General features: G+C 41.8%; 1 protein-coding gene and 1 long non-coding RNA gene across 4 annotated transcripts; one reads left to right on the top strand and one right to left on the bottom strand.

Annotated features, from left to right (window-relative positions):
• The first annotated feature begins 25,490 nt into the window (after positions 1-25,490).
• Positions 25,491-30,172, top strand: LOC141410973 (uncharacterized). Its single transcript, XR_012435803.1, has 2 exons — positions 25,491-25,870; positions 27,820-30,172. It is a non-coding gene; the product is annotated as an uncharacterized lncRNA (long non-coding RNA).
• Positions 30,173-30,826: 654 nt separating this feature from the next.
• Spmap2l (sperm microtubule associated protein 2 like) lies at positions 30,827-118,541 on the bottom strand. Of its 3 annotated transcripts, XM_020181781.2 has the most exons (10): positions 118,276-118,541; positions 117,912-118,179; positions 102,370-102,403; positions 95,690-95,755; positions 91,499-91,627; positions 76,944-77,081; positions 69,317-69,431; positions 62,216-62,347; positions 34,516-34,691; positions 30,827-32,720 (listed from the first exon to the last, which is right to left on the bottom strand). In XM_020181781.2, the coding sequence occupies exons 1-10, from the start codon at positions 118,489-118,491 to the stop codon at positions 32,600-32,602; spliced, it is 1,395 nt and encodes a 464-aa protein (XP_020037370.2). In that variant the 5' UTR covers positions 118,492-118,541; the 3' UTR covers positions 30,827-32,599. The 3 variants fall into 3 exon arrangements, 2 of the variants coding, with proteins under 2 accessions (XP_020037370.2, XP_073898287.1); XM_074042186.1 differs by having other exon boundaries at positions 117,912-118,541; XR_012435802.1 differs by lacking the exons at positions 62,216-62,347; positions 69,317-69,431; positions 76,944-77,081; ... (3 more) ...; positions 117,912-118,179; positions 118,276-118,541 and adding an exon at positions 36,889-37,083 and having other exon boundaries at positions 32,587-34,691.
• Between the last annotated feature and the right edge of the window lie 10,732 nt (positions 118,542-129,273).

Raw genomic sequence — 129,273 nt, forward strand, 5'->3', positions numbered from 1 at the left:
TAGATGACGGCGTGTGCAGCCCTCTCCACACTGGCTTCCACGCCTGTTCCCGCCTCTCTCACTCCTGTCATCAAGGCTGTGTGCGTCTACCAGGCCCGTCCCTCTTCTGTGCACACACTCCAACCCCTCTCCTTTGCAGTTAGGTATGTGGTGCCACTTGGCGTGCAGTGCAGCGTGGGTAAGGTGACAGATGTGGCTGCTTCATGTCTGACCAAGCCCTCTCCAAGCTCTCTCTTCTCAATCTGCTGGTTCAATGGCTAGGACTCTGTGGGCACAGAAGAATGTGGACAGAGCCTGGCATCCTGGGTGACTGCATGAGGCAGGACACCTGTCCTCTCACCAGTGCACAAAGAGGACATTTACCCTGTGCCAAGAACTGGGTGTTTTGTGTATTTTTGTTATGGCAATTATACAATGCTGACTACTGAGGTTCCCCACTAAAATTGAAACTTTCAGAAAGTAGGAACCTCCTCTACGCTCGCCATGCTATTCCTTGCCAAAAATTTCTTTTCTTCCTTCCTTCCTTCCTTCCTTCCTTCTTTCCTTCCTTTCTTCCTCTTTTCTCTCTCTCTGTCTCTCTCTCTTCCTCCCCCCCTCTCTCCCTCTCTCTCTCTCCCTCCCTCTCTCTCTCTCCCTCCCTCTCTCTCTCCCTCTCGTCTTTCTCTCCCTCCCTTTCTCTCTCTCTCTGTCTCTTCTCTGTCTCTCTCTCTCTCTCTTCCTCCCTCTCTTTCTCTCTCTCTCTCTCTCTGTCTCTCTCTCTCTTCCTCCCTCTGTTTCTCTCTCTCTCTCTCTCTCTGTTGAACTCAGGGCCACACACTTGCTAGACAGGTGCTATACCACTTGAGCCACAGCCCCGGCACTTTTCATGCTGGCTATTTTTGAGATAGGTTCTCACTTTATGCCCAGGCCAGCCTGCACTACGACCCTCCTCTCTGTGCTTCCCCACACAGCTGGGGTGACAGGCACATGCCACCATGCCAAGCCATTGGCTGAGATGGGAGAGTCTCACACACTTTTTGCCTAGGCTGACCTTGTATTCTAATCCTCCCAATCTCCACCTCCAAGTAGCTGGGATTACAGCCTTGAGCCACGTGCCCAGCCTTCAATTTTTCTTTCTTTACCTAGTTCTTTCTTTATTACCAATTGGCTCCAGCTTCTGGGGATGAATGGAAAAAAAAAAAAACACTACGACTTCGGTTGGTGGATTTGGTTAAGATGACTGTGCATTTGGACACCATCCGAAGACAGGCTTGCCAAACCAAGTGGACACAGCAGCCAAGCAACTTAGTGAGCTTCAAGCAAAGCAGGGTGTGGACGCCAAAGGCCAAGCTGACAGACGGTGAGTGAAGCAGGTGTTAGGTCAGATGATAAACCTGGAGAGCACAGCATGAGGAAAGGCACATGCATGTTCCTCATGCCTCTATCTTAATTTTCTGCTCAGAACTTCACAAACTATAAAATCTAGGTTTTAGGTGCCAGTATGTGTGGACAGAATCTGATTTTCATTTCAAAGTGGAACAAATGCATCTCTGCTCACAGTTGTATCAATAGCAACCTAAGGCAAAATGAGAGAAAAAAAAACAGAAAGCATAAAATACACCCCTTCTGAACTACAAACATTCCAAGTCACCCACAAAAATGAAAGATGGGGCCTGGCACAGTGGGTCAAGTCTGTAATCCTAGCTACTTGGGAGATGGAGATTAGGAATATTGAGGTTTGAGGCCAGCCTAAGGTCATGTGACCCCATCTCAATCAATGGCTGAATGTGTGCCTGTCATCCCAGCTACACAGGGAAGCAAAAATAGGAGTACTTTGGTCCAGACATACAGTGAGACCCTACCTCAAAATAACCAATGCAAAAAGAGCTGGTGGATTGGGTCAAGTGGTAGAGCACTCACCTAGCAGTGTAAGGACTTGAGGTCAACTCCCAGTACCACCAAAAAAAAAAAAAAAGTGAAATCTGGTGACTTCACATCTACTTTTCTTCTGGTTAATAATTATCACTACTAGATGACATGATCCTGTATCTTAAAGACCCAAAAACTCTACCCAAAAGTCCTAGACACCATAAACAGCTTCAGCAATGTGGCAGAATACAAAGTCAACTTACAAAAATCATTAGCTTTTCTATACACCAACAATGAACAAACTGACAAGGAATATATGGAAACAATTCCATTCACAATAGCCTCAAAAAAAAAAAAATCAAATACCTAGGGGTAAACTTAACAAAGGATGTGAATGACCTCTACAAGGAGAACTACAAACCTCTGAAGAAAGAGATCAAGGAAGACTACAGAAGGTGGAAAGATCTCCCGTGTTCATGGATTGGTAGAATCAACATAGTAAAAATGGCTACACTACCAAAAGTACTCTATATGTTCAATGCAATTCCCAACAAAATCCCAATGACATTCATCACAGAGACTGAAAAATCTACCCTAAAGTTCATTTGAAAACACAAGAGATCGCAAATAGCCAAGGCAATACTCAGCAAAAAGAGCAATGCTGGGGGTATCACAATACCCAACTTCAAACTATATTACAAAGCAATAGCAATAAAAACAGCATGGTACTGGCACAAAAACAGACATGAAGACCAGTGGAACAGAATAGATGACCCGGATATGAATCCACACAGCTATGCCCACATTATTGTTGACAAAGGTGCCAAAAACGTATGATGAGGAAAGACAGCTTCTTCAACAAATGTTGCTGGGAAAAGTGGTTATCTGCCCACAGAAAACTGAAACTACATCCATGTTTATCATCCTGTACTAGTATCAACTCAAAGTGGATTAAGGACCTTAATATCAGACCCGAAACTCAGAAGTTAGTACAGAAAAGAGCAGAGAATACTCTGGAAGCAATAGGTATAGGCAAGGACTTTCTCAATAGAACCCCAGCAGCTCAGCAACTAAGAGAAAGGATGGACAAATGAGACTACATGAAATTAAAAATCTTCTGCACAGCAAAAGAAATGGTCTCTAAACTGAAGAGACCACCCACAGAGTCAGAGAAAATATTTACCAGCTACACATCAGACAAAGGACTGATAACCAGAATATACAGGGAGCTCAAAAAACTGAACTCTTCCAAAACTAATGAACCAATAAAGAAATGGGCAAGTGAACTAAACAGAACTTTCTCAAAAGAAGAAATTCAAATGGCCAAAAAACACATGAAAAAATGCTCACCATCTCTGGCCATAAAGGAAATGCAAATTAAAACCACACTAAGATCCCATCTCACCCCTGTTAGAATAGCTATCATCAAAAACACCACCAACAACAAATGTTAGAGAGGAAGAGGGGAAAAAATAACCCTTGTACACTGCTGGTGGGAATGCAAGCTGGTGAAACCACTCTGGAAAATGATATGGAGGCTTCTTTAAAAACTAAACATAGACCTGCCACATGATCCAGCAATACCAGTCTTGGGGATATACCCAAAGGAATGTGACACAGGTTACTCCAGAGGCACCTGCACACCCATGTTTATTGCGGCACTATTCACAATAGCCAAGTTATGGAAACAGCCAAGATGCCCCATCACTGATGAATGGATTAAGAAAATGTGGTATTTATACACAATGGAATTTTTTTTAGTGTATAGGAATTTTATTTTATGATAAAGTGGGTATTTATGGAAATTAATGTTTGAAATACTTTTTTTTAAGTATTTGTCTCCCAATGATAATGAAGAAGATACATCTTATATAATTGAAAGTGATGAAGATTTAGAAATGGAGATGCTTAAAGTCTGTTTAACATCACAGAAAAGTCACTTCAAGTTCTTTCCAAAGAACAATTAATTTCCAATTCATATTTTTCATATGGTCTATGAGTAATGTTTAAGAAACTGTATACTGATTTTTAAATACACATTCTTTCCTTTTTTTCATTTATTCATATGTGCATACAATGTTTGGGTCATTTCTCCGCTCTACCCCCCTGCCCCCTCCCTCTATTCCCCCCTTCTTCTCTCCCTACTCCCTCGCTTCCAGGCAGAAACTGTTCTGCCCTTATTTCTAATTTTGTTGAAGAGAAAGTATAAACAATAGTAAGAAGAACAAAGCATTTTTGCTAGTTGAGATAAGGATAGCTGTACAGGGAGATTCCTAGCATTGCTTCCGTGTACATATGTGTTACATTCTAAGTTGATTCTTCTTGAACTGACCTTTCCTCTAGTTCCTGATCCCTGTCTCCTATTGGCCTCTGTCGCTTTAAAGTTTCTGCATTAGTTCCTTTGCATTGAGGACATCAAATACTATCATGTTTTTGGGGTTTCTTACCTATCCTCATACCTCCCTTGTGTGCTCTCACCTTATCATTACACAATGGAATTTTATTCAGCCATGAAGAAGAATGAAATCTTGTCATTTGCAAGTAAATGGATGGAACTGGAGAACATCATCTTAAGCGAAGTTAGCCAGACTCAGAAAACGAAAAATCGTATGTTCTCCCTCATATGCGCCCTGTGATCCAAAACAAATGCAGTAATATTATTGGACATGGGTCATACGCTAAGGGGAGAGCACATATGGGAGGAATGGGGCTAGGTAGGAAACGCAAAACTTGAAAGTGTTTGATGTCCCCACTGCTAATACAGGAACCTTAAAACAGAGGCCACTATGGGAAGGTGACCGGGAAGTAGTGAAGAGGTCTGGTAGAGATGAATCATTTTGGGTTGTAATACATATGTGCATGGAAGCAATGCTAGGAATCTCTCTGTATAGCTATCCTTACCTCAACTAGCAAAAGAGCTTTGTCCTTCTTATTATTGCTTATGTCTACTCTTCAACAAAATTGGAGAAAAGGGCAGAAGAGGTTCTGCCTGGAAGAACCTCTTCCAGGGAAGTGGGGGAAGGAGGGGGGCGGAGGGCAGCGGGGAGAAATGGCCCAAACAATGTATGCTTCTGTGAATAAATGAATAAAGGAAAAAATAATCATCACTACTACTTGTAGAACATTTTCATCACCCTCACTATGGACTGAATATTTTTGTCCTTCCAATATTCATATGTTGAAATTCTAACCCCAATGTGATGGCCTGGAGGTAGTGCCTTTGGGAGGTGATCAGGTCATGAGGGTGGAGCCCTCCTGAATGGGATTAGTGCCCTTATATGAAGAGACCTGAGAGCTCTCTGCCCTGCACATGTGAAAGTACAATGAGGTGGGTCCTCCCCCCAACACAAGATCTGCTAGCCCCTTGCTCTTGGGTTTCCCAGCCCAAATAAAAGTTTGTTTGTTTGTTTGTGCCACCCAGTCTATTGTGACATGTTACATACCTACACTAAGAAACTTAAGATGACTGGCAGTCAGTCTCCTGTCTCCATTTTCTCTTCCCCTTAGCCCCTGGCAACTACCCATCTTTTTTCTGGCTATGAATTGATCTGTTCCAAACATGTCACTAAATGGAAAAGAAACAGCATATGATCTTGTTTAAGACTTTTTCTATTTGTAATTGTTTAAGGTCCATCCATGTTGTACCATGGATCAATACTCTTTTTATTTTTTGTATATCTCAATAATATTTCCTTGTGTGTATTTGTTACTTTTTTTTTTTTTGGTAGTACTGGGATTTGAACTTAGGCTTCCCATTTGCTAGGCAGGTGCTCTATCACAAAATATACTTGTTTTTGAGACAGGATCTCACTAACATTGCCCATACTGGCCTCAAACTCATGATCTTCCTGTCTCTGCTTCCTGAGTGACTTGGATTACAGGCATCCACAATGCTGACAAATACTCACTTTTCTGTCTGTAGTTGTGGTAGACAGCATCTAACGTAAGTCCAATGGCCTATATCCCTTGGCAGTCAGCTGACCCTTCACACAATGTTCACCGAGCCATGATGGCATAAGTTGTTTTATTTACTAAAGGAATTTCCAACAACAAAATATATCAATACACCTAATTTTAATCAGCAGCACTTGAATCTCTGAAGCTCGTATTCAGAAATTGTGAACTGGTTTCTATTTTTTTGCCTCTTTCCCCATATCTGTTTGCATTACCTTCAAACTGCTGTGAGGTTACAGAGCACAAGTAATATTTGTCTACGCAAAACAAGAATAGGAAAATGATCTAGTTACCCAAATAATATACAATGTACATAAAGTGACTATATGCCCCACTCCTAGACCCGTTCAGATTTTAAATCTTCTTTCTCCTGGTCTGAATGTGTCTTTTTTGTCTGTTTTGGGGGATGGTTCAGAAAAGAGGGTTGCCACATATACAACACAAAATCAAACAGAAACCATCTGGAATTTGAAGGTTTAGAGATCAAGTCCATTTTCAACTAGGTGTTTTAGACTAGCCTCCTGTATTAATTCCACCAGATCAGCCCAAACCAAAAGGGGGTCACTCATGCTAAGTGACACAGGCAAATCCTCCAACAGACCAGTTTTTCTTGAAAACAGGACCCGTAGAACAACCAACCAGAAAGAGCCTGAAATCCCATCCGCTTCAATCCTTAGAAGAAAAGTCAGGGGTTTCTTGCCCTTTGTATTGCTCTACTTCCTTATTCTCATCTTACAAAAACCAACCATTCTGCCATGCCCAACACAAGACAGAATGAGGGGTTTCTTGATTCTTGAACAGCAAATAAAAGCCAATGAGCTCCTTAAACTAAATGTGTGTAATTTTGTCGTTTGACGTAGGTACTCACATTTGCAACAACACTTGGGAGATGTAAGGTTGATGAGTGAAAGCCCAGCTGATAGTTTGAGACTCTACAAAAAAAGTTACAGACTATCTCCAAAGCCAAGAAAGTTCCAAAGCAATGGCAGCATGCCCCGTGCGTGGGTTTAGCCAAGTCTAAACCAGGGTAGTTATCAGGGAACTTGCCTTACACTGTCTGGGAGGAAAGCCACAGCAGGGTCAGGCCTAACACATTTTCCAGACAAAAGGTTGTTTGCTCCAAGTTGCTGAGCAGCTGGCAGCAGGGAATAAAGAACCTGTGCTATTCCCATTCTGGCCAACACGGTCATTCCTTTCATCTGCTCTCATGAGGAATCCACTGTGCTGTCCAGCCCTGATATGGAATACTTATTCCATAAAAGCACACAAGTATCCAGCATGACAGTAAGAAGGGACTTTCCCTCTGCTCTTTCCTTTCTTCACTATGCACTCCTTCATGTCTGGGGGAGGGGACAGCCATAAGAAAAGCAAAACAAAGCATTAGGGACATTTGATCATTCAATAAAATTAGTTTACCTTTTTTCAGAACCTGAGACTTATTTGGGAATATTAAGAAGTTTGGTAAGGTAGAACCCAAGTCCACAGATGTAGACTAAATGCAGTTTCTTTTCAGTTCAGGGAACATTGACAGAGTGGCAGTGAGGTGACAGACCCAGGGCTGGGCACTGGGGTACAGGGATGAATGAGGCTCTGCCCCTTTCTCTCATTGACTAGGTTCACCCAGCATCCAGCCTCAGTATTTACACTGAGCTCCCGAGGACTACGTTTCCTGCCTTCAACCGTACAATCACTCCCCAAGTTTGTGCACACCTTTACGGTTGGACTCAGTTCAAGAACCAAACAGAAGCTCAGATGGTTTGGAAAGTGGCAGTCTTATCCCCTCCACCTGCTCTGTTTTCCTTTCCCAGCAGACAACAGAAGGCTGGTCCCCCAAATAGCTTATTTAGGCCCAGATGTGAGGTTAAGATATACTGTTTTTTCTTTGGATAGGAAATGCTAAAAAGTTAAGGAGGAAAGCATTAATGGTAGCCAGGCATGGGGGCACATGCCTGTAATTCCAGCACTCAGGAGGCTGGGGCTGGAGGATCATGAGTTGGAGGACAGCCTGGGCTACATAGCCAGACCTTGTCTAAAAAGAAAAGAAGAGAAAAGAGAAGGAAGGGAAGGAAAGAAAGAAAAAAAAGAGAAAGAAAAAAGTAAGAAAGGAAAGTAGATAAAAGGGAAAGAAAGAAGAAAAAAGAAAGGGAAAAGAAAAGCATTATTGGCCTTGCAAAGTCTTAGAGCTACAGGGGTGGAGAACACCAGCATCCTGGAAGGGGAGCAAAGGGCAGATGTCCTCCATCTCCATCAGAGTGGTGCTTCCCATTGGTGGGTCACCAGTCTGGCCCTGGGACTCCATCTCATGGGTGAGCCAAAACACTAGGGAGTTACATACCAGGATGAATACATGGCCTTGGGCTCCCTGCCCAGTTGAGTGCAGAATGAATATGGTTCTCCTGGGACAACTCACAAAAAAAGAATGTGATGGGCTCACACAAACCCCTTTCCACAGAAGCAGGGCTGATCCTGGGCAAAAGATAAATGTTTGCATGGGTTTCTGAGCTTCTTTCATGTGTCTTTTCTCATTCCAGTTGCCCATGGGAGACTATGGCATTTTCCTTCCCCATCCCCACCTTCTTCTGTCAAAACTTACCTGCCCTACATCACATTCCTTCAGGGTGTGCGCTCTGCTCAGTAACTATGGAGGTCATCTAAGGACATCAGCAAGTGACACACTCACATTTGGTGCCTCTGCTAGAGGAGTGCCTGCCAAGAATTCTGGATGAGCTCCGTGGAATTTGGGGTAGGAGACACACGATGTTGAAGTGCTTACCCACTTGTCCTTCCTCTAATGATTTGAGCTGAAATCTTTCCATTTGATGAAAAACAATTTTAAAATTCCATCCCAGTCTGGTGAACTTGTGCTCAGAGGTATCCAATGTCCTCAAAGGTGATCAAAAATGTAATAGCTGGCAATGACTGTGAAGAGAAGTGTGAGGACTTAGAGGCAGGGACATGGCCATGATGACCCACAGATGGGTCCCCAGGCTTCCTCAAAGCTGGCCTAGGTTTCAGAGAGAACATCTGACACCCTTGGATACCACTCCACTAAGAAACAACCCTGTACTCTGGCAGCTTAAAATATGCCAGGGGAGAGAAGACCGACAAACAAATACAGCCACTTCTTGGTGCCCATGGAGGGTGGGGGTTGGTTCTAGGACCCACCACAAACCATGGATTCAAGTCCCTTATATAAAATGGTGTAGCATTTGCATACAACCTATGTATTTCTTCCCATAAACTTTGAATCATCTTAAGATTACTTATAATACCTAACACAAAGTAAAAGTTTTATACCACATTGTTTGAGGAATAATGACCCAAACGAGGCTGTGCATGTTCCATACACACCCAGGTATCACAGGCTTACCTCCATTTCCCATATGTGGTCAGTTGAATCTGTGAATGTAGAACCCAAGAACAAAGAGGGCCAACTGTAAAATAGATTGCCAACTATTATTTTGGGGTTTTTTTCTTCCAGAAATATTTTAATAAAAATTGGCTATTTCCAAGAAACACCCACTGCATGCCCATCAATATAAGAGCACCATAACAAAATATTTCACCATATGGCTATGATTTAAAGGGGAAAAAATTGTAGATACTCCAGCACAACAGCAAAGCCCGGTGTGAAAATCACATTCCTTCTACGGGCAATGATTAGAATCTGTTAGATACCAAAGTAAAACTTTGTACAAATGCTGAACTATTTAGTTCAAAAGACCTCTACAGAAGCATCTTGTGGCAGGAAGGCAGGGAGGGGGAGGAGAGATTAATGAGTGCTACAGCAAAACAAAGAAAAACCAGAGTTGGGGAATGTTACCTGGAGACCAGGGAAAGGTCACCTCACCCCAAAGTTTAAAGTGGCCAAAGAAATAACATATGACTATGTATGGTACAAGCTGTACCCTGCCCCCATTTCTGTAACCTGCCCTAAATGGTATAAGGAAGGCCACCTTTGTTCTCGGGGCTCAGCCTTTGGACTCAAGCCCACTGAGTTGCTGCGGGCTTGCTTAATAAACTTGCTTCTCGAAAGCTTTGGTGCCCCATCTCTCTGTCTGAGCCTTCCTATAACATTTCTGGGGCACTCATCTGGGATTCAGAGCAGTGTTTTTACCTCCCTGTCACTGGCTCAGAGTCCCCAGCCTGCCAAGAGGGCTGCCACTGCCAGGCACCACTGGACCTGTTGATCCAGGGAAAGGGAACCTCTCTCCTGGTGAACAGAGGGGGTGAGTTTTGGTCACAAAAGGAAACTGGAAAGGCTTGAGAACCAACTTGGGAACCCCACTCATCAGACTGGTAAGAATCCTGGTTCAAATTCAGGCCTGCCTCAGGAGGCAGAAGGGGAGTCTGATCAACTTCCAACAGAGACACCCTAGTAACCACATTTTGGGGTGAAACTGTGTCTCTCAGGTTCAGGGAACAAGATGGAAGTACTGTGCTGTGTGTGAAAGTGCAAGCCTGAGACATGGCCCAGCTGTGAAGCAAAAGCAGAGTCCCAATCTGTGGGTCCATGGCAAACTCATATGGTCTAGGGTGAGCCCTAACAGGGCCTCCAGTCTGGGGGTTATAAGGACTCACTACAGCCAAGAGATTGCCAAATCCCTATGAGGGGAATGGCTGGAGATGGACAAAGTGAGTGGTGTTATTTGTTTTCCCCAAGGTGCTGGATAGGAGGACCCCTTACCTTCTCTCCACAACCCTCATCCCTTCTGTCACTGTCTCTGTCTTGATGTCTGGTAATAGGAGAAATGTGAGGAGGACAGAGTAAAAACACCCCCTTGGGGTGCATGCTCATAAGGAATTTTATGGAGATTACAGAGTCAAGCTGACTCTGACAAGCTTAGGAACCTCTGTGAAATAGACTAGTGTGCTGTTGGTGTAGGATGGCCCTCAGAGGGGTCATTAGATAAGGTCATATGAATAGAGTTTTGAAGTGGTTATAGGGGAGCCTGGACACCCAGATGGGTCCTTATATTGATTGCTTGCAGGATGCAGTCCTCAGTTGGCCCACGTGGCTAAAGCCCCACCTAGAGGAGACATATAGGGTCATGGTTGCCAGGGTGGCAGCAGCTTCCAAGTAAGGAAAAAATGTAAAAATCTGGAAAAACCCATATTAGGAGGGGACCCCACCCTCTTATATGCCACTGTACCCACCTTTGCCACCACCACCCACCTCTTCACCTCCACCCTTGGAAGGGGAAGCAGCATTTAATGGGGAAGCCCCAGCAGCAGATATGCCTCCAAGGTCAAGCCCAGGAGTCCTTGAAACTGCAACCACCCCACCTTCCTCAGGCCCCATGAACCTCAGGCTCACTCTGAGGCCACCAGTCCTCACTCTGCAGCTCCCTGTGAGACTAGCCCTTAAGTTCAACCAGGAACATTTGAACAATCCCACTATGGGCCTAGTCTCTCCCCCAGGACCCACCACCCTGCAGATGTCCCTGAGGGAGGTCCAGGACCAAATACATTATGACCAGCATGGTCAGATACAAGGAGGAAGGTGGACATTCATCTATCAGTCCATCACCACCACAGACCTCCTTAATTGGAAACACCATACCCCCTCCTTCACAGAGCAGCCTCAGGCTCTGATTTATCTAAATGCAGTCCATCATTGAAACACACAAGCCCACCTGGACAGACTGTCAACAGCTTCTTTTGACTGAAAGATCATGCCCCTGCAGACACTCTAAATGCCCAAGTCTACACTCAGGGCCAGTTCCCTGAGGAGGATCCCCACTGGGACCCTAATGGTGACCGAGATGCAGCCTTTGTCAGCCAGGCCTGGGGGACATAAGGCAAAGACTGCAAAAGCTTGAGGGGTTTGCAGGTATGAGCACCAGCCAGCTTCTGGAGGTGGCCACAAAAGGCTTTGTCAGTCAATCAGGAGGCCAAATGGGAGGCTGATAAAAAGATGAAAAGAAAGGTGGACCTCCTTGCTGCAGCTCTGGCCAAACAGTTGGGTGGACCCTGGCATACAGGCCATGGCAGAGGAAGAGGCAATCCCCATGGACTACAGTCAGCACCCCGAGAATGGTCTCACCCTAGAGAGGAACTAAGTCAAGACCAGTGTGCCTACTGTTGTCAGGAAGGACACTGGAAAAATGAATTTCCCCAATGGCCCAGGGAACCCCAGAAGGTACCTCAGACCAGAGACACAGGCTGAGTTGTTAAAGGAAAGTATCAGCCTGCTCAGGGAAGAAGTGGTCCCTGGAGAAAGACATCATCGGGCTGGCCACTTTTGAGGATTATAAAGAGGACTAGGACATACTGGGCTCTATTCTACTGGGCCTCCAGGGGCCTATGATCCATATGAAAATAGGGGCCATCTCATTGACCTAATGGTGGATACTGCATACCTCTAGTGATGGTAGAATTAAAGCTAGAGCCATCCTTGTTATCCAGAAGCAATATCACATTCCTCACAAGGCCCAAATTGGGATCCAAAAGCATCTTGGCAGACTACCTCCATGCAGTCAACTCAGCAACTGCCACTTTACACCCTGTGGTCCCAAACCCATACTGCTTTTGGGCCTTATCCCATCTGAGGTAAAGTTCTTTTATCTGCCTGGACCTTAAGGACACATTTTTGTGCATCCACCTGGCCCCACAGAGCCAACCCATCTTTGCCTTCCAATGGGAAAGTCCTGGTACTGGAGAAAAGGGACACACTCCTCCAGTACACAGATGATCTTCTGTTGACTGGACCAACTCAGGAGGATTGTGTGAAAGGAACTCATCTTCTCTCCCTTTTGTGGAAGGCAGGATATAAGGTTTCCCAAAAGAAAGCCCAGATTTGCCAGGATACTATCAAATACCTTGGGTTTCACCTGTCACAAGGACAACATAAACTGGGCCCTGAGAGGAAAAAGGCTGTCTGTTCCATTCTGGCCCCAAAGACCCATCAACAGATTAGAGAATTTCTAGAGACTACAGGTTTCTTCTGGATCTGGATTCCCAATTACTCTCTGTTTACAAACCCCTTTATAAAGCCACAAAGTGAGGAGAACAGAAACCCATGATATGGGGAGAGGAGCAAAAAAATAAATAAATAAAGGGCCTTTAAAAAAATTAAGAGGGCACTCACAAATGCCCCTGCTCTGGGTCTGCCAGATGTGATGAAGCCCTTCTCCTATATGTGCATGAGAGACTGGGTACAGCTGTGGGAGTCTTGACCCAGCTGCCAGGTTCTTGGCACCACCTGGTGGCCTATTTATCAAAGCAACTTGATGCAGTTTCCCAAGGCTGGCTGCCCTGCCTTCCCACCCTTGCAGCCACTGCTGTCTTGGTGGCTGAAGCAGACAAACTTACTTTGGGACAAGAACTCACAGTCCAAGTTCGTGCACTGCTAGTCATGCACTGTGGAAGACACCAGAAGAGGGAGACAACAGCTGTTCAGGGAAACTGAGAAGCTGATAGGGAAGTCAAAAGAGCAGCATTCACAGCAGGACAAACTTCAACTTCATTAACAGCTGCCTTGTTCCTGTGACCTTTACCTGAATGGGACCCACGATACACACCACAAGAACAGGCTTGGTTTAAGACTGAGGGGGAAAATTTTCTACCAGGCAGATGGTGGAAGTTTGCCGATGGCCGTATTGAAATACCAGAATTTGTCAAGCAGTTCCATGAAGGAACTCACTCAGGGCAAACAGCTCTCAAGCCCACCTTGGCCCAGCATTTTATGTCCCCAAGCTCTCCAGCATATGTGAGAGGTACAGTCCATGTGCCAAAAATGATCCCCGACAAGGGCCAAGAGTACCACCCTAGGTGCAAGGTGTTGGAGGAACTCTTTTTGAAAACCTGATTGTGGATTTTACTGAGATGCCATGGGCCAGAGGATGTAAATATTTGCTGGTATTTTTCTACACCTTCTCAGGATGGGTAAAAGCCTTCCCTACTTGGACTGAGAAAGTCCAGGACGCGGCCAGGTGACTGTTAAAAGATATCATCCCTGGGTTCAGAATACCTGTGTCTATTGGATCGGACAATGAGCTGGCCTTCGTGGCTGAGGTGGTACAGTCAGTAGCTAAGGGCTAAGGAATAATTTGGAGACTGCACACGGCCTACCATCCCCAGAGTTCAGGGAAAATAAAAGGTATAAACAGGATTCTAAAATTGCAATTGGGAAAATTATGCCAGGAGACCCACCTACAATGGGATCAGTTACTGCCCATAGCCTTGCTTAGGGTTAGGTCTAGCCTCACCAAGCAGACAGGTCTCTCTCCTTTTGAAATTCTTTTTGGGCACCCACACCCTTTAGTCAGGGCCTATGGGGGACCTTAAGGAAATAGGTGACCTCACCCCCAGACAGCAGATACAGGTCCTTGGGTTGACTCTCTAAAAAGTCAGTAACTGGGCAAGAGAGAGACTCTCTGTTAGCCTGACAACTCCCATGCACCCTTATAAACCAGGGGGTGCTGTTTGGGTAAAGGAATGGAATGTCCAACCACTAAAGCCCCACTGGAGGGGCCCTTTTGTTGTCGTTTTATCCACTACCACCACAGTTAAGAAAGTAGAGATTGGTCCCTGAACCCAACCATAACCAAGTGAAGCCAGCTTCCCTTGAGTCAGGGTGCATCCCTGACCCAGCCTCACCATGCAAGATCATCCTCCGGAATGCCTGTGCCCTTCCCCAGCAGGACCCTGCTTCCCAAGAGACAACGGGAGACCATGGATGACAAGATGTCAGCCCTGCTCTGGTCACTCCAGGAGCTGACTGGTCTAATCATTGCAGAAGCTTGAGGAATCACCCATCTCACCTTTGAGGATGAGTACCTTCTGTGTTTTCTTCTTGTTCATCTTAGTCAGCTCTCTACCTGGGGAGCTCTCTACCCCAGGCCTTGGACTTGTTACCAAAACTCTGGTTTTCCATACTTATTATTCTTTTGCAGACCTGAAAGGGATGGAGTCCCAATGACCAGGGGACTGGTTCTCAACCCTAGGTGGGTTCAAAACCTTAATAGGAGCAAGGTTCCTTGTCTTAGGAGCATGTGTGCTATTACCCTGCCTAATCCCCCTGGAACTGCAGTCTTTCAGGACCGTTATGGAAGCCACTATAAAAAGAAAAACAGCTGCTCATGTAACACACTATAAACATATAACCCCCTAGATCAAGATGATGCTCTGACCCAAAAGTATTTCTGAATAACAAAGGGGAAATGCAGCAGCAAAGCAGGGGAGGGGGAGGAGAGATTAATGCGTGCTACAGTGAAACAAAGAAAAAATAGAGTTGGGGAATGTTATCTGGAGACCAGGGAAGGGTCAACTCGCCCCAGAAGTTAAAGTGGCCAATGAAATAACATGTGACTATGTATGGGACAAGCTGTTACCCCCCATTTTTGTAACCTGCTCTAAGTGGTATATAAAAAAGGTCCCCTTTGTTCTCAGGGCTCAGCCCTTGGACTTGAATCCACTACAGGCTTGCTTTAAAAACTTGCTTCCCGAAAGCTTTTGTGCTCCGTCTCTCTGTCTGAGCCCTCCTGCAACAATCTGTCTTCAAAGGCATTCCAGTTTGAGACTCAATTTTAGAATAAGTCATAATAAATGTTAACGGAAGACATGTAAGATGATGAAAGGGCAAACTAATATTTTGAAATAAGGATGTCTTCCTTTTCTCTCTATAGGAGTCCTTTCCCTCCCTTCTGTCCCAGCAGACTCTGGCCTCATTGCCTTGGGGGAGGAATGTCGCAAGGGAGAAGACAGATACAGCTTAGAAGTGGTTTTGCTCCTTGTTCCAAAACTTAAACCCTTAAGGCATCCTAGGGTTGAAGCTTGGTGGAGATTAAAGGAGAAGAATTTGTGTCATCTCCAGACTGCAAAGAGTTGTCCACAGGTGGGGAGAAAAAGAGGGAAATGGGAAGTCGTGAAGTCTAGGAACAGAAAGAAGTGTGCCTGGGTTGGCAATTCAGTCACTATAAAGAGAAGAAAACTCCGGAGAGAAAATGGCTGTGTCTAGGCAGATAGGATCAAGTACAGCCTGGCAAAGACTCCTACATCCCAGGCAGGACAGGAATGCCTCATAAAGCTGGAGGACCCTAAGGGCACACACAGAGAAGGAGGGACAGCATGTCTTAGCAATAACCAGTGTGGACTGGGGCCAGAGGATCTTCCCATCTGCTCCCAACTTCTACCACTTGGGTGGCTCCTGGAGCCCCAGAAAAGTGTGAGGCTGTTTTTCTGCCAGCTGGGTGGGAAAAAAATTTAGGGTCAGAAAGCAAAGGTGAGTTTTAGAGAATAAGGTTATGTTTTTCATAGGCCTGAGTTTGTGCCTGTATTTCAAGACAGAGATGTTGGCAAGAGGCCTGAGAGTAAAGGATGCAGTGGTCCCAGGCTGCAGAAGGTTGGGGTCTGAGTGTGGAGGGCCTGTGTTACGCCTTCTAGATTGGCCAACGTTACATTTGGGGAGGGACAAAGTGAAGTGGTTGATGATCAACAACATACACACACTTGCCAATCTTGCCATAATTTTAAAGAATGAGTCATCTTAGAGTTGTCATACTTTCAAGTACTTTGTTAAGCACCTTCATACATGCTTATGGGTGTGATGGATCCTATGATGGCATTGCTAAGCTGCAGTGTTTACTTAATAAACACCCCGAGAGGACTTGGAACTTTTCCTATGAAGAGTGAATTTTGTTCCTCTTAATATGTGGATTTAATGCTTATGATAGTCACCACTTGGTTCTTAGTCTTTATGCCTTGCAAGTTTCAATGCACCTTCATGCAAAATAAAGAACTGAAAATATGTTTTAGCCTGACCGGTGTTGAATGCATCAAGAATTCCCAAAAGATGTATCATTCAGCCAGTCAACTTGTCCACCACTTTATCTATTTTTTTTTTAATGAGTAAATTTCTTTTTAGCTGTTTTAGGTTTATAGAAAAATAAGGCAAAAAAAAAAAAAAGAGTTCTTATATACCTCTTTATACCCCCTTCCAGTTTCTGATTTAACGTCTTGCATAAGTAGGGTACAGCTGTTAAACAACTGATGAGCCAAAATTGATGGGTTATTATTAACTGAAGTCCTTAGTTTACATCAAGATTCATGTTCTATGAATTTGGACAGATGCACTTGTCCACCATGTGACATCATACACAGAATTTGTACTGCCCTAAAAATCCTCTGGGCCACACCTACACATCGCTCCTTCCCTCCCTTGCTCCTCCAATCCTAGAACTCATGCCAACTTTCTTTCTTTTTTTTAATATAAAATATTTTATATATACCAAAAGCATTTTTCAAAGGCATTAAGGAAAAAAAGAGAAAAAGCACTTCAAAAAGAGGTAGAGAGAGATAAAAACATATAAAGTATACTACCAATCCTCAAAATTAAATCATTTATGCCAATTTTTTTATTAATCGAATGAACAACTCCAGAGAAAATGAGAACCCAATAAATACAAGCACCACTTAGTTTAAATTAAGCCCCCCTCATTATCCGTAGGCTTATGTATGTATTTCCATAGCCGTGGGAGCTGTGAGTATTATTTTGCACTTTGATCAGCATCATTTCAGGATCTGTTTCCATGTACTACAGAGTCCATGTTGCTAATCTTGCTACAATGTGTAAGGGTGAATTTTATATAGATGCCATGGTGTTTCAGGATGAATTGCCCTAGGGTTGTAAGATGTTGGTTCAAGTATCAGTTCTTCAACATAAACAGTTGACATTGGATACAATTTGACTCTTGTGAAGGAAATGAAGTTTAGCTTTTGTCCACCCCTTCACAGAGAGTCCTGTTTGGTTAAGGATTAAACTTCTAGAGAGCTCTTATTATTGGAGATTCATTTTCCCGCAGGAATAAGTGAGTGAGAGATATATCCCTGTAGTGTTAAAAATCTGTAACCATCAGACACATTTTTACTTCAGAGATGCTTTTAATGTTTGAAACTCTTTTTAAATCTTCCCCATAGGACTGTCTCCTAAATTAATAGCCCAGTATTCATTTGGTTTACTCATGGCATCTTAACACATCAACTTCTACTCTGGACTTTTTGATCTATAGTTGCATTTTTCAGCCCTAATTTTAGCAACACCATAACTTGAATAATATTTTTATAGGATTTCTTTATTCTTTCAAATTGAGTTAATAGTCAACATTAGAATAACAATGGAATGGACACTGAAATCACTCACAAAATTTCAAATGTCTTCAAATAATTGCAGTTCTCCTGACAGTGAGGATTACAGTTTTCTAGCTAAAGGGAACTTCTTAGATGCAAGGCAGTGATAACAGTTTACAAATCACTTCCTTATACAGCAAGACAATATTTTATATCACTCTACTTTAAGTGCACAAAATCCAACTTGCTTAGAATGTTTCCTCAGTAGATTGTATTCCACAGTGGAGTCCTCTGCATTGCACACACCGTAACAACCCTCATTTATTTTGTCCCCTTTAAGCTACAACTTAACTTTATATTTTAACAATAAAAATAAAATTTCTTTTGGAATATAAACTTGAAGTTTTCATTTTTTCAACATGGAACGGTCACAACAACTAACTTAAAGAGTTGTCCTCAGGCTACTCTGGGACCAGCCTGCCTCTTGGGTCCTGCTTTTCCTCGTCTTGTGAATTTCCTTTGCGTAGACCGTTGGCCAGTCTGTGGGCCTGGTTTGCCATTTTCCAGGCAGGACTTACATCCTCCACGCTGAAGGGAGGCCCCACCAGAAGCCTTGGAACAGCCAGTTTCAGCCAGCTTCTTACACTCTTTTAGGTACATGAAGATGTCTCAGCATTGCTGCTGGCCTTAGCTGTGACCCTGCAGTCCCTAGGAATGCTGGGAACGATTTTCCTGAAGTCAGACTAGGTTACAGCAGCCACTCGTGCCTATCACTGCTATGGTATCAGTTATTTTGTTTTTACTATTGAGTCAGATGTAGGAGTTCCTTCTGTATTTTGGAGATCGTTCCCTTATTAACTATATGGTTTGCAAATACAGTCTGCCCCATTATCCCTGAGCGCCACCTTCACACACTGATTGTAAATATTTGGGAGAAAAAATTGTGACTATACTGATCCTGTGGAGACTTTCTTGTCACCATTCCCCAAACAATGCAGTATAACAATTGTTTACCAAGCATTAATATTGTCTTTGGTATTTAAGTTATCTAGAGATTATTTAAAGTGCATGGAAGGGTGTGTGTGTGATGTGTAACTGCCACACCATTTAATGTAAGGCACTTGAGCACCGTGAATATCCATGGTGGGGGGGTCCTGGACCCATCCCTAATTGACACCAAGGGACAGATATTCTTGGGTTGCTTCTCAGTTTGCTGGCTGTTTCCTTTGCTGTGCAGAAAGAAGCTTTTCAATTTAATGTAGTCCTCGTTGCTTACTTTAGTTTACGCTGCCTATGCTTTTGATGTTGTGTAGCAAAGAAATGGAGACAACCTAAATGGCCATCAACAGGTGACTGGATAGGGAAAATGCATTGTATACATACAATGAAACAACCTTCCATGTGTAACAATGTAGATAAACACCGAGGATGTCATGGTAAGTGAAATAAAGCAGACACAGAGTGACAGAAACTGCACGATCCACTTAAGTGAGGTGTCGGACATAGTCAAACTCATAGATTAGAAAAATGGAATGATGGCTTCCGGGGGCTGGAGGAAGGGAAAATGAGGAGTTATGGTCCTAATGAGCATAGTTTCAGTCAATCAAGATGAAAAGTTCTAGACAGCCGCCACATAACACTACCTGTAATCAGCAAACTTGTATTTGGAAATACTTAAGAATTTGTTAGGGGGTAGATCTCTTGCTCAGTGGCCTTACTACAATAAAACAGAAATTTTTTAAGTATGTCAATTAGCATATGAACTGAGCAAAAGAAAATACATCCAGCTTGTATCAAACATCTGAATTGGCCAATCAAAGTTGATAAAACAAGATATTAAAATAGGAAGACCTCCCTTACTGTGGAATATTTGACAGAGTATGAAAATACAGAGACCTTGTGTGTGGCTGGAGCTATGGCTTAAGTGGTAGAGCGCCTGCCTAGCAAGTGCAAGGCCCTGAGTTCAAATGCCAGCAATGTCAAGTAAATTAATTAGCTAATTAATTTAACTAAATTAAATATCCACATGGAGACCTAGTATACTTCTTGTGTGAAGTCCTCCCAAAGATCTGTAACCTCACTCCTTGTTGCTTCTCTGATCCCTGTCCACTATTCTCCCCTTGCTCCCGAGGGAAGGGGAAAGAGAGCTCAGGGGTGTCATTAACATCAAAGAATCATATTTAAAATCCAGAAGAGATCATGCTTCTTATTAGTGACTGTGAACTGCTGAGTCCACACTGGTTCTCACATCACTCAGGGAGCTTTGTTAAGGCCTGAATTATGTTTCTGCAAAACTCGTATATTGAAGCCCTAACTCCCAGAATCTCACAATGTGATCGTATTTGGAGGTGGAGCCTTTAAAAAGGTAATCCAGTTAAAATGAGGTCAGTAGGGTGCACCCTAATCCAATCAGACTGGTAGCCCTGTAAGATGAGGACACCGGCGCATGTACAGGGGGAGGACCATGAGAGGGCAGAGATGGCCAAAGATAGACTTAGGAGAAAGCCACCATAGAGACACCTTGATCTCAGGCTTCCAGCCTCCAGAAGTGAGGGATAATAAATGCCTCTGTCTCTGGAACTTCGCCAGCCCAGCCAACCAATGAGCATCTCCTGGGAGTGCCTTACGAATACTCATTCCAAAGCTCCAGCTCAGACCCCTGGAACTGAGTTTAGCAAGTCCTCCTGGCGATGATTGCACAGCTAAAGTCGGAGCACTGCTGCTCCACAGGAGGGGCCTGGGCAGCTTTTGGAACCAAGCACGCCTGGGCCTCGCCTTGAAATTCTGATTCAGATGGCCAAGGCTGCATGATTAGGGGTTGCAAAGGTGGTCCCAACTTCAGTGTTTTTATAAAGGTCCTCTGTTGATTCTAACGGGAAGGCAAGGTTGAGATGCCCTGGTGGAGAGCCTGCTGGCCTGGTCACAGGTACTTAGAGAAACTGAGGCAGATTACCACCTCCCTAGCCTAAGGAGCTTCTTCTGCAGTAGGTTTCTTGAAGAGCAAGCTGGGTCTCTTCTTAGAGATAATACAGGGCTCTTCCTCCGCCTGTGGATCACAACTCCCTCTGTGGCAGGGGAAACACTGGGGACAGAGGAGCATTTTACTAAGTAGAGTAGCTTGGCCCACCAGGCAGAGTCACAGGCTGTGGGTCTGGCGCTGCTGTCCTTCTGTCTTATATAGGACTCAATGTGCAAGACCTCTCCAGGATAGCTTAAGAGTGTAGAGTGCTATTTTTCAGAAGGGCTTAGTAGGGCTTGGAGTTTTATTGGGGGGCAGGTACTGGGGATTGAACCCAGGACTTCCCCCATGTGCTGTACCACCTGAGCTACACCCCTGGCTCCCCACCCTTTTTTTGAGGCAGGATCTCATCATATAACACAGGCTGACCTCAAACTCATGGTCCTCCTACCTCAAGCTCCCTATTGCTGGGATTACGGGCATGAACCACCATGCCTAGCTGTATTTTTGGTTCAGGGTCTTGCAATCTTTTTCCCCATGTTGGCCTTGAACTCTTGATCCTCCTCCCTCTGCCTGTTGAGTAGCTGAGATAACAGACATGAGTCACTGTGCCTGGTGTATAAGGCTTGTATTCTAAGCTTCCAGGCTCTCCATTTAGGGTTTTAAAAACAAAGCCATGCTAAGGTATAAATGTTTTTAAGATTTAATGAGGTATCTTTTCGGCATGTATTTGCATTTTAAAAGACATAAAGCCATAGCTGTTGAGAAAATAATTCGAGAGGTGGAATTTCAAGCATGAGCAAACTGGCAAGAGAGATGGGGTTTGGACAGGAAAGCAATAATCCTAATGGTGACATCGCTGAGTGTTTACCATGTACCAGGCTGTGTTCAGAGTGTTTCACCCATTGTCTCACCATCTTCACCACAGTGCTGGAGGGAAGTTCAGAGAACTTGACCCTGAGCTGTCTACACCCATGCAGTTCACTGTCTGCATGAGCATGCCTGCACAATTGCACTGCTTTAGTAATATGGCTTTAGGAAGCTTACCCAGCAAGATGAAGGTGCAAATAACCTTTGTTGTTACAGTCCTGAAAGTACTGCACTAGCCTCGTCAGCTCTCTAAGACTCCCTCACCTTACAGTGTCTATCAGTCCTCTGCCCAATCTTTTGTTTTGTTTTGTTTTTACACACAGAGCTCAACCAGTGTGGTAGTAAATGACTGTAAGTCCACGTACTTGGGAGGTGGAAATCAAGAAGCTTGAGGCTGGAGGCCAGCCCAGGCAAAAAGTTAGTGAGACTCCATCTCAACCAACAAGTTGAGCATGGTGGCAAGCTCCTGCAATCTCAGCTACTGAGGAGGCATAAGTAACAGGATCAGGTTCTAGTCTGGTCCTGGCCAAAAAAAACCCTAAAAAAGCCAATCCCATCTCCCCCCGAAAAAAACCCCGAAACCAAATAAACAAAACCCATAACTTGTAAATGGTAAGACCAGGGTTTGATTCTTGCTATACTGATTCTAGAAGGTACAGTTCCAGTCACACATCTACACTGCCTCCCTGTGACATTTGAAGTCATGTGATACAGTCACAGGTTCCTTCCCTATCAATGGCCAGCCACATAATGATAATGCCAGAGAAGCGTGAACTTGAAAAAGTCCCTGACCTAGGCCATGTTTTGAGTTTGCTGAAACCAGGAGGGTGGAGCTCTTGAGCTCTCCAAACCACCAGGCCACCAGGGGTCATTGCACAGGAAGAGCTGGGTCGCCTGGGCTCTGTGTTGCTTCCCTTTGATGTCCATCTGCCTGAGCCACAGCCACTCTGGGCCCTTTCCAAGGAGCTGTCTCTCACCACCATGTCCTGGTCCAGGGGTGACTCACTCCCCACTTTACATTGAAGGCTAGTTGCTTCTTTCTGGTATCCACTCCTCACAGCCACCTTTCTGCATGCCTGGCCTGACGCCTGCCCTGTCTTGCAATCCCACCCAGGGTGCCCAGCATCCTGAAGCTGTAGCAGGCCACGCCTTGGCAGTTGGGAGCAGGAGGGCAGGCAGGTGCACGCTGCTGATGGGTGTGGATGCACCTTCACTGGGCAATACCTCCCAGATGGAAAAGGAGACTCAACAAAAAACTATGAAAGAACGTGCATCTTCAGGCTCCCTCTTCCATGGCCTGTGCTATGTCTGCTGCCAAGGGTGGCCAGGAGCCAGGTCTCCTGAGACAGACCCTTAGGACACAAAGGCTCTAGGAGGAGCAAGGAGATCGCTAAGGTGGATGGCTTGGGCAATGCACACCTCTGCCTCAGTTCATGAAGGTTCTTACTGGCCAGCCAGGGGTCATTTCCCCTTCAGGTCTGCTATGGGTTGTTCGCATAAGTTGATGGGAGGCTTAAAACACCAAAATGAAGAACTGTTTACTTGCTCTTTTAGCAGATCAAAATCAAGGACATGCTCACGAGGCTAGGGACACAAGCTAGCTGCTGGCAGAACCATTCTGCTTTCCTCCCTCTGGCCCAAAGCGAAACTGCAGGCTGCTCTTCCACCAGTTTATTAACCACAGTGCCCCCCCCCTCCGCCCACCAATCTATGGTTTCACTTCCCAAAGTTTCTGTTGTCTGCAGTCAACTGTGGTCTAAAAATAGTAAATGGAAAATTCCTGAAATAAATAGTTCATAAGTTTCAAATTGTATGCTGTTCTGAGTAACAAGATGAACTCTCACACCCTCCCACTCCTCCTACCTGGGACATGAATCCTTTTGTTCAGTGTATCTACGCGGTATATGCTACACACCCATTAGTCAGTCACTTACCCATCTCACTTATCAGGTTGACTGTCCCTGTTGCAATATCAAAGCATTTGTGTTAAAGTAACCCTTTACTTGATAATGTCCCTATAGTGCAAAAGTAGCAATGCTGGTGGTTCAGATATGCCAGAAAGAAGACATAAAGCGCTTCCTTTAAGCAAGAAGGTAAGCTTAATAAGAAAAAGGCTGCACACAGGATCACCTGAAGTCAGAAGGTTGATAGCAGCCTAATGTCACGTCACCTTTCCCTCATCTCGCATCATCACAGGAAAAGTACAGTAAGATATATTGAGAGAGAAAGAGAGAGAGGCAATTTGCATCATTTTATTATGTCCTATGGTATTGCTAGGTATTGCTTTAATTTCTTACTGTGCCTAAGTTATGTTAAACATTACATTAAGTAAACACGTATAGGAAAAACATAATATATAAAGGGTTCACCGTTCTCCTGTTTCTCATGTCTACTAGGGGAGTTGGAACATATCACCCAAGGAGAAGGGAAAATTACTGTATTTTGTTTTCATTTTTATTAGCATATATTCATTGTATGGGGGAATTCATTGTGACAATTCCGAATAGCCTTACATCATACATTGGTTAGATCATCCCCACCATCACCCCAACAAACCCCTCCCTGCCCCACTTAAAGCAGTTGCAAGAGGCTTCATGGCTCTATTTTGTATACATAAATGAAACCCTTCAACCTTATTCACTCACCTTCATCCCCTCCATTCACCCCCCATAAATACTACCCCCCCACACACAGTATATCTAATTTACAGTCTTGTCTTTCATTATTAATTCCAGAATGGATTTTTTAAATTAATTTATTTATTTTTGGCATCCCTGGGGTTTGAACTCAGGGCCTCATGCTTGCTAGGCAGGCACTCTTGCGGCTTGAGCCACTTGGCCATCCTTCATTATTAATTCCTACGTCAGTGTTCAAAGGAGTTTCTTGATCTATCCCCACTATGAATATACTTTACTTTGGGCAGTTCAACCCCTTTTGTTACTCTCCCTTACAGAATTACTGTATTGCTGAATAACAAAACTGCAGGAGACCAGAATATGTGCCCAATCCCCAAGATTGCTAAAGCCCACAAGAAGCAGGAGATGAAGGAAAGCTCCCTGCTCTCCTTCTGTTTGCCTAAAAGTGGATAACAAAGGTTATCCACTAACTTTATACCCTCCCAGGCCTGGAGGTGGCACCAGAGGACCCTATATTAATAAGCGTTGTTCTCTACACTATTTATTGCCTTCCCACAAGTTCACGCCTACAGAATCCAAGTCCTTTCCCTTTGTCTCCCCGTCTCTAAAACTTGATTCTTGATGGAAGAGTCTATATATAAAGACTGGAATGCAAAACCGCACTCTGGGACTTGCTCATTATCTGGGGATCTCCCATGCATACATGAAATGTGAGGTCAAGGACCCTCTGTTTACTTTCATCTTGTTCATCTGCCTTTTGGTCAGCGTACTTTCCAGCCATAAGAAGCAGAAGATGATGAACTGAAGCATGCCGCGCCCCGACAGGCTGCACACGCTGAACTGAAGAAGCGACCTCCGGGTCTCACTTCCCTAAGCATAGGGAAGGGCTTTCTCTGCAGTTCCCTCATCTTACTATGGGAAATTCTTTCAGCAGGAATGTAATCGCTTAACCCTCTTCCCTGGAATCTCATCAGACAGGAAGTGCATAGCCCACACAAACTTTGTCCTAGGCTAGTCATCTCCTCTAAAAAATGATTTGCTCTTCCTCTAAGATTACACACATCTCCCACTTCCCTCCCTCTGTGAAGAGGTCATGTAAGCTTCTAAACCTCACTGGGTTATTGGATACTCATTTATTGTAATATCCCCATGCATATAATAAACTTATGTGCCAGGATAGTGGTACACACCTATAATCCCAGCACTCAGGAATCTGCGCCAGGACTGTGAGTTTAAGAACTATCTAGTGAGTTCTAGGTCAGCCTGGACTACATAGTAAGATCCTGTCTCAAACAAACCAAACCAAAACTTGTGCACCTCCTCTATTAACCTATTGTCACTTTCCTTCTGCAGACTCAAACCACCAAACCTTCAGAAGACAGAAAGAAAGCTTCCCCTCTGCACAAGTAAGAATCTGAGAATTGAAGAGAAAATTACTTTTATTTCCCTTATAAAATCAACCTCAAACCTTAAAACCACAACCATTTTTTTTCCTGGCTTGAATCTGAGGGTCAGCTGGAGGCCAGGCTCACAGGTGAGGTTGGAGGGCTGGGCCTCTTTCCTTGTGGTCTTTCAAGAGATCTGGGTTTCTTCCAACCAGGGAAGCAGCAGGTGCTGCCGGACTTCCTAAGGCCAGGCCTTGGAAGCACACAATGTCACTTCTGCCATGTTCTTTTGGTCTAATTTAGGGGAGGGAAAATAATTTTCTCTACCCTTCTTAGGTAGGATGGACTTCTGTAATAAAAAACAGATTAATCAGAGAAAAACAAAAGAAGTTATTAATACACCTCCCATACACACAGGAAATTCCCACAGGAATCAGTAAATCGCAGAAAGGTGGTAGATGCCATTATCCCGTGAAACAAAGAAAGGTGTGAGTGAATGCCTGGGAGAAGCATTGCACACCCCAGTAAGGCTTGCTGTGCAGATTTAGTCAGTGAGTTTGTTACTGGAGTTCTAGGCCAGAGGCCCAACTTTCTGGGTTCCACCTGTCAGGTCCGGCCACTCGCCCCAACGTGCCAACTAAAGAGACAAGTAATGGTGAAGGGCAGAGATTTATTACATCACACAGGCGTGCTGCAGGAAGAGGCAAAGCAAGCATTTCAGTCATCTTTGGGGTACAGCTGTGAACTTTAGGTTTAACAGAGGAAGAACTGGGGGCAGGCTAGGAGAGGTATGCGGAATTGCTAAACAGTCCTGGTCACAGGTGCAGAGGTTGCCCATTATCTCAGGATTGGTCAGTCAGGGTCTTGTTATAATAAGAAAGTCACTGAGGCCTCGCAGGGGGTAGCTTTGACTCCTGCCACAGGATGTTTGTCCATCAGTCAATCCTGCCCTTCCTGGATTCCAAAGTGGCTACAAGATGACTACAGGAAAGAATGACTCAAAGCTAAGGACATAGATACAAAATGGAAGAAGAGATGCCAAGCTCTCCTCCTGCTTTTAGTTTCCTTTTGGACATTTGCGGGCCCAAGTGAGGATCCATGCTTACCTGTCGTAAGTTCTCCATTGCTGTGATTTAGTCATTCTTTCTTTCCTGCTACTGAGAGGGGGACACTCTTGCAGATGGAGACTTCCTGTGCAGATGTCAATTTCTCTTTCATAAAGGCTTTTTCAGAACATTCACTACTAGTTCCTCAAAATAATCCTTATGCCAGAGAGGCATATTTTGGGGTGGCCAAATCCAGGTCATCACAGATTCCAGGAGTGGGAGGCAGGCTCCATCTTTTGATAGGAGGATTGTGTTTTTATTGCTACTATGGCTGGTATCACCAGCAGTAAACTATTATACAGAAATGATAAAAGGCTTCTTAGTAATTTAATTATGACTTTCAAACCCCACTTACTATGGACGGGACACGGTGCTAAGTACTTCACAATCATCCTCAAGAACCCAGTGAAGTAGGTATTGGGATGGATGTGTATTTCCCACGGCTCCTGCTCTATGTAGAGAGGCAGAATCCCCTAGAGCAGAACTCCTCGCCTCTCACCCCTGCCCATTCCCTTTCCTCTTTCCCATGGGATCTAGTAGTGAATGCAGGAGCCTCCAAGTCCTGCTTTCTGTCTGCTTTGGGGCAGGTCTTCCCTTTGGAGTAGACCTGCCCACGTGGGGGTTCGATTCAAGTTAGGAGGAAGGGCACATTAGCTATCCCCTTGGCCTACCCAAATAGCCTTATTAATTGTAAATGACTTCTTTTGAACTCTACCTGGGTCTCTCAATTGTTTCTGAACACAGGCAGAGAAAGGAGTTTATCATTTACTAGGATCTTTCAGATCTCACTACTAAAAACTAGTGGCCCATTTCAAAGTAAAGTTAAATATTTTTGTAGGTTGGATGGCTAATACTATAATAGGTATTTAAACTGCTTTTGCTAAGTCAGACTCCTTACTTGGACCACCAAATTAACTAAAAACAAGAGAAAAGCTTAGCATCTCCGTCTCCATGTTGTATCTGTTTTTGCTCAGAGTCTTTCTCTCTTGCAGCCACCTTGGAATCCAGGAAGGACAGGGCTGATTGATACCATCTTTACAAGGAGAGCTGGCACTGCCCACCCCCAAGGAAAGGATCAGCAGAGCTTCACAGAACAGACCGCCCCTCAAATGAGGACCAGTACTTATAATGACAAAGCTGCAGCCTAGAGCAGGAGTAATCATCTCATGGGAACCAGACAGCTCCCCTCAAGTGATGACAGTGATAACACCTTTTCTGGAACCCACAGAGCCAGAACTGAGATAATGATCAACCAGGCCACACTTGGATGTTTAACTGTGCATAACTCTCTTCCCCTGCTCCAGTTCTTCCTCTACTTAAACCTAAGTCTCACATCTGCACCCCAAAGATGCACGGAAGTGCATACTTTGTCTCTTCCTGAGGTGTGCTCATGCCACATAATACATCTTTGTCTTTTAGCATCACTCATCTCTTTATTTGGTGTGTTGGGCAAATAGCCTACCTGATATGTGGAAACCCTGGAGTTGGGTCTGGGGTCTCAAACTCTGCTTTCAATACATGATGAAGCCATATTCTAGAACCATCCTCCTAGGCCCAAAGCAGGACTGCCTTCACCTTTATGCCCTGACTGCAGGGCGTTTACACCTCTTGCCTTCCTGCAACCAAAACCAGCTCACCAACAGTTCTTCCACATCTCTGTCCCCACTCTTCCCCACACACACACCACTTACTGAAACCTGTTGGAGCACTTGTGTGAAGCCCTTGCCACCCTGAGGTTGCTGCAGAGGCTGTGGACAGAGGTCCATTGTCACGTATGGCCTGGCCATTGTCCATTTGTCCGTATTCTGATTCTTACTGTCTGTCTCAGTCCATTCAGGCTGCTATAACAGAATCTGCAGGCTGGTTAATTTATAAATGATAGAAATTTATTTGTCACAATTCTGGAGGTGGGGGCTAGAGGAGTGGCTCAAGTGGTACAGCACTTGCCTAGCAAGTGTGAAGCCCTGAGTTCAAACCCCAATTACTGCAATAAATAAATAAAAAATAATAAATAAATCTAGAGGCTGGGAAGGACAAGATCAAGGCACTGGTACAGACTTGGTGTCTGGGAGGGACTTGCTCTGCTTCCAAGATGGCACCATCTTGCTGGGTTCTCACATGACAAAAGGAGAAAAGGGATATACTCACTCCCATAAACCTTTCAGAGAGGCACTAATGTCATTCATGAAGGCAGTCCTCTTGACCTAAACACTCCTAATAGGCCCCACCTCTTAACTGCATTAAGTTTCAACACGAGTTTTGGAAGGACACAAACATTCATACCATAGCACTCTCAAGCTAGAAATTCAGGAGTGATCTTGAATGCTGCCCTGTCTCCTACCCATAGCCAATCCATCACCAAATCCTGTAAGTCTATCTCCTTGGATCTATTGCTTCTTTCCAACTCCACCAGGGTGCCACAAACCATTTTCATTTGACCTACCTACCTTTACTCTCTCCCTAATTTATTTGTCAGAGTAGTCTTTTCAAAAGGCAACCCTGATATGTCACCCTAGACTTGTTACTTTCAGAGGTCTCCATTGGCTTTAAGACTAAAATTTCCAGCTTGACCTCCAGAGTCCTGCATGCTCTGGCTCCCTTCCCCCATCCCCCTCTGGCCCTGAATAGTGCCCTTTCCCTTTCTGTTTGTGCCATACTGGGCACCTTTCAGTCACTGATGCGTCCCCTCCAACTGTTACAAAGGATTTATTAGAAGGCTATGGGCGGCCTCTGAGGACAAAGGACCAGTGTGGGAGTCAAGAGAAGCTCTTGGGACACAGGAAGTAAAAGCGAAATAAAGTCTCATCAGGCCTCCTGCAGGGAACAATCAGCTCCAACTACCCACACCCTCCATCACTCGATGTAAAATCTGAAGTCCCAGAGAACAAACACTTCAATTGATTCAGTTGCTAGTGTCACATGTCCACCTTGAATAAAACTTCCCATAAAGCTTTAAAAATGAGGAAAAAGTAACTCCCCAAGAAGGAAATCAGAGATTCTTACTGAGAAGACCAGGAATGGATACAGGGTGGCCCCAAACTCACAAATCTCCACTAAATAGGAGTTCCCACTCTCTGGAATGCCTTTCTGTCCCTACTTCAGTTAGCCCTTCTCAGTTTTCAGGTGCCAGTCCAACTGTCCCTCCCATTGAAAAAGTCTTCCCTCACCTTCCTAAGTGATTGAAAGTCTCTACTGTGATATTTCTTAACACTATTTTATAGGACTTGCTACTGTCACAATTACAATTATTTGTGAATGTTTAAATTGAACCTATCTCTTTCTGCTATACAGACCAAGTCCTTTTCCTGCTTGTATTTTAAATTAAATAAAACCTATATAAAAGTTTCTTTCCTTTAAAAAAAAACTTAGACCTATCTCTCCGAACAGGCTGAACAGTCTGTGAGAGCAGAGGTCACATCTGTTTGGCTCACTGTGATATATCTCCAGTGCCTGGTACAGTGCCCAGCAAAGCAAAGACTTAACAGCCACTCATCTAATGGAAGAATCAAGCCATATTCTCCGCATCACTATCAATTGTGCCTCCCCCTCCTCTTAGAAAGCAAACATAGCTAATTTTTTTGATAGTACTGGGATCTGAACTCAAGACTTTGTGCTTGCTAAGCAGATGTGAGGCCACTTGAGCCACGCCCCCAGCCCTTTCTGCTTTATTTTTTAGATATGGTCTCCAGTTTTTGTCTGGGGCTGGCCTTGGACTCCCCTAAACACCAGGCCAGGCCTTAAACAATTTATTCAAATTCATTAAAAAAAATTTTTTAGCAGTCCTGGAGTTTGAACTCAGAGCTTCAAACTTGCTGTTACTAAGTCCCATGTCCCCATCCCCAAATTCATGATTTATTTATGCATTTTCTCATTTAATCTTTTTTTTATTGTTTTATTATTCCTATGTGCATACAACGCTTGGGTCATTTCTCCCCCATGCCCCCACCCCCTCCCTTACCACCCACTCCACCCCCTCCCTCTCCCAATCTCATTTAATCTTTACAACAATGTGGTAGGAACCTACTTTATACATAAAGAAATGAGGCACAGGGAGTTGGCGACTTTGTTTAAGATTACACACCTGGTAAATGACCCATGGGAAATACAAACTCAAGCCTATCTGATTCCAAAACTCTGTGTAATACTGCCTCTCTATAGCTCAAAGGCCTTAAAGATAGAACTCACTCATCTGTAAAATACACTTTTGCACCTAAGTTCATTGCCATGCAAATGTACGCATGCCCAGCTAAGTTAGCTTAATTTCTGGGGTATGGAGAGAGTAAGGTCAAGAAAATAAAAACACTGAGCAGAAACAATTTAACAGAGTAATTTTCATGTTTGCTATTAAAAGCAAAGTTCCTCCCTCCCCTCCTTTCACCAGATTTTTGTCTGGAGTTCTCACTTTTTACATAGCTGTAAGCTAAGAACTGGAGCAAGACAAAGACTATATCAAAAGCAAGAGCAACGTTTATTAGAATAGAATTACAGAGAGGTGAGAATACGCATCAGAGGAAATGGTGGGCTACATCAAGGAAGAGATCTGACCCCAGCATCTAAGGCTCCACCTTCTATTGGAGGAAGGGGAACTGTATGAGTCTCCTCCCTCTCCTCCTCCTCTTTGGGCATGTCCTTTCCCATGATTGACACCTCCCCTGTTACATAACAAAATCATTTTGCACTTGAGAATGCCCATCACCACCTAAGAAAAAACCCACAGAAGGTGGTTGGGGAGGGGGGATTGGAGGGGAAGAAAATCTACAATTACAACTAGATTAAAATGACATGGTAATGACCTGAAGGTAACTTTTGGTCACTCCAACCTGTTTGAGCTGGAGCCTGGGCAATGGCAGCCCCTGCCTTCTTTTCTGAAGTAATTTTTGTGTAGCTGATTGTTTTAGCTCTAGAGATCAACGGGTTGTTGATCAATGGGTATGCACCTAGCATTTCCTTGACACATTACTATGTAAGTCTTTTCCTTCCTTCCTCCCTCCTTCCTTGCTTCTTCCTTTCCTCCCTCCCTTTTTTCTTTTTTTCTTTCTAAAAAGTTTTTTTTTGAGATGGGATATCACTAGTTTGTTGCCAAGCTGGACTCAGTGATCCTCCTGCCTCAGCCTCCCCGAGTAACTGGGACTATAGGTGGTACACCATCTTGCCTAGCAAAGTCTTGTCTTTTCTGTCATTCATGGTAAGCAACTCCAGCCACAAGGGCAGGAATTGAGACTCATGGAGATGTGATCATTTAAGGTGACTTGCTCCCTTGATGTCAGCTACAGATTATGAAAGCATTTCCATTTATCTCAAAAGGCTTCACCATTTCAGTGTTTTTCTAGATAACAAGGGAAGGTTGGCACAGAAACACAAAGAATGAACTCCATTGCCAGGACTTCCTTGAGAAGGTAGGGCTTGAGCAGGACCAGCTACTGAAGACACAGAACTCACCAGAAAAGGAAAAGCAAAGCCTGCAGATGTAAGCACCAGTGTCTCCAGGTCTGCCCAGCCGCAGCAATGAGGCAGCCCAGATGCTCGTGAGGAGGTAGGCAGGATGCTAAGAAGGCTCTCGGTTGCTCTCTGGCTGCACCATGGGGCCACCAAGCCTGCTAAAGATGCCATCCCAGGGAGCAGCAGCAATTGCTACTTGAGGCTCACGGTGATGTTCCCTGGAAGTCTCATTTTTAGGGGGCGGGGATAGTTCCAGGGACAGTGCCAGGGACGGAACTGAGTCATTCAATATACGTTTCACATATGTAACTAGTGTCTGGTTGATGTGATTTTCTATATTTTACGTGTAATAGGTTTTGCCAACTCCTGGACCCTCGAAGAACAATGTGCTTTCAAAGTAGCTGGCTTCACTTTAAAGGCGTCAGGATCATAATATACTATATTCACAGCAGCCCTGAAACAGGAGCGAAAGAAATCAACCTGAAGTAAGATGAGCAGAAGGGAGAACTAATGTTTCCCAAGCACCCACCCTGTGTTAAATACTAGGATATTGTTCTGTTTCCACTTTCATGACTGCCACTCTACAGACAAGGACACGAAGGCTCAGAAAAGTTACATGAATGACCTATGAGGCTGGGCATTGTGGCTTATGGTAATTCCAGGTACTCAGGAGGCTGAGGCAGGTAGGTTGCAAGTTCAAGGACAGCCTAGACTAGGGATGTAGCTCAGTAGTATTATATCTGCCTACCATGGACAAGGCCAGGGGTTTGTTTCCTAACACTGAAAAAAAAAAAAGAACAATCTATGATCAAATTCAGATTTACATATCTGTCAGATGACATAGCCTTTGCTTTTTATTTTTTTGCTTGCAGTACTGGGGTCCACCCCAGTGCTTGGTGCCTGCTAGGCAAGTACTCAACTACTGAAGTACAGAACCCTGAAAAAAAGTCTAATTTTTGGAGTTTATCACCTTCAGGATCTTACCAGTAAATAACTTTGCCACTGGAGGAAAAAAAAAAACAAAACTTGAGAATAGAGTTGATTATATTCCCCCCTTTTTCACTGCACAGAGAGCATGGTTTTCAGTCCACTGGATGCTGAACTTAATTCTTTTAAAGGATAAACACACTGTAATAGTCTTAAAACATTTTATCACATAAGATCTAACACACTTCCTTTTCCCTGAGCTCAAGACTCCCAACAGCCTTTTCTGCCTGTACTAAGGTTTTCCTGATGATGCTTAAAAGGTGTGGGGCGCCAAGTATAATCACTTGAAGGCAAGTTAAGACGTTCTCCAAGGGCTGGGTGTGGTGGCTCGTGACTGTAATCCCTGCTACTCTGGAGGAAGAGATTAAGAGGGTCTCTGTTCAAGGCAAGCCCAGGCAAAATGTTAGCAAGATCTGCGCCCCCCACCCCCCATCCCAACCAGTAAGCTGGGGCGTGGTGGTATATGTCTGGTCCCAGGCAAAAACTCTAGACTTTATCTGAAAAATAACTAAAGCAAAAATGGGCGGGGAGCATGGCTCAAGTGATAGAATGCCTGCCTAATAACCATGACTCTCTTAGTTCAAACCTCAGAACCATCAAAAGAGAAAAAAAGAAAAAGAGGCCCTCAAAAAGCACACAGAAATGACAAGCAATTTCTTCCTTGCTAATTGTATTATTTCTTAGAAATGCATCATACATGGACATGAAGAAAAAGCACTGAAAAAATACAAAAGTCTGTTTAGTGAAAACTCAGTCTTCCTCCCATTCCAACTGCCTAGGCCTCTAAGGCACCATTATCACTAACTTCTTATTTGCTCTTCTGAGACACAGTAGCCATATACAAGCCAGGATGTGGCACATGTGTACTTTCTTCTTACACAAATTACAACACGTCAGGTGCTCTGTTCTACAACCCTTTCAATTAACGATGTCTCTCAGATAAATAATTTCATATCCATACTTAACCCTTTTGGAGAGGATCCACCCCATAGCCCAGGTTGACCTGGAACTCAAGATCCTCCTGCTTCAGCCTCCTGAGTGTTGGGATTATAGGAGGGGAGACGCACACTAACCCTGTAAAGGTAGCCTCTTGCCTATGGTACGAACGCCATGTATTTGCCATAACAAATGCAACAAGCAATGAGATGTTATTATTTTTTTGCATTCCTACAGCTCTTTTTACTGGCCTTACTAGGTGGAACTTCTCCCTGTCCCCAGAGCCCCAGCCCTTCCCATCCCACTTCAGCCTTCAATCGGCATACCTGGTACTTGGATTAGCCAGTTCCTGGATTCTGGGAGATACCCTCGAATGGATGGCAGCATAAGACACTGGCCACTGGGCGTCACGGGCAGGCAGACAATCCGGATGGACAGCTTTGGACTTGGCCAGAACTATCGTTCGGGGGCTTGGTGTAGCAAACATGGCAGCAGCGGCCACCTGTAGCAGACACAAAGATGTACAAAAATCTATCCCAAATGTCACCGTGCCTCCCTGTCTCTGCAACTCTAACCATTTGAGCCTGTACCATTTCTCTCCCTGAGTGGCTGCAGCACACCCCTGCCTAGTCTCCCTGCCCTGCACAAGCCAGACTTCCCATGACAGCAGGGGTAAAGTTTGTGAGGTGTCACAGACACAGACTGATTCTAAGTGAGTTACCTACATCACTCCCACTCAGTCATCGCAACTTCACCATATAAGTGTAAACACAACTCTAAAACACAGTCGCAGCACCATCCACCCAGGCTGTAAGCCCTTCCTGTTGCTATGGTAACACACAGGGTAGGTTCCTTCCTCTACCTACAGCGCCCTGTAGGATCTGCCTGCTGTCCGACTCCTCTGACCCATGTTCTTCCCGCCCCACCTGAATCACTGTGATCTGAACTGCACAAAGGCCCCTTGGGTCCAGCTCCTTCAGCCTCAGGACCTCTGCACTTGAAACCTTGCTTAATCAAGGCTCAGCAGCTTCTTCCTCCATCAACTTCCTAGACTCAAACATCAAGTCCACAAGGAGATTTCCTGAACAGCCAAAGAGATTAGTCTATTTAACAAAACTTTTCTATAATACTCATTTAATCTTTTTTTTTCTATGTAGCCCAGGCTAGCCTCAAACTCATGATTCTTCCTGCCTCCGCCTACTCAGTGCTGACATTACAGGCAGGAACAGCCACACCTGGCTCATTTACGTGTCCTCATAGCGCTCGTCCACATTTGGATTAGTTCATCTATCTATATATATTATCTGCTTCTCTCCATTAGAATATGAGATGCTTGAGGGAAAATACTTGTTTGCCAAAAGCCACTGTAGGCTCTGGCACCTAACTGATGCTAAATAAATAACTATATGTTGCTGATGGTCCCTTTTTTGGTCTTATTTTGAAAGCCACATCTGCCATGCCATATTCCCTTTCTTTTTGTTGTTTTACCTGTAAATTGACACATGGCTACTGTTAAGAGCTCATTAAAAAAAAAAAAACCCTAGGATACACATTTACTGCCACTCTGCAGCTCACAAGGATTCTGTACTGCACTGGGACACATTTGTTTTGGGTTTTAAGAGTATGATTTTCTACATGGTATCCCTTTTCTCTAAAGGCTTTTTTTTTTTTAACTTCAAACAATCCTAGCAATCAAAGGAAGATTCGTGTAATTCCCATTTTATATACCAGAAACTGGAGAATGAAGTCATTTTCCCAAGCCTCAAGGTGCTCTCCCAAGGAGTTTTGGTTTCTAAAACAGTCTTCTTTCCTAATAGAATTCCATATCAAATCCTCCTGTTCCTAGGCAGGGTGAAACTGGTCCTATCTCCTCTGGCAACACCATAATTAGATGTTTATTGGAAACCCAAGCAGGATAGGGCACAAAGTTGGCACCGTAATTAATGGAGGGAATGTCAAGAAGGAAGGGGAAGGGGAGTCATGGGACAGCCCAGGTCCAGCACCATGCCCAGCGCCAAGCCTTGACTGTTCTTGCTCCTCACAGCAGCCCTCTCAGTGGGAACTGCTGTCTCCACCATTCCTTTGCATGGAAACAGGGACTCCCATTGTCACCTTGCTCCATCCAGGTTCAAGCTCTTTCCACACCAAGGATTTGACAGGTGCTCTTCCCTTTGCTGGAATATTCTTCTCCTAGACCCTCACTTAGCTGACACAGTTATTCAAATGTTCCTTTCTTATTGAATCATCCACTGACTCCCACTGCAAACTAGATCATCCTCTCAGATTCCACCACATTTCCTGTTTTATTTTCTTCATTAGCATTGGTCACCATTTGACATTGTCTGTCTGCTTATTTACTGTTTGACTCCACTCAGCCTGCGCTCCATTTTGTTCACTGGGAGCAGTGGCTGCCACCCAGCCACTTGTTGAATTGAGGCAGGGTAGAAGTAGGAAGTTTGGGGTTCATGTAGGTTACCTGGGGATGGCCCAGACCACCAGAACCTGGCTGGGAACCACCCATGCCCCTCCCCACTGGTTCATTATTGGATGGGTTTCTCCTGGGTCTGCCCTCCCCTTGGGGTAGTGTAGGTTTTAAAAACACCTGAAAAAGAAAAAGCACACACTCTCTGCTGGCGGGCCCCACCATGCTCCCTTTGCATTTCCTTTCCTAACTTCTAATAAACCCCATTTATACCCACGCATTCTGCTTGGATTCTTCCACGAGGGAACACAAGGACCAAGGTCTTCTGAAAGCACCGTTTTTGCCCTCAACGTTTGGCGACGCCAGCCAGGAGACTCAGGGTGAGGTCCACTTTAGAGGCTCGCTTTCATTCTTTTCACATTTTTCCTTCTGCACTGCCAAGGGAATGGGCTGAGCTCCGTCCTCAGGGAAAGTAGCTGGGAAATGCTGGGTCAGGCTGCATAGGAGTGGCAGTGTATCTGATGTGCGCTCCGCCCCCGCCCCCCCAGCTTGGGCTCACAGAGAATGGGCGGGCCAGGCCGCCTTAAACTGCAACATGCTTTCCCTTCTTCCTCCCTAAGCCTTACCCCCTTCCTCTGGGGATAATAGCTGCTCTGTGGGAGATCATACTCTAAGGGCTCCAGCCACCACGTGACCCGGTACAACCAGGAATGCCTGATTGTACAATCAGAAAGGCTCGGTTTCTTGCCCCCTCCCCTTCTCTTGTTTTCCTTCTCTCTCCCGACCAGCGGTTTTAGCAAATGGGAAGCATTTACTCCTCACCGCGGGCAGGGGAGGGGCACGAACCAATGCACTTCTCAGCTGGCCTGTGCTCGGCCTCACCTTGCCAGCGGCGCGTTAGACTGCACAGGGATCGTGACCGGGAACGTGCCCAGGGAGGTGGCCTGTGCGCTGCGGCAGCTCCTGTGCACACAGGAGAATCCAGCTGCAAGAGGGGCACAAAGCACCACGCTCCACTTCCACCAGTGGGAAGGCCAGGGAGGCTTGAGGCACTGGGGGCCAGACAGGGGCAAGGCTGGCAGCCCACCGGACCACGCATGCTCTCCCCAGACCCATGGCAATAAAAGCCGCCTGAGGAAGCTGCACGCCCCCAAACCTGGTTCCTGCTGTAATTGATGAAAACTTTAATGGGTTTGGGTCTTTTGTTTTGCTAATGTAGGTTACTGCTGGCTTTCAGGTGATGACTAACTTTAAAACTTCCTGCAATAGCCTCTGGGCTCTGGCTGTCTGATGTTAAAAGGTGATCGATAGAGTTTAAAAAAAAAAAAGTTACTTTTAAGAAGGGACAAAATCTCAATGTTCAAAAGGTAACAAAGTGTAACTGACTGTATTTTAAAAGGTTATCTAAATTTCCTAAAATCAAAATTTAGTAAACTAACTTAAAGGTAGCATCTAATTCTATCTTAAAGATATTCTGTTCTTCAAACTGAAAAAGAATATGAAAACAATTCCATTTACAATAGCCTCAAAAAAAATGAAATACCTAGGTGTAAACCTAACAAAAGATGTGAAAGACCTCTACAAGGAAAACTATACACTTCTGAAGAAAGAGATTGAGGAAGACTATAGAAAGTGGAGAGATCTCCCATGCTCATGGATTGGTAGTGTTAGGGTACCTTTGAGGTTTGCAGCCCACTCAGCCTGAAACCGGCCATGACTAACATGACCCAAGTCGCCACTTACTGGTGGGAGGTGGGACAGTTTCTGGGAACAGGGACTGTTTCTGGTTAATCTTGCTAAACGGTATGTGAGTCAATGAGTTAAGACACCTGGTGTTTATCAAGTTCCTGATAAATAATCTTCAAGTAATCTTGCCCCACCACCAGGATGTGGATGATATCAGAAATATGTGACCCCAGGGGCCATAAAAATTGCTGTGTGACCATACCTAATGTTTAAAAAATTATAAAAGCAGCCTGAACTTTGCATTCAGGGTCCTCATTGAAACCCGCTGCATTGGGCAGATACCCGGACCCCAGCTGGCTGGAAATATAAACCTTGCTTTGTGGCTTACATTATCGTGAGTGTCTTTTGTTCCTCTGAGGGGTGGTCGACCTCGGACCCCAACATCTGGAGGTCCCACCAAGATATCGGCCCCTCCCTGAGAGGAACAAACGGCCTCCAATATCGAGGTTTAGTTGAGAAAGACCGCGGAAGGAGGATTGGCCACCTCCGTTTGGAGGGACTTAGAGTCCCCATCTGAATTTGGTTGAGAATTCTCATTGAGTGGAAGGAAGGGGTTACAGCCCTGCAGGCTCCACTATTGGAAGTCGTGGGAGACATCCCTGACGGTCAGGAACCGCGCCGACGTCCTCAGTGGACGCCATTTGGGTGGTCTTTGGGTAAGGATCCTGAGTCTGGTGTGAATGGAATTACACCTGTGAGAGTAGTCTGGTTGGCTGGCCGGTACTTGTGTATGTTGGAGAGTCCTGTGCGAATTTGTCTGCTGGAATTGTCTCTCTTGTTCTTTGTTGTCTCCTCTGTCCCTCTCTCCTGATCATCATGGGACAGGCTCAGGTAACTCCTAGACCCTTCTTCTGAGTCATTTTTCAGAAATCTGCACTAAGGGACACAATTATGGCGTGGAAATTAAGAAAAGTAAGTTTAATACCCTTTGTTCAGCGGAATGGCCAACCTTTAATGTAGGCTGGCCTCCTCAAGGTACCTTCTCCTTGGACACAATTAAGAAAGGTCCAAGACGTCATTAATAGACCCGGTCTTCACAGCCACCCTGATCAATATCCCTATATCCTTATGTGGCAGACTTTGGTAGAGGACCCTCCTTCCTGGCTGCAGCCATTTATCCATGAGTCACCTGCAGACTGGCCTACGATACTGGCCGTGTCGGGGAACACCCCCATTCCCATTACTTCCCCTAAAAAGCCTATTCTACAGGAAGAACCGATTCTCCATCTGTCCTTGATAGACTTAGATTTTGAAGTAAATCCCCTGCCATATGCCACTGCCGCGCAGCTCAAGTCAGAGGCAGCTGGCCCCCCTGAGCCTCCCCACTCGTCAGCCTCCCCATCTGCACCCCCAGTCTCTGGACCAGCGAGGGGACTCAGGCCCCATAGGCAATGAGAGGAAACCCCAGAGGAGGAGCCCTCCTCCATTTCCACCAGGGCCCCCATCCTCCCGGTGCGGGCCCTGGGTGGTGCTGGTCCCGATGGGGGACACACCTATTGGTATTGGCCTTTTTCAAGTAGTGACCTGTACAACTGGAAAGCCCAGAATCCTCCTTTTTCTGAGGACCCTAGAGGCCTGACTGATCTGTTTGAGTCATACTCACAGTCCCACATGGGATGACTGTCAGCAGCTCCTTAAGACTCTATTCACCACCGAGAAATGGGAGCGGATTCTCACTGAAGCCAGAAAGAATGTCCCTGGCGACAATGGACGACCAACCACCCTGCCGAACCTGATTGATGATTGTTTTCCTTTGAACAGACCCTACTGGGACTATGGGGACACAGAAGGTAGGGAGCGTCTCCAGGTCTACCGCCAGACTCTTATGACAGGCCTCCGGGCAGCAGCTCGCCGTCCTACCAATTTGGCTAAGGTAAAGCAATAATGCAGGGGAAAAATGAAAGCCCGGCCGCATTCCTTGAGCGTCTTTACGATGCATACAGACAGTATACCCCCCTAGACCCACTAGCAGAGGTGAATCAGTCAGCCATGATAATGTCCTTCATAAATCAGGCTGCCCCAGATATCAGGAAGAAACTATATAAGCAGGAAGGACTTGGGGAAATGACTATAATATTACGGCCCTGCTGTTCCGCTTGGAACACTCCACTCCTCCCCATTAAGAAACCAGGGGAGAATTCAGGATGGCGGCTAGAGGTAGGAAGCAGAAAGCGACCCTCCTATAGTGAAATCTTGGAGAGACGCTGGAGACACACTTTGCAGGCATAATCACTGAGAAAAGGCATAACTTTGACCCCTCCACATCTCCAGCCGGTGCAGAGAATCTCCACTTCACGTTAAACTGAGAACCGAGGAGGGCCCCCGGGGCCACCAGTAGCCAGCGCCCATACGGCTTGGGAAGACGTGGACCAGGTGAGCTTCGCGGTACCGCGGTACCCCCACAGACAAGCCTGGGCCAGAGCAGCATAGCCCCCTGGACAGACTGACCTCCACCCGGGCAAAAAGAGAAACTGAGTAATAAGCAATAAGAACAGTTAAGACATGCTGGAAAGAGGGTGGGGCGCCCTGAGCGCTGAAGATTGGGGGAAGGGAATCCTTCCCGGGACTGTAAATAAACAAGCCGGGGGGCCGGAGAGGCTCTGGCGGGAGCGGGGCGCGCGCCCAGCAACCAGGAGCAGGGAAGCTTGTGAGAGTGGAGGAGGGAGGAAAACTCCACAGGAGAGGAGGAAAGACGAACTTCCCACGTAAACTGTAAATAAACATGGCGGCCAGCAGGAGCAGCAGCACCACCCAGTAAGCAGGAGCAGGAAAGCTTCTGAAAGTGGCAGTGGGAGGAAAACTTCAGAGGAGAGGCGGGAAGACCCACCTCCCACAAGAACTGTAAATAAACATGCAGGCCTGACAATGCGGGGGCAGTGTCACCTTTCCCAGTGCTTGGAAAGGGGAAAGCCTGTAGCAGAGGCTCCCGCACAGGAGAACTCTGAGCAAACAAAGCCTGTGCAACCAGGTGAGTGCTAGCTCACCCCAGAGATCTGCATAAATAACACCACTAGCTACAGGCTGAGAGCAGCAGGCAGGCAAGCCACAGTTGCAGATACCACTCTCAGAACTGTCTCCAGACGCTTTTTTTTCTTTTTCTCCCTACCTTTGATGAGAGAACAACCGAATTACACCTGCAAGCAGAAAAACTTACTGAAACTGTATTGCATTTGAACTTGGGACACTTGGTGGGGCTTTGTGTGTGTGTGTGTGTGTGTGTGTGTGTGTGTGTGTGTGTGTGTAGTTTTGTTCTACTTTATGCATCCCCTTCGATGAGACAACTACAGAACAACATCTGAGGCACCAACTCCAGGACTGGAGATTGAGACGGACACCCAAATTATTAAGACTGAAACTGCACTGCATATAAACTTGGAAGTTTTTTGGGTTTTTTTTTTTTTAATTTTCTATTTTCCATTTTATTTTAATTCATTTTTTATATAGATATTTCTTTCATTTACTTATTTTTTATTTTTTTTATCTTTGATTTTCAATCCTCTCTCTGTCTGTCTAATGTCTGTTCAGCTTACTGTCGATTAGTACACTAACATTCCCTGTTTATACCTTTGAAACTCTCTTGTCTGATACCTTGTTCTGCTTTCTCCCTCTAGTCTGTATATTTCTTTTCCCCTTTTCTTTAACTTCTTGCTTTCCATCTCAGCTCACCCTTCCATTCTAAATATTACCATTGTTATTATTACAAGCTAGAAAATACTTAATTGGACACAGTACAGGGACAGTAACAACACCAAGGACAATGACGGGAAGACAGAAAAAACAGGGAAACCAGTTTCCCCACAGCAAAAAATTAGTACAGGAACCAGAGGGGAATGAAGAGAACAGAAACTCAGATCCAGACTCCAACAAAATGAAGATAAACTATGCCAAAGGACCCAATGAAGCCCACAAGAATAATTTAAAAGAAGACATACTACAAGTACTCAATGAGAATTTTATAGAGATGATACTGGATAGGGTCAACCAAAATGTACAGGAGACACTCAAGAAATTCCAAGACAATAAAAATAGAGAATTTGAAAAAGCAAAAGAAGAAATAAAGGAAACCATAGAAGCACTGTATAAACACCAAAGTGAAACAGAGAACACAATGAATAAACGGATAAATGAACTCAGGACAAAAACAGACAACATTAAAGAAGAAAACTGCCAGGATATGGAAAACCTCAGAAAAAAGAACGAAACAGAACTGCAAAAGAAAACGGAAGGCCAATCCAGCAGAATAGAACAAACAGAAGACAGAATCTCAGAACTTGAAGATGAAATGGTAATTAAAGGAAAAACTGAAGAACTATTAATTAAACAACTCAAGACCTGTGAAAAGAAAATGAAAGAACTCACCGACTCCATCAAAAGACCAAACTTGAGAATCATGGGCATCAAAGAAGGAGAAGAGGTGCAAGCAAAGGGAATGCGTAATATATTCAACAAAATAATAACGGAAAATTTCCCAAATCTAGAGAAAGATATTCCCATACAGATGCAAGAGGCCTCCAGGACACCAAACAGACCAGATCAAAATAGAACTACTCCATGACATATCATCATTAAAACAACAAGTTCAGAAACTAAGGAAAGAATATTGAAGGCTGTAAGAGAGAAAAAACAAGTAACATACAAAGGTAAACCCATCAAAATCACAGCAGACTTCTCAACAGAAACATTAAAAGCAAGAAGAGCGTGGGGTGAGATCTTCCGGGCACTGAATGAAAATAACTTCAACCCCAGGATACTCTACCCAGCAAAGCTATCATTCAAAATAGATGGAGCAATAAAAGTCTTCCATGATAAGCAGAAACTAAAACAATATGTGACCACAAAGCCACCATTACAAAAGATTCTGCAAGGGATCCTGCACACAGAAAGTGACATCCAACTTAACCATGAAAAGGCAGGCAGCACCAAACCACAGGATAAGAAAAAGCAAGACAGTAGAGAGTAACATCAAGTTAGGTACACACAATCAAACCTTCAAACAACTAAGACAACTAAATGGCAGGAATCACCACATACCTATCAGTACTAACGCTTAATGTTAATGGACTTAATTCACCCATCAAAAGACACCGTTTGACAAAATGGATTAAAAAAGAAGATCCAACAATTTCTTGCTTACAGGAGACTCATCTCACTGACAGAAATAAGCATAGGCTTAGGATGAAAGGCTGGAAGAAGATTTACCAAGCCAATGGCCCCCGAAAACAGGCAGGAGTAGCAATACTTATCTCTGACAAAGTAGACTTCAAACCTACATTGATCAAACGAGATAAAGAAGGACATTCCATACTAATAAAAGGGGAAATAGACCAAAAGGAAATAATAATCATCAATCTGTATGCACCCAATGTCAATGCACCCAATTTCATCAAACATACCCTGAAAGACCTAAAAGCATATATAAACGCCAACACAGTGGTTGTGGGAGACTTTAACACCCCATTATCATCAATAGATAGGTCATCCAAACAAAAAATCAATAAAGAAATCCAAGATCTAAAATATGCAATAGATCAAATGGACCTAGTAGATGTCTACAGAACATTTCATCCACCCTCTACACAATATACATTCTTCTCAGCAGCCCATGGAACCTTCTCCAAAATAGATCATATCCTAGGGCACAAAGCAAGTCTCAGCAAATATAATAGAAATAATACCATGCATACTATCTGACCACAATGCAGTAAAAGTAGAACTCAACAACAAAAGTAAAGACAAAAAACATGCAAACAGCTGGAAACTAAATAACTCATTACTTAATGAAGAATGGGTCATTGATGAAATAAAAGAGGAAACTAAAAAGTTCCTGGAAGTCAATGAAAATGAAAACACAACCTACCGGAACCTATGGGACACAGCTAAGGCAGTCTTGAGAGGAAAGTTTATAGCCATGAGTGCATATATTAAAAAGACTGAAAGATTCCAAATCAATGACCTAATGATACATCTCAAACTCCTAGAAAAACAAGAACAAGCAAATCCCAAAACAAATAGAAGGAGAGAAATAATAAAAATAAGAGCTGAAATCAATGAAATAGAAACCAAAAAAACCATACAAAGAATTAATGAAACAAAAAGTTGGTTCTTTGAAAAAATAAACAAGATCAATAGACCTCTGGCAAACCTGACTAAAATGAGGAGAGAAAAAACCCAAATTAGTAGAATCAGGAATGCAAAAGGGGAGATAACAACAAACACCATGGAAGTCCAGGAAATCATCAGAGACTACTTTGAGAACCTATATTCAAATAAATTTGAAAATCTAAAAGAAATGGACAGATTTCTAGATACATATGATCATCCAAAACTGAACCAAGAGGAAATTAATCACCTGAATAGACCTATAACACAAAATGAAATTGAAGCAGCAATCAAGAGTCTCCCCAAAAAGAAAAGTCCAGGACCTGATGGATTCTCTGCTGAATTCTATCAGACCTTTAAAGAAGAACTGATACCAACCCTCCTTAAACTGTTCCATGAAATAGAAAGGGAAGGAAAACTGCCAAACACATTTTATGAAGCCAGTATTACACTTATCCCAAAACCAGGCAAAGACACCTCCAAAAAGGAGAACTATAGGCCAGTCTCCTTAATGAACATTGATGCAAAAATCCTCAAAAAAATAATGGCAAATCGAATTCAGCAACACATCAAAAAGATTATTCACCACGACCAGGTAGGCTTCATCCCAGGGATGCAGGGGTGGTTCAACATACAAAAATCAATAAACGTAATAAACCACATTAACAGAAGCAAAGACAAAAACCACTTGATCATCTCAATAGATGCAGAAAAAGCCTTTGATAAGATCCAACATCATTTCATGATAAAAGCTCTAAGAAAACTAGGAATAGAAGGAAAGTTCCTCAACATTATAAAAGCTATATATGACAAACCTACAGCCAGCATTATACTTAATGGGGAAAAACTGAAAACATTCCCTCTAAAATCAGGAACCAGACAAGGATGCCCACTATCTCCACTCCTATTCAACATAGTACTAGAATTCCTAGCCAGAGCAATTAGGCAAGAAGAAGGAATAAAAGGAATACAAATAGGTAAAGAAACTGTCAAAATATCCCTATTTGCAGATGACATGATCCTATACCTTAAAGACCCAAAAAACTCTACTCAGAAGCTTCTAGACATCATCAATAGCTATAGCAAGGTAGCAGGATATAAAATCAACATAGAAAAATCATTAGCATTTCTATACACTAACAATGAGCAAACGGAAAAAGAATGTATGAAAACAATTCCATTTACAATAGCCTCAAACAAAATCAAATACCTAGGTGTAAACCTAACAAAAGATGTGAAAGACCTCTACAAGGAAAACTATACACTTCTGAAGAAAGAGATTGAGGAAGACTATAGAAAGTGGAGAGATCTCCCATGCTCATGGATTGGTAGAATCAACATAGTAAAAATGTCGATACTCCAAAAAAGTAATCTACATGTTTAATGCAATTCCCATCAAAATTCCAATGACATTCATTAAAGAGATTGAAAAATCTACTGTTAAATTTATATGGAAACACAAGAGGCCACGAATAGCCAAGGCAATACTCAGTCAAAAGAACAATGCAGGAGGTATCACAATACCTGACTTCAAACTATATTACAAAGCAACAACAATAAAAACAGCATGGTACTGGCACAAAAACAGACATGAAGACCAGTGGAACAGAATAGAGGACCCATATATGAAGCCACACAACTATAAGCAACTTATCTTTGACAAAGGAGCTAAAAATATATGATGGAGAAATAGCAGCCTCTTCAACAAAAACTGCTGGGAAAACTGGTTAGCAGTCTGCAAAAAACTGAAACTAGATCCATGTATATCACCCTATACCAAGATTAACTCAAAATGGATCAAGGATCTTAATATCAGACCACAAACTCTTAAGTTGATACAAGAAAGAGTAGGAACTACTCTGGAGTTAGTAGGTATAGGTAAGAACTTTCTCAATGAAACCCCAGCAGCACAGCAACTAAGAGATAGCATGGATAAATGGGACCTCATAAAACTAAAAAGCTTCTGTTCATCAAAAGAAATGGTCTCTAAACTGAAGAGAACACCCACAGAGTGGGAGAAAATATTTGCCAACTATACATCAGACAAAGGACTGATAACCAGAATATACAGGGAACTTAAAAAACTAAATTCTCCCAAAACTAATGAACCAATAAAGAAATGGGCATGTGAACTAAACAGAACTTTCTCAAAAGAAGAAATTCAAATGGCCAGAAAACACATGAAAAAATGCTCACCATCTCTAGCAATAAAGGAAATGCAAATTAAAACCACACTAAGATTCCACCTCACCCCTGTTAGAATAGCCATCATTAGCAACACCACCACCAACAGGTGTTGGCGAGGATGCGGGGAAAAAGGAACCCTCTTACACTGTTGGTGGGAATGTAGACTAGTACAACCACTCTGGAAAAAAATTTGGAGGCTACTTAAAAAACTGGACATCGATCTAACATTTGATCCAGCAATACCACTCTTGGGGATATACCCAAAAGACTGTTACTCCAGAGGCACCTGCACATCCATGTTTATTGCGGCACTATTCACAATAGCCAAGTTATGGAAACAGCCAAGATGCCCCAGCACTGACGAATGGATCAAGAAAATGTGGTATCTATACACAATGGAATTTTATGCAGCCATGAAGAAGAACGAAATGTTATCATTTGCTGGTAAATGGATGGAATTGGAGAACATCATTCTGAGTGAGGTTAGCCTGGCCCAAAAGACCAAAAATCGTATGTTCTCCCTCATATGTGGACATTAGATCAAGGGCAAACACAACAAGGTGATTGAACTTTGATCACAAGATAAAAGGGAGAGCACACAAGGGAGATAGGAGGATAGGTAAGACACCTAAAAAATTAGTTAGCATTTGTTGCCCTCAACGCAGAGAAACTAAAGCAGATACCTTAAAAGCAACTGAGGCCAATAAGAGAAGGGGACCAGGAACTAGAGAATAGGTTAGATCAAGAAGAATTAACCTAGAAGGTAACACACATGCACAGGAAAGTAATGTGAGTCAACTCCCTATATAGCTATCCTTATCTCAACTAGCAAAAACCCTTGGTCCTTCTTATTATTGTTTATACTCTCTCTTCAACAAAATTAGAGATAAGGGCAAAATAGTTTCTGTGGGGTATCGAGGGGGTGGTGGGGAGAGGGAGGGGGTAGGGTGGGTGGTAAGGGAGGGGGTAGGAGCAGGGGGGAGAAATGACCCAAGCATTGTATGCACATATGAATAATAAATAAATAAACAAATAAAAAGATATGCTGTTCTTAGTAACGCTTGCTAAAAAACTGGCTTATAGAAGAGACTTTATGTTTTATCAAGATAATTGATTATAAAATTTATTATTCATTTAAATGCTATGCAAAAGTACAGGGCTAAAGTTATATTTTTAATACAAAGTGACAAATAGTTGGTCAATAAAAAAACAAGTCTATTTGGGGGAACTGGCACTGTCTTCATAAATTTACAAGAACTCTAAAGACTTTGATATTTGTTACTGCTGCGTACCTACATCTGTGTAGCTGTGATGTTAATTGTTACTGTCTTTAAATGTTAAATGTGTTTAAATTCTCTTAGGTTTTAGGTCCCTGGCCCCCTTGGGGAGGGTGGAAAGTCCTGAGGCTATCATTGAAACCAGGTCCCCTGGCCCATAGCTACTTGCAAAATCCCCTTGCTTACAAAATTGCAGAAAACTTCCTGTCTTTCAACTAGCTGTACTATTGAGCCTTTCCACCTGGTGATCACTGACAAACAGGGGCCAACACCTTGCTATTCTGTAGGAAGGATACCCTCCCTCCTCTGCCAGATGGGCCTCCTATAAAACCCATAACCCATTTCAGCCGAGCTGCTGCACTCTGAACCTGAGAGTCAGCCCAGGTGCCCCAGTAAAGCTTTCTTTTTTACACATGGTGCGGTCTCTGTTTGGCAGTTCCTTACATCTGGTATAACCCGAGAGAGGTTAACAGGATGCCCCTGCCCTGGGCTAGTCCCTTGGCTTTTGTGTCCTGCCCTCTTCCAGACCCAGACTGCTGAACTGACCCCACGTGCCTACAGACTGCGGACCCTGGACCATTTTGCCTTGCTGGCTCTCCCACCCACCACTAGACTCCCTCCTACTGCTCTCCACCTACCGTACTCCTCTCAGACTCAGTAAGTGTCACCTTTCTTGGGGCTATCTGTTTTGTAGTGCTATGTCAGGTGCACCTCCTACACCTGCCAGGGCACCCAACAATTACCACAGGGACACCTGTCTAACCGGTTGGGCTTTCTTGTGGAATGGTGACCCAGGTCGGAGATACCCACCTCTGGGAATTCACTCTGGTGACACTTCTTCCTCTCTCTCTCTCTCTTTCTTCTCTCTGTCTTCTTTTTCTCCACAGAGAGCGAGAGCTCGACAGTCCCCTCCAGCTTACTTTGACCAAACAGCAACTGGATGATTCTGCTCTCCTTGCCTGAGTCACATAAGGGAGGCTAGACCTCGACCGAGATCTATGTTGGCCTGACAAGTAAACTCACCAAGGCACATACCCCTCTCTTACTCTCTCTTTCTTTTCTTCCAACTACACCATGGGGACCACACACTCTAAATTTCATAGTTCCACTCCCTTGGGATGTCTTCCACTCACTTGGGGACCTTGGTCTCCAACAAGATATTAAGCCCAAGCGTCTAATCTTTTACTGTAATACCGTTTGGCCTCAATACAAATTAGATAATCAGTCCCAATGGCCTGAAAATGGCACTTTTGACTTCCACATCCTACTGACCTGGACAACTTCTGCCACCACAACGGCAAATGGTCCAAGCTTTTCTCTATCTTTGATCTCGACCCTCCCTTATTAAATCTTGCCACACTTTCCAAATTCTTCTCGCCCATGACAATGCCCCCTCAAAGTCTGTGTCTCTCCCTCCCACTGACCCCCCCTTCAGAAGATTCCTCCCTTACTTGTGACCTCACCGACTTGGCCCACCCACCTCCCAGCTTCTCTTCTCGCTGACCCTCCACCCCGACCTCTTCTTCTACCCCATCCTCCTACTGCTCTGACCCACCACCTCCCTCATCCCCTGCCGGCTCATCTAAACCCCCACCACCATATTCCCCTTCCAAGATGGTCACTATTGACCCTGTGCTGTCGCCCCCCCAGCCTGCCAAATCTACATCTCCCCTGGCCCCTCCTACACCCTCACCCTTCTCTTCTCTGCCAGCATCTCATATGCATTCCCACACCTCTTCCCAAACCCAGCCAGCCCATCTATACCATCTCCAGGAGGTGGTGGGAGCTGATTGTATTATTAGAGTCCATGTGCCCTTTTCCATGACTGATCTCTCACAGATAGCAAAAAGGCTTGGTGCCTTCTGTAATGATGCAGCCTCCTACATTAAAGAATTCAAATATCTAACCCAAGCATATGACATGACCTGGCATGACATATATATTATCCTTTCCTCTACCCTAAATTCAGATGAGAAGGAAAGAGTTTGGCTGGCGGCCCAGGCACATGCCGATGATGTACATTGCACTGATCTCACTCTCCCAGTGGGATCTATGGCAGTGCCACGTGAGGACCCACATTTGGACTATCAAGATCCCTCCATGCTGACTGCCTGAAATTATATGCTCACCTGCCTCCTTGCAGGGCTACAATCTGCTTCCCACAAGGCAGTTAATTTTGATAAACTTAGAGAAGTTATCCAGCATCCAACTGAAAACCCCACCGACTTTTTGGGACGCCTGACAGAAACCCTAACCCGCTATACTAAGCTTGACCCTTTCTCAAGGGCAGGAATGCTTATTCTCAACTCCCACTTTATTTCTCAATCCTCCCCTGATATTCGAAAAAAACTTAAGTGGGCAGAGGATGGCCCTCAAAACCCCTAAGGAGATCTTGTGAAAATGGCATTTAAGGTATTTAACAACCAGGAGGAGGCCCGAGACCACCATAAGGCCCAGCTCTTGGCAGCTGCCCTGAGGCCACCCCCTCAGTCTTCAAAAGGGGCCAGACAATGCATGCTTCCAGGGGCCTGCTTCATATGCAACCAGATGGGACGCTGGGCAAAAAACTGCCCTTCACCTCACCCGCCACAAGGACGCTGTCCACAATGTGGCCAGAATGGACACTGGAGGGTCAGCTGCCCCTCTTTGCCTCCACAAGGTAGGTCAGTCTTCCATCCCCATTCCCATTAGACAGAAGGCCTCATGGATCTCTTGGGCCTGGCTGCAGAAGACTGATGCAGCCCTGGGACCTTGGCCCCCCTCAAGATCACTTCGGAGGAGCCCAGGGTAACTGTCCAAGTAGCAGGTAGGCCAGTTTCATTCTTAATAGATACGAAGGCCACTGACTCAGTGCTACGTGACTTTTCAGGTAAGCTTTATCCTTCACAGATCTCCATGGTGGGGGTGGACAGTCTCTTCCACCAGCCAAAAGCTACTGGTCCACTCTCATGTCATATATCAGGTTTTTCCTTTATACATTCTTTCCTTATCCTGCCCTCCTGCCCCACTCCTCTGTTGGGAAAGGACCTTCTCTCCAAATTTCACTTCACCTTTTTCTTTAGACCCCTGTCCACCACACTGGGCCACGCCTATGTCCCTTTTTTGATGGTACTTAGAAACTGTCCTCCTTTGCCAGCCCCAAACTCTTTCCCTTTGCCCCTGATCTCATTGACCCAACTGTCTGGGATATCTCCTCCCCCTCCGTCACCTCCCACCATATACCAGTCATGATATATCTTAAAGACCCCAACTCACACCCAAGTAGACCTCAATACCCTATCTCTCTTAAACATAGGTGGAGCTTAAAGCCCCTCATTGACAAGCTCCTACATAAGGGAATTCTTAGGCCTACACATTGTCCATTTAACACCCCATCCTCCCTGTCCTAAAACCCAACAGGTCACATAGACTGGTTCAAGACTTAAGAATCATTAACTCAGCTATACTCCCTACCCATCCTGTGGTTCCCATTCCCTACATGCTACTATCTCGTATCCCCACAAACACCACTTACTTTTCTGTTCTTGATCTCAGGGATGCCTTCTTCACTGTCCCCCTCCACCCAGATTGTCACAATTTCTTGCATTTATTTAGGAGGACCCGGCCTCAGAACTGGCCCAACAGCTAACTTAGACAGTCCTTCCTCAAGGTTTCCAGGATGGGCCCCACTTCTTTGGCAGTGCTCTGGCACAGGACCTATCCACACTTGACCTCCAACTTAGTACTCTGTTCCAGTATGCAGATGATCTCCTCCTCTGTAGCCCAACTCTCACCAGTTCTCAAAACCATACTGTCTTATTACTCAATTTCCTAGCACAATGGGACTATTGTGTTTCACCCTCAAAAGCTCAACTCTCCCCAGCCTCAGGTAAAATACCTGGGCATTCTCCTTACACCAGCTTCCAGAACAATTACAGTAGATTGTAAGGCCCACATAAGAACATTAGTGGTCCCATCTACAAAAGGAGAAGTACTTTCCTTCCTATCTCAGGACCTGGGTTCCCAATTTTGATCTCTTGGCCCAGCCTCTCTATGAGGCTGCAAGGAGGTCTCTAACTGAGCTCCTCGACCCTGCCAAACCCATTAAAACTCCCTTTCTCAAACTCCAACAGGCCCTCCTTCAGGCCCCAGCTCTCTCTCTCCCAAATCTAGAAGACCCTTTCAAAACTGTATGTCACTGAACAAGGAGGAATGGCCTTAGGAGTGCTGGGACAGATGAAGGGTCCCACCTTTGCCCCTGTAGCCAGCTTATCCAAACAGCTTGATCTGGTTATCAAAGGCTGGCAGCCCTGCCTGCGTGCTTTGGCTATAGCAGCCCTGCTAATCCAGGAAGCCTCCAAACTCACCTTGGGGAGACCCACAACTGTCCTATCCCCCCACCAACTGACTGACCTCTTGTCTCTCCAACCTGTCTCCCTTGAGATTTCAGCTTTTCCATCTCACTTTTATAGAAAGTCCAGATGTTACCCTATAGACTTGCCCTCCCCTTAATCCTGCCACCTTGCTTCCTGATGGCACATCCTTAAAACGCTCCTGCTTAGAAACTCTAGAAACTCTTACACACTGTCAACCTCATCTATCCTGATCACCCCTACCTGATCCTGATGTCTCCTGGTTCATAGATGGCAGCTCCTCACTAGACTCAGAAGGCAAGAGACGTGCAGGCTGGGCTGTAGTGTCCCTTATGGAATTTAAAATCCCTTATGGAATTTATTGAATCTACCCCTCTCCCTTGGGGCACCACTTCGCAAAAGGCAGAACTTATAGCTCTGACCAGAGCCCTCACTTTAGCTAAAGACAAAAAAGCCAACATTTACACTGACTCTGACTATGCTTATCACATTATACATCACCATGCAGTCTTATGGGAAGAAAGGGGCTTCCTCACCACTAAGGGAACTCCCATTACCAATGGGACACTGATCCTTCAACTACTCAAAGCCTCCTACCTACCCTCTAAGGTGGCAGTTATCCATTGCAAGGGACACCAGCCAGAAACAACAGAAATAGCCCATAGCCCAAGGTAATGCCTTTGCAGATAAGGAAGCAAAGAGGGCCAGCACTCAGACTCCTCCCTTGGTCCTCTTCATAACCTCACTAAGAGTCAGCCCTACATATACTCCAGAAGAGTGTGCTCACCAACTTGGGAGCCACATCAGGATCAGGATGGCTCCTTCTGAATGAAAAGTTTATCCTTCCTGGCTCACAGGCCAAACAAATCCTAAAGGCCATCCACAAAACCCTTCACATTGGTGCTAAGCCCTTTCTTCACTTTCTCCAACCCTTATTCTTTCACCCTTCCCTCACGTCTCTTATAACTAAATTACTCAAGAATGCCCCACCTGTGCCCAGGTCTCTCCTCAGGGTGGTCTCAAACCACCCCCAACCTTCTCAGCCCACCAGCTCCGGGGCTCTATACTTGGAGAAGACTGGCAGGTCAATTTTACCCACATGCCAACCCACAAAAAACAAAAGTATCTATTAACTCCGGTGGACACCTTCTCAGGGCAGGTAGAAGCCTTTCCTACTATGAGGGAATCTGCTAAAGTGGTATCTACCCATCTAATCAAGGACATTATCCCCCGATTTGGACTACCCCAGATCCTACAGTCAGATAATGGCCCAGCATTTATCTCTAAGGTGATCCAAATTGTCTCCTCCACTCTAGGAGTAACATGGAATTTACACATTCCCTATCACTCCCAGTCCTTGGGAAAAGTGGAAAGAATGAATGGACTAAATAAAGGGCATCTAAAAAACTGTCTATCGAGCTCCATTTACCCTTTACCCAGCTCTTGCCACTGGCACTGACTTGGATCAAGGCCACCCCCCAAGGCCCCTCTTTCTTAAGCCCTTTTGAAATCATGTATGGCCACCCATTTCTCTTGGGTAATCTGCCCCCGACAGACCCTGCCCCTCTGGCTGACTATCTACCCTATCTTAATATTCTAAGTCAACTTCTCAGGGAGCATGCAGATAGGATCCTGCCTCAACCTTCAGAGGGCCCTATTAACCTGTTCAACCAAGAGACCTTGTCCTCCTGAAAGACCTTTGACCCACTCCTCTGGGACCTCGGTGAACTGGGCCACACCTGGTCATCCTCACAACATCTACCACTGTCAAGCTCAACCAGATCCCCCAGTGGCAACATCTCTCAAGGATAAAATATTGCCCACCAGCCTCAGACTCTCCCACTACACCTAAGGATGAATACTCTTGCATACTGCTGGGCCCCACGCATATACACCTCTCTCACAAAACCTCACTTCCTTCAAATCCTGAGTAACTTCCTCATCCTTTCTGTCTTCCTATCTTCCAGCTCCCAGGCTGACCCTTCCCCTCCAGGGGTGCACTATGCTTGGCAATTTAAGGTGTTTGCTACTGATAAAAACCCACATACTCTGCTTAACTCCACCTTCTGTCCAACTAAGGGATGCCAATCTTCTATCTTCCTTACCTTTGATATATCGAAGGCCTGCTCTGCCAATTGTGAAGTGGTCTGGAATGACATACACAACTCACCTAAATATCTTTGTCTCATGACTGACCAGACCATCCAATACTGCAGGGATCCCAACTGGGGAGGCTGCCCTTATTGGAGCTGCAATTATCACTGGGTATATGGTACCAGATGGTTTGAAAGGCAATATGGTCTCCCAGGTCAATGTCTAAAAAAGGTGGGGTCCAGCCAGGTAATATTTGAGACCACAGATTCCTGGGATGACAAGTGGAGGGCATGGTTTATGTCAGAACCGGCATAGACCCCCGGGAAAGGATCACCACAATAAGAACCTATGACCAGGCACCCAGCATTTCCCTGGACATTGCCATTGACATCATACAGGAAAGCTCATCAAAACTAGAAAAGGAGGTTAAAACTCTTAAAGATGCAACTCTCCACCCAATCACTTGGTCCCAGATTTGAAAAGATTCCTTTTCTCTTCTTCACAATTTCACTAACCAAACCTCTTATAAAACAGATTGCTTCATCTGTGCCTCCTTACAAAAACCTCTTCTGACATCGGTTCTCATATCAAATATAATCCCCAATAAAACCACTTGCACACTCCAGAGCCCTCTCTCAGACTCCAATCAATCCCTCTTCATTCTCTAGGATTAACAGGACCCTGCTGGTGCACCTCAAAGGAGGATACCTCCTCTCTATTAGCCTGCTCTTCTAATGTGACTATTGCCCCCAGGAGTCCCTTACTAGTCCATCTGTTTTGGTGTCAGTCCATGTTATAGAACTGTGTCAATGCTAGTACCCCAGGTCCTTGTGTCCTAGTCTTTGTGGTGCCACAACTAACTCTCTACACCTATAATGAATTTGCCATTCTGCTCCAACCCTCTCTCTCTCAACCTCCCCACCATTTCCGGAGAGCAGCATTTATCCCTGTTTTAATTGGGATCAGCCTCACTTCCTCGATTGCAGCTGTGGCATTTTCCGGGGATGCCATAGGCCACAGCATCTCTCTCTCTCAGTGACTGGGTGACCAACTTGCAGCCTCAATGAAAACATCTTCAGCAGCCTTACGTCTTCTCCAAGCCCATCTTTCCTCCCTTGCAGATGTCACTCTCCAAAACAAATGAGCACTAGACCTGCTCACCACAGAAAAGGGAGGTACATGTATGTTCCTCGGAGGGGAATGCTGCTACGATGTAAGTCAGTCTGGACAGGTAGAAGAAAGTATCAAAACTCTCCAAAAAATCACTTCCAACATTAGACAACAATACCCCAGCCTAACACAGGCTCAGCCCTTTGGGTTCTGGTCCCCAATGCTAACATGGATGGGCTGGGATGTAGCTCGGTGGTACAGCGCTTGCTTAGCATGCTTGAGGCCCTGGGTTCGATCCCAGCACCAAAAAATAAAAGACAAAAAAAACCCTCTCCCCAGTGCTAACTGGGACCTCTAGCAGCCATCTTCTCTCTGCTCCTTATTATCCCTTGCCTTTTTAGATGCCTCCAGGATTGCCTAGGGGAGCTCAGCAGACAGACCTTCCACCCGATGCTACTACAACCTTCTCTGGCCTACCAACAACTGGCCTTGCCTGCAAATAAAGCCTAGGAGGAACTCCACTCCCGGGGACCTCTCAAATTCTGGCCAGATCCCCTCTTAACGAAGCCCCCACTCAGTAGGAAGCAGCTAGATCAAACAGTACCCATATTACCAACAAAAGGCTGGAATGTTAGGTCCCTGACCCGCTTCGGGTGGGCGGAAAGTCCCGAGGCTGTCATTGAAACCAGGTCCCTGGCCAACAACTGCTTGCAAAATCCCCCTGCTTACAAAACCGCAGAAAACTTCCTGTCTTTCAACTAGCTATATGTATGGAGCCGTTCCACCTGGTGATCACTGACAGAGGCCAACACCTTGCTGTTCTTTAGGAAGGATATCCTCCCTTCTCTGCCAGATGGGCCTCCTATAAAACCCATAACCCATTTCAGCCGAGCTGCTGCACTCTGAACCCAAGAGTCAGCCCAGGTGCCCCAATAAAGCTTTCTCTTCTACACGTGGTGAGGTCTCTGTTTGGCAGTTCCTTACATTAAATATGTTTTCTAAAATCAAAAACAGTTTCATTTAGTTAAGGATTTGACACTGGTCACCCATAAAGTTTATCTGTAATTTAAAAAGAATATTGTAACTTATTTAAAATTCATTTACTTTAAAGCAAAATGAAAAGGGGAAATTTATCCTATTGATAGAATGTCATTTTTTTACATTAGAATATGAGTTTTACATATATAGTTGAGATAAGGGAATGTAATAGTACTAATTAATGCTGTCCATCACAATTATTACTCTAAAATGCAATAAACATTTAAAAACACTCTAACTTAACTGTTCTCTGCTGATAAAATTAGGCTTACTTACAGCCATGAGGTTAAAAATTAGGTTTACTTAAGCCATGAGGTTAAAAATAATGGGTCTTTATGTGAGAGCATTTAAAATAGGCAATTTAATTAGAGGCTTTATTTTTAACAATTAATTATTTTTGTTTTAAAATTTATAAAACTTTGTTCTCCATAGCTCAATGTAGTATGTCAGATTCTAAACTTGTTTAAGGTCCTTTCCAACTGTAGATCTGTAAATGGCTGGTTCTACAGGATTTGAATTCTTAGCTTTCTAATAACAAAGTTTTATGAGGCAACCCAAGATCTAATTATAAACACCTGGAGTAAAGTGGACCCTAACATAGCCCCTCAAAGCTTAAAGGTTTACTGCCATTTGCCCAAGTCCTAATAATCCTAAATTCAGATAAGCCTTTAAAACTAAAAAACAGGACATTGTATTTTTAAAAAGGTTCTAGAGCCTATGATTAATACTCCAAAACTATCAAATGATGTCACATCCAAAGAGGCAACAAAACCTTTCAAATCCCACCTTAGCTTGCTTCAATTTATCTGGTCTTTTCATTAGCATGCCTAACTCATGGACACCTGTGTCTCAGGGGGGAGGTCTTTTATTCATATAACAGATTGTTATTTTGAGCCTCTGTTCCATGTGTTGTGTTCCATTTGAGAGACCCTTTGGAAAGACTAGGTGATCACAAGAAATGCTGTCACCATGATGAAGCTACCACATGTCCAGTGCCATCTTGCCACTCCCTAGGAATAGGAAACTCATGGGTGACGCCATCTTGCCATCCTCTAGGAAAATTATAACTAATGTGATTAAAATTCTCTAGATTAATATAGTTTCTATACATGTTCTTTTTACTGATTGGTCTGTTAAGGACTGGATGAAGGGTAAAGTGTTTGGATTGGAGATCTGTTGTGAACTACTTCGGAATCTAGCTGACTAAAAGAAATGGTTTGTTTAACAAGAGTGCACTCTAAATTAATGTGATTGCTTTGTGTGTCATTTTCTGAGTTTTCTGTGTACATCTTTGTCTACTACCAACTGAGGCCACTTAATTTTTACTTTTTTGAGCTCATTATTCACGTTTATATTCTTTGGCATGGCTAGGTCATAATGTCTGTGTGTGTGTGTGTGTGTGTGTGTGTGTGTGTGTGTTCATATGTCTTTAGGATGGTTCTCAAACTGCTTTTATAAAGTTAATGTGGACAACTATCTCAAAAGTTATCTAAAGTTCTAATCCCAACCAGGCCTAACTATTCTCTGACTCATGACCAAAAAAAAAAGTTTTTTTTATAAACAATAATCTCAATCTGTTTCATTCTATCATGAGTATAATTTACATTTACTCTTTTATGATTAGGTTTATTGACCCATGTGTTCTCATAGATTGCTATTATTTAATTTGAAATTAATTTACTTCTCTTCCTAAGTCTTTTAAAGCATAAGGTTGCTAAGACTTTTATTAAAAACGATGTTATCTAAATTTCAGTTTTTACAAAGCTTGCTTTAAGATACAAATCAAGATCTAAAAGCTTGTAAGTTTATATATGTATAATTGAGTTGGCTATAATTTAAAGTTTGCCTAGAGAGTTTTCTAAGATCAATATTTAAGGTACAAATGTGTATTTTTTAAAAATGGGTTTCTGTTTTATCAAAACAACTATCAGGATCTTTTGGTGCTGCAGACTGATACAAAATTTTACCAAAACCAAACCCTTAAGTTTTTAAGAGTCTACAAAAAGGTAATTAATCCTAAAATACCAAATTATGCATGTCATTAACTCCCAATGACTGAGCCTGTTATTTTTGGGCTCCAGGGGCTACATGCAGATCAACAACAACCCTGCTGTGTGTCCCAAGTCATTCCGTCAGTTAACATCAGCATCTAGGATGTGATTTCTTAACAACACTCAAGCCATGGCCCTCAGTCATTGGCTCTCTTAACTTTATGCTAATTCCCTTATCTCTGTTTCTGTATCTAATTATTTGAGACATTAATCTTAATTGGTTTATTATTTAAAAAATATACGTGTTCTCCCATTTTTCTCAGTTTACAAACTGACTACAATCCCATGGCCTAAAAACTGACCACAAGCAATGAGTTTTATCAGGCAAGCTTACCTTGGTGAGATTTAGATTTGATAGTTAATTTTTACTGGTTGTACAAAAAGCTCACTTTAAGATGTTTCCCTTGTAACAATCAACAGATTGTCTTCCTACATAGGAAGGCTGTTTTGGTATCAGCATCCCTCAAAATACCCCTCATGCTGGGGTGGAAGAGACAGGCCCTTAGGAGAACCGATGACTCAAAAGACAGAGTACTCTGCCACTTGCTTCCTCTAGCGACATCTGATGGAAACAGGTCAAAGCAACTTGTGTTGAGGCTTTCAAAATGTACCAGGAAGGATGCTTCACAGAGCTTAAAAGTTCTCATTTTTCTCTTTCCAAAAGGGCAACTTTCCTCCTTTCCTTTGCCTTTCTCTCACTCTCCACCAGCCACTATAGGGAATTCCATTCAGGAGCTCTCGTGCAGGGGTGGAGGGATGAATGGATTTTCCTCCTTCCCTTCCCTCTCTTTCCGCCAGCCAGCATAAAAGAAGCCAACTTATTCACTTGGTTGTATCCTTAAGCACTGGGAAATGCTTTCATCCTACTAGCCAAAAATGAAATGTCTAGTTCTCTTCATGGCCCAATTAAAATTATTTACTATCCTTATACTGCCTAAACCCTACGGTATTTTTATAATAACACTAAAAAAAATACTGCTAGTGCCTTGTATCTAAATGTTTCAAAATCATTTATAGAGTTAAAAATGTATACATGTAAATAGCTATAGATCTTTTATCTAAGGTACATTCTATCTAATAAGATCTTTGGCATTTCTGCTCTTCACGACAAATTCTGAAAGTTCTGCCATTTAGGCCTGACACCTTTCTGTTAGATCAACGTTGGTTTACCTGACATCCGTTTGTCAGATAAGCACTGTTTTATCTGACATTGGCTAGATTATATCCAATTAAGCATCAACACAGGGGCTATTTGAAAATATTAATACTGCTTCCCCTTGATAGAATAATAATGTCACCATTTCTAAATCCACGGCCATTTTACCCTCAGACCTCACTTGAGAAACTCCCAAGGACAAATTCCCACACTCTAAGACAGCCCCACCCCTACCAGAGACTGCCGCGCATGCTCGAACTTCCGTACCCTCCCCCTTCTATAAAAGCCACACCTGGTCCAGGCTCACTGCTGCGCCATCTTTCCCCCGGCCAGCCTGGCAGTTCAGGCCTACCATTAAACTTTGCTCTATGGACGTGAGACTTTTCTCGTGAGCTTTCTTTGTGAGTGGTGTTTTTCCTAACACCCCTAACCAATGGAAAAATTGGGGGTCTTAGTTGTCAGTACTGTATTAACATTACCGACAACCACTAATTTACCTAACCAAAATTCAAGGTTTACGTTATAATTAGCCATGGTTACTTTAAGTTTTGTCATTACAGTTCTGATTCTTCAGGAACATTTACAGGCAAGCCCATGAAAAATGACTCCAACAAGTGCTTGTCTATCTACTAGCACAGTCATTCTTAAGTATTGGGGTTGTTTTGTATTTTCCTTGTAAAAACTTTATAACTGTTACCTACTGACACTTTACAACAATTTACAGGTGCTGGTTCATCCCCTATAGGACAGACAATTAAATTTAATTAAGCCCAGCCTGAGAGCCATTTTTAAATAAATCTCTTTGTTGCTTAATTTGGCCAAAAAGGTTGCCTTGGCACTGACTTCTGATCTGTTTGATGTGTTGCTTCCCCTCCTCGGTGGGACAAAATCTGACTTTCTGGGAGAAGCACTCCTGCTCAGAAGAACAAAACTCCCAAATTGGCAAAATCTTCAGAGATGACTGTTCAGAGAAACAGTTTAAGAGGATTCGATCCCCGAGCAGTCAGCGTCCCCCAACTTCTCAGAGGAGCAAGGGGCATTCAGCCACCTGAGACAGTTCAAAAAGACTGCAAATGAGGGGACTTCTCCAGATGCAGATTGAGTCAGTTATGCCACACCTCTAAAAGTAACCAAAGCTGAGTGTTTTTTTAAAAAGGGCTCTAACATATGTGCGCTAATATTTAAACCTCCTAGGCTTCTGGCAAAAGGCAAAGTCATGTCTTTGTCCAGGGCCTTCTGCTTAAACAAAGGCAATATGACTTTCAGTGGTGTCTAACTTCTGCTTAGGGATGCTGTTGAGTCGTCTTTCTGCACAGACCTTACTCATTAATGTTTACTCTCTAATTGACTAACACCTGCCCCCAGTACACCTGACCCCTAATGTGGTCAGTGTTTAACTACCCACTATAGCGACAGTCCAAAATACAGGGCCATCTAAGAGTTAAAAATAGCTATAGGCATAAATACCTATAGGTAAAGTAACCATAAGACTCCCTGTCACTTCTCAAAATTACTTTATCCTTCCTGCCATACCTGACAGGGCCCCTTCTGATGCTCCTACCATTGTTAATGTTTGGGTCATTCCTTCTCAGCCAGATTTATCTCTACCAGAATAAAAGCTTTTAGGACCCAAATCATGAGACAACAAGGCTGCCAATCTCTACAAATGAAAGAGATCTCCATGAGCAACCCAGATCTCCATGAGGAGCCTTAACCATGGTGGGCAATAATTCAAACACCTTATGTCCAAATGAGCCCCAAGGGAAAGAAATAGAGAAAATTCCCTTTATAGATAGGGTCTGCTACCACTTTCAGCTCAAAGCAGATACTGAAAATGGACTGCCCCCCCTTCAGCAACCCCCAAAATGGAATTTTTTGGAATAATGTCTCTCAAGGGGAATTTGAGGCAGGCTAGAAGTAGGAAAAGTTTGGGGTTCATGTAGGTTACCTGGGGATGGCCCAGACCACAAGAACCTGACTGGGAATAGCCATGACCCTCCCCACTTGTTCATTATTAGGTGGGAATCTCCTGGGTCTGCCCTCCACATGGTGTAGTATAGGTTTTAAAAGCACTCTCTCTCTGCTGGTGGGCTCCACCTGCGCCCCACCATGCTCCCTTTGCATTTCTTTTCCTAACTTTTAATAAACCCCATTTATACCCATGCATTCTGCTTGGATTCTTCCACATGGGAATGCAATGACCATCGTCTTCTGAAAACACCATTTTGCAGTCAACAGAATGACTAAGGCTCAGGAAGATTGTCCTAACTTATCGGGCTACTAGAGGTGAGGTGGGAATTTGAACATAGCTCCTGCTAACTCATTGCCCTAACTCCTCTGCCTCTCTCCATATCATGTGCCTAGGTCTTCCTTTCTGCCACAGACTGCATGCAAGATTCTCTTTTCAGCCATTTTGGGCCATGCCTTGTTAGGCAAAATAGCACCTTAGGAGCAACCAGAAAGAGCTGAGGGATGGTGAGGCAGTGATGCTTACAGGACGGATGGGCAGTTCACTTCTTTCTCTTTCATAGCACAGACCCTCTAACTTGATTCTTGGGTGGGCAAGGTCTACAGTTCTTGGAGTTGCAACAGCACTCAGAGCAGGAACTGAAACCCTGGTTTCAGTCTAGGGAAGAAAAACAAACAGTAACTGTAAGAATCAAATAACAAACACTGTTTAGTTCAAAATTACACAATATTGTGTGACCTGGGGACCGTGTTTCTCACTGGGAGCCAAAGAGATAGAAATCTCACAGTAACTCCTGATCACAGCTGACGGGACCACTTTCCATTTTTCTTACACTAGATGGTAGTAGCTTTTCAGGAATTGAACTGTTAAGCTACAGATGTGGAGGAAATGTCAAAGAATGTTACATACTGACTTAGAAGCAATGGCAATGCTGGTTTGTGGGTTGATAAGTGCATCCTAGAGGGCAGGCTCAGCCCTATCACAGGAGAACACTTCAAGAGGCAGACTGTACTTTATTCTTAATGATTTTGTATGATAGGACTCCCATTATCACAACTCGCAATACCAAAGGGCATTTATATCAGTGGCTCTCTTCTAATTGGAATAGATAAGAAAAAGAAACCAAAGCCAAGAAACAGCAGAACCTCCACTCATCTGAATTGTGGAAATTTGTTCACATCCCAAGGACTTCTACCTAAATTACTTGTACTTATGCAATTACTTTGAAGGGGAATATAATCAATAACTGGAAAAAAAAGTTAAAATAGGAAAGACATTAACTGTGGGTAGAAAAATAATAGATAAAATAATTTCCAAATTTGGAAATTCCTTCCTGGGTTGTTTAAATGATGCAGATTCAGTACTGACAGTGATTATGTGCATTAATTAATCTGTTCCTCTCCTGGAGCATCACTTTTATTTCTGCTTCTTTAATGGCGATACCAAGGCACTGAGATTCAGTAGTTTAAGTTTATATAGTTAGTAAACAGCAGGGCTGGGATCCAAACTGAAGGTCATGCACATCCGTGCAACCCTAATTAGCATAGGAGTACTAATTAAGCATTTCCTATGAATGAAGCTTTGTCTCCTAACTGAATACATGACAACCACTGTCTTCAGTTAAGACTTTCAATCTAAAAGGAAATAAAACAAGCATTCATTAATCAATTATACTATGTAAGACACAACAAAGAATAGTAGAAACATAGTTGATTGTAAATTTTTCTTTTTGTTTTTTGGCAGTATTGGGGTTGAACTCAGGGCTGTGCACTGCTAGACAGGTGCTCTACCTCTTAAGCTATGCTTCCAGCACTTTCTAATTTCTTTTTATTCTAAAATTCACGTGAAAATGAAAAAGACCTAGAGCAGTTGAAATAAATTGGAAATGGAGTACAGAGTTGGAAGACTTACACTATCTTATTTTGATACTTATTCTAAAACTGTAATGATCAAGGCAGTATGGCATTGACGTAAGAACAGACAAGTTAATAATTACAGCAGAATTCACAGTCCATAACTTAGACCCAAAGTAATTCAATAGAGAAAAGAAAGTCATCACATTGTGTAAGAAAACTGAATATCCACACGGAAATAAAAGGAACTTCAATTTCTAAACCACATATACCAAAAAAACCTAATTCAAAGTGGATTGTATGCATACATTTTTACATAAAAAAGTAAAAATTGTAAACCTTATAGAAGAAAATACAGAGTACCTTCACACATGGGAAGTAAATAAAGACTTCTTAGTCGGGACACCAAAAACATTAACCATAAAGGAAAAGATTTATAGGTTAAACTTCATCAAACTTAAAACACTTTTTCTCATAAAAATGTCATTAGCAAAATTAATAGACTGCTCACAAAGACTAAGGCATGGTGGGACACACCTGTGATCCCAGCTATTTGGGAGATGGAAATAGGGAGATTTGAAGTTTGAGGCTAGCCCTGGCAATGTTAAGGAGACCCTTTCTCAGAAACACAATACACACAAAAGGGCTGGGGGCATGGCTTAATAGATGGAGCAAGGGCCTAGCATGTGAGAAGCCTTGAGTTCAATCTCCAGTAACAAAAAAAGAAAAGAAATGGGCTAGTCATAGATGGGGAGAAAATATTTGCAAATCCACAACCTTGACAACAGACATGCATTCAGATAAATTTTGCAAATTATTAATAAAAGGAAATTATTGCAACTCAATTTTTAAAACAAGCATAAGCTTACTAAGCCAGAGCAACTTGCCTGGGCATGGTGGTACATTCCTATAATTCTAGCATATGGAACTGAGATAAGAGGATCATGGGTTCAAGACCACCTTGGGTTAACATGGAAAGTTCCAGGCCAGCCTGAACTACATAGTTAAGAACCTGTCTCAAAAAAAGAAAAAAAAAAGATAGAAAAACTACTCATACACAAAATGATTGTGGTGTAGAAAATACTGAAGAATCTTTAAAAAAAAAAACTACTACTAAGTAACAAGTCATAAATGTTCAGCATTGACAATCATTTTGGAAATGCAAATTAAAACCATGATAAGACACCGCTATCTACCAAAATGGCCAAAATTTTATACAATCGACAATGCCAAATGTTGGCAGGTCTGTGAGGCATCTGGCCCACTCAGACATTGATGGTAAAATAGAAATGATACATGAGCTTTGGAAAATAATAGTTTCTTACAAAGCAAAATCTATACCTACCTATAATTCAACAATTCCACTCCATTGTTTTTACCCAAGATAAGTGAAAACATATGTTCACAAAATATCTGTGCATGAATGTTCATAACTGCCTTACTTGCAGTAATCCCTTTGGAAGCATCCCAACTGTCCACTAATGGTGACTAAATAAACAGATTTTGATATAATTATACAATGGAAAATACTTGTCCATAAAAAGAAACAATCTATTGATACACTCAATAGTATGTGTGAACCTCAAAGTCAGTGTGCTGGGCAAAAGAAGTCAGGTACCAAAGAATATATGTTGTATAATTTTATGTAAATCAAGTTCATGACAGGCAAAACTCATCTGTCTTGCAAGGGAGCTGAGCAGTAATTGCCTCTGGGACAAGGAATGGAGTGGGAATTGACTGGAAATTGTCAACAGGAAATTTTCTGGAACAATAGAAATATTTTGTACCAATCAGGGCTGATTTGGGTATTGAATGATTATATACATTTGTTAGCTTATTAAGCTCTACACTTAAGATCTATGTATTTTGTATAATTACAATGCAGTAATTTCAAGTTGTAAACTGGAAAAATATTTGTACCATATATAACAAATGAAGAATTAATACTCCTAACATGTAAAGAACTTCTATGAATCAATAAAAAATGTACAGACCAGCAGAAAAATAAGGCCATGAATAAACAAATTAATCAACAAAAATATACACAGTAAATAAATGTGGAAAACTATTTGAATTTATTAGTTATCAAGGAAATGAAAATAATTTTAAATGAGATTCTGTTTTATTATATAATTAACAGTCTGTAAAGTAGATAATATGTAGTGTTGGTAAGACTGCAGTGAAAAAGGCAGCCAAACAATTATGGGTATGTAAGTCAAAAATCACTTTTTTGGGAACAAGTTTTGGAATTTTATATAAACCACTCAAAAATATTCATACCCCTCCCTTGATCCAGGAATTTTACTTCTTGAATTTTTATTCTTGGGACACAATCCGAGAGGCACCAGTGAGGAGAACGACCTTATAAATTAAAACAGCAAGCCAGACAAAGCCATGTGAGAGCTCCAGAGTTCGAGTGCACAGTACTCTTATGAAATGAGACTCTGAAGAGTCACAGTGTCTTCAAGTCAAAAGTCTTTAATTCTCCACGTGGGAGCTCCAGATACAGGGAAGCAGTACAAACAACCACAGATATAGGCTAAGAGAGCTATGAGACCAAGATGTTTAAGTTTTGTAGGCTCTAGCAAAGTTACTGCACAAAGGGGGCCATTGAGGTAAGGCGTTCTCACTGCATAAGACCAGTCTCTGGACCTAAGTAGCCTCAGGCGCCTGTGGAAGTAACTTGGCTTCCTTTAGGGGCATGTGTGATTGTTAAACTTAAGGAAGATTTATACTTAACTGTCAAAAAAAAAAAAAACCTAAAAGAATCAAATCCTATTTTGGATTAATAATAAATCTGTGCAATAAATGAAGAAATTTGAATATGGACCCTAGGGTAGGTATTCTATCAGTGTTAAATTTCCTGATTTTGATAATACTGTGTTTCTGTGGTTAGGTCAAATAATGGCTTTGTTCTTAGGAAATTAGCACTGAAGGGGAAAGGGATATGTCTACAGCTTACTCTTGAAAAGTACTCAGAAAGAAGTTATATACACACATAAGTACAACATACACACCGGAGGGAGAATAATAAAGGAAGGAGAACAAAATGTTAATTTTTACTTTTTGGTACATTTGAAACTATTAAAACAAAAAGTATATACACTAAAACCCAACGTATGTGTGTTTAAGAGGATTTGGTCCATTAGAGTGGTAAACTTACACTGCAATTTGAAATATATAACTGAGGAATTTATTTAGAATATGACATTAAATTGAAATCTCACATATGTGTTCATTCTTAGAACATTAAAAAACTTCAGTTACACTATATTTATAAGTTTAATATACTAAGGCTGGCAGAGTGGCTCAGGCGGTAGAGCTCCTGCTCAGCAAGTGTGAAGCCTGAGTTCAAATCCCAGTACCACCAAAAAAAAATTTAGTATGTTAGATTTTAAGGTAATGATTTAATATTTCTGAAGGTTTTGTTTGCCAATGTAGATGTCTGAAGTAAAGTACTTAAAAATAATTCAAATGTATTTATAAATATAGTTTAAGTTGTTTGAAGTCATTTTTATCTAGGTTGAAAAACATAACCAAATATTACTCAGGATTTTAAAAATTGATTATTAAAAACTGCTAACATTATAAATATAACAATAAAACCTAAAAGCAAGCTAAACCTAAAGAAAATTTGATTTTTAAATTTACAACATAGTACTCCTAACTACTAACCATGCTCAAGAATACCGAAAGATTAACACCACTGGGTGTGGCAGGAGTTGTTTAAGTGTCTATAAATTCTTTCCTACTTCTCTCATTAAGAGGTAGGGTTCATGTCCCCGCCCCCTTGAATCTGGCCAAACGCAACTGCATCAGTCAACACAGTATGATTGTAGTGACTTGTGACTTCCAAGGCCAAGACATAAAAAGCCCTATTGTAGCTTTCACCTATTGTCTTGGAATGCCTCCCCGGGGACACTGTTTTAGGATACTCCTCTGAACATGGCTGCCATGCCTAGACAGGTCTATGCCATAGGGAAAGGCCATATGAAAGTGCTCCTGTACATATCATCAATTGAGTCCAACCTCAAGTCACCAGCTAAGCACCACATATGGGTGTCTTAAGGACTGAGTGTTGTGTCTCTCTAAGATTCTTATGTTGAAGCCCAAATCATCAGTATTAATGCACCAGGATCAGGGGCCTCTGAGAGGAGATGAGGTTTATGGGAGGTCATGAGGGTGCTTCCCCATAATGGGGTAACTGAGTTTTTTGTTGTTGTTGTTTTTACATTTATTCATATGTGTATACATTGTTTGGGCCACCTCTCCCCCTACACCCCCCACACCCCGACCCAGGGTAAGTGTTCTTAAAAGCCAAGAGTTCACTTTGTGTATCTCTCATTCTTTCTCTTTCTCTCCTTGTACAAAAGGTCATGTGAGCACAGAACAAGATGGTAACAGCAAGCTAGGAAGTGGGACCTCACCAAGAAGAGAATCCACCAGCATGTTAACCTTGGATTTCCCAGCTTCCAGAACTGTGAGAAACAAACACCTTTAGTTTAAGTTACCCGGTATATGATATTAGGTTATAGCAGCCTAAGCTGACTTACACAGGTACGAAGGAACTCCTAATAATTCCAGCCCCCTGCATTCATTTCAGACACCCACGTTAATTACAGATTTCCTAGCGTGGATCAGAGATAAACCATATCTTTCCTATCAGAATTTCTGACACATAACATCCTGAGTGTAATTGTTATTTTGCATGATTAAGTTTGTGGATGGTTTAGCATCAGGCTACAGACAACTAGCCTAGTACCAATATTTCTTTTAGATTTTGTTTTCTGAGCTGATTAGATTTACAGGCCTTAATTAGTCCACTGATACTGGTTTAACATAAAACAAAACTCTAGTTGTTCATAATTAATAGGCGGTAAAGCCGAAAGCAAGGCTTTGGGTAACCAACAGCTGCTGTTAAAGAACAGTTCAGTGAAATAAAGAAGTACAGTGTTCTAACACCCTGTGGTCCCAGCTAGGGGACCCAACGTAGGAGGATCACTGGCTGAGGCCAGCCAGGGCAACGGTAGCAGGAGACTCTATCTGAAAACAAAGTAAAAAAGCAAACAGACTGGGGACATGGCCTAAGTGTATATTGCTTGCCTAGCAAGCAAAAGGCTCTGAGTTCAATCCTCAGTACTACAAGGAAGGAGGAGGAGAAGGAGATGGAGGAAGGAAAAAGAACTTAAGGCCATACAAGAGACCAGAAAGCTTTTGTGGCTTCCATAAAAGAAACCTTTATCTTCTATTGTTACAGGGATGAAAATTCTAAGAAGCAAAATTTAATTCTGTGGGTGGGTGACCATGAAAATTGAACTCTCAAACTTGTATAGCCCCTTCTGTTAAAGTTAGAGCAATGACTGGGGAAGGAGTAGGACCTTAAAAACTGGAATGGAGATATATGGAAGATCTCCATGTATTTAGGTTTTAAACCCTAAATAAAACTGAGTTTTCCTTACCGTTAGAATCAACCCTGAAGAGGTTGGTTTCCAGGTACCTTCCAGGGAACTACCTCTCACTGCATCTAGACCTATAAGCAGACCCAAGTCCCAGCTGCCACAATGGTCAACCATAGACTTCTTCAGCAGCTCCCACTACCACTCAAGGCCTAATCCCAATAATAAGTCCCTTGTTCTACATCACTCACCAATAACAGAAAAGTTCATGCAGTGAAAGGGGAAAATCCACAGTAAGAAAAAGAAAAATATGCCCCTAGAAATAAGAGAGTGGCGTGTTATAAAGTCAATCTGAATCTTCACTTGGGCCCACTTACGCTTTTTGGAGGAACATAGTTTGGATCTATGCCTTTGGCTACTGAGAGCCGCAAAATCCGGGGAGAAGGATCAGAGAAGCGATGAGACCCTCTTGTTAAGTACTCACTGGTGGGCCTATATGCAAATGGAAACATGACATATTATAACTGTTGGGCAGAGGAGCAACAATAGGATTTTGCACTGCTACAATCAACCTGCAGTCATCTGTTTCAATCTTAGGAACATCTTTTCCCACAATCGTGATTACTGTTTAGACCACATTGGTGTTTCTCAAATTTTCTTTTCTGTAATCCACGATAAAGAAGGATATTTTATGTTGTGACACAGTATATGTAAATGTGTGCTTGTATATAGGAAACAAATGATTGTAAAATAAGACATCCTGTGCCATATATTCTGAGTTTTAAATTTATAACTTGATTTCATTAAGGAAAGAACTGGAATTGATCTCATGATCCATTATGGATGGGTTGGGACCTGAAATTTGAAAACACCTCACTTCCTACAAATATCTCTCATTAGCTTCCTGAGATAAAAATTCCAGCTACCAGTGAGGACCCGTCTGTGGTGACCAGTCTCCTCTGGCATGCAGTTTAGTATAATGTTGATCAATACCCTCAGTCACTTGTCCAGATGTCATAGGCTGTACCCCACATATCCCTTTCCCTAACCAAAAACCTATCAGCCAACCAACAAATCTATAAGCCTAATATGGAAAAGGGTTTTCTCAAAAGTATGATTACTTTGTAGAAGTAGTCTGTTGTGGGTTTTATTATTATTATCATTGGGATACAATTAACATATCATAAAATTTACCCTTTCCATAGTATACAACTAAATGGTTTCTAAAATATTCACAGAGTTGTGCGACCAGCACTACTGTCTAATTTCTGAATGTGTTCATCAACCCAAAGAGAAATCCCACACCTGTTAGTAGTACCTCGGCATTCCCGACCCCATCCCCAGGGAACCAGTGATCTACTCAGTGTCTCTAGAGTTGCCTATTCGGGAATTTCAAATAAATAGAATCATAAATATGTAGCCTTTTGTGTTTGGCTTCCTGCATTTGGCATATTTTAAAGATTCCTATATCCATACTTCATTCCTCTTTTATGACTGAATGACATTTTATTATATGGCTTTGCCACATTTGTTTATTCACTTATCCACTGACAAACATTTGAGCTATTGCCACTGTTTGGCTATTATGAATAATGCTGCTGCGAATAGTTGTATGCCGATTTCTGTGTGAACATGCTTTCAATTCTCTTGGGTACTTGCCTAGGATCAAATTGCTGCATCATATGATAACTGTGTGTTTAACATAGTGGGAGTTGCCAAATTGTTTACCATATAAGGTATATCATTTAATATTCACATCAGCAATGTATAAGGGCTTCAATGTCTCTCCTTTGTCACCAACACATTGTTTTCTGATTACGTATTATTATTTCTGTTCTTACAGGTGAGAAGTAGTGTCTGATTTTGGTTTTAATTTTCATCTCCGAGATGACTAGTGATGTCACTAGTCATCACTTTCATGTGTTTATTATCCAATTCTATACAGTAAATGCTCATCAACTTACCATAGGGCTACATCCCAGTAAACCCATGGTAAGTTAAAAATATCACAAGCTGATAGTGTATTTAATACACTAGTTTACTTTAGTAATCTCATGGCTGACTGGGAGACTGTGAGCTCAGCATCAAGAGAGAATTGTACCATGTATCACTAGCTGAGGAAACAGTCAAAATTAAAAACTCAAAGTAGGACTTCTACTGAATGTGTGTCACTTTTACACCATTGTAAAGCTGAAAGTTGTAAGTTGAACCATCTTAATTCAGGGACTGTCTGTACCTTTTTTAGAGAAATATCTATTCAAATCTTTTGCTCATTAAAAAAAAAAAACTGGGTTGTCTTTTATTGTAGTTTCCAGAATTCCTTATATGTATTCTGAATACTAGTCCCGTATCAGATATACTGTTTGCAAATACTTTCTCCCATTTAGTGGATTGTCTTCTCACTTTCTAGATAGTGTCCTTTGATGCACAAAGTATTTACTTTTTTTTAATTTTTATTTATTTATTTATTGGCATCACTCAGCATGAACTCAGAGTCTCATGCTTGCTAGGCAGGCGCTCTTCCACTTGAACTACTCTGCTAGCAAGTTTTTACTTTTGATGAAGTTCAATTTACTTTTTGTCACACACACTTTCAATGTCATGAGTAAGAAATTACTGATTGATTATTCATGATAATGGAAATCTATGCCTGTGTTTTCTACTAAGGGTTTTAGCTCTTTTACTTGGGTCTGTGGTCCATTTTGAACTTTTGGATATGGTATGAAGTAGGATGTGGAGCCTGGTTGGAGGAAGTAGGTCACTGTGGACATGGTGTTGAAGGGTATATCTTGTCACCAGATCCTTCTTCTTCCTCTGTCTCCCTGTTCCCTTGACATCATGAGGTGAGAATTTTGCTTCACCATAGTCTTGGACCTCTATATTGTTCTGCCTTGCCACAGGCCTACAGGAATGGAGCAAGTGACCATGGTCTGCAACCTCTAAAATTGTGAGTGCAAAATAAATCCTTCCTTTTAAATTGTTCCTGTCAGGTACTTGTCACAGTGATGAAAAGCTAATTAACACAACTTGTCTATCTCTAGTAATATTTGTTTTAAACTGCACATTGTCTGAGATCATTATGGCCACTCTAGTTCTTTTTTTGTTTGTTTGTAGGTATGGTATATTCCTTTTGATCCTCTTAATTCAACCTCTTTGTTACTTTGAGTCTAAATTATGTCTCTTCTAGACAGCATATAGTTGAATACATTTTTATTCTGTTAATCCTTGCCTTTTGATTAGAGTGTTTAGCTCATTTACATTTAATGTAATTATTGATGAGGTAAGATTTATCCCTGCCATTTTGCTATTTGTTTTATAAATGTGTTGCATCTTTTTGTTGCTGTTTCTATAGTCTTCCCTTTTTTTGTGTTAGATATTTTCCAGTATACCATTTGATTCCCTTGTAATTTCCTTTACTATATTTAAAATTTATGTTTAGTTGTATCCCTTATATCTTAATTTATAATAATCTAGTTAAGATTAATACTAAATTAATTTCTATTATATATAATAACTTTATTCCTATACAGACACCCTTCCTTTATGCTTTTCTAAAATACATTGCATACCCATTAACATAGCTTTATAATTATTGCTTTATGAAGTTGTCTCTTAAACCAGACAGGAGAATGAGAGTTATAAACAACAAAAATACATTTATACTAGCTTTTATATTTACCCACATAGTTAACTACATTGGTGCCCCTACTCTACATGTGAATTCAAATTATTATCTAATGTCTTTTTTTCTTGAGACAGGGTCTTGCTATGTAGCCAAAACTAACTTAAGCTTATGCTCCTCCTACCTCAGCTCCCCAGGTGCTGGTATTATAGGTATGTACCACCACACACAGCTTCTTCTGTGTTTTCATTTTAGTTTGAGGGATTCCCTTTAGCATTTCTTATACAGCAAGTCTGCTGGCAATTGACTTAATCAATTAATTTTTTGTTATCTGGGAATGTATTAATTTCTCCTTCATTTTTGAAAGGTAGTTTTGCTAAGTAGTTCATCCTTAGATGGCAGTCTTTTTCTCTCAGTGCTTTAAATGTGTCCTCCCAGTGCCTTCTGGCCATTGTGGATTTTGATGAGGAATTATTAATCTTATTGCATATCTGGTCTATGTGATGAAGCACTTCTCTTAGCATTTTCAAGACTGTCATTGTTTTTGGCTCTTGAGAGTTTGGTTATGAGATATCAGCTATGGATCTCTTGAGTTTTCCCTCCTTGAAAAAGGAGTTTGTTGAGTTTCTTAGATGTGTAATGTTTGTCAGCAAACTTGGTATGTCTGGGACCATTATTTCTTCAAGTATTCATTCTGCCTCCTTATCTCTCTCTTTCTTTCTTTCTCTCTCTCTCTCTCCTCTCCTTATGGAATTTGCATTATGGATATATTGATACTCCTGATGGTATCCCATGGATCTCTGAGGCTCTGCCCATTTTACTTCATTCTTTTTCCTTTCTGTTCCTCAGACTTGATCATCTCAAATGACCCATCTTTGAGTTTGCTGTTTATTTCCTCAGCCTGCTTAACTCTGTTGGTGAACCCACTAGCATCACTGGTGTCACAAAGCTAAGCTTGTGTAGTGTATTTATTGGAGAGCCCTGTGTGTCTTCAGTAAGCACTAGTTTTGTTTCCTCTCAGACAGTTCTAAAAAGCTTAATTAATTCCAATTTCTAGAAGACTAAAAAAAAAAGAGGCTGGTTAGAAACTATACCTCCAACAAAAGAGAAGCAGGGAAACTGTAAGAAGTGACTCTCTCATAATCTGAAGAGATAAGTCAAAACCATTTAGCCTGAGGAAAAACTATGCTTCATACTTAAATAGCTCTTAAGAGGTTTTCTATATCATTACAATTTTAGTATATGCACTGGCAAAACAAGAACATGAGAGGTTTTCTATATTAAAATGTTATGTAAGAACTGATATTCAAACAATGACCTTAATCAATGAACAAAGGTTAAAAGAGGCTGGGCATGTAGCTCAGTGGTAGTGTGCTTGCTATGTGCAAGGACCTGGGTTCAATTCCCAGCATCAAATCAAATGAACAAAAGCAAAACAACAAACCTATAATGCAAAAAAGGGAAACTGTGATTCCCTTTTCCAGGTAATTGTTTCCATTCCTGGAGAGCTACTCAGAAAGACTTTTTTATGCTTAGCTGACTTTTGCTGCCCTATAAAGCCCTTGTTTTACTTCTAGTAGTAAGGTTCATATGAAATAGTTTTACTTCCACCTCTTTTTCCTCTTTCAGCTGCCCACCCTTTAAGCATTTGAACACAGCAGTCACTGCTTCCTTGGTCTCTTCCCTAAGCTAAACATGTCATTTCTCTTTTTTTATTTTTATTGTTGGCTTGGTGTGGGTACATTGTGGCATTTACAAAAGTTCTTATAATATATCATAGTTGAATTTACCCCCTCCACCATTCTCCTTTATTCTCCCCTCCCTCCATTCCTGGAATAGCTTCAACAGGTATCATTCTTCTACTTTCATACATATGTACACAGTATTTGCACTATATATACCCTCCCACACCCTTTCCCCACTGCCTCCCCCCTCCCACTGGTATCATCCCCCCAGGGAGGAACTATTTCGCCCTCCTGTTCTCCAATTTATAAAAGGAAAAAAAAAAAAGACATTTTTGCTTAAGATGGATACACAGGGAGTTTCCTTGTGACATTTTCATGAATATATGTATTATAATCTGAATTGTTTCATCTCCTTTATTTTTCTTCTTTCTACCTTAGTGCCCTTTCTATGGTGGTTTCAACAGGTTTAAAATTTCTATATTCATTCTTGTATACTGAGTACATCAACCACATTTACCTTAACTTCCTTCTTTTACCCTCACCCTCTAGTATGTGACCTCCCCTTAATGTGACCTGTTTTTGATAATATTGCTGAATTTGTATTGGTCTATATTTCACATATGAGAGAAAACATTTGGCTTTTGCCTTTCTGAACCTGGCTAACTTCACTTAAGATGATGTTCTCCAGTTCCATCCATTTACCTGCAAACAGCAAAATTTCATTCTTCTTAGTGGCTGAATAAAATTCTATTGTATATAAATGCCACATTTTCTTAATCCATTCATCAGTAGTGGGGCATCTTAGCTGTTTCCATAGGTTAGCTATTATGAATAATGCTGCAATAAACATAGGTGTACAGGTGACTTTATTGTAACCTGACAATTATGGGTTATTCCTTTGGGTAGATCCCTAGGAGTGGAATTTTTGGATCATATGACAGATCTATTTTTAGTTTTTTGAGGAGCTTCCATACTGTTTTCCATAGTGGTTGAACTAGTTTGTATTCCCACCAGCAGTGTAGAAGTTTCCTTTTTTCCCCACATCCTTGCCAATATTTGTTATTGTTTGTGTTCTTTATGGTAGCCATTCAAACAGAAGTGAGATGGAATCTTAACATGGTTTTGATTTGCTTTCCATTTTGGCCAGGGATGGTGAGCATTTCTTCATGTGTTTTTTGACCATTTGGACTTCTTCCTTTGAAAAAGCTCTGGGCATATTTTCATTTGCCCATTTCTTCATTGGGTCACTGATTTTTTTGGGGTGTTTAGTTTTTGGAGTTCCCTGTATGTTCTGGATATTGATCCCTTGTCAGATGTATAAAGATTTTCTCCTATTCTGTGGGCAGACTTCAATTTAGAGACCATTGTTTTTCTTTTTTCTTTTATCATTTTGCATTTACTCACATGTGTACATGTTATTTGGACCACCTGCCCCTGCCCCACCCAGAGAGCATTTCTATTGTTGTGCAGAAGCTTTTTAATGTTATATAGTCCCATTTGCAAATCCTTTCTCTTAGTTGCTAAGCCATTTAAGTTCTGTTTGGGAAGTCATTACTTATGCCTATTAATTCCAATGGTTTCCCTGCTCTTTCCTGACCTATCTTCAAAGTTTCTGGTCTGATATTATGGTTCTTAATCCACTTTGAGTTGATACTTGTACAGGGTGACAGGCATGGATCTAGTTTCAGTTTTCTGCATGCAGATATCCAGTTTTTCCAGCAACATTTGTTAAAGAGACTGTCTTTTCTCCATTGTATGTTTTTGGTGTCTTTGTAAAAATCAGGTGAGTATAGCTGTGTGGATTCATATCTGGGTTTTCTATTCTGTTCCGCTGGTCTTCGTATCTGTTTTGTGCCAGTACCATGCTGTTTTTATTGTTATGGCTCTGTGCTATAGTTTGAAGTTGGATATTGTGATACCTCCAGCATTGCTGTTTTTGCTCATTATTTTCTTGGCTATTTGTGGTCTTTGTCATTTCTCTTACTGTGGTTTCCAGAAGCCTCAACATCTTATTTACTTCCTTCTGAATCATCTCAAGTTTACAGTTTCTTAAGATATAACATCCACACTAGACACATAAACCTAATTGTGTTCTGACTGGAGCAGCACTGTCACCATCCCCTCTCTGTATACTGTCCATTTTCCTCTAATGCAACCTAACATTCACTTAGTTTTTCCCAACAACCACATCATAATCTTAACTCTCATGGGGAAGGTACCACCTAAAATGTCTTTTAAAGACCAGGGGAAAAACAGTATTCAAAGCAAAAGGAAAAGCATCTGAAAAGTCATAGAGGTAGAAGAGAACATAGAATTTACACACTGTAAAAACTTGTGGTATTCTTTTGCAAATTTCCATTCTCATTTTCTTTTGTTTTTGTGGTGCTGGTGGATTGAACCTAGACCTCACCAATGGTGATGTAAGTGCTCTACAGGGAGATTTCCTTGTAAATGGCTGACAATGGTAAGGTTTAGTATGAATTTTAGCTTCAGCACAATTTGAGCCAAATATAATTGATGGTCTTCTGATTACCTCCCATTATTACCTGCAAATAGTCAACTTTTTTACCAGATGCTTTTGGGACACAAGTGACTTTTAGCTCGTGGGTTTGCACAAACCAAAATTGGAAAAACACTAATTTAGATTAGTTTTATTAAGTTAGATTAACATTTATGTAGATTTTCGAGATACTCTACCTATCCGATAGATTCTGTCTTTTGAATCTATTGGGCTGTGCCAGCCTCTGGATCCTTCTGGAGGGCTGGGTAAGCAATGCAGAAGGGGGGATCTTCCAAATGACAGACTCTCTTCCACAGCCATAGAAATATTGAGCCCTGCAGGTAGTAGAACAGAAAAGAAGTGAGTGAAACAAGCATGAATTCAAATTATCATATTTTCCAACAATGATCCCCAGGCCTAGGGGAACAAGTAGACACTTTACCTGTTTTGTCATGGAACTATTTTCTACACAGGGAAAAATGAATTGTTTTAGAAATGATTATAGACAAAGTTTTCAGTTAGTTTCTATTATCCTACTCTAAAACAGATAATTTTCTATAATAAATAAATTGCACTTTCTAAATAGATGAAAACATATACTGACGAAAGAAGAAAACTTGCTGCTTTTACAGTTAAATACTTCTGGGAGTGATGGTACATGCCTGTAATCCCAGTCCTTGGGAAGGTGAGGCAGGAGGAATGAGTTCAAGGCCAGCCTAGGCTACATGGTGAGATCCTGTCTCCAGGGCAAAAAAAATACTCTCTTTAGCAATTATATAAATAGTTTGAATTCTTAAACTTCATTTTTAGTTAATAGAATGAATTACATTGATATTTTCCTTTGTCTTAAAGAACTCTAAGTTTAAGAATAAATTCAATCTTGGTGTATATTTGGCCATTACTGAGGTTTGTTAACTAAGATTTTATTTATAATAAATAATGATATTGCTCTTATTACCCATGCCCTCTAATCTTTCCTTAAGCAAAATATGTTATATCATAAGTAGAGAAAAAAGGGATCCTGACTATGCAGATGTGCTGTTAACTCAGATTACAGTCCCACTCCTGATCCTGTTCTTTTCCAAAGCACCTCTGCTCCTTCAAGATGTTCACAGATACGGATCTGGGTCCTCTGCCCAAGCTTCTGTCTGCTGGTTGCTACTGTAAGCCTCCATCTGCGTGTAAGCCCATATCTCTCTTGCTTGTGACAACACAGCCTGGAGCCTGTTGACACTACACTCATCTGCTTCAGGGTCTGGAGGCTGCCCAGTCCTGGCCCCACTTCCTGACTCAGCAACCCACACTCACATGCACTGCCCAGCTCATACAGGTAAGGAGCCTCCAGCAATTACCTGGGTGAGCCTTCCCCAGGAAACAGCAGTTCACTTTGGGAATGGATATACAGAAGGAAGAGGAGTTTGAATGGGTCACTTCAGACAGATTAGACTCAGATTAAGGGGACACAAAGCAGTCAGAGGCAGCAAGAATGCAAGATGCTCATGGAGAGCTGGGCAAAGGAGAGAGGCCCAGGCAATGGGTGAGAGGTAGAAAATAACAGTGATAAGAGACAAAGACAATTACTCAGCATTCACTCAGTGGGGTATGGCAAACATCAAATGCCATGGAAAAAATGTACTGACCACATTATGTTGGCAGCCTTATTCTGCCAATAACTATAAATACATGGATGCACCAGAAAACAGAGAAAAAAATACATTTTTTTGTTGCTTCTGAAGAGTAAATTAACAAAGTATGCCATTATATAATTTATAAGGCACTATCCCAACATGATTTTATTAATCAAATTGCATATTAACTTCAAATCCCATTAGTGCATATCCTTTTTCCTTACAGAAATTGCATATTAATAGAATGTATTACTGCTGTCTTTATGTGCTTGTTCTCCTCCTACTGTCTCCTTAAACACTAGTCTCACAGTTCCATCAATGTGGCAGGTACTCAAATATTGTTCTTCTGATTGTTAAAATAAATAATTATTATAGAAATCTATAAAATAAGGTTTGAGGGAAAAAAGTGTGTATTAGCCCACATTCAAATATAATAATGGGTGTTAGGAAAACGCCACACACCACACACAAAGGAGGCTCACAAGAGGTATCTCATGTCCAAAGTTTAATAAGCAGGCTGGCTGGCTGAGAGAAAAAATGGTGCAGCAGCTTCTCTCAGCTGGTCTGGCCTTAAGTAGCATTTGGGAGAAAGCAAGGGCTAGGGATGGGCAAAGAGAGGTGGCAGGAGATAAGGGGCAGTGGGGCTTTGTTCTGCAAGGGGTGAAACCAGCTGCGGCTCAGGCTGCAGAATGGTGACAAGGGGCAGTTCTTATCAATGGGTAATACTTAAAATAATTTTACTTCTTTTCCCTCTGATTCATACACTCAAAAATTACTTATGGAGTGTCAATATTGTGTTAGGCAGTAGGGAAAGAGTGGACAATAAGAAATCACTGCTCTCTTGGAGATTGGGGGTGGGGAAGATGATAGCAAATGCAAAAAAAATTGTTGTGAGTGCTGTGAAAGCATCAGCCATGAGGCAGAGGTGGAAGTTTCCCAAGTAGGCTTGTGAGGAGATGGAAACTTAGTTTGAAGCATAGTCAGAGAAGGTCTCTCTGAAAAGTAGAGACCTAAGCTGAGAGTTAAAGAACCAGAAGCTTTTAGTCATTAAAAAATGAGGAAAAGAGGGCAGCACCCAGACGACTTGAAAAGATGCGGAACATAAGGTGAGCTAAGCGGCACGCACTACTCCCACAGACAATCCTGGGCCAGATCAGCATAGCCCCCTGGACAGACCAACTCCACCCAGGGAAAAAAGAAAAAAAAAACTGAATAATAAGCAATAACAACAAAAAAGACACATAGCAAAGAGGGTGGGGCTCCCTGAGCACCGAAGGGAGGAAAGGGAAAATCCCTCACAACAAGCCAGCTGGAGAAGGCAGGAGCAGTGGCACATGCCTAGCAACCAGGAGTGGGAAAACTTGTAAAAGTGGCGGTGGGAGGAAAACTCCACAGGAGAGGAGGAAGACCCACTTCCCACGTGAGCTGTAAATAAACACGCAGGCCTAAGAAAGCTGGTGCAGTGTCACCTCCCCCAGTGTGCTTGGAAAGGGGAAAGCTTGTAGCAGTGGTGGTTGCACCCAGGAGAACTCTGAGTAAACAAAGTCTTCAGGGCCAGGTGAGTGCTAAGCTCACCCCTGAGATCTGCATAAATAACGCCGCCAGCAACAGCAGGCTGACAGCAGCAGGCAGGCAAGCCACAGCTGCAGGTACCATTCTCAGAACTGTCTCCAGACTCTTTTTTTTTTTCTTTTTCTCCCTACCCTGAGACAACAACCGAACTACACCTGCATGCTGAAAAACTTACTGAAACTGTATTGCATTTGAACTTGGGACACTTTGTGGGGTTTTTTTTGTTTTGTGTTGTTTTGGTTTTTTAAGTTTTTTTCCCCTTTGATGAGACAACAACAGAACTACTTCTGAGACACCATCTCCAAGATTGGAGGCTGAGGGACTAACACCAAAATTATTAAGACTGAAACTTTATTGCATTTGAACATGGAGATTTTTTTTTCATTTATTTTTTTATTTTAATTTTTTATTTTCAATCATCTCTCTGTCTCTCTAATTAATGCCTGTTCAGCTTACTGTTAATTAATACACTATCTCTCCCTATTTATATCTTTGAAACTTTTGTTTGTTTGTTTTGGTTTTTCTACTTGTTTGTTTATTTGTTTTTCCCTTTTTCTTTAACTTTTTTGCTTTCCATCTCCTCTCACCCTTCCATTCTAAATATCACCATTGTTATTATTACAAGCTAGAAATACTTAATTGCACACAATACAGGGACAATAACAACACCACGGGCAATGACAGGAAGACAGAAAAAACAGGGAAAACAGTTTCCCCACAGCAAAAATACTAGTACAGGAACCAGAGGGAAATGAAGAAAACAGATACTCAGATCCAGACTCCAACAAAATGAAGATAAACTATGCCAAAGAACTCAGTGAAGCCCACAAGAGCAATCTAAAAGAAGAAATACTACAGGTAATCAATGAAAATTTTATGGAGATGATACTGGATATGGTCAACCAAAATGTACAGGAGACACTCAAGAAATTCCAAGAAAATAAAAATAGAGAATTTGAAAAAGCACAAGAAGAAATAAAAGAAACCATAGAAGCACAGTATAAACACCAAAGTGAAACAAAGAACATGATTAATAAAGAGAACCGACTCAGGATATGGAAAAACTCAGAAAAAAGAATGAAACAGAATTGCAAAATAAAATGGATGGCCAATCCAGCAGTATAGAACAAACAGAAGACAGAATCTCAAAACTTGAAGATGAAAGGGCAATTAAAGGAAAAACCAAAGAACTATTAATTAAACAACTCAAGACCTGTGAAAAGAAAATGCAAGAACTCACTGACTCCATCAAAAGACCAAACCTGAAAATCATGGGCATTGAAGAAAGAGAAGATGTGCAAGCAAAGGGAATATATTCAACAAAATAATAACAGAAAATTTCCCAAATCTAGATAAATCTATTCCCATACAGATCCAAGAGTCCTCCAGAACACGAAACAGACCAGATCAAAATAGAGCTACCCCACGACATATCATCATTACAACAACAAGTACAGAAACTAGGGAAAGAATATTGAAGTCTATAAGAGAGAAAAAACAAAAACATACAAAGGTAAACCCATCAAAATCACAGCAGACTTCTCAACAGAAACATTAAAAGCAAGAAGAAATTGGGGTGAGATCTTCGGGGCACTGAATGAAAATAACTTCAACCCCAGGATACTCTACCCAGCAAAACTATCATTCAAAATAGATGGAGCAATAAAAGTCTTCCATGATATGCAGAAACTAAAACAATATGTGACCACAAAGCCACCACTACAAAAGATTCTTCAAGGGATTCTGCACACAGAAAGTGAAACCCAACATAACCATGAAAGGGCAGGCAGCACCAAACTAAAGAAAAAGAAAAAGCAAGAAAGTAGAGAGTAACCTCAACTTAGGTACACACAATCAAACCTTCAAACAACTAAGACAACTAAATGACAGGAATCACCACATACCTATCAGTACTAACACTTAATGTTAATGGACTTAATTCCCCCATCAAAAGGCACCGTTTGACGAAATGGATTAAAAAGGAAGATCCAACAATTTGTTGCTTACAGGAGACCCATCTCATCGACAGAAATAAACATAGGCTTAGGATGAAAGGCTGGAAGAAGATTTACCAAGCCAATGTCCCCGAAAACAGGCAGGAGTAGCAATACTTATCTCTGACAAAGTAGACTTCAAACACACATTGATCAAATGAGATAAAGAGGGATATTCCATACTAATAAAAGGGGAAATAGACCAAAAGGAAATAATAATTATCAACCTGTATGCACCCAATGTCAATGCACCCAATTTCATCAAACATACCCTGAAAGACCTAAAAGCATATATTAACTCCAACACAGTGGTTGTGGGAGACTTTAACACCCCATTATCATCAATAGATAGGTCATCCAAACAAAAAATCAATAGAGAAATCTTAGATCTAAAATATACAATAGATCAAATGGACCTACTTGATGTCTACAGAACATTTCATCCAACTTCTACACAATATACATTCTTCTCAGCAGCCCATGGAACCTTCTCCAAAATAGAACATATCCTAGGACACAAAGCAAGCCTCAGCAAATTTAAGAAAATAGAAATTATACCATACATACTGTCTGATCACAATGTAATAAAACTAGAACTCAACAACAAAAGTAAAGACAAAAAACATGCAAACAGCTGGAAACTGAATAACTAATTGCTTAATGAACAATTGGTCATTGATGAAATAAAAGAGGAAATTTCATTGGAAGTCAATGAAATTTCATTGGAAGTCAATGAAAATGAAAACACAACCTATGGGAACCTAGGGACACAGCAAAGGCAGTCCTGAGAGGAAAGTTTCTAGCCATGAGTGCATATAATAAAAAGACTGAAAGATCCCAAATATATGACTTAATGATACATCTCAAACTCCTAGAAAAACAAGAACAAGCAAATCCCACAACAAATAGGAAAGAAATAATAAAAATAAGAGCTGAAATCAATGAAATAGAAACCAAAAAAACCATACAAAGAATTAATGAAACAAAAAGTTGGTTCTTTGAAAAAATAAACATCGACAGACCCCTGGCAAACCTGACTAAAATGAGGAGAGAAAAAACCCAAATTAGTAGAATCAGGAATGCAAAAGGGGAGATAACAACAAACACCATGGAAGTGCAGGAAATCATCAGACTACTTTGAGAACCTATATTCAAATAAACTCAAAAATCTTAAAGAAATGGACAGATTTCTAGATACAAAATCATCCAAAATTGAACCAAGAGGATGTTAATCACCTGAATAGATCTATAACACAAAATGAAATTGAGCAGCAATCAAGAGTCTCCCCAAAAAGAAAAGTCCAGGACCTGATGGATTCTCCACTGAATTCTATCAACCTTTAAAGAAGAACTGACAACAACCTTCATAAACTGTTCCACGAAATAAAAAGGGAAGGAAAACTGCCTAACACATTTTATGAAGCCAGTATTACACTTATCCCAAAACCAGGCAAGGATAACTCCAAAAAGGAGAACTATAGGCCAATCTCCTTAATGAACACTGATGCAAAAATTCTCAATAAAATAATGGCAAACTGAATTCAACAACACATCAAAAAGATCATTCACCACGACCAAGTAGGATTCATCCCAGGAATGCAGGGGTGGTTCAACATACAAAAATCAATAAACGTAATAAACCACATTAACAGAAACAAAGACAAAAACCACTTGATCATCTCAATAGATGCAGAAAAAGCCTTTGATAAGATCCAACACCATTTCATGATAAAAGCTCTAAGAAAACTAGGAATAGAAGGAAAGTACCTTAACATTATAAAAGCTATATATGACAAACCTACAGCCACCATTATACTTAATGGAGAAAAACTGAAACCATTCCCTCTAAAATCAGGAACAAGACAAGGATGCCCACTATCTCCACTGCTATTCAACATAGTACTGGAATTCCTAGCCAGAGCAATTAGGCAAGAAGAAGGAATAAAAAGAATACAAATAGGTAAAGAAACTGTCAAAATATCCCTATTTGGAGACGATATGATCCTATACCTTAAAGACCCAAAAAACTACTCAAAAGCTCCTAAACACCATCAATAGCTATAGCAAGGTAGCAGGATATAAAATCAACATAGAAAAATCATTAGCATTTCCATACACTAATAATGAACAAACTGAGAAAGAATATATGGAAACAATTCCATTTACAATACCCTCAAAAAAAATAATCAAATACCTAGGTGTAAACCTAACAAAGAATGTGAATGACCTCTACAAGGAAAACCATAAAATTTTGAAGAAAGAGATTGAGGAAGACTATAGAAAGTGGAGAGATCTCCCATGCTCATGGATTGGTAGAATCAACATAGTAAAAATGTCTATACTCCCAAAGTAGTCTACATATTTAATGCAATTCCCATCAAAATTCCAATGACATTCATGAAAGAGATTGAAAAATCTACTGTTAAATTTATATGAAAACACAAGAGGCCACAAATAGCCAAGGCAATACTCAGTCAAAAGTACAATGCTGGAGGAATCACGATACCTGACTTCAAACTATATTACAAAGCATAGCAATATAAACAGCATGGTACTGGCACAAAAACAGACATGAAGACCAGTGGAACAGAATAGAGGACCCAGATAGGATGCCACACAACTATAACCAATTTGTCTTTGACAAAGGCGCTAAAAATATACGATGGAGAAAAGACAGCCCCTTCAACAAAAACTGCTGGGAAAACTGGTTAGCAGTCTGCAAAAAACTAAAACTAGATCCATGTATATCACCCTATACCAATATTAACTCAAAATGGATCAAGGTTCTTAATATAAGACCCCAAACTCTAAAGTTGGTACAGGAAAGAGTAGGAAATACTCTGGAATTAATAGGTATAGGTAAGAACTTTCTCAGTGGAACCCCAGCAGCACAGCAACTATGAGATAGCATAGATAAATGGGACTTCATAAAACTAAAAAGCTTCTGCTCAACAAAAGAAATGGTCTCTAAACTGAAGAGAACACCCATAGAGTGGGAGAAAATATTTGACAGCTACACATCAGACAAAGGACAGATAATCAGAATATATAGGGAACTTAAAAAACTAAATTATCCCAAAACTAATGAACCAATAAAGAAATGGGCAAGTGAACTAAACAGAACTTTCTCAAAAGAAGAAATTCAAATGGCAAAAAAACACATGAAAAAATGCTCACCATCTCTAGCAATAAAGGAAATGCAAATTAAAACCACACTAAGATTCCACCTCACCCCTGTTAGAATAGCCATCATTAGCAACACCACTAACAACAGGTGTAGCCGAGGATGTGGAGAAAAAGGAACTCTCTTACACTGCTGGTGGGAATGTAAATTAGTACAACCACTCTGGAAAAAAATTTGGAGACTACTTAAAAAGCTAAACATTGTTCTACCATTTGATCCAGCAATACCACTCTTGGGGATATACCCAAAAGAATGTGACTCAGGTTACTCCAGAGGCACCTGCACACCCATGTTTATTGCAGCACTATTCAAAATAGCCAAGTTATGGAAATAGCCAAGATGCCCCACTACTGACGAATGGATCAAGAAAATGTGTTATCTATACACAATGGAGTTTTATGCAGACATGAAGAAGAACGAAATGTTATCATTTGCTGGTAGGTGGATGGAACTGGAGAACATCATTCTGAGTGAGGTTAGCCTGGCCCAAAAGACCAAAAATCATATGTTCTCCCTCATATGTGGACATTAGATCAAGGGTAGACACAACAAGGGGATTGAACTTTGAGCCCATGATAAAGCGAGAGCACACAAGGGAGGGGTGAGGATAGTTAAGACACCTAAAAAAGTAGATAGCATTTTTTGCCCACAATGCAGAGAAACTAAAGCAGATACCTTCAAAGCAACTGAGGCCAATAGGAGAAGGGGACCAGGAACTAGAGAAAAGGTTAGTTCAAGAATAATTAACCTAGAAGGTAACACACATGCACAGAAAATTAATGTGAGTCAACTCCCTGTATAGCTACCCTTATCTCAACCAGCAAAAACTCTTGATCCCTCCTATTATTGCTTATACTCTTTCTTCAACAAAATTAGAGATAAGGGCAAAATAGTTTCTGCCAGATATCGAGGGGGGTTGAGGGGAGTGGGAGGGGGCGGGGGGGGGAAGGGGGAGAAATGACCCAAACATTGTATGCTCATATGAATAAATAAATAAATAAATAAATAAATAAATAAATAAATAAAATCAGCATCCCAAAAAAAATGAGGAAAAGCATTCTAAGCAGAGGAAAAAGGACAAAAAGTGCTTTGAGATGGAAAACATCTTAGTGTGTTTAATGAAAAAACATTTTTAAAGACTGTGAGTCAGACTTGTCATTCTTGTAACAAATACCTGAGAGAAACAACTTAAAAGGAGGAAAGATTTACTTTGGCTCACAGTTTCAGAGGTTTTAATCCATGGTCAGCTGGCTCCATGGTTGGTGGGCCTGTAGTGAGGCACAACATCCTGAAGGAAGGGCACAGTGGAGTACAGCTGCTCATCTCATGGTGGCCGGAAGCACAGGAAATTAACAGGAAGGGTCCAGAGCCAAGATACACCTTTCAAGAGCACGCCCCCAGTAACTTACATCCTCCAACTAGCCCCCACCTTCCACAGTTCCACTGCTTCCTGATAGTCTATTCAAATTTTGAATCATTAATAGATTAAACCATTAGTTAAGTCAAAGTCCTCAAGATCTAATTATCTGTGTAAAGTCCCTCACAGGCATGCCCAGAGGTGTGCTCTACTAATCCCCTATGCATCTTTCAATCTAATCAACTTTACAATCAAGATGAACCATCACAAGGATAAAAATAAGATTATACTATAGATAGATAGATAGATAGATAGATAGATAGAAAACCACATTCATTTTTTCACAATATCACTGCACAGAGATTTCCTATTCATGAAATATAAATAACACTCTTTCAGAAGTAAATTACTTTGGTGAATTAAAACACTTGGAAGAGATTCCACTTCTAGATATATGAAACATAGGGACTGGCTTTATCCCTAGACTAATAGTAGCCCCGATGCCATTTTTTTAATGGGCAAAAGATTTGGATAGACATTTTTCCAAAGTAGGAATTCAAATGGACAGCGCACATGATAAATGCTCAACATCAAACGTCATTGAGGAAATCCAAATCGAAACCATAATGAGTACTACTTCATACATGTTAACATGACTTCAACAACAACAAATGATAGATAAGAACAAGTGCTTCTAAGAATGGAGACATTGAAAGCCTCATCCATTGCTGGTGGGATTGTAAAATGATGTAGTCACTTTGGAGAATAATCCGGTAGTTCTTCAAAAAGTTAAAAATAGAGTTACCATATGGACTGGCAATTCCAATCCAGTGATATATCCAGAAGAAATAAAACTGTACATTCAAATGTTTATAACAGTACTATTAATTGCCAAAAGCAGAAACAATCCAAGTGTCCAACAATGGATGAATAGATATGCAAAGTCCTACAATGAATATTACTCAGTCATAAAAAGGAATAAAGTAACAATACATGCTACAACACAGAAAAATCCCAAAAATATTGTATTAATAAAAGACGCCAGTCATAAAGAACAACTCTTTGTATGATTTCATGTATGTGTCATGTTATTATAAAAGGTGGCAAAGTTATATTAACACCAAAGTAGATTTCAGAGCAAACCATATTTGACCAATGATAAAGAGGGTCAAATGTAATAATAATGGGGTCAATCGGCATAATTCTAAAGTCGGATACTTCTGATACTAGAGCTTCAAAGTACATGAAGTACTGTAAAGAGAAAGGGATAATCCACAATTATGGTCAGAGGTTTTAATCCCATCTCAATAACTGATAGAATAAGTAAGTATGCAGAGATCGGTAAGGACATAGAGTTGAACAATGCCACCAACTAACATGACCTAAGTGGTATTTATAGAACACTTCACCCAATAACAGCAAAACACATATCTTTTCCAGTGCCCATGAACATTTATCAAGAGACCAGATTCTGGGAGATAAAATTAGTCAATGTTTATGCAAGACATGTTCTCCAGTCACATCAGTGACCTCAGTTTCCACCTTAAGAAGCTAGAAAAAGAAAACAAAAGAGGCCAAAGTAAGCAGAAGAAAGGAGATGATACAGAGCAGAGGAGAAACCAATGGAACAGAGAGGGCACAAGCCATCATTACCAGAAATGAGAAGGAGATCATCACTGCAGGTATTAAAAGGAAAGCAAAATATGTTGGATGATTTCATGCAACCAATTTTAAAACTTAAATGGATAAATTACTTAGAAGATGCACACTACTAATTGTCACTCAGAAAGAAATAATCTGTATAACTATTAAATTAACTGAATTTACTGTAAAAATATTTCCCACCAAAAAACTCCAGGTCCAGATGACAACATTGATGAATTCTACCAAGTATTAAAAGGAAAACAAATGCTGATTCTATACATTTTCCAACTGATTCTATGAGGATGGTATTACCATAAGAACAAAACCAGAGAAAGGTATTATGACAAAACTGCAGACAAATGTTCTTCATGAATATGGATGCAAAAATTGTAGGATCTTATTGGAACACAAGCATACCAGTTCACACAATGTCTACGGCTCTATCTGTAATATAATACCGTAGCTCTGGCAGAGACCAGGAGGTGAGCCCTGCCTGGCCCTTCCCAGAAAAGATTGCTGACTTTTGACTAAAGTTGTACATTGAAAGAAATAGAGAAAAGCCCCCTCCCCATCTTGGAAAAAACTTCAGGTGAATAACAGTATTTTTACCTTTTCCTAGTTACCTTAACCACCCCCCCCACCAACTCCTATCTTCCTCCTTCTTCCTCTCCTCTATAGTCTTTCCTTGAAAAGCCAGCCCAGCAGAAAGCTTAGTCATCCAACCAACTTTTACTAAAATCAAATTGGCAGGCTGGGGGCTATCAGAACATGTGCTTAGCATAGGGCATAGGTGAGGCCCCGGTCTTAATTTCCTGCACCGCATGCACACACACATACAAATAAATTGCAATGTATATGCAAAGCCCTCATACCATTCTGACCTTTACCTGCAGTAATTAAACTCATGGTAATCACACCCATAGGTGTAATTAAAAAAATCATGAAAGTTTCATGCACAAAAATGTTTATTCATCATACTATTTTATATATAGTACAAAAAGTTGGAAATATTCTAAAGCTCTAACAGTAGGAGAATTACTTTTATAATAAATTATCTACTGTTCCTTAAAAAACTTGAGAAAGATTTTTGTTGTTGTTTTGTTTGGGGGTTTTTCTCTTTGGTCATGGTGGGGTTTGAATTCAAGGCCTTCTACTTCCTAGGCAGGCACTCTACCACATGAGCTATGCCCCAGTCCGAGAAATATTTCTAAGTGTAAAAAAGCACTATATAAATTATATATTTATTATCTCAAACATATTAAGTAGAGTATATAGAAAAATACACACATATTCACAGAAAAAAACTAGAAGAAAATACGACAAAGTACCAACAGTTTATCGGCATTTAGGTCCATGTATTTTTTTGTTGCCTTTTGAAACAATCTTTTCATATAGTAGGGATTGTTATGGTTTAAGTATGAAAAGTCACCTGTAGGCTCATGTGTTGAACACTAGGTCCCCAGATGGTGGTGCTATCTTAGGAGGTGCGACCCAGCAGGAGGAAGGTAGGCCACTGGGGGTGGATTCTTGGGGATCCTTGCCTCTTCTTGTCTCTCTGCTTCCTGTCTACCATGAAGTCGCGGCCTGTGCCACATGCTCCTGCTACATGACGTTCTGCCTCACCATGTGCTCAGAGTCAATAGAGACTGCAACCTCTGAAACTATGAGCCAAAAAAAATAATTCCTCCCTTTAAGTTGTTTTTCTTGGTGTTACAAAGTCTGACCAACACAGGGATTAGGTACAATGAACACATAAAGGAAAACTCTACAACAATATGGTGCAAAATGTAATGCACACATACCATGGATGGCATTCAAATGGTTTTGGAAGACACTTGAGTGAGCTGGGAGGGAGGGTAGGGTTTTAGTAGACACACATAAATTTACATCCAAATTCTAAATAATTTAACAGTGTATTTGCTAAATTCAGGGATTTTACTAGAAGGAAACCACAAACACAAACATATACACACACTAAAGATTCCTTGTACTTAAAAAAAAAAAAGGCAAAAGATATGTATATGTAAATTTCACATCATTTAATCTTATTTTTTCTAAAAGGAATTTTAGGATTCCTTTAAGAAAATGGACTAGGGGTAGGGAAGATTCAGCTTTTGCTCTTCTCCCCCTCAATCTCTCCCAAATAAATATATAATGTCTTCTTTTTTGAACTCCAAAGGAACTGTGGACTTCATACCTGTTACTTTACCTCACATGTCCCTAGTTAAAAGCCATGCTGATGTCTTACTTGCCTTTGTCCTCGCAACACCTATCACCACATATTTGTTGAATTATATTTAATGGTGACATGTCACCAAACATAATGGTAAAACATCACCAAGCATGAAAGGATCATTTATATGAGAAAGAAGAAGAAATTAATAATGTACAATTGGGGTTCTCTTCTTTAGAGAAATGAAGTCATTTCCATCAAAGAATTTGAAAAATTGAATTCATGTTCTTGAAAAAATTAAAGACAAACAACACACCCATGATGGTAGCCTATAAATGTCACTCTGAAGCAAGTGTCCAATTCAGCCAACACTGAATTACAAAGAATCATTTTCTGTTGGAAGTTTCTAGGGCTCCATCCCACAGAGGAATCCGGAAAGTCTGAGATGAGGAGAGAGGAGGTAAGGATTTGGAGGTCAGCACAACAAGAATGGAAACAAAACCCTTATGAGAGGTCAACCTCGCTCATGGGATGAGATCAGAACAGAAAGGAAGGATGCAAAGTATGGGACACTGAGTAAGACCAGCAAAGACAGAGGAAGTCACAGAGGGCAAAGTAAGGAAGACATAGGGAAATATGGATAGAGTACCACCCAAGTCACCGTGAGAACTCAGAGAGGGGTGGCAATCCTCTAAGGAAGTCTAAAGACATTTCAGACACTCTAAAACTTCTAAAATGTCTTGAATACTAAAACTGGAGATCCTAACTTGAAAAATTAGTGACTTCTGTAAAATTCCTCAAAGACATCTCAGAGATATTTTCCTAACTATGAAAAGATCCTGGGGCTGAAGGTGTGACTCTGCGACAGAGCCCTTGCCTAGCATGTGCAAGGCCCTGGGTCCAATTCTCAGCACCAGAAAAAAAAAAAAAACAACCTTTATAATATACTTACTTTATTTAAATAATCCTCACAGGCCAAAGCATTATGAAATATAATATAATCCAGCAAGGTTAAATATTAAATCTTTCTTTGGGAAAGTCTGACTATATTATAGGTTAGAAACAGATCTACAATCCCTAATCATCAATAAATTCTGATACATATAGAACAATTTATGGTTCTTAGATACAGAGCTTGGGTTCTGTGTTCATTTTCCCTCAGGAATCCTGATGGAGTCTTGGTGACACAAACACACTCACCTGTTGGGAACATAGTGGTGTGAAAACTTCTTAGGCTGAGCAAGGTCCTCAAGCCTCTTGGTGAGCTGAGCCTTCAAAGCATTCTCAGGAATACGCCGAATAGGATCTTGATTTCCCCAAAATAGGCTTCTGTTAAAAAAGCATAAAAATAAGGTGGTAAAAAAGTTCACCACCAATCAACATCTTAGAAATGGCTCCTGACAACTTTTATGTGCATTTTACTTCATTTTATAGTTTCCAAGCACTAGAAAGAGATAAAGTATGGGCATTAAAATAAAGAATAATATTGTTTTGTCTACTGTCTTAAAAATTAGTCACCAAAATGAACCTATTGGAGATAAGACCATTCTTTCTACCATCCCAGCCATAGTCAGGCTGGCATAAAATGGCATGTTAATGACCTACACTGTGCTACGCCACCCTGCCATGTGGTCAGAAAATGAAATAGTAACAGAATAATGTTAATAGCTACCATTTGCTTAATATTTACAGCTAAGTGATTTATAGACATCAGTTTATTTAGTCTCAAGCTCTGTGAAATAGGTATGATTCCTGGGCAGGGAGTGAAGAAAAAAGAGAAATCAGTGCAGGATTAACCTAAAAAGTCTTCATGGAAAAAACCAAAAGGCACCAGCAATGTTGTGGTAACAATGGGAAACAGAAATGTCCAAGTTTTGAACTGGGTGTGTTTGGGTGGAAGAGAAATTCATGTTGGTTTTGTTTTGTTTGTTTTTTCTGGCAGCACTGGGGTTTAGATACAGGGCCTCACACTTGCTAGGCTGGCACTCTTAGCACTTGAGCCACTCTGCCAGCCCCAGTAAGTCATGTTGGAAAGTAACACTGCTAGAAGGGGTAAAACAGGGCCAAAGAAGCCTAGAAAGGCACCTCAGGGCCCTCAGGTCACACATAATTGAATTGGCCAACTTACTAAATTATCCTTTTTAAAGGGCCCAGATTTGCTTTCTTTTTTTTTTTTTCAAATTTGTCTATGCTTTTGGATATAGCTTTTCTTTTTCTCTGCCTTGTCAACATCAGCCAGAGTCATTATTAGAAATATTAATTAAGATCCCCCACTCCTTACTGGAATCAGCTGATTCCATTTCAAAATGTGGCTCAAATCTGTCCATTTCTCCTCACCCCTGCTGCTGCTTCCTTTGTCCACATTCTCCTAATGCCTACTCCTTTCTCCACATGACAGTCACAGTGGTCCTTCTGCAAACAAATCTGATTAAGTCAGTTCCTTGTTCAAGACGCTTTTTTTCTTTTTGTGGTACTGGGAATCAAGCCCAGGGCTTACGCACGCTAAGCAAGTGCTCTACCCCTGAGCTACATCCACATCCCAGAGCAAGACACTTTAAGGGTTTCCTCTGACTTTAGAGTACCAATTCTTCCGCCTCCTTAATGTGGCTTACAAAGCCCTCCACACTTTTGTCCAAGAGTGCCTCTCCCTCTCCAGCCCTCTGTATTCTTCCAGATCATGTCTTAATCTTTCAAAAGTTTTCCCTTCATATTTTATTGTTATACACTAGGGACACTCAATACTTGTTTGATAAATGAATGAATGGATGATAAACAAATACTGGGGAGAAAAGAATGACCTCAAGGAAAATATGAGACTAATGTCCTCTCATCAGGGGACAAGGGCCAGACAAGGGAGAGCCACAGTGGGGAAGATGGTAACTGTAGTCTCCAATGAAAGAAGTGATGGATAGAGATAAGGACATCATGTTATATAAGTAGAGGAAGATTTTGAGGCTTCAAGATGCATCAAATATATTGAAATGCATCAAATACAACAGACATGAAAAAAGAAGAAAACTGAAAAAAAGATAATAGGATTTGGCCAGGTGATTATCAGTGGCAGTAACAGGAATGTCTTCAGCTAGGCCAACTAAAAAAGGATAGGAGGAGCATGGCTAAGAGGACCAGAATTAGAAGCAGAAGTCACACACACACATACACACACACACACACACACACACACACACGTCTTTCCAAGAGTCAGAGTGAGACAATGGAAATAAATGGGCTTTCTGGGCAAAGGGTGTAGAATCAAGTCCCAGTTTGGGTGCCTATGAGCTGGGTAAATTAACTTTTATGAGCTTGACTTCTTCATCAATTCATTCAATTTCTGTTGGTTTCAAATAGGGAAAGGGGAGGATTGTTCTAAGATATTTACACTTACAGCAATATTAATTACACATGTGTTATCGATGTGTACCACTCATCAATCTATGTGTATGTTTCTGAAGGGGGAGGAGAAAGAGAGGGGAGGGAGGAGGAGGAGGAGGAGGAAGAGAAGAAGAATCCAGTGTGATATTGGTGAGAGAATAGACAAATCAGTGGAATAGAATACAGGTCTTAGAAACAGACCTACAGAAATATAGTCAAAGGATTGAAAGCAAACCAATCAAGAAAGAATAGTCTTTTAAAACCATCAAAAAAAAACCTAGCTCAACATATATTATAAATTTAAATAAACTGAAATGCAAAACTATAATGCTTCTAGAAACTTTATAGAAGAAAACTACAAGAGAAAATCCAGGTAATCTTGGATTTGGCAATGAGTTTATAGATTCAATAGCACAATTCACAAAAGAAAAAAAAGGGTAAGTTGGATTTAATTAAAATTAAAACTTTTGCTCTGTGAAAGACAGTACTAAGAGAATAAAGACAAGCCTTAGGCTGAGAATTTGCAAAACACATGTCTGATGAAGGAGCACTATCCAAAATATACAAAGAATACTTTAAACCCATGAAAACTGGATAATCCATACCACGAAAATGGGCAAAAGATTTGAACAGACACCTCACCAAGAAAATATACAAATAAGGATATAAAATATGCTTAACATCATGTTGTCAGGGAATTGCAAAGTAAAGCAATGAGATACCACTACCCATCCCTAAGAATGGCTCAGATCTGAACACTGGCACTACCAAATGCTGTAAGAACAACAGGAACTCTCGCTCACTGTTAGTGAGACTGCAAAATGGCACAAAAGCTGTGGAAGACAATTTAGCAGTTGCTTAGAAAACTAAAGATGCTCTTACCACAATTCATCAATATATCACGAATATTTACCCAAATGAAGTTGAAAACATGTCTATATAAAAACCTATTCATACTCTATACATGAATACTTAGAGCAGAAAAAAGACCTTTCAACAGCTAAATGGATAAATGGTCATCCATACGATGGAATCTTACCCAGATTAATGGAGTATAAAATTAAAGAAATGAGCTATCAAGCCATGAAGTGATGTGAAGGAATCTTAAATGCCTGTTACGAATTGAAACAAGCCAGTCTGAAACTATACTGTTGATTCTAACTATATGACATTCTGGAAAAGGCAAAACTGTAGAGATAGTAAATAGATCAGTGGTTGCAAAGGGTTCAGGGGGTAGGAGAGAGGAAAAGGAAGGAATAGGTAGAACACAGAGGCGTGTTCAGGCAGTGAAACTATTCTGCATGATACTGTAAAGGTGGGTCCAGGATACATGTTTGTCAAAGCCTACAGAACCATAAGTGAATAACCATGCAATAAGTGAACCTTAATATGAATTATGGGCTTTAGTCAATAATAATGTTATCAATATTGGCTCCTTAATTGAAATAATTGTACCACATTAATGCAAGACATGAATGATAGGGGAAACCTGGGAAAGGGTGGTAAATATGAGAACTACACTTTCTGCTCAATTTTTCATAAATCTAAAACTTCTCTAAAATATTCTGGCTTTACAAAAGAGCCAAAGGAAAAAAAGCATTACAGCCCAGCATAGGAGGACTGGGTATGCAGCCTGCTGCAGAGAACAGGTATGCTGTAGGCATATTCTCAGAGACAGCAGGACTGAACATTACAGCCAGCAAAGGTGGACCTGCAGGATGAACACAGCGTTTCAAAAGAGTGTGAAGTCCAACCCCGGGCAGTGGTTCTCCAACCTTTTGGGAAGCTTTTAACACTCTCAAAGCTGTACCCCAGGATTTCTGGGGATGGGATGCATTCATCATCAGTGTTAAAGTTCCCCATGTGCTGAGTCAACTGAGGTGACACTGTTGGCATGGTGGATCCACATATGTACACATGGATGGGTACACCTGGAATGTAGGGTTAATGGGCAGGTAAGAATAATGTGATAAAAATAAACACAATTATAGCGAACAGGATCATATACTATCACCTTACCTATCTGGCGTTCCCCATTGTCTTTTAGGTCTAGAAAGATCTTGAATTCTTTTTCTAGAAAAAAAACTAACAAATACCAGCTGGTTAATTCAAAGAGAGTGCTTAAGAAATACAGTTACATTGGGTGACTTTTAATCAAAGAAATCCTATTTGTCAGGGAAGGGGGCAGTGCTATATCAGAGGTGATTTAAAGAGTGCAAAAGTGGGGGGCATAGCTCGAGTGGTAGAGCACTTGCCTAGCAAACATGAGGCCCCAGGTTCAAATCCCCAGTATGCAACAAAATAAAATAAAGAGTGCTGAAAGGTTCACAGTATGCAAAAATACTATGAATCCAAGAGTCTTAGTTCTAGAATTATTAATATAGTATATAATAAAAAAAAGACAGGAAATATGCAACACACCATAGAGTCTATGGCTCCAGAAGGTTCTGGGTAAAAGGTATACATGCTTTTTCTGTTTGTTTGGTTTGGGGTTTTTTGTTTGTTTGTTTGTAGTACTAGGGATTGAACCCAGAGCCCCATGCTTGCTGGGCAAGCACTCTATCTCTTGAGCTATACCTCCAGCCTTAAATGCATACTTGTTAATGGAATAAAACTTCAACTAGCATATTAATTTGTAAATGGTTTGGTGGCACTGGATTGTGAAGAGATTGTGCAGAAAAATTGTGGACAGAATGTCTGGCTTTGGCAAAAACCATGGAAGAGGTAAAAATATACTTTTGGAACCATTTGGCCTTCTTCATGCTCCACTCTGCTCCTTTGAACATTCCCTAATCATTCTTAACCCAACTGTGGCAGGAAGAGTTCATGCTCTCCACACTTCCATGTTCCCCTACATTTCCCAGCTGTCTTTGCAGTTGTTTGGAGCCATGTAACTAGTCAAGTCTAACTTCAGCAGGAGTGATGGGTATCACTACTAGAGCAATGCACTTAACAGCTCATGTGCCTCCTCCATGTCTTTTCCTGTTCCAGTGACCCTGGAAGCTGCATGTTCCTGGTAGCAGAACTATAAGGAATAACCAACTCACACTGGACTCTAGTGTGAGAGAGAAACAAACTTTTATTTTATCAAAGAGTTGTTTACATCTTGTTTGTTACTGTAGCATTGTCTACCTAATGCAGGCTAACATATCTCCTATGTTACTGTAGCTTATTTTGTGATTATTTATGTAGCTGGTTGGAGTTTGAAGGGCCTGATAACAATCCTTTTTGCCCATCAGTTAGGAGCCAACTGAAAAATAGACACAGGAGTTGGACATATTTATCCAATATTTCTGTTCTGGATAAGAAATACTGAAGGGAGTGGTTTGGACTCCTGACATCCCTGAATTAGCCATGCTGCTGAGCTTCAGGAGGCCTCTCTCTTTGGGCTAAGCTTGCTGTGTATCAGAAAGATCACAAACATCACTCCCTGAAGACAGATCCCAAAGAGAAAGGACTCAGAAGGACCACATCTCTCTCTCTCAAATCCATGAAATAGTTGTAACTTTCATGTTCTAAGAAGCTCACTTAATGAGTGAGGCAAGAGTTCAGGTGAATTAGTCAAGAGAAATTCTTTGATGGACAGGTGATGAGAAAAGCATTCTCCCAAACACTTGCCTGAGCACCTTCACAGGCTCCAAACAATTTGTGTTAGAATAAGCTTTGGCTCTGGGGTCAGGGATTCCAGCCCTGCCATAGCACACACAATCCCCTTTATGTGTGAAAATGACCTCCTAGTTCAATGACAATTGGTGCACCATGCAGCCCCTCTCAGAAAGTGGGAGGGGGAAGAGGGGATTACTAGTGAGCAACTATCTCCCAAGATTGCACATTCACAACACTGAGCCATCCATTCTGAAGAACAAGCTGAAATCCTTTCATCAGAATCGATTTCCAACTTATTCTGTGTTACTTAACTTGTGTTGTTCCTCAGCCTTTACTAATGACTTCTTTCATCCTCACAGCTTTTCTTAGCTGTGCACAGGAGATGCACAGGAAGGATTTCATGTACACAACCAGGCCATAATATCAGCAGTCCCCTGGAGGCCAGCATCATGGTAGCAGTGACAGATCTCAGGGACATGGGATCAGTCCAACAATTCTGCTTGTCTAAGAGCTAATTATTCCAGCACCAACTTTGGAGATTCCAGGTTTTATTGTTTCACAGTGAAATATTATTTTCTTGCTATTATTTTTATTGAGACATAATACTTGTACATCTTTGTTGGTTATACCATGGTAACTCAGTACATGTATATAAAAAAACCAAGTCAGGGTAATAGCATTTTCATCTCTTCAAACATTAATCATTTTATGTGTTGGGTATTTTGTACTCTTGAAATCACTTTGAAATACATCATATTTCATTTTAACCTAATTCTCAGGGTTTGTATGATGGTAATAAAGGGAGTCGAGACCCTTTAGAACATTTCAAAAGGTCAAGTGGAATCCTACACCATCCACAAAGAGGCTGTCAAGGATACTCAAAACATCGAATTTGTTTCTGAATTATAACATCTCCCTGTGTTACTCTACCTCTTGAGCCATGTCTCCAGCCCTATATGTCGTTAACTTTTCAAAAATTAATAGCAAATGTTTATTTGTGAACAGTAATACATTTTTTTTCAAGACACAAGATTGTGGCAGTGGGCAGAGGTGTTGGCAATAATGGCGCTGGTAGGTTTCAGTTCTTACTGCACCCTTAAGCTTCTGTTTTCCTGGGTCAGGGTCCTGCCTCCCAGGGTCACAGTCCTGCCTCAAGTCTAGCTTGAATCCTCCTTCTGCCCCAACCTCCAATCAGCATGAACTAAGATCCTAACCAATCAGATCATGCTGAGTCCCACTGAGGGGTAGTTAAGCCCCTGCCCCTCTCTCCCTCTCTCTCCCTCTCCCACCCGTCAATAAAGAATCTCTTAGCCAGATCACTCCCCTCCACGTGGTCATTTTGGGGCCTATATTTCCTTACAAGAGGTAACTGAGAACAGCCTGGGCCTGCTCTGGCTCACTCTATGTTGTATGGAACAGCAGCTTTCAGGTTGTGCCTAGTTGAGTGACTCCATTTTATAAAGCAACAGTTTTAACCAAGTTACTCCATTTTGAGTATAAGTGCCAAGGTGGAATGTCCTTATATCTTACTTATACAAGTAAACAACAACCATCTACCAGCACACCACGAGGCACAAACTGGATAAATAATTTATATCAATAAATAATTATACCTGTGAATATATCAAATCAGATAAGAAATACCAGACACATGAACTTATCAATCACACCAAATGTGACCTCCTTCACCTGGGAGCACCCCAAGACTGAGACATGGCAGGTACACTGACCTGCCACCCAGTCACTTGTCATGAGCCTTGTACAGGAGAATTGTCAAAGTGAAGAACTTCTGTCTGCCTCTGTCTCCAGGGTTCTATCTCCTTCTGGTGACACAGAGCACACTCCCAACTGACACTCAAAAATGCCTGCTACCTGGACCTACATCTGACAACTGTACACTGACTACTTTCTCCACCTCCCACTCCTTCTTTTTGGTTCTGAGGATTGAACTCAGGGCCTTGCACATGCTAAGCAAGTGCTCTACCACTTGAGTCATGCCCCCTGTCCTGTAAAACTTATCTGGTCCCCCTCAGAGACTTTTCCTTGCATTTGTATCACCTCTCTACCTGTGCCTTCAGTTTAGCCTTCTGAACCCTGAAGCCTCTTTAGCCCTTTCTTAGTCATTCCGTAACATATATAGTATATATTATATATATGATTTAATGTAAGTATGGTATAGTGTATGATTTAAGTATGATGACCAACTGATGAAAGTCACAGAAAATACTATAAACACAATTCCAGTAACATTGACTTAAAACACACATTTTAAAATCAAACTTTACATATAACATTTCAGACATCTCAAACCATAAAGTATGCACAGAAAATGGGCAACGAGTGATGAAAGTGTAACAAAGTATCTAATTTCTTATTCCAGCTGCAAGGAAAAGAGTTAACTATATATAAATATATAATTGTGTGAAATATAATGTGTGATCCAAGAGTGAATATTAGTAATTAAGATTGCAATAGAAGAATCTGTGATGGCCAATGGAGATGAACACCAAGTGAAATCAGGAGTATTTGTCAAATTAAAGCTAACAAAATTAATATAGATTGTAAATCTATTATTAGATAATTCTGATATTATGGAAAGACACAAACATGTCTTTCTGTATTTCTGACATAGCTTACTCACAACTTAACCAAAAGATTCTTTGGCTGTGAAGTTTGGCATGTGATCTGTCGATATAATGCAACCCCATAGTCACGCCCAGTCTTGTTCATCTAGAAACAATGAGGATACTATTCCTTGCCAGAAGTAAAATCTACATCCTTTTTCAACAGAAGAATGGCTTTGCCTTGCAGGTACCAGGTAACCTCTACTGTGAGAGCCTAGTTTGGGCAGCACAGAGGAGAAGAAAGCCATAGTTGCAGACAAAAGAATCTTACCATGTGTTAATCTCTTAAAGCAAGTTAGCTTCTAATGTGGGTCATCACCCCAAGACTTCCCTCACTACCTTCTTTTTCACCAGAAAAATAATGGGTTATAAATGTGGTATTTTATGCAAGACTACTGACAGTTTCCTAGTTTATTCCTGTAGATATGTAAATTGGTTTATTTTTTCAATTGGAAGTAATATCTTAATATTTTTCTTAATAGTTCTCTGTGAAGGTCTGACTAATACCTCATCATTTCATTTGTTTTTTAATGCATCATGTCACCACAACTACATTTCCAATCTTTATCTCTTAATATTAACATGGATTTCCCTTCTGTCTCAGGAACTGCATTACCTCACTGTGTCTTATCTTGTTCCTGTGCAAAGTTTAATGAGGATTACATTGCTGTGCCTTTCTTCATTGATGATTAGTCTCCTATGGTTTGCCAATAGCCAAGAAATTTTTTTAATCCTTACTTTGGGTACAGAGCACTAAATGTATGTTTATAGAGCTGTAACCATGGAAACAATTTTGGGTCTCTACTGATGGGGCCATCTAAGAAGTCTTTCATCAGAATGCTCTTCCATTTTAGGATCTGGCTTATATTCGAAAGTATTTGCTTTCATAACTAAGTATGCACATCCATTTGTATACAAAAGAATTGTTTAGGAGCTTCAGGGGCAGATAAGAAGTTAGCACAATCTTCTCACACTATCAACCTGAAATTAACCAATCAAACAAAAGCAAGAAGCAGTGAAAAAGAGAAGCAATAACAAAAGTCAATCACTGTCTTCATCATCAGTCCTGAAGTACAAAAACATAGTAAGTATAAACTATTTTCACTTTCACAGGGAAGTTTACTCATTCAGCACACACTATTTGTTTGAAGTAATTGGACTTTTGAAAGGGTACTTGTTAATATTCAGTAAATGTTTTTCTACCATTTCTACTACTCAGCTACCATACCACCTTGGGAAAGCAGCACAATTTCTCTGAATCTCATTTTCTTCTGATAACTTATAGTTGACATACAGATATGTATATCCTGGGCTGGAGGAGTGGCTCAAGTGGCAGAGCACCTACCTGCCTAACAAGTGTGAAGCTCTGAGTTCAAACCCCAGTACCACTAAAAAAAAAAAAAAAAAATGACCCAAGCATTGTTTAAAAAAAAAAAAAAGGCAGACATGTATGTCCTACTTTTCAAGTAAGAAAGTATTTTAAAAAGCTGCAAAGTATTACACACAAAAAAATAAGGTAATAATATTTATTATCTGGCCTATATTTAAAAAAACAAAATCAATGTAAATAATAAATAAAATTGTAAATGGGTTGAACAACTGCAAAAAATATAAATGATTTTAACCCACCTCTTAGAAGAGTAAATAAAAACAAAGTCTGATATTATTTGTTTCTCATCCACATGAATCATTGATATAGACCATTGGTATTTCTCTTTACTGATTCTATTGTTTTGTCTAAATTACATCTCTGCCAAACCAAGGTTAGCATCTATTTTCAGGAGTCATTGTATGTTCCTACATAGATATACAGGCTTCTTTTTTTTTTTTGTGGGACTAGGGTTTGAACTTAGGGTTTCATGCTTGCAAAGCAGGTGATCTACCACTTGAGCCACACCTCCAGTCCACTTGCTCTGGCTATTTTCGAGATGGTATCTCATGGACTATTTGCCTAGGCTGGCCTCGAACCCCAGTCCTCCCAATCTCAGCCTCCTGAGTAGTTAGGATTACAGGTGTGGGCCACCAGCACCTGGCTATTCTTTATTTTTTCATAGAGAGCACTTCCTTGATTTCATTAGCTACTGTCCTTGAATTAGAGGCAAGGAGGATGGGGAGTAACCTGTACCTTCTCCATGCCCTTCAACCTAGGACAGGAGACTGTCAATGCCCTGAAAGGCTCAGAATCTACTACGAAACAAATATACTCTAGTAAATAGTATATACTGTAGTAAATAGTATATACTCTCCCATCTCAGTGTTCTCCACTTCACTTAATTACTTTACCTCCCTTCTTTCCTCCTCCCACAGGACTTGTGACTACAAGAGGACCTATGACAATAGAGCAGCGTGGGAATCTCCTTCTCAGAAGCCCCAAGACAGATTCCCCTTCAAGTCCCCAGAGGTCTGCCCATCTGGCTCAGCTGGCCACCATCTTCAGTAGGCAACAACAGTACAGAGATACAGTCTTACCATTTCCTTACAAAGTCACAGGACACAGGGTTTGCTACAAGAAAATAAAAGCAAAAATTAGATTCAACAGGAATCAAAGCTGTGATAAAGATAACATGACAAATCAAAAGAGAAAGGAGTTGGGAAAATAAGTGTTTGGGGAAATGGCCAAGTTAAATGTGTCACACCAGGTACCAAGATAAATCACAAGCAAACCAAATGAGAGAGAGAGAGAGAAAGAGGGAAAGAATATCTACTTAATCAATCACTGGATTTTAATCTTCTAGGGCTAAAGCTGACAAAAAATTTGGAGAAATGTAGCAGTAAATATGACAGAGGATTAATGGCACTAATATTTGAAGAGTTTAAAAGTATAGATTAATAGGGAAAACATTAAAATATGTGCCAAAAATAAACAAAGGGTAGGAACTAAATTTATATAGAGAGATATATCATGGGCTGATAAGACATAAGAAAAATTCAAATTGACATAATCAAAACAGTACAAATTTAAAGTGAGTTTTTTCAAACTATCAAATTAGCAAAATTTCCTTGCAAAGGGCAGTGATGCTAGAAGATGAGTATTCTCATGCATGCTGGCAAAAATTTAAATTAGTATACTTAAAATAATTTGGCAGTATGCATCAGCAGTGTTCATATTTCTTAACTCAGTTCTATTTCTAGAAATGCACCTAAGGAAATAATTCCAAGTGTGAGCAAAGACTGATGCACAAAAATGTTCATCAAATGTTCAATGGTACCCTTTGGTGGTGGGAAGTTACATAAACCTGAAATGTCCAAACCAGATGAAATGGTTAAGCAAATGAAAATTCATGTTTAGACGGTGTTTGGGGCTTTTTAATGTGGGAAAATGTAGGTGATTCAGAGACCAAGGTATCCAAAGATCTGTCATCACAGACGTCATAAAGACAGGTTGTTCCAGACAAAATCTCTTCTTACAAGGTTTTGAGCTGAGAGTTCTACCCTTTGGACTGTTGGGGAAAAGCAGGAGCACTCTGGCATCAGAGATATGGATCAAAACCCAGGATTTTGGTTTTTAAATTTTTTTTTTCTGGTACCAAACCCAGGTCTTGCACTTGCTAGGCAGGTGCTTTACCACTTAAGCCATGCCCCCAGTTCTTTCAGGTTATTTTTCAGGTTAGGTCTGGTTCTCTTTCCTAGGTCAGCCTCAGACCATGATCCTCCTACCTCTGCCTCCTGAGTAACTGGAATTACAGGCGTGCACCACCATTCTAGCTGCTTCCTCTTTTATTATTATTGTTATTATTATTATGCAGTACTGGAGTTTGAACTCAGTGCCTCCCACTTGCCAGGCAGGCCTCTACCACTGGAGCCAAAGCCCAGCCCACAACTTTTATTTTTGAGACAGGGTCTAACATTTTTGCCTCAAACTTTAAACCTATCTCCGCTTCTCACATAGCTAGGATTACAGGCATGTACCACCATGCCTGGCCCTGGTTTTACATTTTGGACACAGGTCTTGCTATGTAGCCTAGACTGGCCTCAAATTCATAATTCGTCTGCCTCAGTCTCCCAACTGCTGGGATTATAGGTACAAATCACTACATCTGGGATCAAACTCCAGTTTTTGTTACTCAACTGTATGATCTTGGGCAGATTAAGTTCTCTGAGATTCAGTTTTCTCCTCTTAGATTAGAGGATAATACATAAGTCTGTGTAAAGATTAGTGAGGGGTGTGTGTGTGGTGTGGTGTGGTGTGGTATGGTGTGTAAAAAGCACACTATGGTAGGTGAACCATAGTTGGAATTATTAGTTCAACTTCAGTGTGGAAGTGAACTTTTTTATAGTGGAGCACTATAAAAAATCCAAATTACTATGAATTTGGCTCCTATGTGAAAGCATGGCTGAGTGTGGACAGAACACAAGTAAGATAGGCCTGCCTTCACACACACACACTCGGTAATGGACGCTTTCAACTCAGCTATCTCTTATTGCTCTACTTTTTGAGGCTCAGCTGACTTAGACCTAAGGAAAAAGCTAGAGAGGTCTGAAAAAGCCATTGTGCTGTTGGCATTTGCTGTGTGCATTTCTCATGGATGACAAGCTTCTGGGTTTCAGCTGCATATACACAGTCAGTATAAGAGCGAGTCAGTGCTCACAGACCATCTGTAAACACAGATGATCCAAGGGAGGAACCCTCTCCCCCATTGCCAGCTTACTTTCTGCATCATCTCACTGGTCAGTGGGACAGAATGGCTCCCAGCTGGCCAGTGTTAGCCAGTGTCCTCAGCAAAGCAGTGCTGCCCAAACTTGTCTGCAGGTTAGACTTGTTGACAGTCTTTTAAACTGGCCAGGTCCCACACCACATCCCAGGCAATTAAACCTCAGTCCCTACAGGTGGGACACAGGCATTGGTTTTTTTTTTTTTTTTTTTTTTTTTTGAAGCAGACAAACAGGTCTGGGGACTATTACCAACACCGTAAGCATACAAGAAATGGTATCTATTATTAGTTCTAAAAATCCATGCGTTACAATTCTGCTTACATTTCTGCAGATAAAAAGGCATTTAAGTAATGCAGTCATTGTTAAGGAAGTATTTTCTTTAGGGGTTCCAAGTATGAAAATAAATGTTAGTGAGAATACACTCAATTGTGAACATGTATTCATCTGTATCGTTGGCTTCTTAAGCGTTTATGCCCTCTCTTCTTCAATTTGATGTGCTTCTATAAACACACACATAGCACACTGCGCTAAGATGTATCTATGGAAAGATGAAAGATTCAAGGAGGAAGTTTAAGAGTGGAGGAAGGAAAGCCAGGACAATAAAATGAAACAAAGAACAGGTCACAAAGCCCAGCAGCTCCATGTGAGCAGCTACCACTGAGGCACTAGCTTTTCTTAATACAGTGGTCCCATCCCTGGCTTCACTTCTGGGGGTTCCAGGCATCTGAAGCCTAAAAATATTAAGTGGAAAACTCCAGAAGTAAGCAGTTCGTAAGTTTTCAATAGCTTTTATTTAGAACAATTATTTCAGTCTAAACAATTGTTCATTCTGACAACCAAGGCCACTGTGACTACTGTTCAGGACTGTTTAATCTCTCACCGTGCGTAGTTTATGGATGAAGTTCACAGAGGTATATATACATAGGTAAAAGCACAGTATACACAGGGTCGGGTACAACGCATGGGTTCAGACCCCGGGGGGAGGTGTTGGACTGACCCCCGCGGGTCCTCACTACTGCATTGCAGTTGGCGGGGGGGGGGGGGGGGGGGGTCATTCTCGGCTTTGTTCTGTCATGACAATCTATGGGACGGGACGGTGCAGAGGAGGGCGGCGGTGGAGGAGCTGTACCGATTGTCCGGCCGTGCTGGGCAGGGCTGGGTGGGCGGCGGCGTCGTGGTGCAGGGCCCCGGCGACCCGCGGCCGCAGGGTGTGGCGGACTCCGGTACTGGCACGGCCGAGCGCGGGCTCCGTGCGGCGGGAGGGGGCGCGGCCGGCCGGGTCCCGGGGCGGCTCCGTGTCGGGCGCGGCCGCGGGGCCGAGGGCGCGGGGCGGCGGGCCGGTGCCCAGCGTGGTGCACTGCGGCAGAGAGCGAGGGACAGGCCAGAGTTACAGACGTTCCTCGTGGGGCTGTGCGGGTGCGAGGCGGGGCAGAGGAAAGGGCAAGGCTGGATCGCTGCTTCCGTCTTCGAGGTTTACTCTTGGCGCGTGCTTCATGAGCCAAGTGCAATCACGAAAATTCAGGAGGTCCCCAGGAGCGTAGCATAAATGGCTGCACGTAAAGCGGCAAGATTTTCCCCCAAAGAACTGTTCCCCAGAAAAGAAGAGGCCCCAAACATGAGGCACTTCCTCACTAACTTACTTTTCCAACACCAGGCCAGGGAAAACATTAGCCTGAAAAACAACTCAAATAAATGCAAGAATGGGAAAATTACAGCACCCTCCCTACCCAAACCAGCATTTAAAATGGGAGGGAGGTGGAATCTAAAGAAAAATTTTTACAATTGTATAAATTTAGTCATCACTCTTGGGGATATGATTTTAATAATCTGAAGTGTTGGGCGTTGCTCTAAAAACAAGCTTTCAACATTGTCTTAAAAAGCAAAACATGAACACAAAACGCAGTCAAGGGCCTGCTGATGTACAGTGAAGACAACAGCAGCGGACAGTACTATTTTTTTCTTTCAGTTCCTACCACTACATTACCTGAATGCGTTCTGATGGCTTGTGGCATAATTTCCAGTGACAGCCGCAAGCACAGGTTGGCAAGGGCTTGTCTCACTCCTTAATAAAAAAAATGGAACCCAGGTCATGAACAAGGCAGGTTGCTAAAGCCACAGCGATGTGACTAGGGAACTTTTAATGGAGGCATCAGACAATCTCACCTGAGCCCAGTCAGCAAGCCTCAGGGCCTGGAGAGCCCACCTCTGCTGCTTCCTCACACAGCACTAGCTACCAGAGTCTTGCCAAAAGTGACTCTTTTTCAATCTAAGCAAGCCTCTTAATCTATAAATGTGATTTGCAAGAACTAGAGCAGCCAGAGGAACAATCGAAGACATTGCAAAGAAAGAATCAAGTTCAGAATATGGGATATTTCACCCAGCTTTTGTAAGGAACAGATGGTGTTTCAAAAAGGAAGAGAGCATAGGAGTAGTGATTTTAAGAAGACACTGAAGAGATGTAACTCAAATGCAATGTGTGGCCTTTAAGTCCTAACTCAAACAAGGTGTACAACAACATTTTGAGACAATTAGGGAAATCTTAAGTACTTAGTGGGCATTAGATGTTATTAGAGGATAACTGTAAATTTTGTTTGGTATAATAGTGACATAGTAATTATGTTTTTAACATAATTCTTAGCAAGTAGAGATGCAATGACATACGAAAGCATTTATGGGTAAAATGGCATGGTGTCTGTTGCTTTCTTTAAAACAAATTTGTCCTATGGGATGCTCTCCAAACTTGGAGGGGGGCAATGAGGGAAATGCCTAGATGAAATGAGATTTTTAAAATGTTAATAAATAAATAACAAAAAATGACTGTTGAAACTAGGTGGTGGATACATGGTTACGGATAGGAATTATACAACATTCCCTTTTCGTGTATATTTGAAAATCTCCATAATAAAAAATCTTCTATCTCAAATAACATAGAAGTAAAAATGATGTACCCTGAGTAAGCATATTAAATTATTCAAAAAGTGACAGTAGAGAAATCAAATATACATGTAAAAGTTAAATTAAACTGTTCTTCATGAAATGACATTAGAAATAAATATTTCTAAATTATATAACTTATTTTAACATGTCATTTTAATTTTATATGTACAACTCAATTAATACATTAATAAATACTCATCTATTTTGGCTTTATCTCTAAAAGTTTGTATGTTTAAACTGGAAAAAAATTTAAATCTCCCCATATTCAAGAAAATACAGTAATCAAGGTCTAGGGGCGTGGCCTAAGTGGTAGAGAGCTTGCAAGCCAAAGCCGACTTCAAACCCCAATACCACCAAAAAAACCTCACATAAGACAGAATATAGTAATCGCACTTTGGCAACACCTTGTCCTGTCGAAGTAAGCAAATGCATTAAAATACAGACTCTCAAAACTATTCCCTAGGAAAAAGCACATACAGCTATGGCAAAACCAAAAGTAAAGTCCTGCATCCTCATTCAGTGCTCTTTCCTGGGCATCAAGCTTCCTTCTCTCCTAGCTACACTCAGGCTGGACCCCAGTACACCGTTGCAGCTGAGCTATTGTGCGCACTTTCCCTGAGGGCCGGGGAGGATTTTACACATTCAATCCATGTCCCTGGCTGGTCTTCCTGTAGCACAACTCCACTGTCGCCCGGCCCAAAAATACGTCCCAACCCCCTCTTCCACAGACCACCACAGCTGTACTTCTTTCTCCCGCCCAAGGCCAGTCGGGCCCACACCTGTCTGGTCTGCAGGGTTTCACAGGCTTTGAATCAACTGGCAAGGTTTGAGTGCTAGTCCTACTGCTGCACGCCCTTAGCCTCGGACTCCTCATCTGTAAATCAGGGACACTTGGCCAGGTGATACCGGAATAAGACATCATTGCGTGTGGAGGGCCTGATTGTGGTTGAGCGGATGTCCAACCATCTGGACTCTATAGATTTCATTATCTTTATGTCTGTATCATTTATTTCTCTTGGCTTGTAAGCTCCTTAGGAAAGACTGCTTGACCTTGTTCTCCATGTACCACGTAGTACACATAGTCAAATAGCTGCCTTGCTTCCCTAACTGGAATAGGAATACTGAGTACAACACTTACTATAATATTTATTGAGCACTTATACTGGGCCAGTCACTGAGCTTTTTATGTTCATTCATTCTCTCACATCTTTTCTACTCAGGGCCTCGTCCCGAGCATTCTACCACTTGAGCCATCCCTCCAACCCTTTTTGCTTTTAGGTTACTTTTCAGTTAAGGTCTCATATGTTTCACCCATGACCGGCCTCAGATTGTGATCCTCCTCTATACCACTACACCTGGTTTATTGGTTGAGATAAATTTTCACCTAGGCTGGCCTTGAACTATCCCAAGTAGTTGAGATTACAGAAATGAGTCGCTGCCCAGTCTCTCTGTCACCCCCTAGCACCTAGTACAGAGCTTCCTCATGCAGTCAAGAGTAGAAGAGGGTGATGGTAAAGACAAGAGTATGGGGTCTAACCACCTTGGTTCAATCTCTGCTCTATTACTGTGTGTATGACTTTTTGCAAGTCACTTAAGTCCTCTCTGCCTTAGTTTCTTCATCTGTAAAATGGGACCATAACAGTACTTATGTTGTCTTGAAAATAAGACAAGATATTAAATATTTAGAACAGAACACTCAATGAATGTAATCCATGTGAGCTCAATAACTATCAAGTGAATCCAGATGGTCCTAGGGATGTCCACGAGTGACTTTACACTGACTTCATTCATAGTAGGCTTGAATAGATTTGCCCAGAGAGTTCCAAGTCCATGTCCTACCTCATACTCAGCTTAACTTTCAGTCAGAGACATAAACAAGAAGCAAGTACATAGCTTCAGACCGTGAAAAGTAGTAGGAAGGAACTTAACCACCATAATGTGCCTGGCAAGGAGGAAGGAAGGGGCACCTAGTTAGGGAAACAGCTGGGAGAGAGCCTTTTGGAGAAGGTGATGATTGACAAGATGGTGTCAGATACATTACAGCGTGAGAGAAGGGGGAGTGCAAGAGGGGGGCATTTCAGGCGAAGGGAGTGTGATGGCCCTATGGTGGAATCAGGTGAGAGGCCCAGCAAGGCAGTGTCAGGGTGGCTGGGGGGAGGGAAGGAGGGAAAGGGCAGTAGGATCTGTGGTTGGGTCAGATCACCATGAGCCCTGGAGGAAGCTGGTTTTATTCTAAGGACAGAAGGAAGAAACCCTTAGGAAGATCAAGATGATTAAAAGTGTCTCCCTGTACAAGACCATGATGGTATTATGGCTGTACTATTCCCTGCCTTGTTGGAGTTTTATTCTGCAGCACCCAGGGTAGCTACAAATGGGCTGAATCATCTGCGGAGAAGGCTGCCATCTGCTGGAAGAGAGTACGGTCCCAAAGCTGTTCTTCCAGATGGAGAGGAGGGGTGCGCACCCTGGGGTCCCATTGCACGCACAAGTAAATGAGCATTCAGTGACACGATAAGGATGAAATAAATGCATAATGAACTCCACCTTGCCCTCTGCCCTGCCTTCTAAGCAGTCCATGCATGAACACTGGTTGGGTACAGCTACCCTACAAAGAAAAGGCAGGGAGGACATCTCAGAAGGAAAGAACAGACCTGAGGGAGACAGGAAAGTAAAGAACAGCCAGGCTGCAGCTTGGGAGAAATGACAGAGACTTGGGAAGGGAAGCATTTGAGCAGCTTAAGACCTCCATTACTTTCCAAGGCTCCTTGATATAAGATTTGTGCTGGTTTGAGGTCACAGCTATGCAGCCCAGGGATGTATACTGGGTAAGCCAACACTGGGGGCCCTTTGATATGACACATAAAGCTACAGGATCTGTTGCTACTGTTCCCTCTTGCTTGCTCCTCTCCTAGGCACAGCTCCCTGCCCAGTGCCCCTCGCTGCTGTAGCTCCCCAGCTCAGGGTCATTTGGGAGAGAGATGAGAGAGGGCCTAGGGTGGGATCTGCCTTCAGGTGAGACAGAAAGAGGAAGAGCCCTTTCAACTAGCTCAACACTACCAAACCTGAGACTTCTAGTCAAAACAGAAATGGAAATTACCATAGTGCCAAGGTATTAAAAGGGTATACCTGGCCTCTTCTAACACCCTTAAGTCTGTACTTACGTCATTTTCTGCCCCTTTAATTTCAAATCTATTTTTCATGTTCATTTCCACCTGATTTCATCTGTGTGGAAATGGCTCAGGCATCTGGGCAGCCACTGAGAACACTGGACTTGTATATCTCACCTCACACCAGGACAAACTCCACACAGATCAAAGATTTCAATCCCCAGTACCACCAATTTTTTTTTAATTTTTAAAAAAGTTATGAAACAAAACACGAATCAAGTCCTTCATAACCCAGATATAGAAAAAGGCCTTCCTAACTATGATTCAACATCAAAGCCATGAAAGCTATGACTGACAAATTTTACTACAAAAATGTTTTTATGGTGAAACAAGAAATAAATAAACCTAATCAAAGATAAAGAAACCATTTCCAAATCAAAAAAAAAATATATGTCACCCATGTCCCTGACAAAGGACTAATCTCCCTATAAGAAAAACAAACAAACAAACAAAACACCCTATCAAGCCAAAAGAACATCAAGCAAAGGAAACGAGAATATATCTCAAAAAGAGATGCTTAATATTGCTCTATAATAAGAGAAATTAAAATTTAATTAGCATGCTAGTTTCTCATCTATCAGATTTTCAAAAATGTCAGAGTGTAACCATATTCCACACACCAGTGAGGCCAAGGGGACACATACACTTCTATTTGTTGTTGGGCATACAAAATAAATCAACCCTTCTGGAGGGCAATCTCACTAAATCAACACCATCACGAAACATTTCCAGCAGTCCCACCTTGGGGGGATCTATTCAACAGACACACCTTGATGCATGCTAAATGGCCTATGTACAGAATTCTCTATTATGCTGTTTGTAACAGCAAGCTCCTGGAAGCAAACAACAGGAGTTTAAATAGTGGGAAACAATGCATCTGTTTTTTAAACAAATGAGGAACCCTATCTGTGCTTATAGGAACAGATGTATTGTCCAGTGAAAAAGTGACGAATAGTACAGTGTGCTAGCCTTTGAATAAGAAAGGGGGAAAACTCATCCTTGCTTTTATAATTATTTTCTTGTGTTTATACAAAGATCCACAAACTACTGGTTACCTATAAAATGAGAGAGAGGGTTTAGGAGGACCAGGGTGGAAGTGAGACTTTTCCTTGTATGTCTTCTTCTATTATTTTAGCATTTGAACCATGTGAATGTGTTACAAATTAACAAAAAAAAAATTCTCAGCTGGGTATGGTGGTGCATGCCTGTATTTCCAGCCCTCAGGAGGCAGAGGGAGAAGTTTCACAAATTTGTGGCTGGCCTGACCTACAAAAAAAAAGTAAGGGCTTGGGGTATAGCTTGTTAATACAGCACTTGCCTAGCATGTGTAAGGCTGTTTTGATGTCCAGCAAAACAAAAACAAAAACAAAAAAAAAAGCTCACTTATAGTTTCTTGAGATCCTATTTCTTTTAAATTATTTCCCTAATTCCTTATAAATCCAGATTAAATGTTCTGTTATGTTTACTAGAGATTAAGCAGTCCCTAACTCAGACTTTTAGGTCAATAACAAGTAATTTGGATATATTTTCCTCTTAGCTTTTCTTCTGTTTTTTAAAAAGGGGTTATCATTTCCATTTAACTCAGAACAATGAGACGATTGTCCTATAGGATGCTCCAGTCCACTTGACTTTGTATGCTAGAATATATTATTGCTGTGTGCATGTCCAGCCTCTCCAGCCACATGGACAGTCCTTCGGACATTGTCTTACTCACCTGCAGATCAGGGCCTACATGTAAACAAAGTGTTCAATAAAGTTTAACAATGACAGTGACCGATCAGGTAACGATAGCTTTGTACAGTGATAGAATGATGGATGGAACCCACTCTACATTTTTAAAATGTGCACACAACCTGTAGGTCTCAGTTCTCCTTGCACACCAAAGGAAAAGCTATAAATGTTTCTTGGATGGAAGAATCATACTGAGTGAGCAGAGGCATGGTGACATGCTGACTAAATACTGCTTCATGTTTACATCACTGGTTGTAAATATCATCTAAATATACTTGGTACAAATAGATATACCTCAAGTACACAGTTGGCATATATTAATAAGGGAATTAATAATACTTCTTAGGATTGATGAGAAAACTCTAGAAGACAAACTGAGAAGCCAGGAGATAAAGAGTAGTGTTTTCTAAAGCAGAGTCTGAGAACTTTTTGTACAGTCTCATCATCAAGCTCCTTCAGGAAGGCTTCTGGAGGCAGCGTGGACAGGAAAGCCCGGCAAGAGATGGGCTTCCCTCCCTTTCAAAAGCTGGGACCCCAATGATAGGAACTGGCCATGACCCTGGGAAAACAAGTAGCACACCAGGTGAGGAAACCACAAACGCAGACTCTGAAACAGGGCGCACAGAAAGGAAGGCAGGGTGGTGCAGAGGGAGCAGGAGGAAGTGGGGGAGCTGAGGCCAGAGCCAGGGAGCTTTAGAGACTTCTGGAAAAAGTGAGTTTCTTTTCAGAGCAATGGGCAGCCACAAGAAGGATCAGAAAAGAGACCTGATCTTACTCAGATTTTTAAAATACCCACTCAGGCTGGGGTAGCAAAAGGACTACAGGGGTTAGGAGTGGAAGTGGGAGGATCACTAGGAAGTTAAGGCAGAAATACAGGTGAAATCTACACATATCAGAATGAGGGTGCTAGCAAGTGAAATGAACAAATTCGGGAACAGTTCTGGCAATGAAAGTAACAGAACTTTCACTGGGTGCCTTGTATTTGAGGGTGAGGAAAGAGAAAGCAGGAAGAACAACAGAGGAACTGGCCAGTTTTCTTAGATGGAGAAAACTGAAGGAAGAACAGGTTGGGAGGAAAATCAAACCTTCTGTTACAAAGTATACTACATTTGAGATGCCTGTGATATATCCAAATGGAGATGTCCACTGGGCTGCTGAGTATACAGGTACCAGACTCAGGAAAGAAGGAGTGGGAATGTAACAATTTAGCGTGGTAGTTAACACCTATAGTCCTAGCACTTTGGAAGACTGAGGCAGGAGGATCTGGAGTTCAAGGCCAGACTTGGATGCCTAGTGAGACCCTGCCTTGATTAATTAACAAACAAATAAACAATTAAAAAATAGGAGGGAACAGCATAGAAATGCTTTTTAAAGTCACAAGAAGAAAGTATAAATAAAGAGACAAAAGGTCAGGATGGAGTTCGTTAAAATTCAGGAAGACAGAGAGCTCAGCTGATGAGCCTGAGAAGGAGCAACCACTCAAGGCATGTGATAAACTGGAAGACTGTGGTGTCACAGAAGCCATCTGTGTTTCAAAAAGGGGAGAAGTCCAGTCAATTGTGTGACATGCTGCCAACAGGTCAAATAAGATAATACTCAAACACCTTCCACAAACAGCTAACATCTACCTACCATGCACGTAATCTGTTCTAAACGCCTTACAGGTATCAACTCTGAATCTTCTTAACAGCCCCAGAGAAGGAACAACTGGATTTGGTGACACAGAGGTCAAATGAAGAGATCTGTCCTTCAACAATAATTGTTAAATCCTGTCCTTTTGAGAGTGTGATATAAACAACTAAAAAAAGAAATATATAAGTCAGTTATGTACAAATTTTAAAGAAAATTGGCAGGCCAAAGAGTGGTTTTTTTTTGGTAGAGGAGGTGACAAATACTAGGGAAGAGGGTTTGGACAGAAGAAAAAGCAGTGAAATGACCCTAAGGTAAGAGAGGATGCCTGTGTAGTCAGGGAGCACAAGCTATGCAAGAGTGGTAGGGTCATGACAGATCAAGTTCGATATCAACTTAGTTTTAGAGGCCACATCAAATGGCCTTGTAGGCCCACTAAGGATTTTAGATTACATAGTATAAAAGATAAGAACCCTCTCTAGATAGTTGAGAGCGTAAGATCTGTATGTAATTTACATTCCAAGCAACTCCTATGGCCCTCTATACTTAGGTACCATGAATTGGACCTTTGCAGGGCAAAAGTGGAAGCAAGAGCCCTTCTGGAGGTCATTGCAGGGGATGACAGTGGCTTGCAAAAATGACAGTGGTTTAGATGTTAAGAAAGGGTTACAGTCAGGATATACTTCAAAGCTGGGATCTGCTAACGTTTTGGAGGCAGGGTGTTAAAGAAAAATAGGTGTCAAGATTTTGGACACATTAAAGGTTTTTTCTGGACACATTAAGTATTACATGCCTCATACATATTAGGTTAGATAAATGGAGTTCAGGGAAGAAGTTGAGGGTAGAGATAATTTGGGAAGTATCAACTTTAAGGCCATGGAACTAATGATATCACCCATAGAGTAAGGAAAGTTCTAGAAGAATCTGAGAGGACTAATACATCCATCACTTCAACCTAAAGGCTGGGAAGAGGAGAATCCAGCGAAGGAAACTGAGTCAGGAATAATCCATGAAACAGGACAATGGAGGTACTGGTATCCCAGAAGACAAGTAAAAAGACTTCTAAAATAGAAGAAAATGTGTCAAATGAGTATAATGAGAATGAAGAATTTACCTTTGAATTTAGCCAGGCAGGAACACCTCAACAAAAGCAACTTCAGCTAAGTGGAGAGGACGAACACTTAATTTAAGTGGTTCTCAAGAGAACTGAAAAAGAGGATGTAGAGATAATGACTTAGAGACAACTATGTTGAGGAATTTTTCCTTTAAATAAAGGGAGAGAAACTGAGGGGAACCCAAGAGGTAGATGGAGCTAAGAGAAGGTTTGTGTTTGTTTGTTTTTAGGTAGGAGTCATTGCACATGTTTGTATGGCAATGGGAATGATCCAGAAGGGAACAGGATGAGCAAGGGCTAATTTTAGGATTAAAGAAGTTAGATGGGATGGTATCTAACATACAGATCGAGGGAATGACCTTTAATACAAGGACAGTTCATCCACTATTAAAAGGAGAAAAAGTAAACTATGTACAGGTGTTTGTAGGTTGGTAGATCCCAAGGTGAAAAGATATAAAGATCTTTTGTGATTTCTTCTATTCTCCATTTTTTAAAAATGTGAAGTCATCAGCTAAGAGTGAAGAAGGGATGCAGGAGATTTGAGGAAAGAACACTGACCATTTCTGGGACATTTGGAAAATGACTGGAGAAATGTATGATTGCCAAAGAGCACTGAAAGCCCACCTGAAGTTCAAAGTCATAAGTTTAATGATAAGCACACATAGTTGTTTGCCTTTCTCTTGTTGTGATGTTTTTTAGGTGTTAGCAAGAGCTAGCCAAGCATGGGAGAAGGCTGGGGAGGAGTCTGAGGCCACCTGAGCTATAAAGTGAAATCCTGTCTCAAAAAAGTTTTTTAAAAGTTAGATTTCACCAGGGAAGCATGATAGAAAGGTAAGGGAGTTAAGGATTTTGTGAGTAATTGCACTGGTGGGTCACAGAAGATAAGGTAAGACAAGTAGAGTTTAAAACATAAGTGAAGAATTTTGCTTCTCATTAAAGCAGCACAATTCTTCCCTGAAATATGAGAAAAAACAGAATTCACAAGTTCAGATGTGAGTAAGGCAACAGATTTGTGTAAGAGAGACAGAGGACATGAAATAGTGATATACATAAAAGGTTAGTAGAATCAATGGATTTGAAGTCCTTTTGAAGCTGAAATTGTGGTAAAAGGGAGACAGAGGAGTGAGCTGGAAAGGTAGGTCATAGTTAGAGGTTAGAATCCTTGAAATAGACATTCTGAAAATGGCACAGCAATTGACATGAGAGAAAGGATGGTGGGTACCTAAGATGGGATGAAAGACAGGCTCATTCCAAGTGAGGTCATCAGAGAACTGAGAAACCCAGTGGATCATCCATTGGGATCCTGAAGTCTCCATACACGAGAATGGGGGTGGAGGAGGGGAATTAAAAGCTTCAGTCGAATAGATGATAAAGAGGCCTAACCAGATAAGCCGAGGAGAGAATGAGAAGTGTGGAAATGGAGTCAGTGAGTATAGACAACTCTTCTGACAAGTTCTGCAGTGAAGGAGAACAGCTAAATGGTGGTGATGATGGGGGAAGGTGATGAAGGCATGGTTACTTCAAGATAAAAGATTCTAGAGTATATGTCTATGTTGTGAAACTGATTCATCAGAAAGGAAGAAATGAATACTATAGGAGAGAGAGGGATGGTTGTAGAAATAAAGTTCTTCAAGAGACAAGAGTAGAATCTGAAGCACAAGTAGGGGATTTTGCTTCTCATACAAAGAGGCACAATCCTTCCCTGAAATATGAGAAAAGACAGAATCCGTGAGTACAGATATGTAAAATAAGTGCGTTCATGACTGATTGCTTCTATTTTCTTGATAAAGTATGAGGCAAAGTCTTCAGCTGGGTGGGGATCAAAGTTTGAGGGTCAGAGGACAGTAAAGAAGGCATTTAGTCATGTCTCAGAGACTGCAAAACTAATTTACTAGACAAATAAAGTGAGTGTGCTAGGAAGTGCTAAATGACCAATTGAGATTTGTGGAAACAAACTTGAAACAAAACACTTGGTACTTCTTGTGCAATTTGGTATAGCAAGAGTCAACTACTAGGTGTAGGAAAGGGTAGATGGATTGCTGGGTTTACCCAAAGCAGGGGTTTTCTCAGAAGTATTGGTCCAAGAACCAATGGAGTAGTGGAAGAGGTGGTAAGGCTGTAACTGCAATGATAAACCAAAGAATTGAGACTGGGTGGGAGGAATCAGTAAGAAAAATCAGTCAGCCAAGGGAATGAAGGCCCAATGTGGACAAAGAAGGTCATACATAGGTGAGGAGTCATAAGTGAGCTGATGTGGTCAGAGCAAGGATTGTTTTCATCCAAGTCCCATCAGCCCTGTTACCTACTGAACGCAGTGAGGACTGAGCAGATAGGGCGCACTTAAATGCACTTTGAATACATGCTCCATGAATGTCCCTGTGGAACCATGTGCTGAACACTCACAAAAATACCCAGCCTTCAAAGGTCCCCACCTTTGAGTAATAGAAAAGATGTAATACAAAACACTAAGTGCAGTCACAGAGATCAAAGTGCAACCCAGAGGAAGGCAGCGACCTGATGAGAATTAAGAAGGGCTTCAAAAAGGAGGAAACAACAGATAATCAAGGGGGGAGGGGGTCATCAGGTATCAGCGCAGGGAGTGGAGATAGTTTCTGTCACTATCAGGATGTCAATTTTCCCTAAGAGTCCCTTGAAGTGCAAAGAAAGGGCTGCAAACCAGCACGTAAAATGCCCTGAGTTACGTTTCTTTAAAACATGCAACTTTCACCGCAGACTAGATGGGTGGGATTTCTGTGCGTGGAGATGGAGGCAACACCTACCGCTCAGGCAAGACAGCTGAAGCTTTGGCCGGCATCTGGTGACCAGGGATGGGGATATTATCAACGTAGCGCTGGGAAGCAACTCATCTTTATCTGCCTCGTGGAGCTCGAGGGGCTCCCGGGCCTTGCGGAGTTTGTGGGGCACACGCGACCCCTGGAGCTTGTGGGATGCGCGGGGCTCATAGAGCTCGTGGAGTTCACCGGCCTCGTGGAATGCGTGGGACTCGAAGCCTTCGCCGGGCTTGTGGAGTTCAGGCAACGCGTCGAACTCCGCTTCCAGGTCTGACTCTGCTTCCAGGTCTTGCTCCTCATCCTCTTCGGCGGCCTCCTCCTCCTCCTCTTCGTCCTCTTCCTCCTCCTCCACTTCTTCCTCCTCCAGTTCGTCCTCTTCTTCTTCCTCTTCCTCCTCTTCTTCTTCCTCTTCCTCCTCCTCGGCATTCTCGTTCTCCCTAAACTCTTCGAGTAGATTGATCACAATGGGCTTCTGGAAGAGCTCAGAGCAAGTGAAAATATCCCTGGTGTCCTGCCGCGGGGTCATCTCCGACGGCGCGTATGAATCTGAACATTCTTGGTCCTCCATTGGTGTCCGAAGCTCCCGCCACGCGCGGCGCTCACCCTGGCCCACGCGTAGATAGGTCTGAGCTGTAGCCCGGGATGGGAGACGCCCGCGCCCCACGCAGCCCGAGTAGCCACGCCCTCACTCCACGCTCTGCCTAACAAGCCCCGCCCACATCCCATCGCCACGCCCCATCCGGAGTGGCCACGCCCACGGCCCCGGCCCCGCCCTGGGCCTCTTGGCTGTGTGTTGTCCGGTTGCCATAGAGACGTGCAGCTCTCTGCCGGGGCGCTCAGCCTGCAGAGAGCATCTTCCTCCGAGACAGAGGGCGGGATCCTGGCTGAATTCCTTGTCAGGTGCTCTCGGTCGCAGAACACGTCATCTCCAGTGCAGTTCTGGTACCACTCAGCAGAGCCAGATCACTGTTAGGTTTCAGAGGTTCGTGAGCACAGGCTCAAAACAAAGGCTTGGAAAGGACGGGAGGTCGAAGAAGCCATCAGTTTCTAGTAAACGCACAACGATCGGAATGAGGGTTGTGGGGGGAGGGTAACATCACTATGACATTTGGCCCAATGTCATAGTCAGGAGGAGAATTAATGTTAGATTTTTTTACGTAATCTTCACATGAAGTTCTACACACAGGCACAGGATTTTTAAAAGTATATATTCAACTGCAACTTTTGTCCCATTTAAAGGGCCCACGCTGGAGTGCGCTATAAAATCATTTTTATAAATCCTGTAATTATCTTGTGAATAGCACAACTGTGTGCTCTGTGTGTGCGCGCATTAGTTTGTTCATTGTGATATCTTTTGAATATACCACAATTTTAGATGGGCGCCGGTGGTTCACGCCTCCCTAAGCTGATGAGGAGGATGAAATCAGGAGGATCCTGGTTCCAGGTCAGCTCGGGCCTGCTAGACCTCCCTCTCCAAAATAACCAGACTAAAATGGACTGGAGGTGTGACTCGAGTTGTAGATTGTCTGCTTTGCAAGCACGAAGCCCTGAGTTCAAACACCAGTCCCACCAAATAAACCACAATTTTTGTAACCCTTGTTTTTGACACAACCCCTCTTATCACCTTATTATACCAAGAGATTTTAAAATGTAATTGACTGGACCTCTCTTAATCCCTGAGGAGCACTTGAGGTAATTTTTATGGCCTTGATGGTGTTGGAGAGTAGAAGTGGTAGCCTTTCAGTAATGTGTTTATTTTCAAAGGAAAGGGCTAAAGGTGTTAAGGAATAAAACATCTGGCCTGGTGGTGGTAGATTACATCTCCAATCCTAGCTACTTGTGAGGCAGAGATCAGGAGGGTTGCAGTTCGAAGCCAGCCCTGGGCAAAATAGTTCAAGAGACCCTATCTCAAAAATATCCAACACAAAAATGGTCTGGTGGCGTAGCTCAAGTGGCTGCCTAGCAAAAAATGATTCCAAGTTCAAAACCCCAGCACTGCAAAAAACAAAAAGAATAAAACATCTTTCCAAGTGTGTGGTAAACCCAAATACACCTTTTGCACACTACTGGGTACTCCTTAGTATACTTTGTCTATCAATGCAAAGAAAAGTTAAAAGAAGCATTTTGGATTGGAGATGTTATTTGGAATAGAACGAGGAGATTCATTCTAGCATATCAAACTCACTTTGAGAATAGATGTGCAGTACTGTACAGAGGTTTAAGACGTATCCCCTAGCTGGCAGAGTGGCTCAAGCAGTAAGAAAGCCTGCATAGTAAGCATGAAACCTTGAGTTCAAACCCAAGTGCCGCCAAAAGAAAAGTATCCCCTGAAACTTTGGAAAACGGAGAAATAAAGCTACCTCAGAGAGTTTTTTTAACTCAACCTGTAAACAATCAGAGAAGTTTTGTAATTCACCTTAAAGAGGCAAGATGGCCCCTAAATCAGTAAAACTAGCCCATGACTAAATGAAAGGTCTATAAATATCCAAAAAACGTATCAGAAAAGGGGCTTTCTTAACAATGGATGTACAAGAGGAGAATCACAGAGGCTGTTATGACCAACCTGCAGAGTGTAGGGCTTGGGGTGTGGCTTAGTGATAGATGTGGAAGGGCCTGGATTCATCCCCTCCTTTTCTCTCCCCCCCCAAAAAAAAGAGGGGAGAGGACCTAAGCCAACAGACCGAAACTGTTACATCCTCGTCTTCAGGTGGTCTTGATATGAATATGTGACCTAGTGCCTTTGTACCTCAAAAGATCCATCCACGCTCACCAGGCGACTTTTTTACATGACTCAGCTTCCCAGGGAGTCTTTCTACTTGGCTAGATTAGCAATGATCCCACAGAATGAACTCTGGTCCACAGCACAGTTATATATTGTCACTCTGAATTTATATACCAACCTCATAAATCTCATAAGACTACTGTCTTTCCTGAGAAAAATTTAGGATTCAATCTTGATTCTCCTTTTCTATGACCCCCCCCCCCTTCCCACATCCAATGTATCAGCAAAGTCAGTTAATTCTCTAAATGTATGTCTTTAATCCATCCTTTTCCTTCCATGTCTGGTCACCATCCTAGTTCAGGACACCATCAGCTCCAGAAGCTTCCTGACTGGTCTTCTAACTTCTGTGTTTGTCCTCCTTGAATCATGATACTCCAAACTGTTTAGAAAAACAAAACAAAAAACCCCAAGCTTTTCACTGCAGGATATCCCACAATATGGCCTTTCTCTAGTCTACTTTGGGCTGCTCCATTCTTGTCCTCTACATTTCAGCCTCTCTCTTTAAAGTGTCAAGCTCTTTCTCATTTCAGTTTCTTCCTAACCTGTTCCCATACCCATAGCCTACTTCTCTCTACTCTTCACAGATGGGCTCTTGATTAAAGAGCTCAGCTTAAATAACATCCACTCAGCAAGATATACCTACTCTTTCAAGTCCACATTAAGTTTAAAATGTTCCCACCATTTTTCCTATTTCAGATCCTTACTTCAATATAACTTGTAATTATTTCATCTTCTTGTTTATTTTGCTGTGTGTCTCCATGACTAGAATGCAAACTCCCTAAGGACAGGGACATTCTCTGTCCCTAATACCAAGCACAGTGAGTGACTATGGAAAACTGTCATTATTTCTGTTGTTTTCCTTCCTAGCATCTCTTTCCTCTTCTTCTGAAAGTAGAACACCTCCTTTGTGTGGGGAAACTCATTCCACATGGTTTGAAGAGATGACTCTTTCCTCCAACACCAGGTCTAGCCAATTTGGCCATCAGGGAAAAAGATGTGAGCTCAGTAAAGCCAATCAGGGCCCATCAATGAGATGTGCTGAATGGTTGCTGAGAAGAGGGTCTACACTATCATGTGATCATGAGCTATAAGAATGGCATAGGTTGAATGGCAACCATTTTGCTGCCATGATGAGGGGAGCAGAGTCCGAGAATGAATCCAGGGAGAGGTTAGCAGGGCCAGGAGATGGAGAGATAGTCTTGTTACCTCTGAACCCCTGAATTCATCCATATGCAGATTTCTCAGGATGAGAAACCTCCCCAGTGCTCCAGTTTCAGCCTAGTCACAGACATACATAGGACATTAGCTGCATTGGAATCACCCAAGACAACAGTTATTCAACCACAATTATGAGGTCATCTAGAAGACCTGACATAAATAGCCTTTTAAATTTTTATTTAGTTATAACAGGTTTTTTTTAGTAGTCAAAACCTTGGCAAAAATCAACAGAGAACACAAGTAAATATTTATGAAGACTAAGCGTGGAGTTTGGAAACCTGATGTCTGAGAACCATGGTTTAGATGTTGATAACGGATCACATCCCAGATTGTTGACATTAACAGATGGCTCATGACATACAGCAGGGTCCTGATGACCTATAGTCAATGAAGCCCCCCAAAATAACAGGCCCAAACTGGCCATCCAAGGTCAAAATTTTTTTTTTGCCTGTCATGTGGGGAGTTGATGCAGAGCCCAGCATCAGAGAGTTAATGACACACAATCCTGGTTTTTTAGGATTAACCATTTTTAGTTTTGTAGGATTTATGGAAGTCTTAAAACCTCCAGTACAGTGTTGGAGGGGTGGCTCAAGTGGTAGAGCACCTGCCCAGCAAGCACAAGGCCCTGAGTTCAAATTCCAGTACCTCCCAAAAAACCCTCTGGTGTAGAGGGGTTTTTTTTTCAGTGTTTTTATTATCCCATCCAGAAAGTGTACTTTTGTTTTATTTTCACTTTGTTTTACATAAATAAATTTGTCTCAACCCTTATGTCAGTATAGCAGCAACTCCCTGTGTGCAGCTGTTTATTGTCTCAATGTGTTTTCATAAATTTTATTTTTTTAAATGTTTGTCTTTATAAATTCTTTTACAAATCTATAGCACCAACAATCCCTGACAGTTATCTCGACAAAACAAAAACCTTTTTTTTTAAGTTAGTTTGTTTGTAAATGTTACCAAGAACAGAACAATATTTTTAAGACAGACTTATTGCTATGGACATTTAAATTAGAGCCTTATTTTTGTATTAAAAAAAACCAAAAAGAAAGCAATTAAAATTTTTTTTGTATAAAAACAATTTATAGAAAGTCCACTTGTTAATAGACCTATGTATTATAAAATAGAATTAAAACCCAAATTTATTTACGACAGAATGAAACTGGCTAAGGTCATTTTTAAAAAAAATACCCAAATCCCCAAAGCCCTGCTGAGTTGTGACCTGAGCTTTAAAGGGCCTTTTTTTTTTTTCTAGTCTGAGCCCTAATGTTAACCCCTGAATGCCTGCAATTTAGACAGACCTGATTAAAATGTTTGACAACTGTTTTTTTGTTTAAGTAGCAGAAGATGGGGAAGAGAGAACAGAATCAACAATTTTTTACATTAATTCTACAATAAGAATCATCCCAAAGATGTTTACATATACATATGCAAAAAATTTGAAGCAATTTGCAACAGAGATCTCCAACACAAACACCCCGGACTTTTTGTTATTTTACTTTTTTTTTTTTTTTTGTCAATTGCAAGCATAAAATTTTCAAATGACCCTGAATACTTAGAGAAGCTGCTGAACAAAAAATCCAAAATTCCTTGTCAGACAGATGGCAAAAGTTCAGATGCTTTATTACTCTGTCTCATCAGATGATGGTAAAAAACAGCTGATGCTGGCCAGAGTGGAAAGACAAATAGAGATCCCTGGAACAAAAGCAATTCCAGCAGCTGCGGCGATCAGATTTTATCTTTCCTGTCCATCCTGGGCCAACCAGTTGCCAGTGGCCAACACCTAAAGGGTGCATTTTTTTTTTTTTTTTTTTTACACAGTTCACTAAAGCTGAAACCAGAGCTTTGGAACCAAGGCCCAAACTCCTGGAATTCCAATATGACAGTCCTGGTCATTTACCCCCACACCAAATAAAGAGGTATGAGAAAGGGGATTTATTACACAGCCTAGGACACACCATGAAAACAGGCAGAATAAGCATTTAGCCCCATCTTTAGCCATCCTTGAGGCATAGACATGGGCAAGAGTTAGGGGCAGAGAACAGTCCTAGTTGCAGGTGTGGCCATTTGTTACTTGAGGCTTTTAATTTTTTGTTGTTGTTGTTGTTTTGCAGTACTGGGGTTTGAGCCACTCCCCCAGTCTTTTTTTTTTTTTTTAATGATGGATTTTTTTCGAGATAATGTCTATTTGCCCCGGCTGGCTTCAATCCTCCTGATTTCAGCCTCCTGAGTAGCTAGGATTAGAGGCGAGAGCCACTGGTGCCCTGCTTGAGGCTTTTTAAATGGTCACTTTTCCTCAGTTTGAGAGTCAATTTTCTGTAAACTTGATTGAGATGAAATACCCAGTTTTTAAAGTGACAACAGCCTTTTCCTATTAGTTTTATACACACACATACACAAATGCCAAGACTGAAGCACTCATAAAAATGAAGAAAACACCAAAAATCAGCTGTAGTAATTACTCACTTGTTTTCTGGAATTCCAGGGGCAAAAGAAGTTTTTGTCTAATGCTTGATAGACCAATGCATGCAGTTGTATAACTATATTAACTCAGAGTACTCTTAAACAATTTAGCCATAAATTAGTCATACTCTTCCCCAGGGGCAACCCTCTGCTTTTGATGAACTGCTGCTTGGATATTTTACTAAGTAAGAGTTACAGAATGAGACATCCCAATGAAGGCTGGGTAAGATAAAAAGACTTTAAAGAGACCTTGGACAGCAAAACTTTCAGCACAAGTAAGAAAAAAACTGCAGACAGGAGGAAGAATATGCCCAAAGTCAAAAGCTGTATCTGTTAACCCTAAAATTGCCATTTTCCTGTTATCCCATTTTTTTCCTCAAGTTTTCTTTAGGAGTTAAGGCTTACAAGGCAGATGACATTTCTTTCAGAGCTCAGAATTTTCCTCAGGGCAAAGAACATTTGAATATAGGGGACTTCAGACCATGTGTCTTTCCTTTTGCAAAACAGGTGTAATTATAAGATGGTGTGTAATTGATACATCCCTCTGCTGGCCATGCCTCTTTATTTCCCAACTTGTGTTGGGGCCAGGAGAAAATCAGAGCCTTTTCCTTGAGGGGTTGTGGATTAAAGATTTTCCAGTTGTTAAGAATACAACCCAGAGGGGTGTATGTTTTTTCCCTCCTGCTTAGAGGCTTATCTAAGTGTCCTTAGGGCCTTGCTGCCTCCCAGTGGGAAGGACTTGCTTCCCCTTTTATGCGGAATAAATGGGAGACATAGCCTATCAGGAATTTATCCACCTGTACCAGTGAGGTCCTGATATGCCTCTCCCCTGTGTGAGTTCCTACCGGGTCACTATGTCCTTTGCATTTTCCATTGAGCCTTTTTAACAATCTCTCCTAGCCAGAAGGCCAGAATTTTAAGCTGAAGGGAGAGAAACTCTGGTCCCATTCATTTCCTGTGGGACTGTCAGTCACACACCTGAGCGTCCCAAAACAACTGCATCTGTCTGGAAAGTCAAGCTGCAGGTCAGGGCAGAAATATTCTTTTTCCTGGAGTATGGAACTTAAACTATAAGAAATGGTTGGGTTTTTTATTCAGTTTGTGAGTCCCTTTTCTATCTCCCTGCATCAAGGGCAAGAAGATAGGGATGTTTCAAAAGGCTAAGGAGGAAGGGTGGTCACTTTCCCTCTGCAATGACATGCAAACAGACAAGAGAGAAGAGGGAGGTTGCGAGGGAACTGTAGGGAGAGGGAGAAAGAGAGAAAGACAGAGAGAGAGAGTGTTCTTAGGCTCATGTATGAGGGATTACGAGCCACCTCTGTTCCAGAGGTGGTACTGGACTACTAGGAGCAAGGGTGGCCTCCACTCTCAGGCCATGAGAACTGAAAAGAAAGTGAGAGATCTGACTGTCTGCAAGGCTCAGGAATAGCTCAAGGGGTTCTGATATTTGGTCACCTTTTGTGCTGCCAGGTGAGCCAGGAAGTCACACACTCAGCATTTGGGTCCCACCAGGGAGTCACTCTGGCCAGGGTCCTTCGCTCACCAGGGAGAACTTTCCTTTTACACCGACTGTTCTGAGCCCCTCCTTAGTAAGTCAGATCAGAAAGGAAACTGAAGTGAAATCAGATCAACATTCCCTGTGCTGTAGCTGAGAGGGACTGAACTGACCTACTCCAGCAAGCCTCACACCCAACCCCCAGTATGACATTGGACTGTTGATCTCAAGTTTGTGTCCTGCTGTAGTCAATGATTGAAAATGTGGGACCAGAAGTTAAGAGTTAAAGCAAGCACAAAGTTTATTGAAAAGATAGCAAAACACCCTGAGGGGTGGGACTTAGTGAAAGAGCTAAGCCAAACAATGGCTGACATCTAGGAGATGATACAGGGCATTAGCTGGCTGAGGTCTAACTATTCTACCTTGAAACTATATTTGTGATTGATTGGCACTGAATTAGCTTCTCACTGAACTCAGCCACCTGTCTATCCCTCTTCTTAATGAACTGAGCATTCCAAGAAAGTCTGGTCAGTTTGTCCTGGCCTTCAAAGTCTGCTTTAACTCATCCTGGCCTTGGGGCCCACTGCCTACATTGTGTAGCTGCATTTCATTATTTTGGTAAGGGGTTTGTTATTTCTCTGAGAAGCCTGTTGCTTCCCACTTCTTTTTAGATGTCTGCTTCTAAAGTGCCTCTCTCATCCAAGATGGAGTCACCTCTGTCATTGCTCCCCTTACAATATGACCTGCCCTGCTATGCTCTGGTACACTCTGCCCTCCACAATGGTCCAAAATTTCTGAAAGCCTGAGCTAAATAAATCCATCATTTTTTAAGTTGTTTCTGTCCAGTATTTTGTCACACGGAAAGAAGAAAGGTAACTAATTCACAAAATTAGCACCAGAGTCATCATTGTGACTAAACCTGACTATATGGTTCTTAAGCTTTCAGAACTGATTTGCAGAAGGGATCTGGAAGAGTGTGGGGAAGCAGGCTAGAGAAGCCCTAGAACGCTGTAAGCTCAGCTTCATGGGTAATTCTGGTAGAGCTCAGAAGACCAGAATGCTGAGAGAAATGCAGATGGTAAAGACTGTGCTTGTAAAGTTTCAGAAGGGAATGAAGACTCTATTGGGAATTGGACTAGAGACCATTTGTTACATCCTGGCAAAGAACTTGTCTACATTTTGTCTGTGTCCTGAGACTTTGTAAGAGGCTCAGTTTAAAGGTGATGGATTAATTAATGTGGAGGAGGAAGTTTCAAAGCAGTCCAGCATTTAGTCTGTGACATGGTTTTTGCTGGCTGCTTTTATCCAAGTTCGCAGTGAGAATTGGGAGCAAAAAGCACGGAAGAAAGACCTGAAAAAGTTACAGTTTGTCCAGAAAAGCCCACATAAAGTCATGGTGCTTAAAAAGAATAATGCCATTAAAAAGAAGTCAAGGACTGGAGGTGTGGCTCAAGTGGCAGAGCACCTACCTAGCAAGAAGAAAGCCTTGAGTTCAAACCCCAGCACCATAAAAAAACAGAAAGAAAGAAAGAAAAGAAAAGAAGGTAAGTATTTTACATCAGACAGTAGGAAAAATGCCTTCAGGGAAAATCAGGACTTGACCAGACTCCACTCATTGCAGGCTGAAGGAAAAAAGTGTATACTCATTTGAAAGACCTACCTTTGAGCTGGGTGGTACATGCCTGTGATCCCAGCACTGTGGAAACTGAGGCAAGAAGATTGTGAGTTTGAGGCAAGCCTGGCTACAGAATAAGATCCTGTCTTTAAAAAATAAAAATAAAAAAGACGCTCCCTTAAGAAGAGAGCATGGTAGCGGCATCCTGCTCCCAAGGGGCCCACTAAGGAAGTGTTTTCTCATGTTCAGCCATCCAGGCACGCAGAGGCCACTGCAGTTCAAGAGCGCCTGGCTACTGCTCAAGGTGGCAGCAGACTTTGGCATCACCCTTGTGATGCTGGATTTACAGGCACGCAGAATGAAAGGATTACAGGGTCAAAGAAGCCTGGGAGGCCATGTAACTGTAGCAGGGTCAGAGTCCCTAAAGGCAGCCCCTGACAGGGCAATGCCTGAAGCTGTGAGAGTGAAGCCGAAGCTGAAGTGGAGACCTCAGGAAGTTAGAGGGGCAGGAATGTGCAGCGACAGCTGAGGAAAGCCATAGGCAATGAGCAGAAGCAGCCTCAGAGAGAGAGCCTCAGATGTGGGCTGCAAACAGCAAGCCCACTGGGGCTCATGTCATGCCACCACGTGCCCTGGATGTGGGACATGGAATTACAGGATTTAATGTTTGCCCTGCTGGGTTTCGGTCATGCCTTGGTTCCATTCTTCCATTCTATGCCCTCATTCCTTCCTTTGAGAATGGGAATGTCTACCCTGTGCCATTGTATGTTGTGCGTATGCAACTGATTTTTGATATCATGGAGGCTTACAGCTAAGAGTTTGCTTTGAGTCTCAAGAGACTTTGAACTTGGGGACTGGAGATGTGACTCAAGTGATAGAATGCCTGCTTTGCAAGTACAAAGCCCTGAGCTCAAACTCAGCCCCACTGAGAGAGAAAGAGAGAGGGAGAGAGAGATTTTGAACTTTTGTAAAATGCTGGAACTGTTAAGATTATGAGGGATTCTTGGAGATAAACTAAATGCATTTTGCTTTGTGAGATGGACATGGGGGCTTGGGGTGAAATCTTATGGTTTGGATATATGAAGTGCTCCTCCCCCAAAGTTCATGTATTGAAGACTTGGCCCCAAGGTGATGGTACTGTTTTGGGTGGTTCAAGAGACTTTAGGAGGTGGGTCTGGTTAGGTGGGCTTAACCAGAGGGAGCAGGTGCCTGGGGGGTTGGTCCTTAGGGGCTGTGTCTTGTCTTGGGCCCCTCTCTCTCTCTCTCTCTCTCTCTCTCTCTCTCTCTCTCTCTGCTTCCTGGCTGCCATGAAGTGAGCAGCTTAGTCTGCCACACCCTCCATGATGTTCTGTTCAAGAGCATGGGGCTATGAAACCACAGACTGAAATTTACAAAACCATGAGCCAAATGTATCTTTCCTCCCTTAAGTTGCTTCAGTCAGATATTTGTACACAGCTTGCTAATATTCACTTTATTTTTTATTAAAAATCCGAATCCCAGGGACTAGAGGTATGACACAAGTGGTAAACCACTTACCTAGCAAATGCAAGGGCCTGAATTCAAACCCCAGTACCACCAAAAAAAAAAAATCCTATGGCTGGAGATATAGTGCAGTGGTAGACTGCATGCTTAACACGCATATGCCCTGAGTTCAATCCCCAGTACCCTCAAAATCCTAATTGCTCCCAAACACACTGTTCTACAAATATATTTAACGTTCAAAATCAAAATAAAGAAATTATCTTAATGAAATAGCATTATCTTCTTCGTACATAGACCACAC

Source organism: Castor canadensis, chromosome 9, assembly GCF_047511655.1.
Source record: "Castor canadensis chromosome 9, mCasCan1.hap1v2, whole genome shotgun sequence".
Lineage (NCBI taxonomy): Eukaryota > Metazoa > Chordata > Mammalia > Rodentia > Castoridae > Castor > Castor canadensis.

Bases quoted from the DNA above. Each gene is read 5' to 3' on its own strand.
- Spmap2l (XM_074042186.1), bottom strand. From the start codon at position 118,491: ATGGAGGACCAAGAATGTTCAGATTCATACGCGCCGTCGGAGATGACC. The intron at 34,692-62,215 runs GTAAGCATCACT...TGTCTGCTACAG, and splicing joins GTGAACTGCCCATCCGTCCT to GTGGCCGCTGCTGCCATGTT. The intron at 32,721-34,515 runs GTATGCCGATTG...CTCCTGTTTCAG, and splicing joins CTGGCTAATCCAAGTACCAG to GGCTGCTGTGAATATAGTAT.